Source organism: Nycticebus coucang, chromosome 19 (assembly GCF_027406575.1).
Source record: "Nycticebus coucang isolate mNycCou1 chromosome 19, mNycCou1.pri, whole genome shotgun sequence".
In the NCBI taxonomy this organism is placed as follows: domain Eukaryota; kingdom Metazoa; phylum Chordata; class Mammalia; order Primates; family Lorisidae; genus Nycticebus; species Nycticebus coucang.
In genome coordinates this window covers 72,347,008-72,483,309 of record NC_069798.1, presented here as the reverse complement: position 1 = coordinate 72,483,309, position 136,302 = coordinate 72,347,008, and the positions used below count along the sequence as shown (strand labels likewise).

Genomic DNA, 136,302 nt, shown 5'->3' with positions numbered 1-136,302 from the left:
ATATACCAAAGGTGGTGGGTTCGAACCCAGCCCCAGCCAAACTGCAACAACAACAACAAAAAAGTGAAATTTGGACACACACGTGCACACAGGGAAGAAAGCTTACAAAGATTGGAACTTTGTAGTCACAAGCCAGAAACTAACAGAACCTGGGAAGAGATTGGAACAGATCCTTCTCTAGTGCCTTCAGAGGGAGCATGACAATGCTGACATCTTTATTTCAGCCTTCTGGTCCTCAGAACCATGAGACAATAAGTCTCTATTGTCCTAAGGTTTCTGTTTGTGGTATTTTGTTATGGCAGCCCTAGAAGACCAATATAGACATGTTCTGTTCAATCCAACACTCTCTCCCCTGCCTGCAGCTACCTCCCCAAACCTTCGGGCAGAGTGGGAGACAGAAGCAGTGTCCTTAATGGGCCATGGCTACTGCTGGGTAGTTACTTCCTGCCCTGCCTGTCTGGGAATCAACACTCAGCCTATAAGCTTAGAGTTAAATTTTTTTAAAGTGAATAAACAGGAGAAAGATAAAGAAGGACATAAATACATACTTTTCTCAGCTAATGTGCACAGTATAAGGTTATACAGCAGACCCCTGGATGAAGGACTAAACTATAACTTGAACTTTACCTTAGAAACACAAACAATGTAATCTAATCATTGTGCCCTCATATTAATCAGAAATAAATAAAAATATAAAACTAAATAAATAAATTTTGGTAAATTCTATTTATTTATTTATTTTTAAATACAGAGTCTCACTTTGTCACCTTCGGTAGAGTGCTGTGGTGTCACAGCTCACAGTAACCTCCAGCTCTTGGGCTTAGGTAATTCTCTTGCCTCAGCCTCCCAAGTAGCTGGAACTACAGGTGCCTGCCACAACACTCGGCTATAAAGTCTAATTTTTAAAAAGGTATAATTTTAATAAAAAATTTACATACGAAAAAATCTTACCTAAAAACTTTTAATCCTAAAATAATTTTTTTAATTTAAGACCAAAACAGATCTTAAACATGTCAAAAATAGTTCATACAAGTCATGAAAGTTCATAAAATTTTTTTTACTTTTATATGTGACAAGCTAACTGTAATAAAAATCTCTAATTTGAAACAACAAAGTTTTCTGTTTTATAAGTCATATTTAAACCATCATAAATTTATGTTCTTATACACACTTAAACTAATAAATAAATCAAAAGTTCAAAGTTCAAAGACTTAATCTGCCACTATAAAATTTAAATACAACATCCCTTGGGGGTGGGACACAATTACAAGAGAGACTTTGTCTAACAAACACAATCAATGTAACCTAATTCTTTGTACCCTCAATGAATTCCAAACAATAAAAAAAATTAAATGCAAAATCTGTTAAACTCTACCTTTTGACCTACTGAAAACTATGGTTGCTATATTACAAATGTGCTCAAAATAAAATACCAACACTTAACAAAAGACCCAAGATAACTGCTCATTTAAAACTAAAAAAAGAGAGGTCGTCTTTACTTTTAAAACCACCATGTACTTTTCTTTCCTAATTAACACTACTGTGTCTGACTCTTACAGTAGCTAGACATATTCTTAACAAATGACTTCTTTTAATTTACATTATATTCCAGGACTTAATTCATACTCTTCCATTTATACTAAAAAGTAGTCAAAAATAACACCAAATATTAACAAATTCTAATTTTCAAACCCTATATTTTCAACTACATAACAAAATTTATTTCTTCCCATTTAGAGACTATCCACTTACAACTACTAGTCACCACGAGATACCAGCATTTACAACAACAACCAAATGTCCAGCTGTATAAAAACAACCACTGGACCAGTAGTTTTCAACCAGTGCACCAGATCTTAGTGTGTGCCAAGAGGATCATAGGGGTGAGAGGATCTTAGGTGTGCCAAGAAAAATTTTAAAGATCATTAATTTTTTTTTTTACGAAGTCTCACTATGTTGCCCTCAGTAGAGTACTGTGCTGTCACAGCTCACAGCAACCTCTAGCTCTTGGGCTTAAATGACTCTCTGGCCTCAGCCTCTGGAGTAGCTGGGACTACAGGCACCCACCACAACGTCTGGCTATCATTAATTAGTTTCAAAAGAAGTTCACACCACAGTAAAGTTTTTTTTACTCTTTTTTATCAACATAAGTGTGCCATGAAACTTTAACTATAGGTTCAAGTGTGCTGTGAGATTAAAAAAAGGTTGAAAAACACTGCTGTAAACAAATATCCACTTCTGCCCTGACAGAGAGCTAATTACAAAGCCCACTACTCACATTGCCCCCTTTTCGTCAAAAAATGGTTAAAACTGTCAATGACCCATTTCTAAAGAACTGGACTCTACAAATCAAAAAAAAATATTAGACAGTTAATAAGACATAAACAGGACAGGTAACAAATACAACTAAACTATTTTAACTATTTTAAACTAAGTCAGACAAGCCTAAGTTATCATATTAAGTTGTCTTATTAAATTAACATAAAAATAGAACTACTCCACACTTTACAAAATTTCCTTAAAATAAAAACTAATCAATGTCCCAAAGACTGTCTAACATAGACAGATCCCCCAAAACTAACCAAATATTTAGTCTACAATTAAAAGTCTTTAAAATAACAGTATCCCAAAATAAACTACCCTCAAATACCTGACTGGGATTTATGGGCCAGCCAGTTAAGACAATACATCCCTCCATCTTCTTAATCAACTTAGACTATAATAATTTCTCAACATATAGACATCCTACCTTTCCATCAAGATAAAAATATATACATTTAATTCACACTAAAATAAATATATCAAATTCTATTTAACAGTAGTGGGCCCTACACTATTAGACATTGTACACCTTTCCTCCCTTCCATATATAAAACATAACACTCATCAGACACACCTAATAAATATACTCAAAAACTACATCTCTACAACATCTGCCATAATGATATACACCTATTAAGTCCTATCAAATATGTCTCCTTGTCCATTGTTATAATGCCTACTGTGACTATCGGTCTTAATATTCAGATAAGCCACTTGACATGTACTATAACAAAAGCCTTAAATACTACTTCTCAAGCTAGAAACACTGTTAATACAAAATTAAGACAAGTTACAAAATCTTTAAAAAAAATCAAACTACACTAAACAATGTCTACCTAAGACATAACCACAAAAGCCAAAATTTCAAAGCTATGTATTATTTTGTCAAATACTGTCCAATCAAAAAATATAGACTATTAATAATATAACCCAAAACATAACTCAAAGAAATGAATTCTGTAACAGTAAACTACAAACACTATGGTCCTAACACAACAACGGCCATGTTGGGAGGGGTGGTCCCCTGTTAGTCCAATTACTATCTATGTTACTATATACAAAACATGCCTACTTTCCTGTCTCTTTATTCACTGTATTAATTTTCAACTAAAATAGCTTATGACTCCAAAATTAATACTTTAAATCATAGCCATTATTACCATGTCAAAAAAAATGAAAATCCATAAATACAAACCCATAAACAAGTTACAAAAAAGACGACGGCACTGTTACCCTAAGTAACCAGTACATACTAGACCCTAGTAGATAAGCCCTGATGAAACCAAATAAGCCTACATGTCAACATCTAAAAATTATTTATTCAATTCCAAACCCTACTGTCATAGATAAGAGACTAGACTCCATAATACCAAAGACGCAGGACACTGTATACTCTCAGTGAAATATAAACTATAAATTTATTCTAAATAAAAATACTTTAAAAATATAACCATTTTAGAAACAAAAGTTTTTTTTGTTTGTTTTGTTTTGAGACAGAGCCTCAAGCTATCGCCCTGGGTAGAGTGCCGTAGCATCACAGCTCACAGCAACCTGCAACTCCTGGGCTCAAGTGATTCTCCTGTCTCTACCTCCCAGTAGCTGGGACTACAGGCGCCCGCCACAACACCCGGCTATTTTTTGGTTGCAGTCGTCATTATTGTTTGGCGGCCCGGGCTGGATTTGAACCCGCCAGCTCTGGTATATGTGGCTGGCGCTTTAGCGGCTTGAGCCACAGGCGCCGAGCCGAAACAAAAAATATTTTAAACTTATAATCTAAAGAGAAAAAGATCGATTTAATACATACTATGCTAGTTAATAACATTACTTACACTTTTACTATAAAAATATAAAAATAACCCCCCAAAAAAACAAACAAAAAAAGGCTCTTTAAAAAGATATCCCGGCGGGCGGTGCCTTTGGCTCAGGGAGTAGGGAGCCAGCCCCATATACCGAGGGTGGCGAGTTTGAACCCAGCCCCGGCCAAACTGCAACAAAAAAATACCCAGGCGTTGTGGTGGGCGCCTGTAGTCCCAGGTACTCAGGAGGCTGAGGCAAGACAATCCGCTAAGCCCAAGACCTGGAGGTTGCTGTGAGCTGTGACGCCACACCACTACCGAGGGCGACAAAGAGAGACTCTGTCTCTTAAAAAAAAAAAAGATATCCTCGCTGTTTGAAAGTACTGACTTTTCTATAAACAAAATTATTAATCTCTCATCCACTAGTCCGTTAATTAACTTAATTGACAGACTCATTAGTACAACAGCCGCAGTCAGAGGAAAAGCACAAAGAGGAAACAGGTGCAGGGCGAGGTGCACGGACAAGCCTGAGCTGCAGGTGTCTTCATACTGCTGGGACTTGCAGCTTCCCAAGCAGCCACAGGTGATAAAGTGAGGTGGGCCAATAGATTGAACTGTCAGGTAGGAACTGGGTATTTCCCGATTTTGGAGTTATGGTCGCCACCTGGGAGAATGTCCCTGCTTTGTGTTAAATACCTGGGACTACTCTCTGTGAAGTGGCGAATGTGATACAGCAATCAGTCACCACTGGGGAATCCGAGAGGCGGGAAAAAGAGCACTATTGGTTGTGCTGCTACTGCCATTTCCCTAGAAGTATAAAATTATTGGAATTAAGCGATTTTTTTTTTCAGACAGTCTCACCCTGTCACCCCGATAGACTGCCGTGGCGTCATAGCTCACAGCAACCTCAAACTCCTGGGCTCCACGGTCCTCCCGCCTCAGCCTCCCCCAGTAGCTGGGACTACAGACGCTGTCACCCCGCCCGGCCATGAAGTAAACAACCCTGTCAACACCCCGTCAGTAAAGCAGAGACGACATCAAACTTGGTTGCAAACGCCGAGCCCGACCCAAAGCACAGCTGTGGAACAAGCGCCCAGGTAAAGTCTGATGTCACATCACCGTGGAGAAGCCACCGAGTAGACGTCACACCAGCGGCCACTGCAACCCGCGTGTGGGAGACCTCGTTGTGGTGACACAGTGGGCTCTCCCTTTCCATTTTCCACACGGAGCCCGCCTGCCGGGTCTCTGAACACCAGCTGCCCCTCAGCAGGCGGGGCTGAGACAGTAAGGCCACACTCACCTTTGGAGCCCCGGCGTCCGGAGAGCGTGGCGCTGAGGTGGCGGCGGTGCTTCATCCCCTCAGGCAGGGCGGCGCTGAGGAGTCGCGCGTTCTCTCACCCCCGCGCACAGCCGGGCCGCGCGTCCTCTCAGCCGGCGCACCGAGGAGGCGGCGCTGCGTTGTCTCACGCCGGCGCCCACGCCGCGGGAAGGACAGGCTGTTCGCCCCTGCTGGCGGTGGCGGGCATTGCAGCCTCGCCGTGCTCAGGGCCCCGAGAGTGGGGTGGGACCTCAGCTCCAGTTCCTGTCCCGCCACGCCCCTCTCCCGGAGCTGTTCCCGTCCTAATCCACACACCCTGTGGGTGTTGCTGCACCCGTTGAGAGGAGCTTTATGTAGGTGATTAGATTAACTTAACGATTTTGAGATCCGAGATGATACAGGATTACCCCGGTGTAACCAATGTAATAGCAAGGGTCTTCGTAAGAGAGCGGCGGGAGGCCACAGGGAGAGGATGCTCTGCTGAGGGCCCGGAGGTGGAGGCACCGGGCAACAAGCCGAAGCCTGGATGGCAGAGAGAGGGAGAGGGAGGGGAAGGGGATGGCACAGACTGCCCCTGACACGGCAAAATTCAGGCAGCGCAGCCAACGCCTCGACTTTAGACTCCTAACCTCCAAAACTGTAAGAGTTGTAACGGATTTGTGAGTTTTAAGCCACTACGTTTGTAGTAATTTGTTACAGTATTAGGAATCTAATACTGGCATTTGCTACTCATTCCATCAAAACAATAGTCATTATTACCTTTAAAACAACAGATAAAAGAATGAGGCTCTGCTCTATTTCATCCCTTCCTTTTCTGCATGGTGCCTCGTAGGATCTACATTCATTATCTCCACTTCTTCCCCTCAAATTCCTAAGGATTGTTCCTCTAGTCCACCTTTCAACCAGAATCTGCCCTGAAGCTCCTCTCCGGAATAACTTCAGTGATGATCCACCAATTGCCACATCAAAATTATGCCCTTTAGTCCTTGATTTTTCAGCCTCTTGGCCATATGTGAGATTTATGCCAGGCCCTCCTTTAAAAAGGGCCTCTTCTCCCTTGATTTCAGCTCACTGTTCTCTTCCGAATCTAATTTTCTTCTTACATTCCCAATTGGGATTATGTGGTCCCAGAACGCATTTCTTTACAGCTCAAATAAGAAATTTTGAAGCCATTGTTGCTTACTCACAAGGGCCCCTCAACCCTCAGAGAACTCTACTTCATACTATGTTTAAATTCCATATTCTTCTTTATGTCATCTCTTCCACTGACTAGAATAAGCTTCATATTTTATCATCTGTTTTATTGCAATAGCCTATTCATTTCGTAACTCCAGCCTGCTCCTGAAGTTCCATTTTCCACTCTCCTGCAAGGGTAATTTCTCTAACATGTCAATTTGATCATGTTACCTTCTGTGCTGAAATCTGTTACCATTTCCTCATTGCTTTCAGATCACATCTGCCTGTTAGTATTTCATCTTTTCTTAGACCTCCCAAATACTATAGCTTAATGGTAACAAGTTAGGATTCTGATTCAGATGATCTATCTCATATGAGTTCCATCAAGGAATTAGCTTTAACATAGTGGATAAGTTAATTAGCCTCAATTTCTCATCTAGAAAATAGTGGTTAAAAACTCACGGAGTTGTTAAATATTAAATGAATGAAATTTTGTAAAGAGACAAGGTTCAAAACAATCGGATGTGGATATCATTATTGTTATCTTTAGGAAATAACTGAGAAGCATGAATGGAGAACTAGGTAGCATGTCCTTCGCCTTGTGGCAATAGTGATGGCAAACCATTAGCAGTTCAGCATCATATTTTCTTTTTTTTTTTTTTTGTAGAGACAGAGTCTCACTGTACCGCCCTTGGGTAGAGTGCCATGGCGTCACACGGCTCACAGCAACCTCTAACTCTTGGGCTTATGCGATTCTCTTGCCTCAGCCTCCCGAGCAGCTGGGACTACAGGCGCCCGCCACAACGCCCGGCTATTTTTTTTTGTTGTTGCAGTTTGGCCAGGGCTGGGTTTGAACCCGCCACCCTTGGCATATGGGGCGGGCGCCCTACTCACTGAGCCACAGGCACCACCCTTCAGCATCATATTTTCTAGGCATTCCTTTCTAGGCACTCACTACACACATATTTATCAAGGGCCTACTAGGACCCAGGTACTTTTTATACAATGATAATGAATAGTAAACAAAATTCTAAAGCTCCTTCCTCCAGAGCTTACTTTCTAGTGAAGAATATAAACACTAAAAAGAAAAGTAAAGAGTGCCTTATGTTAGATGGAGATAATATGTTAAGAAAAATACACAGAAAAGAGGAGATCTCCAATATCGATGGGGAAATAAGATTGAATTTCTGATAGGATAGATAGGGAAAATCCCACTAAGAAAGTGAGTTGACCTAAGATGTAAGGGGAGTGAGCACTCCTACCATTCTTTTTTCTTTCAGAGACTAAAGCTCCCTTGGGCAAGGAGGGAGCCACACAGGTGCATGGAACAGCAGAGAGGTCTGTGTGGCTGAAGCTGAAAGGCCATGCAAAAGTGAGAGAATATATCACAGGCCCGGGACATCACAATAAGGAGTTTGATTTTTATTCTGAATACAATAGGAAGGCATGTAATAGAAAATTTGTTGAGAATTTTGGACTTATTTGAATTCTCTTTTATTGAAAATTTGAACCACTTACGTACACATATTCATTTAATTTGGGATATATTTTAAATTAAAAAATCAAGAAATGAAATTTGGTATAAAACAATATAACATAGTATTCCTTCTATGTTTGATAATCTATTTATATGTTATATATGCATTTTGTTTTGCTCTAATACTGATATGATTATTGTTCATTGACAGGTTGTAAAACAAAGTCAAGATAATTTAATATGTGTATATAGATGTCCTTTGGTAACCATGAAGGACTGATTCCAATACATCCATGGACACCAAAATCCAAGAATGCTTAAGTCCCTTACATAAAATAGTTTAGTATTTGCATATAACCCTTAAATCATCTCATTACTTATAATACCTAACACCTATAATTACCTACTTATAATGTGAATGTTGTGTAAATAGCTGTTACACTGGGTTTTTTAGAGAACAATGACGAGAAAAAGGCAGTACATGTTCAATACAGGTGCTTTTTTTCCAAATATTTTTGATCCATGCTTGCTTGAGACCAGGTGCAGAACTCACAGATGTGAAGAGCCAACTGTAAGTTGTTTCAAATACTCATTTTATAAATTTTTAAAATGCATTCTATTAATTTTACATGTAAGTGTTCGTTTTTCTTATTGATTGCAAGGACATATCTTGCCAAGACTTCCCTTTATTTGCCTTTTCCTTCCTTAAATGGTAAAGTTTTTGCATTATAGTTAGGAGCTTTTAGAGGTGATCAAATTTATCACACTGTGCCTTTATATTTTCTTTATTTACCTTTATAGGTAGATAACTCCTTTGCCACTGTAGAGCAGAAAAATGTTTGCCTATTATGGCTGTTGTCATTGTTGTTTAGCATTCCCTGGCTGGGTTCAAACCCGCCAGCCTTGGGGTATTTAGCACTTGAATTTATATTGGTGTATGGCATGAGAGTTAAGTCTTCACAGAGATGGCTGGTAATCCCTAGCACTCTCATCTGAGGCTGCTGCGAGACCTGCTCCTAGCTCTGATTGGGTGACATGCGCAGACACCTCTACCCGTTCTTGGTACTTTTTCACTGGGCACTTGTTGCTTGGCAACCGATTGCTTGGCTTCCTCCAGCTGGGCAGACGGCCTTACGGCTGTGAGGCGGAGACACCGTACTAGGACAGTGAATATGATATGCAGATATCTGAGGTTAATCTTTTGGATTCCTTCAAAGTGAGACATACTAGTATTGTAGCAGGAGCCCACGCAGGCACCAGTTGGAAGAAGAAGCGGCTCTATTCACTGGCAGGGAGACTTGGCGGACTAGTGTCCTAAATACGGAGCCCACCGACTCAATCTCTGGCCTTTCTTTTATACATTTTAGGGCTTGGGTGCACGTGAAAGTCTTGTGATTCAGAGAAAGGTCAGGTTGGCCCGTGCCCTTGGTACAGGGCCACCCGTCCTCAAACGCAACAGAAAGTTAGGTAAGTTACAAGATTACTACATAGGTCTAGCATGTACCATGCGAAGGGCATATAGATAACACAGACATTTGCCACAGTAGAGGTAGTAATTCGTGGCTTTTGTCGGTGTCACAGACTGTCTGGGTAATGCCTGTACAGAGTTACTAGGACAGAATCTAGCTCTGCTTTACTCCCTTGCCTCACTATCTATTTTACCTAAATTAGGATCTGCTCTAGAATAGTGACACTGAATGATTCCAACGCATAATGCCTAAAGGCAAACCAGAATGAACTGGAAAAAAATTGACTTGTAGAATAATTTAATTTAAAAAAATGGAGCTATGAGATTAGAATGATCAGTTTGTACCACTGGAGATTTTTCAAATCTCAATTTCTTCATCAAGAAATTGGGACTGTTATTAATTGCATCCTCATGTGGCTTGGGAGGATGAAGTTAATGTGGAGAGTGGAGCCATGAGCCCCCGGGGCCCCCACAGCTTGGGGAACATTCAGGGAATAAACCCCCAAAGGAATATGGTTGTTTCCCAAAACAACCATATTCCTTTCTTCATGCTCCCTCTGCTAGAAGTCAAGTAGCTCTTTGTCTAGTTAATTTGTTTTTTGTTTGGTTTTTTTTTTTGCAGATGTTGGCCGGGGCCGGGTTTGAACCTGCCACCTCCTGCATATGGGGCCGGGGTGCCCTACTCCTTTGAGCCACAGGCGCCGCCCTGTCTAGTTAATTTTTAAGAACTATGCAGAGATCCTTATGATCTTTCCCTTCTCACTTCTTACGTTAATAAAGTTGAGTAGAAACCATTAACAGGATGATTTGTCTTAAAGTCATTTACATTTTCCAATCATAGTGTAAGACCAAAGCTATGTCTTTTGTCTATGCTACTTCCCTGAAGACAACCCTGTACTGATTTTGTGCTTTGGGGCTGGCTGCAGCCATCAGCTCAGTCAGACCTCCTGATCCCATCTTTCGTCTCTGTGTCTTCTCTTGTGCTATATTTTCCTCAATCCCTGCCACTTCCACTCTGGTTTGTTCCCCTTCCCTGTGTTGGTTCATGAAAAATTAACACATGTAAACTACTTAGAACTAGGCATGGTCCAAGAAAAGAATTCAATCGTTATTACAGGTTATGCATCCCTTATTCCAAACACTTGGGACAGAAGTTTTTCAGATTTCAGACTTTTTTGAATTTTTGGATATGTGCATTATATCTACCTACAAGATGAGCATCTCAAATCCAAGAATCTGAAACCTAAAATGCTCCAGTGAGCATTTACTCTGAGCTTCATTTTGGGTTCAAAGTTTCAGATTTTGGAGCATTTCAGATTCCTGATTTTCAGATTTCGGACTTTCAACCTATAGTTCATATTATAATTGTTCCAACCATTAAACAGAAAGTGACAGCAATGTGTTGCTAAATATATTATGGGAAGCCAGTCGTTTGTCTTTTTATTTCTCAGATACATTAGTAAAACAAATATGCCCAATTATAAAAGTTTTTAAGTCAACCGAAAGGAAAAGAAAATCACTGATGACTATAAATAAAACCCCTAACTCTGCTGTTGTTATCGTTTCCTTCTGATCTTTTTTTCTGTGTTCCTGTTTAAAATCTTCCAGTGATTTCCACATTCTCTACAGGGTTAAGCCCAAATTTTGTTGCATTTAGATGATGTTCTCACACCTGGACTTCTGGCTCTTCCTAAATAATACCATGCAATTCCACTCCCATATATATCTTCATGCTTTTCTGCACTCAGTTTTCTGTACTCATTTCTGCTTCATCCAAATGAGGTCCAAGAGCATTTATAGAATTCTAAAGTCTGAAGCCACAAACCCAAGCAAGTCTTAGTTCTTTAAAAAAATGCTCAATTGGGCAGTGCCTGCGGCTCAAGGAGTAGGGCACTGGCCCCATATGCTGATGGTGGCAGGTTCAACCCAGCCCCAGCCAAAAAGAAAAAAAACTGCAAAAAAAAAAAAAATGCTCAGTCAAGTTTCCCATCTGACATACCTCATTCTCTCCTCCCCTCTTTCTCAGTCTGCCAAGCAAGGCACTGTTCATGTTGTAAGAGCCAGATCAAACAAGTCTTCCTCTGGGATACCTTTTCTGATTTCTTTTCCAATGTAGAATTGATGACTTTGGCTTGGGGAAGGCTCCTTTGCAACACACGCACCAAGACTCTGTGCCAGTTTCTGTTAGAGTACTATAGCACTGTGATGCATACACTGTTTCCTTAAATGTCTCCCCCTATTGACTATAAGCTCCCCAAATCAGGAAACAGGTCTAGTTCATCTCTGATTCCCTACTACCTACCCTGGACAATGCAGACATTTGGTAGGCACTAAATAAAATAAATGAATGGATGCACCTGAATTTTTACATTGTTGCAATTATACCATAGATACAGCCATGTGTAATTTAACAATGGTGATACGTTCTAGAATATGTATCATTATGCATTTTTGTCATTGTACAAAGATCTAGCAGTGTACTTACCCAAAGCTACATGGTGTAGGCTGTTGCTCCCAGGCTACAAATCTGTACAACATATTACTGTATTGAATACTGCAGACCAGTGGTCCTCAAACTATGGCCCACAGGCCACATGAGGCGGTGTGATTGTATTTGTTCCCATTTTGTTTTTTTTACTTCAAAATTAGATATGTGCAGTGTGCATAGGAATTTATTTACAGGTTTTTTTTTAAACTATAGTCTGGCCCTCCAATGGTCTGAGGGACAGTGAACTGGCCCCCTGTTTAAAAAATTTGAGGACCCCTGGTAGACCACTGTAACACAATGGTAAGTATTTGTGTACCTAAACATATCTAAATATATGAAACATTATGTGGTGCATGACTATACATAAATTATGTGGGCTGTTTTTCTTCACTTTTTTTATGTAAGGTAATTTCCATATGATTACCATCACTATTTTAATGGTTATTTAATCGTCCCTTGAAAATCAGTGTGCTGCCCCACTAAACCTTCTACACTGATGGAAATGTCCAGTATCTGCACTGTCATAGACAGCAGGGGGGCGAAGCTCTTGTCCTGCCTGCGCGTGGGCGCCGGTCTGAGACAAGGTAGCTGCCTCCTCAGCTCGGCCCGCGGCTTGAGAGAATGCTGAGTCTCTTCATCAGTGTGGTCCCTCATGAGAGGACACAGTGTGGCCGGTGCGAGGGGATGAGGCAGCGCCACAGCCTCATCACGATGCTCTGGAGATGCTGTGGCTCCAACCGAGTGCGGCCTTCCTGTCCCAGCCAAGGACAATTGAAACAGGAATTTCTACTTAGCAGGATGGCTAAATATACATATTTAACAAGCTATAGGAGACATAATTTTTTTTTTTTTTTTGAGACACAGTCTCACTATGTCACCCTCGGTAGAATGCTGTGGCATCACAGCTCACAGCAACCTCAAACTCTTGGGCTTAAGCTATTCTCTTGCCTCAGCCTCCCAAGTAGCTGAGACTACATGTGCCCACCACAACACCTAGCTATTTTTTGTGGAGGTTGTCATCATTGTTGTTTAGCTGGCCCTGGCTGGGTTTGACCCTGCCAGCCTTGGTGTGTGTGGCTGGCCCTGTAATCACTGTGCTACGGGTGCCAAGCAGAGACATGAATCTTTATGAGAAAAGAAACGTGCCTGCACAATGGCATTTTCTGCCTTGTTATGAGGTCCATGTTCAGAAATGGCCACCCTCTATGTCAAAAAGGTAAAACAAGGAAATCAGAACTCTCCCTGTGCATGTGCCAAAGATTGTTTAAAACACTTCACAGCTGATGGTCTTTTATCAGGAAAGAATGCTGCTCTGGCCCTTGGGGGGAAAGCATTGCTGAGCTTTGGGACCTGGCTATTTTTTTAACGTCTTCCCCTTAAGATGCCTCAGCTGTGAATGGTGTACTAATACTTCACGTACTTCATGGGTATCGTGTGTGTATCAAGCAAAGTCTTACATTAGAGAGCACTTTGCAAACATAAAGCATTGTGGGGACATGAAAAGAGTTATTCTTTCTAACTCCTCTTTTTCAACTCCAGTGGAGAAACAGTTATGTTACTACTCCTCCACCCAAGTCCCACTGCATACTCTCCATCAGCCCTCCAGGCACATAAATCCAAAGAAACACAATCTAAATAACAGCCATGTGCTCACCACATAAATCCCACCTCTTTACCACCAGGTGGCTATGCTATCTGGAGTTTGTGAATTCCCTATTGTCCTTTGTTGCCCTGCCCATTGAAGAGTCTAGAAACCTCCCATGTATCCTCTATAAGTCCTTTTGATACCGGAATTTCACTCTTCAGTAGGTCCTTAGTCTGGGAGATTCGAAGAATGAACCCACGGACCACAGATCAGTGGTAAGATAGGACTTTTATTAGAAGTTAGAAAGGAATACAGAAGAAGTAAAAAGCACCAGAGCTTTTGGAAGGGGGGAAGAACTGGAGAACTCACTCAGGAGTCTCCACGTGGGCTCTTTTATCTAGGGGTTTTAAGTCTAGAGGATTACACATGGCTGACACTTGGTAACGAAAGTTCCTCCTTCACTAGGGAGAGAGGTTATCAGGTCCTTTACAGTCTCTGTCCCTGAGAAAGGATTAGGGTGTGTGCTCCTACTCAAGGTGGAACCACCCAAAAAAACATCATAGGCTGCTTTGTTCATGATCTTATCAGAGCCCAGAGGATGTGTCCCGAAAAAGGCAGTCTGCTTGTGCCTGGAAATGGGGGTCTGACTTCTGAGCTCACCTGGGCCTAGAGAATGGGGGACTCCCTGTCTAGCCCTGAGTGGTGGAATCCTGTATCACTTTCCTTCTAGAATCATATCCATAGGGAACTTTAGAACACGCATGGTTTCAATTACTAGTTTTGGATAACTAAGCTACTGCAACCCAAAGCACCAAAAATACTCACAATCCAAGCAGAAAGCTCCAGGGCTGATAGAGCCACTGTCCCACCCTTAACCCACACCTTCCCTCCCAGGCTTCAGTGTCTGGTGCCTGCCAACCTTGGGCCAATAAGCAGGGGGAAAAGGAGATGTAAAGAATGTTATTTCTACTTAGATTTATGGGCCAGAACATGAGAGAACACTTAGCTGCAAGGGAGGCTGTCAGACAGGCCTTCTTAAAACTGAAAAAGAGGGAGGTTCCATATCTACAAAAGGGAAAAATGGAAAGCAGGGAGAAGTTAGGGTTGACACGTCACTCCGTGAGGAAATGTTTGCCTGTAGATGTCTGGGAACATTGCCTCCTTCAGGGCCTCTCTACTGGCCCAGGAGGGTAGACCAAGTCAATCCTATCCTGTACCCCGCAGTAACTGGCACAGAGAAGGCTTCAAGACATTTGGTGGGTGACTCCTACAGGTAAAGGGCCTTCATTTGCAGAGGACACCCCACCACCCACATCTAAAGGTCCTATCTCCTAGGAAGGTCCAGCCAGCCAGAATCCTTCCCACTATATCTCTCACCAGTTTCAAAGCAGACCACTGTACTCCAGGTACAAAGCCCACTTCCCTGCCCTCCAGTCACATGGCCCCCAGCCCCTTCAAAAGACCCTCAGAACTGATTATTCCTAGCAGTGACCCCATCCTTCCAACAAACCCATGTGCCTGAAGGTGCATAGGGTGAACTGTACACCGCTGTCAGACACATATGCTCTTGTACAGAGCCCTCCAGCCCAGGTGATCCCATTACCAACAGGCTCACTCATGTTCCTCGCTCACAGCATGGCTCTCCTGCATGCATTAGGCCTCCTTGTTAGGAAAAGAAGAGCTGCCACTTCACAGGATAGGGACAAGGTGGGAGATGCAGTTTTGACTGCCAAGCAGTTAGTGTGAGCAGGTTTCTCCACACTCAGCTGGGCAGGAGAGCAGAGCACAGGAGCAGAGGACAGGCCATGCCCACCCAGGGGAGGCTACATCCCACAAACTGAGACACCCCTCAGCCCCATACTGCCCTCATCCCCATTCCCCCAAAGAGGGGCTATCAGTCGCATCATGAAGGGGCACATGGACCCCTCTGCTCATATTGACAGAGGGCAGCTTGGAACAATGTTTAGTGGTGTATTTTTGAACTCAGTGTGCTTTCTTTGTGATTCACCAATGCCACTCCTAGGGATTTATTCTATAGAAACAAAGAAGGAAATCTATAAAGATTCTTACAAAAGTAAGAAACCTGGACAAATGTCCCATAAATGGGAATTTGTTTACTATAATAAATTATGATGCCTCCATATAATGAAGAATATGCTGCCATGAAAAATGATATTATAGAAGTTTTTACTGGGAATAGGTACATAACACATTGTGCAAAGAAAGCAGGTTATGAAACAATGTATATAGAGGGCAGCGCCTATGGCTCAATGAGTAGGGCGCCAGTCCCATGTGCCGGAGGTGGCAGGTTCAAACCCGGCCCTGGTAAAAAAATATAAAAAAATAAAATAAAATAAAATAAAATAAAAATAAAAATAACCCGGCCCTGGCCAAAAACTGAAAAAAAAAAAAAAAAAAAAAAAGAAAGAAAAGAAAAGAAACAATGTATACAGAGTAATCCTTTGCCTCTCTAAAAGAATTATACATATCTACACACATAAACATAGTGGAAACTAAGGCTGACAATAGTACCTACATTGGGGTTTTTGTGAACATGAAATTAATTAAAGGTATATATGATGCATACACATTGTTACACACACATAATGACAAGGATTGGACTTAGTTGCTTATAACAGAGACCTGATTAGGGCAGCTTGAAGGAGGGTTTACCATCTTTATATAAAGGAAGTCTTAGATAAAGGCTTGCACAGTGTTTCCCCCAAATTGTTAGATAGCCAGGTTCCTTCTGTCTTTCAGCTGTGTTGAGCACTTCTCCTATTCTCTAGTTTATCTCATATTCCAAGATAGCTACTAGAGCTCCAGCCATTTCATTTGTATTCTAAGTAGCAGACAAGAAGGAAATAAAGGAGGAAGTGAGGGAGGAGAGGAACAAAGGAAGGGAAGAAGGAAGATGAACTTCCCTTTTAAATAGTCTTCCCATAAGTCCCACATGGCACTTCCCACACCAAGATCATTGCCCAGAACTCAGTGTTAGGATCCCATCTACCTGTGAGGGAGGCTGGCCAGTACAGACTCTATTCTGTGCTCAGCTTAGGGCTGAGGTTCTTGTTACTGCGAGAGAAGGAGACATAACCTCTTTGATAGGCACCTAGCTGGCTCTGCCCTAATATACAAATAGAAATATATACACATGCAGATAAAGTCATCTTCAGGAAGGCACACCAAAATAGTAACACTGCTAACTCCAGGTGTTGTATGTATGAGTGGTTTCCAGTGGTTCTTTTTGTTTACACAATTTTCTAATTTTTCAATTAAAAACATGTATTATTTATAAAATAGAACATTTAACTTAAGTGGAGTACGGATCTTCAGGTGCTTATCACTAAATGGTAACTCTGTAAGAAGTGTCCATGTTCTGAAATCACTTCTTACATAGAGCACCTAAGAAGTATGGCTGTGGTCTATTCAGGTGACTTATGGATTAGTTTGATCTGGGTATCCACCTTGCTTGGCCAATATCCTCAGTTTGTATATTTTTACTGTTATTTTATTACTGTCACTTTATTTTGTTAAGTCCATATATTACATAAAACATAACAGGAAAATGAACAAATTTATAAAAGAAATTGAGACAAGAGCTTTGCCTTTGTGTCTATAGATCTCCCAAGATGTTGTTGGTCTTGCACTTTAGATATCAAATAAAGATATCTAGCTTGACACAAAGGTTGGTATGCTGCAAGGTTAAGCTGTAATTAGTTTGCTGATGAATTAGCAAATGATAGATTTCCTAAATCTTATCCTTAAACATTGGCTATAACAAATGCTGATATAGCAAAATGTAAGCTTTTATCAGACAGCAAGAAGGACCTTGAGTGAATAAATGCAATTTACCTACAAGTCCTCTGAAAGAAGGTTAAAAAAAAAAAAAATACTGTGTTTTACCAGGTCTCCCCCCAAAACATTATTCTAAGCATGCAGGAGGGTGTCGTGAGCAGCTGCAGTAATAAAATCCACCCCAGAGGCAGGTTCGTGGCCAAGAATAGGAGAGTGGTTGAGGCTGGTACCATTTCATAAAATGCCTGTCTGTGCAGGGGCATGAGCCTATGGCCTATTTTCTTCTGATTCAAAGGACATTCCCAATTTCAACGTTGCTAAAAGAGGCATTTTCACACCTGCTATTAAGAACAGCTAGGATGGGCGGCGCCTATGGCTCAGTCCGTGAGGCACCAGCCCCATATACCGAGGGTGGCAGGTTCAAACCCGGCCCCGGCCAAACTGCAACCAAAAAAAAAAAAATGGCCGGGTGTTGTGGCAGGCACCTGTAGTCCCAGCTACTCGGGAGGCTGAGGCAAGAGAATCTCTTAAGCCCAGGAGTTGGAGGTTGCTGTGAGCTGTGTGAGGCCACGGCACTCTACCGAGGGCCATAAAGTAAGACTCTGTCTCTACAAAAAAAAAAACAGCTAGGCTATAAAATAAGATTAGCATAAAACTATTTAGCAAGAACATGCTAGCTACTCCAGTTTGAAATCCGCCACACTATGAAATCAATGGGAAATGCTGAAGATGAAGCTGGTGTTTCTCAAGATGAGGAAACAAAATCATACAAAAAGCCAGATTAGGCACTCAAAAATCCATATGGATAACATCCTTCTCAAGCTAGGTGGAAGATGAGGAAGAACAGTTACCTGAGGCTGACTAGACCATTTGAATACCAAAAGGAGAGGAAAACAGGCATTCAGGAAGAAAGCTAGTATCTCAATTCCTACTTTTTATCTCTGAGATAAAAAATGCAGGTGGCTTTTGTGAAAGAAGTGATACACAAAATGCTTCTCAGGTCACTTACCCAATAAGGGTTCCAACATACTCCTATGAGGCTCGCAGCAGCAGTAGAACACTTGATCTCTGCCTTTTAGACAATCCAAGGCAAGCATGCAATAATTAGCCAAAAATCAGCTAACAGCATTCACACATCATTTCCCCCTTATACAAACACCTATTACACAGACACAGGGTGAGAATATAGAAATTAAATGCAAAACCTCTGTCTATAAGTTGCCAGGAAGTGGGGGAGACAGAAAATAAGCCATGTCCTCCCCTCCCCAAGGTGAAAATGCAATGACAGTTCCAGGCACAAAGGAGCGGTCCTCAGAGAGAAGCTCTAGGCCTGCAGGAGGAAGAGTTAGCTGGGCAGAGATCCCTCCAAAGAGGCCGCCTTGCACAAAGACAGGCCCTCAAAACCACCGTGCACAGAAAGGACCACAGGTCACTGGGAGGACTAGAACCAGGGTGCAGGTGGGAACAGCTTTTGCAGCCACAGAGTAGCCAGCAGCCTGGGATGCATGATGCAAGCACAGGGTCTGCAGGTGGTCCAGGGTAGCTCTGGGCTAGCTGGGATGGGAGAGAGACAGCCCAAAGGTGAGACCAGATAACCCTCCTAAAATAGGTAACTGTGCACTGATGCCTTATAGAGGTGGAGACAGATGCTTTGGGAGTATTTGGGGAAGTGGGGCACATGGCAGGAACAAGAACAGCAAGCTAAGCTGTGCATGTGTTGAGCCACAAATGACTGGTGTACAGAAAAAGGAAAGAGGAGAGGGGGATCCAGAATTTCAGGGCTTTCTTGCTACTCTAAGATCCCAAGAATTTTAGGATTTTTCAGTTACTTTCCACATTGAAAATGCAAGCTCCAGATCAAGGAACAGAAGATACCGGGGGGAGGCAAAGGTGTGCAGACTGGAAAATGAACCAGGAGGTTGAGAGGTCATGTTGAGATAGTCTAATGGAGCTAAGAGGGTTTTCTAGTTTGTGTTTGGGCTGGATCACATTATTTTGGTGGGAAGTTCTAGAGTCTAGAACAGTCAAATTAGGTCCATATTGAGGACAGAAGGGACTTCTGGTTAAAGGACTGATTATCAAGCTAAATATTACCTCAATCCAAACCCTTGCCTTTGCTTGGGCTAAGTGTGACTGCAGGAAGTTGTTCATTCACTGTTTTCTGTGAGAAACCATTGGTTTTACAAATGACTGAGTAGCACCTTCCAGGAAGACTTTCACACAGGTCTAAGAGTAATGAGTCAACACATGCACTCTAGAATGAATGAACTCTTTGTGCCTGGCTTTGTGATTATTGCTTTGGCTAAGAGCTCAAGCTTAGGGGCCATGAATGTTTCCTTAATGTTGGGGTCACCAGGGCAAAGTACAGGCCAGCCCATGGCACCATAGCAAAATAGCAGAATTTGATGAATCACAGACATTATCTTGGAGTTGGCCTTAAAACTACCAAGAAACTGTGTTAAAATAGACAAGAAGATAAGCATTCCAAGTTCCTTATCCTGGAAAATCCAGCAAGGCCTTTGAACTTCTGAAATATTTTGGGAAGGCATAAGGAGGTGAGTCGTGCTAATGAATGGAAGCCAGACTGTTCACAGATGACCACAGTTTTCTGCTGTGAAATCACATTTAGATGAATTCACCAACAGCCAGTGAAAAGCTTTATGAATTGACTCTTTATTTATTTATTATTATTATTTTTTTGTAGAGACAGAGTCTCACTTTACCACCCTTGGTAGAGTGCCATGACGTCACAGGACTCACAGCAACCTGCAGCTCTTGGGCTTACACAATTCTCCTGCCTCAGCCTCCCGAGCAGCTGGGACTACAGGCGCCCACCACAATGCCCGGCTATTTTTTGGTTGCAGTTCAGCCGAGGCTGGGTTTAAACCCGCCACCCTCGGTATATGGGGCTGGCGCCCTACTCACTGAGCCACAGGCGCCACCCTTGACTCTTTTTTTAAAAAACACATCCTGAGATTTTATTCCATGCTGAGTTTGATCCTTGTAGGGGGAGGTGGGAAGAGTGTTCTTTATGTACTAGGTGTGTTTATTTGCATTTTGAGTGAGTGTCTCAGGTTTTACTATAAAACCAGAGACAGCTAGGTGATGTCTGCCTGTCTTTTGGTTTCCCACCTGGGGACATCCATGTAGCTAATGTGGACAACTAAGTGATCCCATTGAGGTAGAAGCCTCTTGCACAAATCCAGGGACTTCAAGCAGAGCCACTTTGTAGGATGTGAACAGATGTGAACAATAATTTCCACATGGTTCCGGAATGCAGGGAATTCATTGCATCCTGGCTAATATATATACTGCTGTCTATTGAAGGAGCTGCTGGCAAGTTGGTTTGGGCATAAAGCTTTCACTGAGGTTCAAAACAGTAGAGAGATCCACTTTGAACAGGTGAACAGTAAAAGTTGAACAGAAAGGAGCATCTTCAGAGAAGAGTCACATGGTGATACACCAAAATGCTTTCCTGTTCTGTCTGCTGATGTCAACAGAGATAGTGAAATAGTGCCCTTTCTTCTCTTGCCTTATCCAGAAAACATACCAGAAAGCAAATGCTATGGCATACAGGTTAAAACATTGCATTAATACTTTCCTGTTATCCAAACAAAACCACCTTAGAGAATGTTTTCTTAGGAAATATATATAAGTAACAAATGTTCAGCCATAAAGCGACTCCTCTTTTTTTACTCAAACCCCATCTCTACACATTAAAGTCTCAGTAACTGGGCAGCGCCTGTGGCTCAGTGGGTAGGGCACTGGCCCCATAAACCGAGGGTGGTCGGTTCAAACCCAGCCCCGGCCAAACTGCAACAAAAAAATAGCCAGGCGTTGTGGCAGGCGCCTGTAGTCCCAGCTACTCGGGAGGCTAAGGCAAGAGAATCACTTAAGCCCAGGAGTTGGAGGTTGTGCAGTGAGCTGTGTGACACCATGGCATTCTACTGAGGGCAATAAAGTGAGACTGTCTCTACAAAATAATAATAATAATAATAAAGTCTCAGTAATCAAATAATGTATTTCATAAATACATTTTGGCAGAGCCAGCTATTTTAAACAATTGTGTCACTGGAAATACAATCAACCTATAAAATAATACTTTAAATATTGTATTGGAGGGCGGAGCCTGTGGCTCAGTGAGTAGGGCGCCGGCCCCATATACCGAGGGTGGCGGGTTCAAACCCAGCCCCGGCCAAACTGCAACAAAAAAATAGCCGGGCGTTGAGGCGGGCGCCTGTAGTCCCAGCTGCTTGGGAGGCTGAGGCAAGAGAATCACGTAAGCCCAAGAACTGGAGGTTGCTGTGAGCCATGTGACGCCACAGCACTCTACCGAGGGCAGTAAAGTGAGACTCTGTCTCTACAAAAAAATAATAATAATAATAAAAATAAATAAATAAATATGTAGGCAAATAAAATAATAAATAAAAATGTAGGCAAAATGCCTACATTTTCAATAGAAGCAAGAGATAGTTTTCAGAAATGAGGCTTTCTTTTCTTCACACCTAACCCCTCCCACACTAGACCAGGAGCTGGCCCTGGTGGCACCTCTCACGGCCTGGCTTAAGTAGGCTCCTAATGTCTTTGGGTCTCAGCTTCTCCTCTATAAGGGGGATTCGGACTTATGATCTATAAGGAACATGGCTTCTCTAAGAGTTAAATGGGTAGTGAATAGGTCTTGTTATAATCTTTGCAGCATATGGTAGTGGCTCAGATCCAGACCCCAAGTCCATTTGACTTACCTGTTATTATGTGTGTTTGGAACTGCTTTTGTCTATTCATTGCCCTTAAACATAATAAAAATTAAAACTAGGTTGCAAAGAGCAAATAATGATTCTTTTTTGTTTTTGTTTTTTTTTTTTTTTTTTTTTTGTAGAGACAGAGTCTCACTTTATGGCCCTCAGTAGAGTGCCGTGGCGTCACACAGCTCACAGCAACCTCCAACTCCTGGGCTTAAGCGATTCTCTTGCCTCAGCCTCCTGAGTAGCTGGGACTACAGGCGCCCGCCACAACGCCCGGCTATTTTTTTTTATTGCAGTTCGGCGGGGCCGGGTTTGAACCCGCCACCCTCGGTATATGGGGCCAGCGCCTTACCGACTGAGCCACAGGTGCCGCCCCAAATAATGATTCTTTACTGGGATTTATCCATTTATTTTGGTAGTCCTTTGGGGAAGTAAATACTGTGGGTGTTCCTATATTTGAGCAATCACTATGCAAAGCTAAATGCCAAGGCCTCTGTCCCACAAAAAAGGCCATGTCATATGCTTAGATAATGACACCAGACAGTATCCACTTTCACAGAAAAACCTCCAAAGGAAGGACTCCCAAATCCTGGAGCCTCCTTATCTCAAGCCCCAAGTTTCAATGAGGATATGAGCATAAGAGAGAAAGACACATAACCTGCCCTACAGGGCTTCAGCTAGCTAGGAAGCCCTGAAAACATACAGGATTAGTGGGAAGTACAGAGGATCAGACATGAAATGAAAATGATGATACAAGTGTCATGGCAGGGGACATTTAGGGAGTCGTGAGTGCACACTGGGGAACAGCAGAGCAATAGGAGGACTGAGGGATGCTCTCAGATTTACAGGGTCTGTCGGATTAGGAATGGAGGGCAGGATATGTTTCAGGCAGGGAGTAGATCAGGAAGGGACTCAGTTATTCCCAAGGGCTACAGGTGGTTAGTGTGGCCAAGCCTTCGTTGGACCAGAGAATGGCCTGGAGAGGGATTCCAGTGGGTGAGGGGACAAAACAAGTGACTCAGCCAGCACTTTTCCATTCATCTAGGTTCACTTGTGGCCTTACATTTACCCCGTATTATTGACCCTGGATCAGCTTCAGGCAAAACTGGGAGGTGGGGTCACACTGGGTCTTCTCTCACCTGTCACCCACTCCCTTAGTATCCTTATCTCCTGCAGGCCTCACCCGTGACCCATACAACAAGGATCCTGAGGTCTTCCATCCAGGGTCTCCAAGTAGCACAAACTCCTCCAACTAGTGAAGCCTTAGGGTCCCCCTAGTATGCCCCGACAGCAGGTATGGGGGTGCAGCTAGACTCTGAGTTGAACAAGCTGGCCAAAAAAGAACTGTACCCATGAGATGGAGACTTTGTGTTTATACTCTTGCCCCATTTTTGTTCCTTTAAAAAAAAACATTTTAGGGACTTTCATACTAGAATATCCTCTTCAAAGCAAGAGTTCAATAGCAAAATTTTTTTCATTACAATTTCATTTTATACATATCAATATGACTTTAAAGAGGGTAGTGTATAAAGTGGAGGTGCCACGTTTGACATTTCTTTGAAGTACTCAGGACCCCTAGGGCAGAGCTGAGCCTGATATTTATTATTGTTGATTTTCACAGCAGGCTTCATTTTCCCACCCTTTATCTCCAGAGTTAAGAACCATGAACAAAGTCATCACAGATCTGCACACTTCAAAATGTCCACAGAAATCTTCAATTCAGGCTATCACAGGAGGTTTAGGTTAGGGACTGCATGACTAAAGAAGGGGGTAGATGGAAAGAAAATCCTGGAAAAAGGTACACATCTACTTCTTTAGAAGGTTCACTAAAGTGCTGTTGATGGCTGGATAAAGAGCCAGGAGGTGTGGGCTTAAGGGTTTTTTTGTTTTGTTTTGTTTTGTTTTGTTCTTTGTTGTTTTTTGAGACAGAGTCTCACTATATCACCCTCTGTAGAGTGCTCGGCATCACAGCTCACAGCAACCTCAAACTCTTGGGCTTAAGCAATTCTCTTGCCTCAGCCTCCCAAGTAGCTGGGACTACAAGTTGTCATTGTTGTTTAGCTGACCCTGGCCAGACTTGAACCCACCAGCCTCAGTGCATGTGGCTGGTGCCATAACCACTGTGCTAAAGGCGCCAAGCGAAGGGCTTAGGGTTTTTTGTTTGGGGGTGATCCCTCCTGCTTAGCAGAATTAGTTCCAATTTAGTGGGGAGGGAAGCAGCCACAGAAACTGCCTGCCAAATACCCATGGGACCAATTTCCAATGTGAAGCATAAGGTTAGAAAGTCATGGTTTGAGCAAGATTAGGCCTTCACTCATTCTTGTATTTATTCCTTCTTTTTTTTTTTTTTGACACAGAGCCTGTTATGTAGACTAGAGTGCTATGGCATCATCATAGTTCACAGCAACTTCAAACTCTTGAGTTCAAGTGATCCTCTTGTCTCAGCCTTCTATAGTTGGATTTATAGGCACTCACCACAACACCCAGATAATTTTTGTATTTTTTGTCGAGATGGAGTCTTGCTCTTGCTCAGGCTGATCTCAAACTCTTGAGCTCAAGGGATTCTCCCACTTCGGCCTCCCAAAGTGCTAGGATTATAGGCACGTAATCCCGGCCTCTTCTCATTTTCTGTCTGAAGCCAGTCTATCAACAAGCCTCCTGTAACTCCAAGGCTGTGTGAAAACACAGGCCAGGACCTATAGTGAATTTTTTTCTAATTCTTCTGCTGGACTATGAAAAAAAAAAATTTTTTTTTTTTTTTTTTTGCAGTTTTTGGCCTGGCCTGGGTTTGAACCCGCCACCTCCAGCATATGGAGCCGGTGCCCTACTCCTATGAACCACAGGCGCCACCATGAAAAAATTTTTGATTTAAAAGCTCAGCCAGCTATTTCTGTCTACACCCAAGTTTACTGAGTTCTTGAAGTCTTAAAGAATCCCATTCAAGGCTGGAAACTCAGGCTCCAGGTGCAATCAGCGAGGTTTCCCACCCTTTCCTCCTGCTTTGTCTGGTAGTGCCAGTCGAGAACTGAGGAGCAACAAATGATTCAGATAAAGGAGCAGCACCTCTCCGTGTTTTCAGTTTGAGACACGAATCACCCGGAGATCTTGTTCTACTTCAGATTCCAATTCAGCGGGTCTGTGCACTGCTCCCAAGTGCCAGGCTGGGCAGATTTGGGGCCTCGGACCATACTCTGAGCCACAGCAACTAAAGAAATGATTTCACTTACATCAAGTTGCTCCAGAAGCCAAATCTAAAACTACTTGAAATTCTGTAGGCTTCCAGCATCAGAGTTTCATCCTACTCTAAAGCCCTGAGCTTCCTAGTTGGTCCCAACTGGCTGCCCCACAGGCCCTTAAAATGTCTGGGTTGGAGTAGGATGCTCCTGGGCTTCTCCTACCCGCTGCGGCAGAGCAGCCTGCAGTCATAAACGATTCTGTGACTTTTCTCAAGCCCAATAATCTGCATGAAGTTTAGGAAATTTCCCCTGAAAAAATGTCACCACCTCTGTCCACTCTGCTTGCCAAGGATACATCTCTTGGCATTTTTCATTTGCTTGTTTACTTCACATGTGCCTTGTTTTGGAACTCTGTCCATATCTAGTCCTCTGGCCACTCTGTTGTTTCCCTTTAGGACAGGGATTATAATTCTTCACCTTTATAATGATAGTCCCTGACGCTAACTCCTTGGCATCTAACAGGGTAAATATTTAGCAAAATTAAATGAAAATTAAATTTTGCAGAATGTAATTTAGCAATCTACATGAAAGGTTTTAGAGATATGTTTCATTTATGGCCCAGTAATTCTTTTAGAAATTGATTTTAAAGAAATAATCAGATATAAGTGAATTCAAAGCATTATATAAAACCTAAACAATGGAAAATCTTAAATATCCAAAAATGGAGTAATTACAAATTATGCCTATATTTATATACGTAGCTTTAAAGAAAACATTGTTTTTAAGAATAAAAGGCTTTATTATATACCATGAAGTGAAAACCAAGCTGCAAAACTGGATAAACAGCATGATCACAAACTATATATGCAGAAAAATAAAATACACCAAAAGATTGACAGAGCTGATGGTTTAGTAGCATAACTACAGATAATTTTTGTTTTCTTTCATTTCTCTGTATTCTGCAGATTTCCTTTTGCAATGAATTTACGATAAATTTCTAACTATATAACTTGCAAATTACAAGTTCTAAGTATATAACTTGCAAATTACATAGTGTACTTTATAATTTTTTTTAAAAAGTGGCATGTCGGGTGGCGCCTGTGGCTCAGTGAGTAGGGCGCCGGCCCCATATACGGAGGGTGGCGGGTTCAAACCCAGCCCCGGCTGAACTGCAACCAAAAAATAGCCGGGCGTTGTGGTGGGCGCCTGTAGTCCCAGCTGCTTGGGAGGCTGAGGCAGGAGAATCGCTGAAGCCCAAGAGCTAGAGGTTGCTGTGAGTCCTGTGACATCATGGCACTCTACTGAAGGCGGTAAAGTGAGACTCTGTCTCTACAAAAAAAAAAAAAAAATTAAAAGTGTTATGTCTTCTGAACGTCATCACAAATTTCTCAAGGGCAAGGACTGTGTCTGGTTTCAGCCCCCTCTTTCAGAAGCCTCCTGATCAATAAGTACTAGAGGACGCTGCTGGCTCTTTCTCCTAACCAGTGGTTCTCAACCTTCCTAATGCCGTGAACCTTGAATACAGTCCAAAGGGGTCGCGACCCACAGATTGAGAACCGCTGGGTCAAACCTAACTCACTTTCTTTTTTATACTAGCTGTCTTAGAAAAAGTCTTTCTTGGCTCGGCGTCCCTAGCTCAGTGGTTACAGCGCCAGCCACATACACCGGGGCTCGTGGGTTTGAGCCCGGCCCGGTCTGCTGAACAACGACAATTACAATTAAAAAAAAAAAAAATAGCCGAGCGTTGTGGCGGGCGCCTGTAGTCCCAAGCTACTCAGGAGACTGAGGCAAGAGAATCGCTTAAGCCCAAGAGTTTGAGATTGCTGTAAGCCATGGTGTCACAGCACTCTACCGAGGGCGACTTAGTGAGACTGTCTCAAAAAAAAAAAAAAAAAGTCTGTCTTCTCATCCTTATCTCTTTCAATTCTACCTCTGATTTACTGTGCCTCAGGAGACCGCCTCCCTGACACTGTTCTCCCACACCGTCAACAACCGGCAAATGGTACAGGCAGGTGATGCCCTAAGAAACCAGGTCTCCAGTGGCCCTCATTACCGTTCTCTCAAATAATTACCCAAGACTAAGGCAAAACTCAGGCCCTTTCCTAGGCCGCCCGCTGGAGACAAACAAAACAAGACTGTTTAGGATTAGGGTTACGCGAAGCTTCCTTACTCAGACCCGGGTACGGCGGAGAAACGAAAGAGCACCAACCAGAGACCGGCCTCCAAGTCGCAGCTGGGGCAGGGCGCGGGTAGGTCCTTCGGGCGGAGGGGGCGGGCGCAGAGAGAGCTGGCGCGGGACCGAGAGGTGGGGCGCAGGGAGGGGCGCGGGACCGAGGAGGTGGGGCGCTGGCCGAGGGAGGTGGAGTGTAGAGCCGGGCGCGGACCCGAGCCTGAGGAGGTGGGGCGGCGCGCGCCGCCGTCCCCTGCGCTCCTCCCGCGCGCGGCCCCTGGAGTCTCCGAGGCGCGCGGCCAGCCCAGCTCCGGCCCGCCGCACACCGAGCAGCCCCGCAGCCGAGCGATCGCTGGCTGGGGGCTGGGGGCTGGAGGCTGGGGATCCCGCCTTAGGGAGTCTCTGTGGCCCTTGAGCAGCGCGGCGAAAGGGAGGCAGACCGGGGCCGAAATCATGAACCGGAGTTTTCACAAGTCTCAGACCTTGCGCTTCTACGACTGCAGCGCGGTGGAAGTCAAGAGCAAGGTAAGCCCCCCCACCCGGGACCGCTCCGGACGTTCTGTATCCCCTCCCCTGGCAAATGAATGGGGCGCTCGGCGGAGGAGGACTGGGGCAGTGTGGGAGGCGACAAGCGCCGGCGACAACTTTCGAGCTCGGCGCCGTGCGCTGCTGCGCAGGGTCTGTAGGATGTGCCTGGGGTACCCCGGCCGTCCTTCCTAACCCCGGAGGGACACAAAGCCTGGCAGCCCTGGGAGGGTCCTGTTGGGGCCGCGACGGTTAGAGGGCCGAGGGCCATCGGACGGTCCGTGCAAGTTCTGTACCAGCTCTGAGGGAGCTGCTCTTTTGTTCCACGAGCGAAAGGAGACCCGGGCGCGCCACACATTGGAGGGGAGGGCGGCGTTTCCGGGGCGAACTGGGGGCCACGGGCTGCTCGGATTCCGGGCCGTGGAAGGGCCTCTGGGGGCCTGGGCTGGGGGATGGTCCGGGCCACGCCGCCTCCAAGGCGGCCAAGAGGCTTGTTACCCGCAAGGAGACTGGCCGCCGGCTCCTGAGCAGGGTCCCCCCGCCCATACCCTAGCCCCAGGTCCTGCGCTTAGTACCAGAGTCTCCCAGACACCGGTCTCAATGTCCCCGACCCAGACCCCCCTGGGCGCGGCCCCCGACCCAGACCCTCCACAGGCGCGGCCCAGACCGGGACTCCCCGCCCCCCTGGCGTGTCGGGCCCCTCCTGCTGCCTGCTCCTGGGCAGAGCGTGCCCGAACTTGCGGGTCGCAGTGCGTGTCTGGGTAATTGGCTGATAGAATCTGGCGCTTCTGCCCTTTGCGGGGGCGGCTCCTTAACTGCAGACGCCTTTGTCTGTGAGGGTCTCGGTGGCGGAACCCGCAAGCCGAAGAGGAGCTGCAGTTAGTTGTTCGGAGTCCTGTGGGAGGGGGTCCCTCAGGCCTTTGGCTACTGTCTTTGAGCCGAGGGGCCCTCCTTCCCTTTTTCTCTGTGCACCCCAGTTCTTGGTAAAGCGAGGTGAAGGGTGATGGAAAAAGGCCCAGGCTCGCACAAGGTCCTGGCCCCCAACTCTGGTCATATCTTGAGCGCGGGGCAGACCCCCTCCCTGGGGTTCCCCAGCTTTTGGTGTGGCTTTCCAGGGTGTCCTCAGAGGGTGGGGGTAGTCCTAGCAGTGGGCCAAACCACCTCTCATTGAGTTGCAGCGCTTCCTTCTCATCTTGGGTTGCATAGTCTTTTTTCAGAAACCCTCATCTCTGTTGCATCCTGCCCTTCCCCCTGGACGCTGGTAATCCAACCTCACACCCCTCTCCTCTGGAGCACAGGAGTGCCCATGCCCCCAAATATAGTGTACTGGCTGTTGGCAATGAGAGGGAGAGAACCTGCGGCGGGAGTGGGTGTGGGAGGACTCTAGCTCAGCGGGAGCCTGTTTCCTAGAATTGCACTGTCCAACGCATATGGCATCTGATCTCTGCTGACTTTTTATTTTGAGGTCATTGTAGATTCAGGAGCAGTTGTGAGAGAGAATGTGGAGATCATGAATACATTGCCTGGCCTCATCCAAAAATAACATGGTTTGTGACTGGCACAATGTCATATCTTAGATTCTGGTCTATGGGGTCTCACCAGGGCAGCATGCATTGCTTTGTGCCTGCTCTTCTGTGACCCCTTTACAGTGGCTATTCAATTTTAGGGAATCACTGAGCATTCTGGTGTTCAATCACATGTGCTGTGCGCTGGACTCCTAAGGCCGGAGGCCCTGCCAGGCCCTAGGACAGATCCATACGAAGTGCCCTCTCAAGCCTCACTCTGAAGTCCTAGCCCCCTGTGGACTGGAAGTGTAAGAGTCTGCCTTTGCCTTTGTGGTGCTCCCTGACCTATCTCCTCCAACTCTTCCCTGCAGAGAAGGGCTGTGGCCACTCCCCCAAGCTAGGTTCAAGCTTAGATGCAGTGATGCTCCCCTCAGGAGAGTGGGGGCAGAAGGTGCATTTTGATTGTACTTGGCAGTCCTTGGAAGGGCCACACCACCTTGGGCCCTGCAGACTTGCAGCTGTGCTGTGCTCCATGACTGCTTATCTACAGGGTCCTTGTGGCCCTTCCCTCTGTACACAGCCTCCCACTTACTCCTCTGTAGCTAATATTTGTTACCCTGGAGTCACTCTCTGCAGGGAACCATTGTTGTCAAAATATAGGGGGCAAACTGTATGACAATGATGTCTTTCCTAAACCTAAATATAGCACCATAACACTCATGGGTTAATTTGTGGGGAAAATGCCAGCTAGAGAGCTGAATCCAGCCTGGGTTCACCAACTACTACCTTTGTGAGCTTTCAGACAAATCATTAACTTTCCCAAGCCTTAGTTATCTCATCTGTAAAATGAGCATTATACTTGTTCTGTTGACCTCCCAAGATGAATTGAGGCAATGAATGTGAGAGCACTTTTAGTTAAGAACTGCAGGTCGGGGTCCTTTGGCATTTTAAAATATCCAGTTGGAAAACTGTCTTAGGTTCTCTCAGAATTTTTGTTATTAACTACCTGCCATATCTGGTCAGATCCTAATGCCAGGGGCAGGAGGCTCTCCCCTATTATGTAGCCCCTAAACATTTTTACTTTAATCCCAGTGATTCGTCTGTTTCTCTCTGTACCAGCAGTGTGATCACTGAGTTCTGGTACTAGGGCTGCCCTTTTCCCCACTTACCTTTGACTTTTGCCTCTCCTTCCACAAGACGTATGTCTGGGATGGGAAGTGGGGGTAGGCATGTGTGTATGGGGGGGAAATGGTGCAGATGTTTAGGGCAGGGTGTTTCAGGTTGAGGGAAGCCAGAGCAAATGCCCAGGCTGCTTTAGAAAGTAGCAGAAAGGCCAGTTTGGGATTGGGGATGAGTCTGCAGCGGCAGAGTAACAGGGGATAAATTCTCATTTGAGCAACGAAGTGCAATTGCATATTTTGTCAATTCCATCATCTGTATATGCTTGAAAAATCTAAAGGAGCACAGTTTGTCCCTTCTCAACACTGGATCAAACTGGAGCCGGCGACCCTCTGGTGGGTGGTCCTGAGTTAGATGACCAGCACCATCTTGGGTTCCTTCGGACCAGAATATAGATGACCACTTTGTGATCTCAGCCCGTGCTTTGGCTCACCCCTGTGTTTTGGCTTCCCCTGCCTGAAATGCTTCCTCTGAATATCTATCCTATCCTGAGGACCCTCTTTGACTGCTCTCTCCTGCAGAGTTGTTCCTAGTGCCTTCCCCAGGCCACAGTCCTTCTGTTGAGACCTTGTTGGTGTTTATAGCCATCTTCTGGGGCCTGTCTTGGTGCATAGATACATTCAGAATATAGAGCCAGAACCATAGTGCCCCTGTGTAGGGCGGAGAATAACAACACTGGAGGTTTTCATCCTTTTTGTGCTTCCTTGTTAAAATAGTGTTGAGGCTTTTTTGGATTCTAAACAAATACATTTGTCATTATAGAAAATTTAGAAACCATAGCCAAGCACAATGAGAAATAAGCAGCTTTGGTAATTCTCCTGTTCAAAGATGAGCCACTGCTAAATGTGGCCTTGGCCTTCTGATTTTTTTTTTTTTATATAGGCAGAGTCTCATTTTGTCTCCCCGGTAGAGTGCTATGGCATTATAGCTCACAGCAACCTCAGACTCCTGGGCTCAAGCAACTCTCTTACCTCAGCCTCCTGAGTAGTTGGGATTATAGGCACCCGCCACAACACCCTGCTATTTTGAGAGGTGGGATCTCACTCTAGCTCAGGTTGATTCTGATTTTTTATATGCCTGTATGTGTGCATACATTTTCATTCTACAGAATTAGGATCATACAGCCTTCTTCTCCCCTCCAACTTAACAATGGTTTCACGTATTCTTTCATGTCCTTAATATTTTTAGAAAACATTTTTTTAAATGCCTGCATAGTACTCTGTCTCATGTGGAAACCTTAATTAATTTAACCAGTATCTTTGGGTTACTGTCAGTTTTTTCTATAGTAAACAATGCTGCAAAAAACATTTTTAAGCCTTTACATGAAGATTATATTAGAATATACATATATAAAACATGTAAAGATTGTTGATTCTATTAAATAGAACAACTCTCATTGTTTCTTTAGGACAAATTCCTAGAATTGAAGTTACTGGATGAAAGGTATGCACTTTTTTTTTTTTTGCAGTTTGGCCGGGGCTGGGTTTGAACCCACCGCCCTCGGCATATGGGGCCGGCACCCTACTCACTGAGCCACAGCATGCCCTCAGCAGAGTGCCATGGTGGTGTCACAGATCACAGCAACCTAAGATATGCACATTTTTAAGGCTTTGAATACATATTGTTAAATTTTTTCTAGAAAGTCTCTTTTATTAATATATGCATATACTGTTTTATATCCATCCATCTCTCTCTTCTCTTAGCACTGGGCATTTTCTCTTTCTTTTCCAATTAGATAAGTAAAATAGTATCTCATTGTTTTAATTTGTATTTCACAAGGTACTAGAGTATTTCTAATTGTATTTTTTAAGTCAATAGTTATTGGATATTTGTACATCTATTTTTAACTGTCTGCTCTGCATACTTTTCTCTAATAGTAGTCTTTTGATTGAGTTATTAAGTTATGAGAGCTACTCATTCACAGGAAGTTTCTAATCACTGCAGGCAGTCTTGAGTGTGACTGGTTTTAAGAGTGCTATGGCCTTGCCCTCAGGCACTAAACCTGGACCTTCTAGGAGGGTAAGTGTGGGGGAGGGCCCATGGGTGGGCTGATGGATGGTCTGGCAGCCACATTCTGCTGGAGACAGCCAAGAGTGCAGTGTTTTAAGTCAGTATGTCTCCTTAAGCCCCCAAGACCTCATGGCTAGCTGACGGGGTGGTTGGCCACCTTGGCACTGTGGAGATGTGGCCTTCTATCTTGAACTAAGTGGGGTGGCTGGTGGGATAGAGCCCAGGCTGGGCACTCACCTCCCATGGGCCAGTTGGGAACTGCCTGGACATGGTTTGACTCACTTGTGTGTGTCAGCTACGCCCTTTCAAGATTCCGGTTTTGTTGTATTTGTGCACATCTGTGTTTAAACAGGTTCAGTGACTTGATTTGGGAAGTCATGTCTAGAAGAGACTCTTATAAGGGGTCCAAGTGGGTAGTCAGTCTGGTGGGCACTGGTGGTGCTGCTGCCCCCAGGAGGCTGCTGACCTCTTGTGGATCTGTAGCCTGTGAGCAGCAAAATGCTCTGAGGTTCTCCCAGCTGGGCAGGGCATATAGCCCTTTCCGAGAACCCATGGTGTTCCAGAAAGAGTACCAAGTTCTCCCAACTTTAGGGAAGTGAAGGGATGTTGGGGACTGGAGGACACAAAGTCTAAGAAGCTCTAACACTATCACTGGGCACAATAGGAGTCAAGAGCTGCTAATGGTAGCAGAAACCACAACATAGATTTGTAATTTCCAAAGTTTCCCACCTTCTCTCCCACCGACCTGTGGCACTAGCATTAATAGTTATTTTCTAAAGTACCCTAACAGATTATTTCTGAACTAGTAGCTATCAGTAAAATAGTTTTTTCTCATCTGATTTCAACTTGAGGAACAATTATTGGGTGCGTACTAAACACAAAGCACTGCTCTTTACATTTTTCTTTGGGACACACTGATGAGAAATGCAGTTAAGGTCGTGGCCTCCCAGCATGTGTGGGAAGGACTAACGAGCTCCCATATGAGGAGCCCAGGCACTCTGAGAGCAATGGAGACCTGGCCTAGACTCTCAGGGGTCCTCAAACTTTTTAAACAGGGGGCCAGTTCACTGTCCCTCAGACCGTTGGAGGGACGGACTATAGTTTAAAAAAAAAATCTATGAACAAATTCCTATGCACACTGCACATATCTTATTTTGAAGTAAAAAAACAAAATGGAAACAAATACAATCACACTGCATCATGTGGCCTGCGGGCTGCAGTTTGAGGACCCCTGGAAGCCAACCACACAGGCATCACCATTGCTGATGTGGAGACTGATACTACTGCCTCATTTGGGAAAGAGAGAAGGGAAACTTTGGGAATTAAGAATTCATATTGCTATTTCTGTTGCTATCACCTGATTCCTATAGTGCTCAGTGAGAAGGGTGAGCATGCCTGTGGCAGCTCTGCGTCTGCAGGGATGGTGCGCCTGCCTCTTTCCTTGTGGTGGTCTTAGGGCCCGGCTGCTTGGAACAGGGGCAGTAGGGCCAGAGCACTTCTGTTACAGCCATGACATTGGTTACCTTTGGCTCTTCCCTCTCCCTGCCCTTCCCATGTTCCTGAGGCCCAGGGATGCGCTCTCCTGCCTACTCCCAGCCCAGCCTTGCCCTACCCTGCCCCAGCACCTTCCCTTCCCCTGTCCATTTCTCCCACACAACCTATGCTGCTGGCAGAGAAGTCTGGGAGGACTCCACTTCCCATTGCTAACCCAGGCATTTCTGCTCTGTGGTCTACACATCCAATGCACGTGTAGAATTTCACTTGGAATGGAAAAAAGGCTTTCCACCTCAAGCTTAACAAGTAAGTGTGAAAACCACCATAGCAACATATGGCTTCAGCCTGGGCACCCAGGCTCTCCCTGTGGCCCAGCCCACATTGAATTCTTACTGCCCCCACTGAGACCTCTCAGCAAGCTGATCCTTCCCTGCTCTTACTTGTGAACACTCAGCTGTGCCTCAAGACTCAAGTCACTGCCTCTTCAGAAAGCTGTCCAGACCACTGGGGCCAGTGGCAGTCTCCTTTGGGGCCAAGGAGTGTGCCCATGTTTGACAGCAAAGTGCACATGAGTGATCAAGATACAAAGCACTCTGGTGTAAGTCAGCACCCACCCCCAGCAAAATTACCCCTGGAGCCTCTGTCACCAAAGACCAGTTTTGCATGGGGTGACACTGGCCCACTGGTCTCTTGTTCAACATGATGTCTGTGCAATCCATTCAGGTTATGTATGTCATTAGATCTTATTAGTTATAAAGGCCTAGAACTCTGCTGCATGTATAAAGCACAACTTACATATCTATCCTCCCGCTGATAGAGGTCTGGGTTGTTTCCAGTGTTGGTCCTGGTGACCAAAGCTGCCATGGATGTTCTAGTCCACATCATTTGGCTACATGCACACACTTCTTTTCAACACAGAATGCACTTGCACTTCTGGCTAGTCCTATGGAACCTCCTGGTGACCTTTAGCCATTTACAATTTACCCTCAACTCAGCACTTAGATTGTTCTTGACTTTGATGTACCCAGAGACTGACCCCTGCCTAGTTTTGGGGTTAGGCAGTTGTTATTGTAGGTCTAGGAGGCCTTGAATCACAGCTTAGGGGGATATTTATTGATTAACCAAACTAAGTCAGAAAAGATTCTATATTTTATGGAATTTAAGGTGCACGCTGCTAACGTGTAAAGGGCTTTGTCTAATTCTGTGGTTTGGTTGCTTTTATGCAATTCTTGGCTTCCCTTTTGTGTACACCAGCTGCTCATTATTTGGCCCCTCTGGTGGGCTGGACATTGTGGAAGAAGCTGGGGCAGAAGATGAGCACTGATGGGCCTAGTAGTGCACACACTCCTGGGGTGTCACCACAGTTTCCTGCACGCAAGGAAGCGTGGGCAGTCTTCCTTAGAAAAGGTGCCTGAGTTTCATGAGAAGAAGGAGAACCCCGCAGCAGCCTCACTTTTGGTGGGCTGTGAAAACCTTCAGAGCCAAGAGCTTTTGTTCTCCCTTTGCCTGGGTGATACCTGGGTCACCCAGCAGGCAGCTCATCCCTTGTAAACACCAAGATATTGATGAAGGCTCTATATGTCATGGGTAGTCAGAACACTGTGGGGATTTCTCTGCTCCCCCTAAAAGTCCTGCTTTCTAAGCAAGTATATTTATTTTCTATTTTATCACACCAGTACATGTATTGAAAGCTGGATTATCAATGGGTCAGTTCCATGGTGGCAGATCTGGCTTGGTGCCTTTGAGATAAGATGGATGGTAATAACAAGCACAAGCCCTCAAGTGTCCTCTTTGGGGACAAACATGGTATGGAAGGGCCTCCAGAGATCCCCGAGTAAGGGCTGTGAAAGGGAAATTTAGGGGCTATTAAAGCTGTTCTTTTTAAGTGACCAGCTGCTCTAGAAGAATTTGGAAATGAAAGTAATATTAGTATCCTGTTTTCCATGGCTTGAGGGGCCCGAACCACTGGATTCCCACCCAAGTCCTGACCTCACTCTTCCATATGGTAACAGGGTGCTGCAGAGGGACAAAACAGTCTTCTCTGCCTACCAGACAGCCCTCGTGAGGTGGAGGAGGGGCACGCCACCCAGCCTGTGGTTCTTGGGGCCTATCAGCACTGGTACTGGTGCAGGCCCAGCGTGGGGTGAGGCTATCAGGCCCCACTGTGGTAGCCCACATCACCTCAAGCAGCTCTGCTCTGTCTGAAAGCTATGCATGAATATGCTGCTTCTGCCACTGCTGGGGTTGTGTGCCTGAAAGTGATGCTGTGTGTCTGGAGACACTGCCATGAGAAGTGTGCTGGGGATACCTCATTCCACTTCTTGGCAGATAAGCTGCCTGGGGTCCTGTATTCAAGGAAGTCTCCCTCAGGGGTCTCACTGTGAGCCCAGACTCACCTGGCCTACCCCTGAGCTGGGGGCACTTTCCCAGGGATGTACTCCATTGACTGTACAAGACAAGCTGTATGGGGCTGGTGGTGCTCTCTCAGGCTGGGTGGTGCTGGACTCTGGTCACAGCCTGGCTGGGGACTAGCTCTGGAATCCTGCGAATGGACAGATTGTACACTGTGGGCAGTTTGGAAGCTTTTCTTCCTAAGTGAGTTGTGTGGGTCTCTGCCACCCTGGGAGCCTGGTGAGGCCTAGTGGGAGCAGCTATTACCCAGGCAGACCACCTGGAGGGAGTCATTTGAATGAAGTCTGGTCACCTCTCCTTTCTTGGGGCATCAGCCTGTGACAACTCAGCACAGATGTTTCTGTTGGTGTTCATGACGCTTTATGCTCCACCTGTAGAGATGAGGACCTTGAGGCCTAATGAGGCTGCAAAGTCTTGGCAAAGCTGAGTTTTAGACCATGTGTGATGGGGTCCAAAATTCTCAGTTACAACAGCATCCCTGTATCCCATCCAGTTCTATTATTCCAAGATGATTACCCATCTTGGAAAACAGCACCTGTCCACTCCAAGGTCAGGTCTACCCACATTCCTCCCCAACATTTTCCAGACACCAGTTCCCTGAGTGCACCATATGTGATCTTCTCTCCTTAGCAGCTCACAGTGTGAGCCAGCCCCAGCAGAGTCCCCATTCTTTGCTGGTATAAAGCATGCATGCAGCAGGCCGCCCTCACTGTGCTTGCCACTCTGAATCTTTAGGAAAGGCCCATCCCCTCACATGCCCAGAAGAGGCTGTCTGCAAGCCTGATGAGAGCAGGGCCCTGAACAAGCTGAGCACACTGATCACATAGGTAGGTTGGGGTCTTCTCTCTCATCAGCCACTGTGTTGAGCATGACACACATATTTTAGATTCTCTCAACAACCCTCTGAAGAATATATTTTTGTCATAGAAATTATGCACTAATAAAGGGGAGTCATGATTGGAGCTCAGGTGCACCAACTCCATGGCCTGGTTCTTGGTGGCTCTGCTGTGTGTCTGTCTGTGTCTGTGAGGCACACTGGCCTAGCCTGCTTCCTCTGGCTCTCCCAGTGGCAGTGCACTGATATGCAGAGCCTACCCAGGAGGCCTCACCTCACTGGCAGAGGGTCCAGGCCAGGGCAGGGACAAAGGACCAGCCTGTACTCAGGCCACCAGGCACAGGCCTCACCCCCCACCCTCAGTGCCAGGGTCTCCCCAGCCCTCCATGGCTTGTCCATGCTCCTCTCCACAAGAGCCCCTTCCCACCCGGGCCCCCTTTCTGACAAGTTCATTTGGAACTCTGTCCCCACCTTGGCACTATTTAGGTCTCACCTAAATTCAGCCCATTCATTTGCTAGCCTATGAGTATGAGAAGGTTTTCCTCTGGGCCTCAGTCTCTTGGGCTGTGAAATGGGAACAGTGGCACCTCCTTGAATAGGGCTGCCATTAACGTTAAAGAGAGCATGCTCAAGAAGCATTGACCACACCTTATTTCCCATGCTATAAATCCTTTCCATGCGGAGACCATGTTTATGCATCTGTGTCCTCCACTCTCACCTCTACCCAATGTCTACATGTAGCAGTGCTGGGTTTGTGGGTACAGAGAACAGGTGTAAACCAGAGCAGCAGGCCCTACCCAGGGACTGTATGTGCTCCCAGCTGGCCATGCAGCACAGGGAATTCTTGGTACCAGCGTGCCCTGGCCCGTTTTGTGCATGGTGCAGTGCTTGTCCAGGCAGTTCTGCAGGTGCTGATGGCTGTACCATCAACACTTTGGATCTTGGTGGGTGGACAGGAAGAGGCCAAGCTCCACCTCATCTGACTCACAGGCCTGTGGACCGATTTTAAAATGTCCCAACATGTTAGCCCAGGAAGTTACTCCATGGCAAGCTATGGCCGAGTCCCCTCCTCCAACAGGTACCTCTTTAGGATGACCGCTTGTGATTCTTTTTAGACCTGTAACGTTATCTTTTCCTTTGTGGAGCTCTTCCTATAGTTTTCTTTTTTTTTTTTTTGGCCGGGGCTGGGTTTGAACCCGCCACCTCCGGCATATGGGACCGGCGCCCTACTCCTTGAGCCGCAGGCGCCGCCCTTCCTATAGTTTTCTACAGGGCCTGGGCATGCACACATGCTCCCTGGCTCAAAAGTCCAAGGCGGCTCAGGTTCACCACGCACATGCACACACATACCCGCACACACATCCTTTACAGTCAGGATGTGTTGGGCTTAGCTGGTTTCCTGACAGGCCCTGCTCTAGGCCAGTGGCTCTGATAGCATCAGGAGAGTCACATTCCCTACCAGAGACCGGTTTATAGATGGGCATGTGACCCCACCTTGGCAAAGAGACATGAGGGTCTTATTCCTCTGAGTGCTATCACTGTAACCCCAGGGCCCACCTGTATGCATAGCGGAAATGTTAGATCCACCCGAGGACCACCACCCCCACCCGCCCAGTTCCTGGAGCTGCCTCCACAGGCCAGTGTTTCCCTGGACATCCCACACAATGAGGTCTGCGCATCTGGACAGGCTGCCCTCTGAGCCGCAGCGATTGTGCCATGGGATGAAACTCTTTCTGCCCTCACGCTTTACTGGATTATTTCCATTCCTTATACACCCAGTTTAAATTACAGCCTGTGTTCTACAGTCTCTTCATGTGCATTTCTTGCATTTGTAGTCATACATTTGCATGTGTGATTACTGTCTAACTTCCCTTCGGGAGCAAACCATCAGCACTATGAAGACAGGTCACCATCTGTTCAGCACCAGGCAGCTCAACCCCAGTGCAGGGCTGAGTGGTATGCAGTAAAATTCAGAGGAGGGAATGAGTACTAAGAAACTGAAAAGTAGCCCGTAGCTATGACTGGCGAGATGCTCACCAGGCTGTTTAAGGCCCTTTTTCACTCTTAGCATGCAGGGGAGCCCTGAACCTTGTGCAAGTGCAGATCTGGCTCCCTGGTCTGGGGGCTGAGGCCAGGGTTCTGCTGCTGCTGGCCTGGGGAGGACCTTCAGGGAGCAGCTGCAACTTCCTGAGATGGCCCTGTCTGGGCCCAGTGTGGAGACCTGACTTCCTTGGGTTGAGGGCTCCTGGCTCAGACAGGATTCTTAGCCTGGCAGGCCTGCTGCTTTGTGCTGTGCTGTGGCAAAGTAATTTTCAGCCTTATCGGGGTCACACTGCAGATGTAGTTTTGTGTTTGCTCTTTTTTACTTATCATATTATAAAGTCTTCCTTGAGTCCTTAAACCCTTTTTAGAACTTCACTTTTGTTTGCTTCATCCTATTTTGGTCTGAGAATGTACTTTTGTGTGTTTGTATTCTTACTGTCTCCATTTAGTATAATTGTAAATATTTTCTCAGCATCTTCCATGGAAATCTCTGTCCTCTCCTCCCAGTAGGGGCCTCATTGGGGGCAGGGCTTCAGCTGAAGTTGGGGAGGCCTGGCCTAGGGGGGACATTACAGGGGTAGGGCAGTCTTGGGGGCCAGAGGATGGGACTCTGGGGGGCTAGGGTGGGGCTCGGAGCTCCAGATCTACGTGCAGAACCAGATTGAGGAGCCTGCAGGGTTAGAAAGTGCCCTTGTGCTGTCACATCCGTTCCCCCATGTCCTTCCCAACTCCTTCCACCACTATCCATCTTCTCCACTAGGACATGCGTTTCGTGAGGGCAGGCATATGCTTGGTGGTTCCAAGGAGTGAGTTCAGATAAAGAGACAAAGGCAACCCAAAGAGCACTTCTATGAAGGTGTCGTGGCCCTTTTAACCCTGGTGGTTTGGTGGCTCATGGGGTAGTCCTCTGTGAATGGCCTTCCAGACCTTCTCTTTCAGGATTTGTTCTGCTGAAGGGAGTGTGAAGTGGGGAGTAGGCAAGAAGTCCTCTGGCTCTGGAGAGTCCACCTGCCTGTAGCAAATGTGTGGAGCGCACAGCTCCATGACATTGACCAGAGCCCCACCCAAGTGTAATCAGAAGCAGATAGTAAGGTGGTCAGAGAGATTCACTACATCTTTCTGGCCTTTTTTAAAGAAAACATGGCCTTCTTTCTTTTCACCTATTTGCAAGTAGTCTTTGAAACATTGCCTCTATTTCTGTTATTTGAAAACATCTTCACCTGCACGCTGACACTGGGCTGAAGTTATGGCAAATACAGTGTACCCAGGGCCAGGCTGGTGGGACCTGTTGCCCTGTAAGAGACATGGAACACGTTCTATGACTTTATGCTTGAATCATGTCCTGGATTCCAGTTTTGTTATAATGTCAGTCAGTACTAAATTAATAAAGTCTAGAGCTTTATCTTAAAACTGATACAGACAGGTCAAATTCATCAGTTCCGTAAAGATTCAAGTACTTACTGCATGCTTGTAGTCAGTGGTAAATTGCAGCACTTTCTTGCACTTGTAAATATGGCAATTAACATTTTTTATCTGTTGCTGCTTGGGGTTTGGGAGGTAACTTGGTCCCTCAGCAGATTCTGAGGGTAAAGACTCTTTGTTAATGCCTGGTTCTTCAGTAGGCTTTTGCTGGCCAGTGTGACCAGAGTTGTGTCTCTGGGGACACCTGCAACAGTCCGCCAAGAGATTTAGTCTTTCTCGAGTTCAGGGGCATCTGTGAAATCAGGATACCTCTGCCATAAACCTGTGAGCATCCAGCAAAATAATATTAACAAAATGCACCAAGTAAGTGAAAAAAGTGTGGTGTGGGCAATATGCTGCCATTATTTAGAAAAGAGGGCTAGATAGGTACAATTCATGTTTGTCTTCCTATGTATAAAATATCTTTGGAAGGGTACATTAAACACTAAAATCATACTTCTCTATAAAGTTTACCAAAAAATCCCTCAAAACTGAAATCATTGGTTGCTGTGGGGAAGAGGCTGGGTAGCTGGAAACATCACTGAACATCATGTGGTTATACATCCCATTGAATCCATGAAGAGAAATGTGCCAGTATATGACCCTACCTTATAAGTGTGCATGTCGGGGAAACCATCTTCTGCATGTTGGTAGTGGTGCTCTGTGTGGCAAGTGATACCCACAGTTGTCGCAGACATCTCTGGGGGTTAACTCCGGAGCTGGCCCACGTGGGACTAGGATGGCCCCACAGCAGATGCACTCTGGGCTGGTACATATCTCTCATTTTTATCTTTGGTGTCACATTGGGTACCACCCCTGATTTTCCACCTGGGGTTGTGGGGCTCATCTAGAGTAAAACTCTGGTTTCTGCTGGTCTCCCTAGAATAGCTAGGTACACAAGTACATGTGGTCAGCTTCTCTGACCACCTGAAGCAACACTACCTTCAGGTGTAAGAAGGAGAGGAAAGAATACTCTTAAAAAACAGTGGAGTATTTTGAGGAAATCACGAGGGAAGATAAAAATGCAGAGTCAAAGAACTGTTGCCCTTTAAGTTTAAATTGGCTTTTTTGTGAAAACCAGCCTAAAGGGGAAGGTGAGCTGGGGGTAGGGTTGAGTCAGATGCTGGCTGAGTAGTGAGCAGTCGCCTGCCTCTAAAAGTGTGTTGGGGATTGGAAATAACATGTGTACACCTCCACAGCCCCAAGGAGCCTTTGCCATAGTTATGGGAACAGCCAGGCCTCCCCTCCCTTTGGGTCACTGAGGCACATCACAAGGGTCCCAACCCTAAGCTACAAAAATAGCAGTCACTTAGACAGACAGCAATGCAAAAGGACGTAGGTGAGAAGAAAATGCTGCTCAAGATTTTCCTCATTTCCTGAGCCCTTTGTGAAGGAAGTGTATGCATCAGCCCGGCATAAGGTGGCAGCTGTGTTATGTGTAGACTCAGAAGTAGGGCCACAGTGCTTGGAGAGGGTGTTGAGCCATAGCTATACCTTAGTCAGCAAAAACATGACATTTTTAACTTTTTAAATGAATTGTAGCTGAGTGACTTTAAGATGAAACCTGGAACCATGCTGTCTGTGGTCAGAAGAATGCATACATGTCGGCTTGGCAGGATGCAGCCTGGCGTTGAGGCAGAGCACTGGACCAGAGGCAGGAAATAAGGGTCTTGTTTCCAGGCTGGAATCAAATCTCCATGGACATGGGCAAGTCCCTCACTTGTTTGAGCTGGCAGTGTTGGGGTGAGAGAGGTTCCTTCCACTGTGTAAGCTTCTGATTTAAATTGGGCACAAAGACAATGCCCAGGCTCACAGTGCACACCAAACGTGAGCCCCATACAATGAGGTTGTCCAGAACTTACTGAATCAGGACTCTAGAGATCTTAGGCAGACCATAGCCATAAGTATTTTGGAATTCTGTTTTAAACCAAAAAAAGGTTTTATACCTTTTAGAGCCCATTCATGCTCTGAATTAATCCCTACTCAACACAGAATAGATTAGTTTAAACATCTGGTGACTTTAGATAGGCCTTATTGGTATCAAGGTAAAGAAAAAGGTTGTTTTTAATATCTTTTTTTTTTTTTTTTTTTTTTTTGGCCAGGGCTGGGTTTGAACCCACCACCTCCGGTATATGGGGCTAGCGCCCCACTCCTTTGAGCCATAGGTGCCGCCCTGTTTTCAATATCTTTTAACTTAGAAAATAGACATATTCATGGTAATGGTAATAAATTATCCTTGAGGGTAGATGTTGAAGGATGAAAATGGGTTAATATTGCCAGAGCCCTGTGACTTCAGAAATGTCAGTCACAGAAAGTTTTAGTCTCAGAATTGGAAAAGGACTGACGCTGCAGTTTGGGATCAGGGTGGAGACAGGTGTGTGAGGGAAGGCAGGTTCTACCCTGTTCGGGGTGCCTGCCCTCTGTCCTTACCATCTCAACCCTGTTGGATCTATTCAAACTGGAAAAGCTTGCCTTGCCAGTGGGCTGGACCAAATCTTGTATCCTGTGCCTCCTCTGGAGGACCCAGTGGTGATGAGGAAGGGCCTTCCCTGAGTCTCAGCTCTGCATCTTTTTTTTTTTTTAGCAGTTTTTGGCTGGGGCTGGGCCTGAACCCGCCACCTCTGGCATACGGGGCCAGCACCCTACCCCTTTGAGCCACAGGTGCCACCCTCAGCTCTGCATCTTCTAAACTGGGCTCCCTTGGTCCATGGGGCTTCCTGTCTTCCTGGAACAAAAGCAGAGGATCCACCATTTAGCACCTGCCAGTGCTACCCTGGGGTTTTCATGTTTCTGAATGCCCTTCAATTAATTAATTGTTTTTAAAAAATAATCTTTCAGGGTGGTGCCTGTGGCTCAGTGAGTAGGGCGCCAGCCCCATATGCCAAGGGTGGCAGGTTCAAACCCAGCCCCGGCCAAACTGCAAACAAAAAAAAAAAATCTTTCAGGTGGCCTTTAAAAAAAATAACAGTTCTGGCTCGGCGCCTGTAGCACAAGCAGGTAGGGCACCAGCCACATACACCAGGGCTGGTGGGTTAGAATCCAACCCAGACCTACCAAACAATGACAACTACAACCCCCAAATAGCCGGGTGTTGTGGTGGGCACCTCAGCTACTTGGGAGGCTGAGGCAAGAGAATCGCTTAAGCCCAGGAGTTAGAGGTTGCTGTGAACTGTGACACCACGGCACTCTACCCAGGGCGACAGCTTGAGGCTCTGTCTCAAAAATAAAATAAACAGTTCTACAAGCTACAGTTAACATGAAATAAAAATTCATATCTTTGAAGTATAAAATTCATTGCTTTTCAGTATTTTCACATAATTATTGAAACCCATAATTGAAACCCCATAATTATTCAATCTTTATTGCAACTTCAGAACATTTTCTTTACCCCTGACCCCCACAAAACAAACCCCATATCCATTAACAGCCATTCTCAATTCAATTCTTCCAGCCCCTGGCAACCACTGTTCAATTTTGTTTCTGTGGACTTGCCTAGTTTGGACATTTCCTATAACTGTTATCATAAATACATGGTGGTTCTTCTCTGATATCTTTCACTTAGCATAGTATTTTCAAGGTTCATCTTTGTCATAACAAGGATTAGTACTTCATTCCTTTTTATGGCCAAATAATACTTCGTTATTTATATATGCAAAACATGTGCATATACCATGTTTTGTTTATCTGTTCATCATGTGGTGGACATTTGGATTATTTTCCCTTTTTGGCTATTGTGAAAAATGCTGCTATGAACATTGATGTAAAAATTTTTATATGGATGTTCCTTTGAGGTATATACCTAGCAGTGAAATTGCTGGGTCATATGGTAACTATGTATAAAATTTTAAGGAACTGCCAAATTATTTACCAAATCAATTGCACCATTTTACATTTTAACCAAAAATATACGTGTTTGACAATTAAGTTCACAAACTTATCCTAGAAAAAGTGCTGCATACCTCATTGCTGAATATCACTATGGTCACCTTCAAAGTATACCTCTTGGGAAGCTATGCACCAATGCCAGCACCCAGTCCACCCTTCAAAGCAATTTTGGATCTCTTTTTCTGGAATAACCATCAGAGCTGTAATTATACAATACACAAAACACAACAATAATGAGTGCCACTCAGTAAGACACTGCCACATATCCACATGAACACAGCTGTGAGACACCGATTTACCAAGGTTATGAAACTTGACTGAGTTGTTTATACAGTGCTGCCAACATACACGCACAGTAGCAAGTTCACAAACTTAATTGTCAGACTTCAAATGAGGGTTCAGATTCCTTCACATTCTTACCAACATGTTATCTTTTTTATTATAGCCATCCTAGTGAATTTGAAAAGGTATCCTCTTATGGATTTGATTTGCATTTCCCTACTGACTAATAAGGCTGAGTGAACATCTTCTCATGTATTTATTGGCCATTTGTTTATCTTCTTTGGAGAAATGTTTATTCAAGTTCCTTGCCCATTTTTAAATGGGACTGCTTATCTTTTTGTTGTTGGGTTTTTAAATATATGCTTGGTGCAAGTCCTTTATCAGGTATCTGTTTTGCAAATATTTTCTCCTGTTTTGAGTATTTTATTTTCGTTTTCTGGATGGTATCCTTTGAAGCACAAAAGTTTTAAATTTTAACAAAGTCCAATTTATCTTTTGTGGCTTATGCCTTTGACATCATGTTTAATAAATCATTGCCCAGTCCCAGTAATGAAAATTTAATCCTGTGTAGTCTTCTAAGAATTGTATGAGTTTAATGCTTACATTTAATCTGTGATCCAACTTGTGTTAATTTTTATGTGTAGTGAGAGGTGGAAGGCCATTGTTCTGCATGTGGGGATGCAGCTGTCCCACCATTTGTTGAAAAGATGATGTCTTTCCCTCACTGAATTGTCTTGACATTCTTGTCAAAAATAAATTAATCACAAATGTAACAGGCTTTTTCTGGATTCTCAATTTCATTCTCTTAATCATCTCTATGTCTGTCTTTATGTTAGTACTAGGGGTATGCTGTGAAATTGGGAAGTGTAAGTTTTCCAATTCAGTTCTTTTTCAAGATAATTTTGGATATAGTGACTCTTTTGCATTTCTATATAAATTTAGAATAAACTTTCCAACTTGTGCAAAAAAGGCAACTAAGATTTTGATAGGAGTCACATTGAATCTGGAAATCAAGATCAATTGTCTTAGAAATATTGTCTTCTAATCCATGAACAAGAAATGTCTTTCCATTCATTAAATCTTTATTTGTTAACAATATTTTGTAGTTTTCAATGTGTAAATCTTTCACTTCTTTTGTTAAATTTGTTTCTAAATATTTTATCTTTCATAATACTACTGATAATGAGATTATTTTCTTAACTTAATTTCCAGATTGTTCATTGCTACTGTATAGAAATACAGTTTACTTTTGTATATTGGTGTATCCTATGACCATGCTGAACTCATTTATTAACTCTAATAAGGATTGTTTTTTGTATTCTTTAGGATTTTGTATATGTAAGTGCATATAATCTGTGAATAGATATATTTTAAATTCTTCCTTTCTAATCTGATGCCTTTTATTTTCTTGCCTAACTGCCCTGGGTAGACCCTCTTGGGCACTGTTAATAGAAGAAGCAAAGGTGGACATTCTTGTGAGGGGAATCATTCTGTCTGAACTGTTGAATATGATGTTAGCTGTGAGTTTTCATAGATGCTCTCTTGGGATGGAGAAGTTTCCTTCAATTCCTAATTTTTAATCATGAAAGGGTGTTAGATTTTGTCAAATGCTTTTAGCATCTGTTGAGATGATCATGTGGCTTTTGTTCTTTTAAATTCATATATTACATTGACCAATTTTTGGATATCGTACTCTGTGATGAATCTTACTGGTCATGGCATATAATCCTTTTTGTATGTTGCTGGATATGGTTTGCCAGTATTTTCTTGAGGATTTTTTGTGTCTCTGTGCACAATGGATAATGGTCTAGTCTATATTTTTTTCTGTGATACCTTTTTCTGGTTTTAGATCAGGTTGAAGCTTACCTCATAGTTAGGAAGAGTTTTTTTTTTTTTTGGAAGAGTTTGTGAAGGATGGGTATTAATCTTGTAAACATTTGGCAGAATTCACCAATTAGGTCATCTGGGCCTGTCATTTTTTTTATATGAGAATTTAAATAATTACTAATACAGTCTTATATAAGTTTACTCAGATTTTCTATTTCATTTTAATCCATTTAGGTAGTTGTATCTTTCTTTTTTTTTTTTTTTTTAGTTTGTATCTTTCTAGGAAAGTGTCTACCTCATCTAGATTATCCAGTTCATTGGTATACAGTTATTCATAGTATCCTCTTATAATTTTTTTCCATAAAATTTTATTTTAGAACAGTTTTACACTTACAGAAAAGTTGCAAAGATAGTACAGAGAGTTCCTATATATACCACAGCTAGTTTCCTTCATTGTTAACATCTCATATTTGAATGGTACATTTGTCATTGTGAATGAACCAATACCAACACATTATTATTAACTGAAATTCATACTTTATTCAGATTTTCTTATTTTCACCTAATTCCTTTCAACCTAAAGTTCCAAGATCCTGTCCAAGACACCACATTACATTTAATTGTGCTATTTGTCTCCTTGTGGCTGTATTAATTTCTGAGACTTTGTTCTGGGTAGTCTTGATAGTTTTGATGAGTACTGTTAAGATATTTTTGTAGAATGTCCCTCAATTGGGATTTATCTGTTGTGTTCCTCATTATTAGAATGGGCCTGACATTTTGATAATGGAAGGGGAGGAAGACCACAGTGGTAAAGTGCCATTTTTATCACACCATACCAAACACCATTATGGGTTTTGGGGAGGAAGACCACAGTGGTAAAGTGCCATTTTTATCACACCATACCAAAGGCACATACTGTCAACATGACTTACCACTAGTTAATGTTGGCCTTGATCACCTGGCTAAGAATGTTTGCCAGGTCTCTGCACTGTAGAGTCATTCCTCGTTCCCCTTTTTACACATGTACTGTAGTCTGCAGAAAGACCACATTATATGCAGCCTACACTTAAGAAGAGGGGAAGTGTGTTCTGCCTCCCCACAGTGGTTTATCTGCATAAATTTATTTGGTATTCTTCTGAATGGGAGATTGCCTACTGTCTCCCATTGATGTTTTCAGTCATTTATATCATCACGGGTTCATGGACATTTATTTTATACTTTGAGTTATAATTTAATACTATTTTATTCTGTCACTCACAATGTTCCATCTTTGGCCATTGAGAGACTGTTTCCCTCTGAAATATACCCTGGATTGTGGATTTTGTTTTGTTTTCTTTTCTTTTCTTTCTTTTTTTTTTTATTGTTGGGGATTCATTGAGGATACTATATGTTTTGTTTTTTAAATTCCTTACTTTCTGGCATTATAAAATATCCCAGGCTCATCTTGTATATTCCTGTGGCTGTCCTAGAATAGGTCATTTCTCTAAAGAATATTGGTTTCTTGGGTGCTCATTGTGATTGTTGCTACTGGGATGCTTATAATTCTTCAAAATTCTATAAAGTCAATAGTAATGTTCCTCCTCTGTTCCTGAATTTAATAGTTTGAATCCTCTTTATTTTTGACAAGTCTCCCTAAAGATTTGTCAGTTTTGTTGATCTTTTCAAACAATCAGTTTTGGTTTTGTTATTTTCTCTGTTTTGCTAGCATTTATTCCACTATTTGTGCTCTGGTCTTGTATTATTTCCTACTTTTGTTCTGGCTTTGAGTTAAGTTTACTCTTCTTTTTTAGTTTATAATGGGGAAAGTGTAGGTCATTGATTTGTAATGTTTTGCTTTTAATAGACCTGTTAACAGCTATAAATTTCCCTCTGAGCACTGCTTTAGGTGTATCTCATAAATTTTGGTATGGTAGTTTTTCATTTTCTTTAATCTCTATGTATTTTCTAATTTTCATTATGATTTTTTTCTTAAACCCGTAGGTTATGTAGACAAATGCTCTTCTGTTATTAATTTCTTTTCTTTTTTTTTTTTTTTGTGGTTTTTGGCCGGGGCTGGGTTTGAACCCGCCACCTCCGGCATATGGGACCGGCGCCCTACTCCTTGAGCCACAGGCGCCACCCCTATTATCATTTCGCTGTAGTTGAAAGACATACTTTACATGATTTTAGTTCTTTTAAATTTGCTAAGACTTATTTTAGGGTCTAATATATGGTTTATCCTAGAGAATGTTTTATGCATACTTAGAAGAATATAATATTCTGCAGTTTCAAGGTAGGGTATTATGCCGATGTCTGTCAGTGTTGTCTAAGTCTTATATTTCCTTGCTGATCTTCTATTTCTAAACATTATTGAAAGTGGGATAGTAAAGTCTCCAACATTTGTTATTCAATTGTCTATTTCTCTTTTTTAGTTTGTCAGTTTTTGTTTTATCTAGTTGGAGGCTGTGTCATTAATAAGTTTTACATGTGTTTGTAACTGTTATGTCTTCCTTATAATAAAATCCTTTTATTAGAGAATAACTTTCTTTGTAGCAATTTTTATAGCAAAGTCTATTTTATCTTCTGTTAGTATAACCATTTCAGATCTCTTTTGGATGCTGTTTGCATGGGTATATTTATTTCCATCCTCTTTCTTTCAACCTGTTTGTTTCCTTGAATCTAAAGTGTGCCTCCTGTGAACACCACATTGTCGGATCATGGTTGTTGTTTCTGTTTGTGTTTTGTCTTCTTAATCCATTTTGCTCCTCTCTGCCCTTTAATTAAAACATTTAATCCATTTGCAGTTAATTACTAATAAGGCAAGATTTGTGCCTGCTGTTTTGTTTATTTTCCATATATCTTAAGTTTTTCTTGCTCTCTTCCTCCATTACTGCTTTCTTTTTAACTAAATAGATTTTTCTTTCTTTTGTTTTTGAGACAGCGTCTCACTCTGTTGCCCAGACTAGAGTGCAGTGGCATCAGCCTAGCTCACAACAACCTCAAAATCCTAGGCTCAAGTGATTCTCTTGCCTCAGCCTCCTTAGTATTTGGGACTACCATCTGGGACTGCAGGTGCCCATCACGACACTCAGCTAATTTTTCTATTTTTTGTATTGTTTTTATTGTTATTGTTTTGTTTTGTTTTTTTGAGACAGAGTTTGACTTTGTCATCCTTGGTAGAGTGTTGTGGCATCATAGCTCACAGCAACCTCAAATTCCTGGGCTCAAGTGATTCTCTTGCCTCAGCCTCCTGAGTAGCTGGGACTATAGGTGTCCACCAGAACACCCGGCTATTTTTAGAGATGAGGTCTTGCTCTTATTCAGGCTGGTCTCAAACTCCTGAGCTCAAGCAATCCAGCACTCGGCCTCCCAGAGTGCTGGGATTATAGACATCAGCCACTGTGCCCAGCCAATTTTTCTATTTTTGATAGAGATGAGATCTTGCTCTTGCTCAGGCTGGTCTCAAAAACCTGAGCTCAAGCAGTCCTACCGTCTCAGTCTCCCAGAGTGTTAAGATTATAGGTGCGAGCCATCACACCTGGCCCCTAAATAGATATTTTTAATATATCATTCAATTCCTTTGTTGTTTCTTTTATGCTATGTTTTTCAAGTTATTTTGTTAGCATTTGCACTAGGGATTGCAAGTAACATTTAATTTAAAACAAGCTAGTTTAGATTAATACCAACTTAATTTCAGTCATATAGAAAAATATCAATATAGCTCTGCCCCCCTTCTTTGTGATAGTAACATCATACAAATTACTTTTATATTATTTTTCAGGTTAATGTGAGGGTACAAACAACCAAATCACACTATTTGAATTTGTTAGGTAGAGACCCTCTTATAGCTATGTCCTGTACCTAAAAGGTGTGCCATCTACCCCTACATTGTGCTCATTCAGTGGGAGCACCCCAAACCCCTCTCCCATCTTCCTCCTCCTTCACTCCCCCTCCTCAATTTCAACTTGAATTGAAATGAGTTTTTCTTCTATATGGGGGTGAATTAGATTATCCACTGGCTTCATATTAGTATTGAGTACATTGGATATTTGCTTTTTGATTCTTGTGATACTTTACCAAGAAGAATGTGTTTCAACTCCATCCAAGTTAATGCAAAAGATGTGAAGTCTCCATCTTTTCATGGCTGAATAGCGTTCTATAGTATGCATATATCACAGTTTGTTAATCCATTCCTGAATTGATGGATGTTTAGGTTGTTTCCACATCTTGGTGATTATAAATTGATCTGTGATAAACTAGGTAGTGCAAATGTCTTTAAGATAAAATGATTTTTTTTCTTCTGGGTAGGTGTCTAGGAGTGGGATTGTGGGGTCAAATGGGAGATCTAATTTGTGTTCTTTGAGGATTCTCCATACTTCTTTCCAAAGAGGCTGTATTGGTTTGCCATCCCACCAGCAGTATAAAAGTGTTCCCCTCTCTTGGGCGGCGCCTATGGCTCAAGGAGTAGGGCGCCGGTCCCATATGCCGGAGGTGGCGGGTTCAAACCCAGCCCCGGCCAAAAACCACAAAAAAAAAAAAAAAGTGTTCCCCTCTCTACATCCACACCAGTATCCGTAACTTTGGGATTTTGTGATGTGGGCTAATCTTACTGGGGTTAGGTGATAGATATCTCAAAATGGTTTTGATTTGCATATGACATTGTCAAAAATTTTATAATTATTGCTTTCTGTAGTTGTCTTTTTAATCAGAAGAAACTAGTTACAAGCAAATAACAATACATGTATGCTATCATTTTATATTTTATATATGTATTTACTTTTGATAGTACTCTTTATTTCTTCCTATTGATTCCAGTTATCTGTAGTGTTCCTTCAACCTGAAACAAATTGCCCTTTTAGTATTTCTTATATGGCAAGTCTGCTAATGATAGATTTTCTTAGTGATTTTTTTTGTTGTAATTATTTTAAATTTGGGAATGTCTTTTTTTCCTTCATTTATAATTTTTCTCCACCTTTTTGAAGGAGAGTTTTGCCAGACATAGAATTCTTGGTCAATATTAACCTCCCCATCCTTCCAACAATTTCAAGTATGTCATTCCACAGCCTTTGGGTCCCCGGGGTTTCTGACAAGTCAGCTGTTAATCTTTTAGTGATCCTTTGTACATGATGAATTGTTTTTCCTAGATATGGACCTCTTTGGGTTTATCCTACTTGTAGGTTTGAATATATAAATTAACCTTTTTGTCAAATAAAAGGTTTAATGGAATTTTTTGGTCCATTATTTCTTCAAACATCCTTTCTGCTTGTTCTTCCTCTCTTCTCTCCTGTGGATGTCCAGATTTGTTTCATGGAATCCCACAGATCTCTGATGGCTCTGTTCACTTTTTTTATTCTTTCTGTGCCTTAGTAAATTTAATCTATTTATTTAATCTATCAGGTTTGCTGATTTTTTTTTTTTTTTTTTTTGCTACCTCTAATATGCTGTTGAATGCCTTCTGGTGAATTTTTCATATCATTTATTATAATTTTCAGCTTTAGAATTTCTATTTGGTTCTTTTTTATTTTTACCTCTTCATTGATATTCTTTATCTGGTGAGACATCATTCTTATATATCCCATTAGTTCTTTAGAAATGTTTTCCTTGCAAGAGGGACTTTACCTAACAATTGTAATCAGTGTAACTGGCTTATTGTACCCTCAATGAATCCCCAACAATAAAAAAAAAAAAAAAAAAAAGAAATGTTTTCCTTTAGTTCTTTGAACACATTTGTAATTGCTAATCTGTTATGAAATCTTTGTGTAACAGGTACAATATCTGGGGCCCCTCATGGACAGTTAAGTGCTTTATTTTCCTCTGCATAGGCTACTTTCCCCCCATTTCTCTGTGTATCTCATAATTTTGTTTGAAACCGAACATTTTACATAATGTGGTAATCTGGAAAATGGACCTTTCCCTCTCAAGGTTTTATTATTGTTGCTATTGGATTGTTTAGCAACTTTCCTGGATTAACTCTGTAAAGTCTATATTATTGTCATGTGTGACCTTCAGTCCCTGCTCACTGAGCTAATGGCCAGCTAATGATTAGACAGAGATTTCCTTAAATGTCTTAAATCAGTAAGTCTTCTGGCCTTGCTCATGACTGTGTGTGTTGGGGCACATCTTCAACACTCTGGCCACCCAAGTCTGCTTTAGCCTTCACTTTCCAATTGCACAGAACCCCAAGTCAGCCGTATATTAAAGATTACAGCCATTTCAGTCTTTAATGGCCATGCACACAGCCATACACATGTGAGCATCTTGATCTCCAGCAGTATATCAGCATCCTTTGAGCATCTCATTCCTTAGCATTTTGAGTTTTTTTTTCAAATTTTTATTCTTATAAAATACACACAATATAAAATTTACCATCTTAGCCATTCTTAAGTATATAGTTCAGTAGTATTAAGTTTAGTAAGTCCTCAATTCATGCGATCAATAGGTTTTTGGAAACTACAACTTCAAGCAAAACCACTTAAATGAAACAAATTTAACCATATGCTACCTGATAAAAATAAGAGTTAAGTTCCTGTAATTATTTCTGGTCAAAAAAATTACCAAACTTCTAAATAAAGATCCAAAATACTTCTTTTTTTTTTTTTTTGTAGAGACAGAGTCTCACTGTACCGCCCTCGGGTAGAGTGCCGTGGCGTCACACGGCTCACAGCAACCTCTAACTCTTGGGCTTACGCGATTCTCTTGCCTCAGCCTCCCGAGTAGCTGGGACTACAGGCGCCTGCCACAACACCCGACTATTTTTGATTTTTGTTGCAGTTTTTTGCCGGGGCTGGGTTTGAACCCGCCACCCTCGGCATATGGGGCCGGCGCCCTACTCACTGAGCCACAGGCGCTGCCCCAAAATACTTCTAATATTTAACATTGAAATAAATGGGAGCCATACATTTAAGAAAGACAAATAAATAAAAGAATTATTTACCCAATTTTTGGTGAATCAGTAAGTGATAGCAGTTGTAGTGGTGGTGTTTAAATCAAGGAATAACTTTACCAAGTAAAAATTGTAAGGAGTACCTTCTCCTACCATGCAGTTCAAACACAGTAACAAATATGACAGCTTGCTACACTTTTTCCGTCATGCATTTGTATGATTATTGTATCCTTTACATGTTTCTATTTTAAAAATATTTGTGTTCATTCATTCATTTTCCAACTTGCTTATTCCTGTTCAGGGTCACTGATGGCCAGAGCATACCCCAATACCTCAGGGCTCAGGTGGGAACCATCCTGTTGCACGGTGCTCATGCACACCCACATTCAATTAGATGGGGACAATTTAGAAGTGCCAATTAACGTAAGGTGCACATCTGTGAGAGAAAACTGGAATACCTGGAAAAAATTCACCCAAACTTAGGGAAAACATGCACACTCCACACGGATAGTACCCTTGGCTAAGAATCTTTTTTTCCCCTCAGCATTGTTATAGCAAAATAACATTGAACAAAATATTCAAGGACCTGCTGTGTGTTCACATTGCTGTGCACTCATCACCACCATCCATCTCTAAGACTATTTACATCTTATAAAACTGAAACTCTATACCCTTAGACAATAACTCCCATTCTTCTTCCCCTAGTCCCTGGCACCCACTACACTGCTTTCTATCTCTGATTTGGAGCACTCTAAGGACCTCATAGGAGTGGAAACATGCAGTGTTTGTCTTTTTGTGGCTGGCCTATTTCAATTAGCTTAGTGTCTTCATAGTTCATTTATGATGTGGCATGTGTCAGAATTTTCTTCCTTTTTAAGGCTGAGTAATATTCCAACATATGTATATGTCACATTTTGCTTATTCATTCAGCCATTGATGGACACTTGAGTTGCTTCCACATTTTAACAATTGTAAATAATACTGCTATGAACATGGGTAGATCCAGGATATATACCTGGAATATCTGTGTCACATGGTAATTTTGTTTTAATTTTTTGAGGAACTATAATACTGTTTTTCACAGCAGGGGCTCAGTTTTACATTCCCACCAGTAGTGCACAATAGTCCACATCCTTGCCAACACTTTTTATTTTCTGTTGTTTTATAGTAGCCGTATTAATAGGTGGGAGTCCCCAGCATTTCTTTAAAAGTGTTTGTCCAGCTCTTGTTTGCCCTAGCTGTGACCATGCCGCAGGCACTTTTGCAGTGATCCTGATACCCTAGTGCACCAGTCTTCAAGCATCACATCCCGGCCAAAAGAATTTTAGAGCTACAAGTATAAAGGGGATTAGAAATATAAATAGGCTCAGCGCCTGTAGCTCAGGCGGCTAAGGAGCCAGCCACATACACCAGAGCTGGCGGGTTCGAATCCAGCCCAGGCCTGCCAAACAACAATAACAACTACAACCCCAAATAGCTGGGTGTTGTGGGCGCCTCTAGTCCCAGCTACTTGGGAGGCCGAAGCAAGAGAATCACTTAAGCCTAAGAGTTGGAGGTTGCTGTGAGCTATGATGCCATGGCACTCTACCCAGGGCAATAGCTTGAGGCTCTGTCTCAAAAAAAAAAAAGAAAGAAAGAAAGAAAAGAAATAGAAATAGTTGCAAAGGACATAATTTCCAACATGTTGAGAATTTCATTTAAAAATAAAACTTTAAAAAATATAGATAGCAGTCTCAACTGCTTCTGGGTTTATTTCAGAAAGAATCTTATGACTCGGTGCCTGTAGTTCAGTGAGTAGGGCACCAGCCACATACACCAGGCTGGCAGGTTCAAGGCCAGCCAAGGCCTGCTAAACAACAACTGCAACAAAAAAAATAGCCTGGTGTTGTGGTGGGCTCTAGCTCAAAAAGAAAAAAAAAAAAAATCTTACTAAATGATTAAGGAATCAAACCAACTAATTTAAGTTAAATGTTAGTAGCTTCATTTGTCTGTAAGAAAATAGTTTAATTTAATTTTTTTTTTTTTTTGAGACAGAGTCTTACTTTGTCACTTGCAGTAGAGTGCCATAGCATCATAGCTCACAGCAACCACAAACTCTTGGGCTCAAGAGATCCTCTTGTCTCAGCCTCCCGAGTAGCTGGGATTACAGGCGCCCACCACAACACCCGGCTACTTTTAGAGATGAGGTCTTGCTCTGGCTGAGGCTGGTTTCAAACTCATGACCTCAGGCGATCCACCCACATTGACCTCCCATAGTGCTAGGATTACAAGCATGAGCCACCAAGCCTGGCCAGAAAATAGTTTAATTTTAACAGAGGCTATCAATATATTCTCAAATGAATGACTAATAGCATGTGCAGGTGGGATAGGAGATTTGGCTAATCACACTATATAAGGGGTTTGAGGGTGGAGAGATTCAGCTAATCATATCATACAGGTGGCTGCTTTTGTTTTTTTTCTTTTTTTTTTTTTTTTTATTGTTGGGGATTCATTGAGGGTACAATAAGCCAGGTTACACTGATTGCAATTGTTAGGTAAAGTCCCTCTTGCAATCATGTCTTGCCCCCATAAAGTGTGACACACACCAAGGCCCCACCCACCTCCCTCCTTCCCTCTTTCTGTTTCCCCCCCCATAACCATAATTGTCATTAATTGTCCTCATATCAAAATTGAGTACATAGGATTCATGCTTCTCCATTCTTGTGATGCTTTACTAAGAATAATATCTTCCACGTCCATCCAGGTTAATACGAAGGATGTAAAGTCTCCATTTTTTTTAATGGCTGAATAGTATTCCATGGTATACATATACCACAGCTTGTTAATCCATTCCTCGGTTGGTGGGCATTTAGGCTGTTTCCACATTTTGGCGATTGTAAATTGAGCTGCAATAAACAGTCTAGTACAAGTGTCCTTATGATAAAAGGATTTCTTTCCTTCTGGGTAAATGCCCAGTAATGGGATTGCAGGATCAAATGGGAGGTCTAGCTTGAGTGCTTTGAGGATTCTCCATACTTCCTTCCAGAAAGGTTGTACTAGTTTGCAGTCCCACCAGCAGTGTAAAAGTGTTCCCTTCTCTCCACATCCACGCCAGCATCTGCAGTTTTGAGATTTTGTGATGTGGGCCATTCTCACTGGGGTTAGATGATATCTCAGGGTTGTTTTGATTTGCATTTCTCTAATATATAGAGATGATGAACATTTTTTCATGTGTTTGTTAGCCATTCGTCTGTCGTCTTTAGAGAAAGTTCTATTCATGTCTCTTGCCCATTGATATAAGGGATTGTTGGCTTTTTTCATGTGGATTAATTTGAGTTCTTTATAGATCCTAGTTATCAAGCTTTTGTCTGATTGAAAATATGCAAATATCCTTTCCCATTGTGTAGGTTGTCTCTTTGCTTTGGTTATTGTCTCCTTAGCTGTACAGAAGCTTTTTAGTTTAATGAAGTCCCATTTGTTTATTTTTGTTGTTGTTGCAATTGCCATGGCAGTCTTCTTCATGAAGTCTTTCCCCAGGCCAATATCTTCCAGTGTTTTTCCTATGCTTTCTTGGAGGGTTTTGATTGTTTCATGCCTTAAGTTTAAGTCCTTTATCCATCTTGAATCAATTTTTGTGAGTGGGGAAAGGTGTGGGTCCAGTTTCAGTCTTTTACATGTAGACATCCAGTTCTCCCAACACCATTTATTGAATAGGGAGTCTTTCCCCCAAGGTATGTTCTTGTTTGGTTTATCAAAGATTAGGTGGTTGTAAGATGTTAGTTTCATTTCTTGGTTTTCCATTCGATTCCAAGTGTCTATGTCTCTGTTTTTGTGCCAGTACCATGCTGTCTTGAGCACTATGGCTTTGTAGTACAGACTAAAATCTGGTATGCTGATGCCCCCAGCTTTATTTTTATTACAGAGAACTGCCTTAGCTATACGGGGTTTTTTCCAGTTCCATACAAAACGCAGAATCATTTTTTCCAAATCTTGAAAGTATGATGTTGGTATTTTGATAGGAATGGCATTGAATAGGTAGATTGCTTTGGGAAGTATGGACATTTTAACAATGTTGATTCTTCCCATCCATGAGCATGGTAAGTTCTTCCATTTGTTAATATCCTCTGCTATTTCCTTTCTGAGGATTTCATAGTTTTCTTTATACAGGTCCTTCACCTCCTTCGTTAGGTATATTCCTAGGTATTTGATTTTCTTTGAGACTATGGTGAAGGGAGTTGTGTCCTTAATTAGCTTCTCATCTTGACTGTTATTGGTGTACACAAAGGCTACTGACTTGTGGACATTGATTTTATATCCTGAAACATTACTGTATTTTTTGATGACTTCTAGGAGTCTTGTGGTTGAGTCTTTGGGGTTCTCTAAGTATAAGATCATGTCGTCAGCAAAGAGGGAGAGTTTGACCTCCTCTGCTCCCATTTGGATTCCCTTGATTTCCTTGTCTTGCCTAATTGTATTGGCTAGAACTTCCAGCACTATGTTGAATAGTAAAGGTGACAGAGGACAACCTTGTCTGGTTCCAGTTCTAAGAGGAAAAGCTTTCAGTTTTACTCCATTCAGTAAAATATTGGCTGTGGGTTTGTCATAGATAGCTTCAATCAGTTTTAGAAATGTGCCACCTATGCCTATACTCTTCAGTGTTCTAATTAGAAAAGGATGCTGGATTTTATCAAATGCTTTTTCTGCATCTATTGAGAGGATCATGTGATCTTTATTTTTGCCTCTGTTAATATGGTGGATAACGTTTATAGACTTGCGTATGTTAAACCAGCCTTGCATCCCTGGGATGAAGCCTACTTGATCATGATGAATGACTTTTTTGATGATAAGCTGTAATCTGTTGGCTAGGATTTTGTTGAGAATTTTTGCGTCTATGTTCATGAGTGAGATTGGTCTGAAATTCTCCTTTTTGTTTGGGTCTTTTCCTGGTTTTGGTATCAGGGTGATGTTTGCTTCATAGAATGTGTTGGGGAAGATTCCTTCTTCCTCAATTTTTTGGAATAATTTCTGCAGTACAGGAATAAGCTCTTCCTTGAAGGTTTGATAGAATTCTGGAGTGAAGCCATCTGGACCAGGGCATTTTTTGGTTGGAAGATTTTTTATTGTTTCTTTGATCTCAGTGCTTGAAATTGGTCTGTTCAGGAGCTCTATTTCTTCCTGGCTGAGTCTAGGTAGAGGGTGTGATTCCAAATATTGATCCATTTCTTTCACATTGTCAAATTTCTGGGCATAGAGTTTCTGGTAGTATTCAGAGATGATCTCTTGTATCTCTGTGGGATCAGTTGTTATTTCCCCTTTATCATTTCTGATTGAGGTTACTAGAGATTTTACTTTTCTATTCCTCGTTAGTCTGGCCAATGGTTTATCTATTTTATTTATTTTTTCAAAAAACCAACTCCTTGTTTCATTAATTTTCTGAATGATTCTTTTGTTTTCAATTTCATTGATCTCTGATTTGATTTTGGATATTTCTTTTCTTCTACTGAGTTTAGGCTTAGATTGTTCTTCTTTTTCCAATTCCATAAGATCTCTTGTGAGATTGTTGATGTGCTCTCTTTCAGTTTTTCAAATGTAGGCATCTAAAGCGATGAATTTTCCTCTCAAAACTGCTTTTGCAGTATCCCACAGGTTTTGGTAGCTTGTGTCTTCATTGTTGTTATGCTCAAGGAAGTTAATGATTTCCTGTTTTATTTCTTCCTTCACCCATCTGTTATTCAACAGAAGATTGTTTAGTTTCCATGCCTTTGGGTGGGGTCGAGCATTTTTGTTAGAGTTGAGTTCCACCTTTAGTGCCTTATGGTCTGAGAAGATACAAGGTAAAATTTCAATTCTTTTGATTCTGTTGATATTTGTTTTGTGTCCCAGGATATGATCAATTTTGGAGAATGTTCCGTGGGGTGATGAGAAGAATGTATATTCTTTATCTTTGGGGTGGAGTGTTCTATATGCGTCTATCAAGCACAGTTGTTCTAGAGTCTCATTTAAGTCTCTTATATCCTTGTTTAATTTCTGTTTAGAGGATCTGTCCAGCTCTGTAAGAGGAGTGTTAAAGTCCCCTGTTATGATGGTATTATCAGATATCATATTGCTCAGACTGAGTAAGGTCTGCTTCAAGAATCTGGGAGCATTTAAATTGGGTGCATAAATATTTAGAATTGAAATGTCTTCTTGTTGTATTTTTCCCTTGACCAATATAAAGTGACCATCTTTGTCTTTTTTGACTTTAGTTGCTTTAAATCCACATGTGTCTGAAAATAAGATTGCAACTCCTCTTTTCTTCTGAATTCCATTTGCCTGAAAAATTGTCTTCCAACCCTTGACTCGGAGCTTTAATTTGTCTTTTGAAGCCAGGTGTGTTTCTTGCAGACAGCAAATGGATGGCTTGTGTTTTTTAATCCAGTCAACCAATCTATGTCTCTTCAGTGGGGAATTCAAGCCATTAACATTTATTGAGATAATTGACAAGTGTGGTAGTATTCTATTCGTCTTATTTTGTGAGAGTCCATTGCTTAGTTTTATCTTTTGCATCAGTGTGGAGGTTAGGTTCTGTCCTTTAATTTCTGAGTTCTTACTTTGCTGCTGATCCATTGTGGTGGTCAGTGTGCAGAACAGGTTGAAGTATTTCCTGTAGAGCTGGTCTTGTTGTGGCGAATTTCCTCAATGTTTGTATATCCGTAAATGATTTGATTTCTCCGTCAATTTTGAAGCTTAGCTTAGCAGGGTACAGAATTCTGGGCTGAAAATTGTTCTGTTTAAGTAGATTAAAGGTAGATGACCATTGTCTTCTTGCTTGGAAAGTTTCATTAGAGAAGTCTGCGGTCAATCTGATGGATTTGCCCCTGTAGGTCAACTGGCGCTTACTCCTGGCAGCTTGCAGAATCTTTTCTTTGGTCTTGGCTTTGGAGAGGTTCATCACAATGTGTCTTGGAGAAGCTCGGTTAGAGTTGAGGCGACCTGGGGTCCGATATCCCTCTGAAAGCAGTGTGTCAATATCTTTGGTGATATTTGGGAAATTTTCTTTTATAATATTCTCTAGTATGGCTTCCATTCCTCTGGGGCATTCTTCTTCCCCTTCTGGAATTCCTATAACTCGTATGTTGGAACGCTTCATAAAGTCCCATAATTCTGACAGTGAACGTTCTGCTTTCTCTCTCTTCTTTTCTGCCTCTTTTACGATCTGAGTTATCTCAAAAACTTTGTCTTCTACCTCTGAAATTCTTTCTTCTGCATGGTCTAACCTGTTGCTGATACTTTCCATTGCATCTTTAAGTTCCCTGATTGACTGTTTCATTTCCTTCAGCTCTGCTATATCCTTTTTATATTCTTCATATCGTTCATCTCTTATTTGATTCTGTTTTTGAATTTCCTTTTGGTTATTTTCCACTTTATTAACAGTTTCCTTCATTGTTTCCATCATTTCCTTCATTGTTTTCAACATGTGTATTCTAAATTCCCTTTCTGTCATTCCTAACATTTCTGTATAGGTGGAATCCTCTGCAGTAGCTACCTCATGGTCCCTTGGCGGGGTAGTTCTGGACTGGTTCTTCATGTTGCCTGGAGTTTTCTGCTGATTCTTCCTCATGGGTGATTTCTTTTATCTGTTTACTTGCCCTAATTTTCCTTTCAATTCCTCTTGCTCTTTAAGTTCTTGTGCCTGTGGAAGTTGCGGGCGGGTTTAGGCGGATTGAACACACGCGACCACTTGCCGGTTTTCCACTGTTTTAGTCCTCCTCTTGGGGTCCAGAAGTCTCTCGCTGACTCCCTGTATCCTCTCAGGGGTGATGATAGGCAGATCCCACCAGCCAGAGATGCCTGGAGTCCTATATCCCCAGACTCACGGTGCCCAGATGCAAGGAAGCTGTTACTCGGCTGCCATCTTCAGGTGGCTGCTTTTGAAAGTATCCCCCCTTTCATTAGTTTTAAGCAAATTATTCACTGTAAGTTTATTAAAATAAATGTTTTATCTGGGAAGGGAATACCACATTGCCTAAGAATATGGGGTGAAATTATTTGCTTATACTTAAATTTAAGAGTTACCTTTGTATATAGTGTATATTGGTCCTAGTAATGAAATAAATCTGGACCATGAAAAAAGAAAACAAGGCTTGGCGCCCGTAGCACAGTGGTTACGGCACCAGCCACATACACCAAGGGTGGTGGGTTTGAACGCAGCCCAGGCCAGATAAACAACTGCAACAAAAAAATAGCCCGGCATTGTGGTAGGTGCCTGTAGTCCCAGCTACTTGGAAGGCTGAGGCAAGAGAATCGCTTAAGCCTAGGAATTGGAGGTTGCCGTGAGCTGTGACGCCACGGCACTCTACCAAGGGCAGCATAATGAGACTCTATGTCAAAAGAAAAAAAAAAAAAAGGAAACTTTCATCTTAAGATCTTTAAATCTTAAATAGTTTCTGCTGATTCCTAGAAAAAGGGCTTTTCCCATGAGTGAGCTATGCAGGACAGGTCTGGCAGTTAGCCCTCTGAGTGAACCTTTGTGAACCTCTAGACTGGTCCCACCTCCTTTCAGCTTGTGAGGCTGCTGTGTTTCACAGCTGAAGAAAGGAGGATAGGAAAATTATAGCACCACAAATCTTGCTGTTCTTACTGAGATCCAGCTGTTTTTCTAGAATAAACTCCTCCTGCAGTGTTGTAAGCTGTTGCTTAATTTCCATGGTTATCCAAAAGTTGATTTTTACCATTTTTGCTAGTGTTGTTGCTTTTCTGGATGAGCAAAGAGAGTTTGCAGGTCCCTTTTCCTCTATTCTGGAAGTGCTTTGAGATTAACTCTTAAAACAGCAATTTCCTGCCACACTTCCAAAGTTCTTAGCTGTCTTGGGTTTCTGCCATCTTTTTGTTCTTGAGCAAGAACTTTGTCAGTAACATAGTTTACTCAAGGGTACCCTGCTTTTATAGCTACTGACTTTTAGGTATTATTCATTGAACAAACACTTCTCAGAGCTTTCCCTTCTTCCTGAAGGAAAAGAGTCAAAACTTTGATAAATTAGAAAGGATAGACAGCCAGGCCCAGTGGCTCACACCTGTAATCCTAGCACTCTAGGAGGCTGAGGTGGGTGGATTGCTTGAGTTCAGGAGTTCAAGACCAGCCTGAGCAAAAGCAAGACCCCATCTCTACTAAAAGTAGAAAAACTGAGGCAAGAGGATCGCTTGAAGACAAGAGTTGGAGGTTGCTGTAATCTATGATGACGCCATGGCACTCTACCTGGGGTGACAATTTGAGACTATGTCTCAAAAAAAAAAGAAAGAAAGAAGGTAGACAGAGACAGCAATAGAATACTAGATAGGATAAGACAGATGGATAGCAGTGATACATGGATATCCTTGTTTTCTAATGATACATGGATATCCTTGTTTTCTAATTATGATAAAATGATGTTATTGCTGAATACATTTTAAAGTTAATAAAAATGATCTTCATGTAGAGGCTGATATACTTTTGCTTGTTGATCTTGGTATTTAGTATTTGAGATCATTTTTAATAACTTCAAAAAAGTGAATTCCCCCCATTGTTTACTATCCTGGTGTAGGAATGAAAGTTGGGGTCTACTGCAGAGTAGAATACATATCATTATCAATACAGTAATGGAATGACAGCTTATTAGCTGGAAGCTTTGGGGAAAAAGGATGTGCACATCTGTGAACTTCCTAGTAACACATGCTCTTGCTCTTTAAAAAGAAAGATGAGATTCACAGGCCATATAAATTTTTTGGCAGGTACCTAGAATTAGCCATTTGCCTAGGAACCCTGGATCCTTTTGCAGTGATTCACAACCTGTGGGTCTCAACCCCTTTGTAACAATGAAAATACATTGCGGCATTAGGAAGGTTGAGAACCACTGTTGGGAAAAGAACCAGCGTACAATCAGGTTGCTGTTGTGGAAATTGGTAGACTTTTCTGATGCAGCTTTGTACTAATTTGTTGTTGACCTAGGCCAGTCAGAACAGTGCAAGCTTTCCTTAATAAATTTAATCTTGTTTTTTAATCTTTAACTGAAGTTCTGTTACTGGTTCGGAATGAAGAGATGACCTCCCAGGAAACACCTTCCCTTTGAGGTGTTTGCATATGGGATGACAGTAGGTGAATGAGTGAAGCCCAGCAGAAGCTGAGGCGGTTACCCTGTTTTGAACCATCTGTGTGAAAATTGCCTTCATGAGGGACACTGAGAATATTAGGGATTTGTGAGTGTCTTGCTGACCTTGAATGGTGGTCTAGGCCAGTGGTCCCCAACCTTTTTGGCAACAGGGACCAGTTTCATAGAAGACAGTTTTTCCAAGGACAGGGGCAAGAGGCGGATGGAGGATAGGACAGGAGGTAGAACTTAACGGTGATGCTGTGTGGCCCAGTTCCCAAAGGTCTGTGGCTCAGGGGTGGAGGACCACACATTTAGGCATTGTCATGGTGAGCCTTATGGTCTAATGCAGTGGTCTTCAAAACTCACATACCTTCTAAAACAATTTTGAAAAAATACCACTGTAAAGGGGATAATATATTTTTAAGTTGGCACCTAAATTTTCTATAATAAATATAAATAGTTGCAAAGAGTATAATTTCCTACATGCTCTAAATATTTTATTTAAAAATAAAACTTTTGAGCACATGATCTTTTAAATATAGCCAGTGAAATCTAAATGCTATGGTGACATCATGCATTTTAAAATAGGATGAACGAGCTCTTTTTAATAGTCAGAAATTCTACATGGTTCCTTTTTCTCTTTGATTTCTTCTTTCCATTATTCCCCTAAGAGATTTTGGTCTATATTTTATCCTAAAATTTTTTTGCTTAGTTATCCTGACAGTCTTCTCTGCAACAAAAATACTTACAAAAATTGAAGTTAAGGGTTTTTTTTTCCTTGTGGCCATAAGGCTGTATTTGTTAAAAATATTTCTAAGCTGTTGTTTAATGTTATAAAGTTTTAGTTTGCAAGATGAAAAGACTCCTAGAGATTGTTTGAACAGGAATGTGATTGTAATTAACTCTCATGGACTACATACTTATGTCCAGATGGTAAATTTTATGTTATCTGCATCTTATCATAATTATGAATAAAAATAAACAAACAGATTTTTACAGTAAACAAATTTCTTTTTTTTTTTTTTTTTTTTTTTTGTAGAGACAGAGTCTCACTTTATCACCCTCGGTAGAGTGTGATGGCATCACAGCTTACAGCAACTTCCAACTCCTGGAGCTTAGGCGATTCTCTTGCCTCAGCCTCCAGAGTAGCTGGGACTACAGGCATCCGCCACAACACCCAGCTATTTTTTTGTTGCAGTTTGGCCAGGGCCATGTTTGAATCCCCCACCCTTGGTAAATGGGGCCCGCACCCTACCCGCTGAGCCACAGGTGCCTCCCAGTAAACAAATTTCTAGATTGAATTATTACAATTATCAAATTATGATTAAAACACAATTGTGGGCTTGGCACCTGTAGCTCAGCAGCTAGGGCACCAGCCACATACACGAGAGTTGATGGGTTTGCATCTGGCCCAGGCCTGCCAAACAACAATGACAACTACAACCAAAAAATAGCCAGGTGTTGTGACAGGCGCCTGTAGTCCCAGCTACTTGGGAGGATGAGGCAAGTGAATCGCTTAAGCCCAAGAGTTTGAGGTTGCTGTGAGTTGCAAAGCCAGGGCACTCTACCCAAGGCGACATAGTGAGACTCTATCTCAAGGAAAAAAGAAAAGAAAAAGTGAATAGTTCTAATGACCAAGCAATATATCTTACAAGTCAAGTAGTTCCCAATTCTTTGCTTTCTATAAAATTGAAAGTTGTCCTAATTGAATTGTCAGATAATTATCAATATAATTTATGCCGCCCTCAGTAGAGTGCTGTACCATCACAGCTCACAGTAACCTCAAACTCTTGGGCTTGAGCGATTCTCTTGCCTCAGCCTCCCAAGTAGCTGGGACTACAGGTGCCTGCTACAACGCCCGACTATTTTTTGTTGTGGTTGTTATTGTCATTGGTGGCCCAGGCCGGGTTCGAACATGCCACCCTCAGTATATGTGACTGGCGCCGTAACCACTGTGCTACGGGCACAGAGCCAGAACTATTCAATTTTTTAGTTTCTGGTACATATACTAAAACAAAGCTTTACCAAGAATTACATGACAATAAATTACACTTTCTACTTCCTTCATTTAGTGGCCCCTTGTTTAACATGATATAATGGAGAAATAAAAATATTAATTTAGGGTTCGGCTCCTGTGGCTCAAGCGGCTAAGGCGCCAGCCATGTACACCTGAGCTGGCAGGTTCGAATCCAGCCTGAGCCTGCCAAACAACAATGATGGCTGCAACCAAAAAATAGCCGGGCGTTATGGCAGGCGCCTGTAGTCCCAGCTACTTGGGAGGCAGAGGCAAGAGAATCGCTTGAGCCCAGGAGCTGGAGGTTGCTGTGAGCTGTGATGACACAGCACTCTACCTAAGGTGACAGCTTGAGGCTCTGTCTCAAAATATATATATATATTAATTTAGTACTCCATACCAATATGATTTTTTTAAACTTTATTCAAATTAATATGAGGGTACAATATTTAGGATACATTGTTCTCATTTCCAAGGTAAAGTTCCATTTGTAGAAGAGCCCCTCACCCAGGGGGCATGTTATACACCCTCACAATGTGCACATTAGGTGAGATCCCATATCATGCCCTCCTTCCTTCTGCCATGCGTCCTCCCCTCACTTCCCTCTACCCCCAAACTGAACTATACTAGTGTTGTATTGTTCTTAGGAACATGTAATTGTTTATATATTGATTTCATATTAGTATGGAGTACATTGGATATTTATTTTTCCATTCCTGTGATACTTTACTGAGAAGAATGTATTTCAACTCCATCTAGCTAAATGTAAAAAATGTAAAGTCTCCATCTTTTTTAAGTGGCTGCATAATATACCATGGTATACATATACCACAGTTTGTTGATCCATTCATGCGTTAATGGGCACTTAGGTTGCTTCCATGACTTGGCAATTATGAATTGAGCCGTAATAAACGTTCTAGCACAAATGTCTTTGTGGTAAAATGATTTTTGTTCTTTTAGGTAGATACCTAGTAATGGAATTGCAGAGTCACATAGAAGGTCTACTTTTAGATTTTTGAGGATTCTCCACACTTCTCTCCAAAAGGGCTATATTAGTTTGCAATCCCACTGCAGTGTAGAAATGTTCCCTTCTCTCCACATCCATGGCAGCATCTGATGTTTTGGGACTTTGTGATGTGAGTTAATCTTGCTGGAGTTAGGTGATATCTTAGAGTGATTTTGATTTGCATTTCTCTGATGATTAAAGACGATGAGCATTTTTTCATGTGTTTTTTGGCCATTCGTCTGTCATCCTCAGAGAAGCTTCTGTTCAAATCTCTTGCCCACTTACAGAGAGGGTTATTTGTACTTTTCTTATTGTTTGAGTCCTCTGTAGATTTTAGTTATCAGGCCTTTGTCAGATTCATAACATGCAGAAATCTTCTTCCATTCTAAGGGCTGTCTGTTTGCTCTGTTTGTGGTACTCTTTGCTGTACAAAAGCTTTTTAGCTTGATCAAGTCCCAGTTATTTATTTTTGGTGTTGCTGCAACTCCTGGGGGAGGGGGGTGTCTTCCTCATAAAGTTTTTTCCGAGGCCAACATCTTAAAGTGTTTTCCCTACACTCTCTTCTAGAATTTTTATTGATTCATGTCTTAAATTTAAATCTTTTATCCAGTGAGAATCAATTTTTGTCAATGGTGAGAAGTGCAGGTCCAGTTTCAGTCTTCTGCATGTGGATGACCAGTTCTCCCAGCACTATTTGTTTTAGGTGCTGGGATTCTTTTCCTATTGCATGTTTTTGTTAGGCTTATCAAAGATTAAATGACAATATGTGGCTGGGTTCATCTCTAGATTCTCTGTGCTATTCCACAGATCTATGTCTCTGTTTTTGTGCCAGTACCATGCTGTTTTTATCGCTATCTACCCTTGTAATATAACCTGAAGTCTGGCAACATGATCCCTCCAGATTTGTTTTTATTTCTAACAACTGTATTTGCTATTCGGGGGTTTTTATGGTGCCATATGAATCAAAGAACTATTTTTTCAAGATCTTTAAAGTATGACATTGGTACTTTGATGGGGATTGCATTAAATCTATAGATTGCTTTGGGTAGTATGGATTTGTTTTATTTTTTTTGAGACAGAGTCTCACTGTCACCCTTGGTAGAATGCCGTGGTGTCACAGCTCACAGCAACCTCAAACTCTTGGGCTTAAGCAATTCTCTTGCCTCAGTCTCTCAAGTAGCTGGGACTACAGGTGCCTGCCACAATGCCCAGCTATTTTTTGGGTGTAGTTGTCATTGTTGTTTGGCAGACCCGGGCTGGATTCAAACCCGCCAACTCCGGTGTATGTGGCTGGCACCCTAGCCACTGAGCTATAGGCGCTGAGCCTAGTATGGATATTTTAATGATATTGATTCTTCCCAGCCATGAGCATGGCATGTTCTTCCATTTTTTGACATCTTCTGCTATTTCCTTTCTCAAAGTTTCATGATTCTCTTTATAGAGATCTTTCACATCGTTTGTTAGATATAGTCCCAGGTATTTCATCTTCTTTGGGCTATTGTAAAAGGGATAGAGTCTTTGATTTTGTTCTTGGCTTGACAATTGTTGGCGTATTGGAAGGCTACTATTTGTGGGTGTTGATTTTGTAACCTGTGATGCTGCTAATTCCTTGATCGCTTCTAAGAGCTTTGTAGGTGAGTCCCTGGGGTTTTCCAGGTATAAGATCATGCCATCTGTGAAGAGGGAGAGTTTGACTTCCTCTGCCCCCATTTGGATTCCTTTGATCTTGTCTGATTGCAATGGCTAGGACTTCCAACACTATGTTAAATAGCAGTGGGGACAGTGGGCATCCTTGTCTGGTTCCAGATTTCAGTGGGGATGCTTTCAGTTTTACTCTGTTCAATATGATATTGGCTGTGGGTTTGCAGTAGATAGCCTCTATTAGCTTAAATATACCAGTATGATTTTTAAATAAGATGTCTCTATCATACTATATTTCACATCTCTTTTTGTCAAAACTTTGGAGCACGTTCAACTTAGGAAGCATGTTCACCATATATATGGCAAAGCAGCCTCATTATCAAAAACAAATCAGACTTGTTTCCTCTCAAGAAAAAGTATGAATTCATTTTTTATTTTAAATTAACATGTTAAGACATACTTTGAGAATGTACTATTATTAAATGTACTGAGACATAGAGATTCATCTTAGATTAGTTGGTAAATGCAGTTAAGATTTAGACATTATAGAACTAATATTTAACATGTGCTATTTGTCAGTATTTAAATTATAGTGACTACCTTGCTAAGTCTCGCAGGAAGTGAGGAATGAGGGGAGTCCTGGCCTTCCTGGGTGAATGTAAGTACTCGTGGCCTGGAGGAGGAGGAAGGAGTACTCAAATGAGAATTATATACAAATTTACTTACCAATTTCATTATACATGATTATTTTATGTATTTAGTGAAAAGAAACCTGCAAACTGATAAAAACCAATTGCTTTGGAAATTAGCATCTATTAGCTATATGAGATGGGAGCAAGCAGGTTGATTATTAGTGAAATAAGAGCTTTGTGATTTAGATAGAAAATCGTAAGGAAATTGCATAATATGTGTCATCAGGTTTATGTCTTGTGTCTGAAATAATAATCTGCATTGCCCACATGCTGGGCCAGCTAGTTGTGCATCCTTTGGTCAAACACTGAGAAGGAATATAATGATCATCTTTGAATAAATGGAGGAAGTGTGTCAAGGTCTGCTCTGCACAAACCCCCACCTACAGCAGCTGGGAGCCCTTCTCTCCCCTCTCTAGGTAGAGCTGCTTGCAGAGGTGTGACTTTGGCCAGACACCAGGTTCTGGGGTCGGGCTTCTTTTCCTAATGATTTGTGTGTGCAAAGCAGGACTGAAGAGTTTTGACTAAGCACTGAATGTGGCTTTTCCAACTCCAGTATTTTTAATTATCCCACTGTTGTGTACCCTGGAGTTTTTTATTACTGGAGGCAATGCAGGGTGGGTGAGAGGCTTGTTTTGCTTTTGGTAACCTGGGGAAGTGTTTTTTTTTTTTTTTTTTAATTAAATCATAACTATGTACATTAATGCATTTATGGGGTACATTGTGCTGAATTGATATATCATGTGGAATGCTTACATCAAACTGATTAACATGTTTTTTGAAAGGAGGATGAGAAAGGAGATTTAGGCAAATCAGTTTCACTAAGAGAATTTGCCAACTGTTAGGTCATGGCTGATTCCTTTAAAACCAGTAGTTCTCTGTGTGTGGTCCCCAGACCAGTGGCATCAGCTGCTTCTGGGAAATACAGTCAAAAAATCAGATTCTTGGGCTGTACCCCAGAACAGCACTCTGAGAACCCTCCAGGTGATTCTGATGCAAACACACATGATCTTAGATTATTTGCCCCTGGCTCATTCATAATGATATATAGTCATTATCAATATAAAATAATAACTACTGTAAACTTCAGACACTTAACTTTTCTATACAGGCAGCCCCCAGATTATTAACAACCCACCTTACAGCATTCAGTACTTACAAGGGGCTCCCAAGGCTCCCTACGACAGTAATTTACAATTAATCAAATCAGTAATTCTGAACTACTTTCTTTTGCGCTCGTAAGCGCATGTGTGCAACCCGCTGCGTCCTCTCACAGCCCGGGGCTGGGTCCGCAGGTCCCTCAAGCACAGCGTGGCTGTTAACTTTCCAACGCAATTTTGTGTTGTCGGTGTTCCCACTAGGACTTCGCCTCCAAAGCCGAAGTCCTCATCAAGTCCAGGTGAGTCTGCACCAAAGGGAAAGTTGATGTTGATGGAGGCGAAATAATTAAGTGTTGGGGAGAGGCTGGGTGCCGTCCCCCTCCTGGGCGCAGTGGTCTCAGTCTCCCAGGGCATCTGTGCAGGTGCAGTGGGGGATGCAGCGTGAGAGAGGCAGCAGCTCCAGCAAAGTGTCAGTTGTCGGAAAGCAGGATAGTGGGTTAATTACGGAAACAGAAAAGTGGTTACTGGTTTGAACATCAAAATCAGAGTAACATTCCTTTAGCCTAGCATGGATGCAGCATTAGGCAGGTATTAACCATTAATACTGCTTTTGAAACTTCTTCTATCTCCTGTCTAAACTGTCATATGAGGTTGTTTTTATGTTTTTGTGAATTAAAAGAAAGAGCACAATAGTTTCTGTAACTTATTGCTACAGCACAGGGATATTATTATTACAGTATCACACTGCATTATTATTGCCTCATATAAGCCATTATAGCATTGTTATTATTATCATTACTATTGTATGTGCGCTGGCCATCAGTGTTCCAGTTACCTGTGAATCTCACTTACACACTTCTCAGGAATGTGCCTCTTCTGTCACCCAGGGACCAGCCTGTATATTCGATTCACTATAATTAGTTTTCATTTACATTGAAGAGCACAGAATGTGCAACACCTGGTGAACAAGGGTCCCTAATTGCCAAGTAGAGGAGCCAAGTCCTGAACCCAAATCCCCAGGTCCCTCTCCTGAAAGGGTGGCCTGGAGCTCTTGGCCACCTAATTACAGATCCAAACAGGGTCCAATGCTATCTTTTGAAGAGAAATTCTCTCTGTCATCTTTTGAACCCACCGTCTTTGTCTCCTCTGGCTTTGTGAAGTACAATTTTTTACTAGGGTCTTTCATTCTTTGAGTTTTACTGCTGTTTCTGATCCTTTAAAATGTAGCTATTTTATCCTATTAAAATACAAATCAAAACACTTCTAACTTAAAATTAAAACCTGTAAGGCTTTGCCCATTGGAAAAAGTCCTGAAGTTTCATCTGGCCCTGTCTTGCCTCTGAGTTTTCTAGGCCTATGAGCATGAACTCTTGTTTCATTCTAGCCATCATATTTGTATTAGTTTAGACTTCGCTTTTTCCTACAGCCTGAATGCCATGGCTTGTCCTATCTTGTCCTCAGGATTTAAGTGGATATGGGTGTGAGCCTTCCTGGGTCAATGTGGATGAAGGAGCTGCCTCTTGGTCACTACTATTTTTAATTTCTTAAGGTTCCTCCTCTTCCTCAGTGATAATTTCTTGTTTGTAACTGTTACCTGTGTAAGAACAGAGACATTGTCATTGTCTCCCCAGGGCTTCCTGGAGTTCAGCAAACATTTGTGTATTGAGTAAACTCGCCAGGACTTATTTCTGGGCTTTTTTTCTGGTGTTTATTTACTCTGGTCTCTTGCATTTTAGTTTGGGGCAGAATTCCGAAGGTTCTCCTTGGACCGTCACAAGCCTGGGAAGTTTGAAGATTTCTACAAGCTGGTCGTGCACACCCATCACATTTCCAACAGTGAAGTGACCATAGGCTATGCAGATGTGCACGGTGACCTGCTTCCCATCAACAATGATGATAACTTCTGCAAGGCTGTCTCAAGTGCGAACCCCCTGCTCAGGGTCTTCATCCAGAAACGAGGTAACAAGGAGGCTGACCTGGCTAGTCTTATTCAGCAATTATTTAAAAAATAATTATAGTTTTCAGTTTTGTCTGCCATTACAGGACCATGTGAATCTGTTTCCCATCTTGTAATGGGAGATTAAGGAAATTAAAATGGTTTTGGTCAATATTTATTTATTAGAAAGACTTAAAATATAGCAGAACCTCCATAGATGACTACCTCCTTAAGTTGACCTAATTTTCACAGACCAAACAGACATGCCGCACATGTGTCAGTAGAGTAGGCCTTGTTCCTTATGGTGACCACTTCCATGTGTTGACCAGTTACAGTTCCTTCAGAGGTCAGCTTATATAGGTCCTCCTGTATTTAAACTGACTGCATTTTCCACCTTAAAGAATGTTAACTTCCAACTTTTAAATACTGAGGAAAAAACAATATTGATGCTTTAGCTATTTTAACTGGAAGCAAGTGAATTAAGCAATGAAAAGTCATCAGTTAGTAGACTAGGAATGAAACTTGAGGTTCCTAATACATGTCTGTCACTGTCTTTTTAGGATTGGGAAAAAGTACTAGCAGTACATTATAACTTTGATTGACTTTTAACCTTGAAGCCCTAGCTTTGTAATAAGTAATAACAATATCATTTTATGTCAAAATCAATTACTAAACAGCTTAATGGCGGAAAGCTCGAGGTGGGGGGGCAGATGCCCTCCTGTAGACTCGTTGGGGGAGCTCATGTGTCAGAACTGCATTTTGCATTTTTTTCTCCATCTCTAAACTTGAGAGTACCTTGTCATTTTAAAATAATATGCTGAAGAAAAGACCCACCTGCAGGGGAGGCTTGACATTGGGAAAAATGGGACTTTCAGAATTGATTTAGTGATGATAGCCCTTCCTTCCTTGGGAGGACCTGTTGTGCACACAGAGACACCAATTGTCTGCAGGGGCAGAATAGCCAGTGGACACCCTGCACATGACTTGTACAGTGGTCACTGCTGCCAGGCATTTAAGGTGCAGCTCAGAAGTCTCTGGGGAATTGGGTGGGGGTGGGACTGAGACCAGAGGGAGGATCTGCAGTGTCCTGTGGGCAGGGCCGCCCCTGTCCATCTGCAGATCAGGCCCTGCCCACTCAGGGCCCTCCCTCCGGTTAGGTTGTCCTGAGTGGTGCCCACAATCCTGCAGGTCAATATTAGCTGTTCCTGTTGCTCCTGCCTGTGGGAATGGACGGGAACCACAGGAGACCCACTGACCTCACTTCAGGCTAATTCTGTCGAGGTTCAGTCCTCTGCTAAGTGGAAGAAGCCAGTTTCAGAAGTTCATCTGTTGTATAATGACTTACAGTTGATCGTGATGATTCAAGATTCTGTGCTGATGAAACGTGCTCAGAGGTTGATGGGGACTGACCCTATATCTCCCCAGGAGCCGTGTTCTGTGTTAATTGAGAGCTCATTTTGACTTTATAGAATAAACCACTGTGAGTATCCAAGTCCTGTTCTTACTCAGCCTGGTGTCCTTCTGATGGTGCTGAAAAGCCAACACAGCTCCACTTCCTCACAGTGGCCTGAGGGGATGGCCTGAGCTTAGCGTCCCTACTGGCCCCCTGGACTGCTGGAGGCCAGGGTCAGGGTGCACGGCTCTGTACAGTATCCAGCATGCCCATCCTTCACTACTAGCCCGCTTCTGTCCACCTGCACTCTGCTACACACATACACACACACACCCAGAACTCTGTGCCCCTTGCCTCAGGCTGGAGTCTGTGCACACATGCTGCCTGGCAAAGGCCTGGTCTCAGACCACTCTCCCCATGAGCTGTGCCCTAGTCTACTTCCTCTGTGTTTTATTAACTGCTCTCAGGGCTAGTTTGCCATTCACCTCTACCCACCCAGATCACAGAGTAGGGCTTGTTTCTTGTTGTGCTCAGTCACAGGTTATGGCGTTGCTCACAAGTACAGGGCCAAGCAGCCATGGGAGGGTGCTATGGGAACCAGAGATGTGCACTTTGTTACCATCTTGCAGGAAATAAGCCTTTTGTCCTCTGGCTATAGAGTTGGGTTTAAAGGCTGGCAGAACACAGCTGTACCTTGGAGGCCAGCCCACTCCAGCTGAGATGAGGCAGGATGCGCCGGTCTGTGTGGTGTGGGTGGGAGCGCGCTGACCTTTCAGCAGCTCCCACAGCTTTGCCTCTTTTCAGCTGGATAGCTGGGGCCCTGCATCCTGTTCTTATCATTTATTTTTCCTTCCTTCTCTACCCTTAGAGGAGCATCCTGGAGTTTAGCTGATTTGGGGTTTCTAAATTTTGTGTTTTCAACATGAGTGGCTTGCCAACAGCCCTGCCTTTTCTCTGTCATGTGCTGGTGTAGAACAGGGAGACCCCACCTTCTCACCAGCTCTGTGACAAAGGCACGTGCTTCACCCTGCTGAGCACTGATGTCCTCACCTGTAAAATGAGTTGTTGTCAAGGTTAAATAGGAAAACATTCCAACATTACTGAGCCCTTGACCAGATCTGTGGCCTGTGCTGTCCTCAGTGGGTTCTTCCAGTAAGGATGGTAACATCGGAGCTGGAGTGTATCAGGGCAGGTATGTAGCTGTGAACAGTCAGGTGCCCCTGTGTTGAGGACAGACCCCCTGATCTGTGTGACTGGTGAATGTCACACCAACCCAGGTGTCCACTGGAGTGGGTGCAGAGATAAGCCCTCCCAGGTTGACACTCACAATCCCATGACCTTTTGACTGCAGCAGGGTTCTGAGGTATTGGTCATTGTCATGCTATTTCCATGATTCTACTAAAGTCACACCCACTCTGTCACTTAATAACTCCTGTGCATTGACATATTTTTTTAAATATATTTTAAGAGGAAACTGTTACTGTCACAAATGAAAAACCAGCATCCTTCTAATAGATGTTGAAATAAAACCACAACTAAGTTTAAAAAAATTGATGTCATTTAAAATAGTCTCTTCCCTCAATCCACAGAGAGATGTGGCAAAAAATGCAGTCAGTATCCCTTGTGAGAGGATGTAAAATCCCTCAACAGAGCACCAGCACATGGAGAAATGCATCCACATAAAGCCTTGTACACAAATGTTCACAACAGCCAGAAGGAGAAGCAACCCCAGGTCCATCAACTGATGAGGAAATAGTGTGTGTGTGTGTGTGTGTGTGTGTGTGTGTGTGTGTGTGTGTGTCATACATGGAAAATCTTTCAACCATGAGAAGAAGTGGTGTGTTGACACAGGCCACAGAGGGATGACCCTTGGAAACATGCTGAGTGAAGAAGCCAGACATAGAAGTTCACCTCTCGATTCTCCTCGCTTGAGGTTCCGTATTGATGAAATGTTGTGACCAGAGGCTTGTGGGAACTAACCCTGTATCTCCCCAGGAAGGATGTTCAGTATTCGTGAATTCAGTGCTCACAGTGATTTTATGGAACAAACAACCATGAATATCAACAATTAACTAAACACAAAAAGTCTAGAATGAGCAGGATGGACAGATAGAGATAAAAAGTAGATTCGTGGATGCCAGGGGCTGGCGGAGGAAGAATTAGGAGGATCGAGGCTTCTTTTTGGGTGACAGAACTGTTCTAGAACTAGAGATATGTTTAAATATACTAACCACCATTGAATCAAATGGGTGAACTTTATGTAGATTATATCTCAGTAAAGCTGTTAAAAAACAGAAAGTCCTGTGCTTTCCCAGGGCTGACCTACTGATTAGCTGTGTTCAGGTTTGTAGGTCAGAGCGGTGGCCCTAGGTAAGGTTTCCTGGGTTTGTCTCCACCCTTTATTTCCAAAATATAGCCATTCTCAATATGTGTGTGTGCTTTGACCTTTTTTTTTTTTTTTTTTTGAGACAGAGTCTCACTGTGTCACCCTCTGTAGAGTGCTGTAACATCACAACTCACAGCAACCCCCAACTCTTGGGCTTAAGCAATTCTCTTGCCTCAGCCTCCCAAGTAGTTGGGACTATAGGCGCCCACCACAATGCCAGACTGTTTTTTGTTGCAGTTGTCAATTGTTGTTTTAGCTGGCACGGGCCAGGTTCGAACCCTCCAGCCTCAGTGTATGTGGCTGGTGCTGTAACCACTGTGCTACAAGCTTTGACTTTTTAATTAACATATTTATTCACATATTTTTTAAAATTCTCTCTTTCCCTGGAGAAAAGAGAGAAGCTTCCTAAGTTCTCTGAGATGCCCCAGGTGGGCACAGGAAGGTGGAGTCCTGCACGGCCTCCCTCATCCTCACAGGGAGTGACTTTGTCCCTGTTAAAAACAGAATAGAAATCACAGATATTTTCACATCATGTAGTTGTACTCAAATATCCTCAACATCATTTACAGTAATCATTTTTAAATAATGCCACATACTGTTGTTTAATGCCTTAACATGAAAGCACAAATAGCAATGTATCACACATTGCTCTAAGTGTCTTCAAAATAACTTATTTCCTTTGTAATCCCCTGTAGTTTATGCATTTAAAAATGTTGTTCTGAGAAGGAGTGCCCAGTCATCATCAGGTTATTAATGGGCGCTTGGCACATACTAGGCTAGGTGCCCCTCTTACATGTGAGGTTCAGACTACAGGTTGGGAGTGCTTTGGCCTCCATCCTCACAGGGCCTCAAGATATTACCTTGAGAACTATGTGTATTATGCAGCATCTCTGCCCACCAAGTCAGCAGACCCCCCCACCCCAGCTCCTTCCCTCTGTATTTACTAGCCTTCTCCTACATCTACCTCGGTACAGGCTTTCCCCATGGGCAAATAGAAGCTTTGCCCACTTAAATAAGAGAACAGCAGTTATCAGAAAGAAGTGGCCATGTAGGAGAACCAGACTCATGCTGCAGTATCTGGGTGAGTTAGTTAAGGGCCCACTTCTCTGTCCAGTGAGTTAGTTAAGGGCCCACTTCTCTGTCCCCCACCCTTCCCAGGGGCTGGAGAATGCCTTGGGAAACTGGCCCTAGCCAGAGAATGCAGGACCAAGACTGGCAAAAGATACTCAGGGTCTCATTCTATGTTTAGCAGAAGAAACAGGAAGTACAAACAGTAATTTTTCACCACTTAACCATTAAATAAATGCTTTAATACCAGGATACCCTGTAGGTCCATTGCTTACCTCCAGGACACACTTTCCCAGAGTATGTGAGAAAGTGTGAAGGCTTACTGACACTGAAAGGTTTTCAGAAAAATTAGAGTGTTCTGAAGTATGTGCTTTAAAGTAAACATGAACACTGCACATTTGTATGTGTCTGTTAACTGTCTTGGCATTCTGGACATTGTTAGGGATTCCTAGAATGAAGATAGCACAGTTGTCAACTTTTTAGTTTATTAGAAGTTGCACCCAGGGGTATATTTGCAGTGATTTCACTTAAGTGAATTGTAGAAAAAGTTAAGGAGATTCTTTAAAGTAAAACATGGAATCGTTGAGAATTTGGTTGTGGACACTGGGAGGATTTAAAGTACAAAGTACATAAATCCTGCTTATGGTTGATTTTCTGGTAGAACAGGGTCTCACTCTCTCACCTGGGTAGAGTGCTGTGGCATCATCATAACTCACAGAAACCTCAAACTCCTGGGCTCAAGTGATTCGCCCACCTCAGCCTCTCCCAAGTAGTTGAGACTATAGGTGCCCACCACACCCGGCTAGGTTTTTTTTATATTCGTTTGTTTGTTTTGCCAGGGCCAGGTTTGAACCCACCACCTCCAGTATCTGGGGTCAGCACCCTACTCCTTTGAGCCACAGGTGCCGCCCTAGTTTTTTTTTTGTTGTTGTTGTTTTGTTTTCTTTTCTTTTTTGTAGAGACAGGGTCTCACTTATTTTCAAGCTAGTCTTGAACTCCCAGCTTCAAGCAGTCCTCCTCCCTCACCCTCCCAAAAGGCTAGGATTGCAGGAGTGAGCCACTGTGCTGGGCTTCTTGGTTCTTATCTAAGTACCTAGAGGTGTGTTTGGTTTTGAATTATGAGTTCACTGCTCAGGAGGAAACACTCAGTTAAGCTTCCAGAATTTAATTTCTGTATTCCTTTCCCATTTTATTCTCTTTTCTCAGATAGCTAGGGGTTTGAGGTTGTATATGTTGGGGATGGGGAAAGGTATATTTTTGCTAAATTAGCCCCACGTAGGAATATAGAGCATGGAATTTACCCTCTGGTGTAGGAACTTCTCCATGAGACACATTGGCTTCTTTAATTGCCACAGATTCTTGGGAGTTTGTATATTTGAAGGATTTCCTTTTTGTTTTTTTACGTTAAAAAAAAGGCAGAGAGTCTCTTACCACTGTGCTATGGGAACATGGAGTAATGCTCAAAGCCGCTGGTCCTCGATTGGGTGTGCGGGAGGTGGAGAGGAGACAATATGCTGACAGCTCCTCTCAGAAAAAGGGATCGGAGCTCCCCTACCCAGAAGATGGGGCTGCCTCCAGTCACCCCCATGAAGGCTGTGCTCTGCAGGCCCTGTCTGCAGACCCTGCTCTTCCCGTGATCTTTGTGTCCCTTCTTTTTTCTGCAGTTGAGCCTATAGGGATAGAGAGGAAAACAGAGATGACTCACCTTTATTCTCTGATAGTCCCAGCAAAACACCTCTCTATAAATGGTGAGAGTTTATATTGATTGAATTGGATTCTATTCTTTTTTTACTGTTTTTTACATTATTCAAACCCATAGAGTGTTTATAATTTGAATTCTTTTAAAAAACCAATATATCCTAAATAAACTCTGTCATTAAACTCTTTATGAAACTTCTTTTGTTTTTAGAAAGTCTTTCCTATGAAATGGTAATAATCCTACCACCCTAAGGCAACAACTGCTGACATTTTGGCAAAATCATTGTAGGCTTCTCACATAGATGCTATTAGTTGATTGCAGTTTTATGTAAACATGGTCACAATGTACATACTGCAGAGATTATTTTTTAACTCAGCATTGTATTTTTTGTCTTTTCGCAGATATATATAGATACGCATTATCCTTTTAGAATGGACAGATCCAGCTCACCACCTGTAGCTCAAGCAGCTAAGACGCTAGCCACATACACCGGAGCTGGCAGGTTCGAATCCAGCCCAGGCCTACCATAAAACAATGACAACTGTAACCAAAAAAAAAATTTAAAAATAGCCGGACATTGTGGAATGCACCTGTAGTTCTAGGTACTTGGGAGGCTGAGTCAACAGGATCGTTTAAGCCCAAGAATTTGAGGTTGCTGTGAGCTGTGATGCCACAGCACTCTACCCAAGGCGACAGCTTGAGACTCTGTCTCAGGACAAAAAAAAAAAAAAAATAGAATGGACATATTCGTTATATTAATCTGACAAAGTGTAACCAATCCATTATGATTTAACATTTAAATTGTTCCAATTGTTCATTTTTATAAACTATTGACCATTTTTATATAATTGTTGAGTTCTCTCTCTAGGGTAAAATACTAGAAATGGTCTTGTTAGGTGAAAGGTATGTTTGAACTCAAATACAATTGCCAATGGACCTCTCTTTATTAAGGCATTAGAGTAACATTTGAATTGGTTGTTTTTCACTTAAAAAAAAATATCTTTGAAAACTGTTCTTGCATGGTGATGGAAACTTACGATCTTTGAATTTTACCTCTTGGATTCTGCAGTAAAGGCTGACAAGGGTCTGGCCTGAGGTGCGGTGGCTGCCTTCCTGCCAGACACACAGACCTGGAGCAACAGGGGTACCCCCTGCCCTGGACCCGGGATCCCACCAGATCCCCGCTTGCCCCAAGTACCTGGTGCTTTGTGGTCATGGACTGTCCTCTCAGACCGGCCCCATGTTGAACTTTAGCAAAATCAAAGTAGATGCCGCTGCAGGAGCAGATCACACCTGTCATCACAGCCAATGCCTTGTGTGGCTGAAATTTCTTATTTTGTTGTTTACACAGCTCAATAAGAAATGAGGCCTGGCCTGGAGGCACAGTTAGGGGCTTTCTTTTTCAGGTTTAAACAATGCTGCCCAGACAAAGTGATTAGTTTTCAGGCTGCTTGTGTTAGCAGGATTTGTCTTTGAAACAAATCTTTTAAACCCCAAACAGCATGGTCCTCAGATAAGGTAACAGGAATGCTTCTCTGTCTCCAGGGAGGGTGAGGGTCTGCTGCTGTGCACTTCAGAGGGAGGGACTCTTCACCACTGGGTATTCTCTGCTCCCCCACCCCTCAGCATGGCATTCACTGAGTCCTGGAGCCCACCTGGCCACTTGGAATGTAAGCGGGACACTAGTCCTAGGGCCTCAGGGTATGCGCTGGGCTCCCTCGGGTGCTATGCCAGATGCATTAGGTGAAGCTCTGCTCACTCAGTGCAGCTTCCTGTGCAGGCAGCTTGCTGCCAAGAAGATGAAAAACAAACAGCATAGGAAGGGGCGTGGAGGGCCTGAGCCAGCTGGTCCCATGGGGCCAGCAGAGGTGTGCCAGGAGGTTGGTGCAGCTAATGCATTCCCTGAGCTTCAGAAGCCTGAAGCTGCAAGCCACCAAGAAAGTCAAGGACTCCCCTACCTTCTCATGCCTTCCATGACTACACACTCTGCCCCTGGAAGCAAGGCCACACCTTGCCCACCTCTGGAAAACCAGCAGAGCAAGCCCTGGTCAGATTCTGGGGAAAGCAGTGGGGATCCAGGTACTGTGTCCTGAATGCCAACCAAGGCTGGGGATGACAAGTGCCTCAGCCTCTGCAGGGCTGGGTCACATCAGAGCTTTCCAGGCCTTGTTGGAAGTAGGTGGCCACAGAGATTTTGGAGAGTTGACTTGGCCTTTGGCACCTCCCAGAACTCATGTTTTCCTTTTGTTCCTCTTTGACCTAGATGTTCCTACGTAGGTCAGTCAGCAAGGAACCCTGTACTAAAAGTCCAGCCTGTTGGCATCATTGGTAACCATCCCAGAGTCATCGCTTCTTCAGGGTGTGCTCTCTGTCAGACACAGTCTGTTGTAGGCGCCTCCCGGTTTGTGTCTGTAGCGCCAGGGCCCCTCTGGTCAACCCCCCTGAATTCTGAGGAGTGTTCAGGTCACCAATTACAGGAAGGCCTCATTAATTAGGCACCTGCTGTGTGCTCTGCACTCATCTGCATCCTGTGGACACAGGCCCATGTGTGGCTGCTTCCCTCAAAGGACCTACAACCCCGGCAGGTACATCTCCTAAGGAGACACAGCCCCAGGGCAGGAACTGTGGCATCTAAGCAAGAAGCTTCTGCTTTCGTCAGAGGGTCCAGGGAGCTCTGCAAGGAGGTGGCAGCAGAGCTGAGTGTGGGGACCAGGTCATAAGGAGACAAGGGCCTTCAGGGCAGCCAGAGAAGGAAGGCCTTGGGGGGAACCAAGCGTGGAGGGCTTGGTTTAGAGGTGCCAGAGTGAAGAATGTGCTGGGAAGCTGGCAGCTCCATGAGAGCCTGGTGGTCATTTCCTTACCTGCTAACAGGTGCTCACTGAGGAGCTGGCAAATACAAGGCCCATGGAGGACACTGCTGGGGTGTCAGGTGCTCTGCAAGGTCTTCCTCAGAAGGGCCTGGAGAGGAGGGAGCATGCAAAAGCACCTCCACAAGGGTTGGTAGGGCTGGGCAGTCTGTACTGGAATTGCCTTGAGTTGAGATGCTTTTAGTGCATTTAGGTGATGCATCACTTGTGTAGGCAAGAAATAATTGATGAGTATTGGTCTTAAATTGTGTCCCATTAAGCATTTTGTATCTGAGGCATCTTTGCTAGAAAAAACACCAGGATACTCCATGTAATGAAGTCCTTACCTCTGACTCAAAAGCAATCTCATTTAATCTATACTTAAACTGTGGTTTGAGGATTCCTAAACTCAGGAAGCTGTTTATGTTACAAATTACCAAGTTTTTAATCTAATTAAATGCTGTTCCATTTGAAGGAAAGTCTTTTTAGAAAAGAATGAAGGGAGCCTGCAGTAGCATTGCCCCATGGATGGTCCCTTGGCTGTCTGCACAGGTGGACACTGCCCATGGATACTGTCTCTGTTTAAAGGGCTGGTAGTCCTACAGTCTGGCTCCCTTTGCCCAGAGGGTGAGTATGGAGACTAGGAGTTGGTGGAGATCCCAGTGGCCTCCCACCAGGCCACTGAGAACAGAGGAGACAATTTTAGAACTCGGCTGCAAGGCCCTGGATGAAATGATTGGGGCCCCCTTGGCCTTAGGCTGGAGGTATACACTTCTTTCCTCCTTTGCTATTTTTCTTCCTCCTTTGATTCCCCAACACCAGCCTGTCTTCCAGCCTGTGACTGTTTTCCTGTGTCCAACCTGGCTTCACCCCTGCTGCACTTTTCTAGGCCCTAGGTGACCTGTGGTACCCCTGGCTGGCATGTGCTGGCTTCCTGCCGCCTTTCCTCCTGCTGTTACTCTCCTGCCCACCGCACAGCTAGACCGAGGAGGAACATCGCAGCGCTCCCTGAGGGTTGTCTCATCACAGCCAGGCCTTACAGAGCCACCCAAACTGGCATTGGTCTCACACCTCCACCTTGCATTTTTGGGTTCTCTGACCCTGTTCATGTCGTTCCCCTGCTCGGTTATATCTGTCTCTTTCTCTTTAACATCTACTACTTACTAAAATTCACCTTTGATACCATGTTTACTTCAGGGACCCTTAGAAATAATTTCCCACATGTCCAGGTGACCTGGTGATATAACACAGGTTGTAGATCTCGCCCCAACCCACAGACTAGGGCTGCCAGGGCTGAGGTCAGGGCTGTGCTTCTCCCATGACTCACGTGCAGTATGGTTGATGAGCCACTGCCTGAGAGCAAACAGAAATGTTTATTTAATATGTTACTGTTAACCAAGTTTTTTTTTTTTTTTTTTTTTGAGACAGAGTCTCCCTATGTCACCCTCTGTAGAATGCTGTGGTGTCACAGCTCACAGCAACCTCAAACTCCTGGGCTTAAGCAATTCTCTTGCCTCAGCCTCCCAAGTAGCAGGGACTACGGGCACCTACCACAATGCCTGGCTATTTTTTGTTGTAGTTGTCGTTGTTTGTTTGGTAGGCCCAGGCTGGGTTCAAACCCGCCAGCTGGGTTCATGAGTATGTGGCCTTGCCCTAGCCACTGAGCTACAGGCACCGAGCCTGTTAACCAAGGATTTTTTAAATTATCATGGGACTCTCACAACAAACCTAATTGTATAGTTCTTGACTAAAGTAGTTCGGATGATATTTAAGGCGTGCAGTGGTTGGGACTTTTTGGTGCCTTTACGCAGAGGGTGCAGAGGCAGCAACACCCAAGGACCGCTCTCCGAGGAGGAGCCGTGTCCCATTCCCTCATGCTCAGAACCAGGAACTGCTTTTGTGGCCAGCATCACATTAAAGCCATATCGCCTAAATGTGTCCAGGAGAACCCTTATTTAATACTGCATTAGTATAAAATTGTTCACTGCAGAAATGAACTACCTGTACTAGTTTGCAGTCAAGAGATACAAAAATTTCCACTATGAACTTTTTCTTTTCCAGAAACGTAAGCAAGATTTTGATTTCCTCTCACATGGCAGCTGCTTTCCTGTTTTTGCCTGTGTTTCTGTATTTTCCATCCTCTCCTATTGGAAAGTGATTTGTCACAAGCAGCGCACTCCACCTGTACCTTGGTACTCATATCCCCAAGCTCTTTTGTAGCACTTTTGTTTTGTAACACAGGAGACAGAGAATAAGGGTAGGGATTACAGTTGCCCCTGAGCTGCTGTTGTGGGGCAAAGATGCTGGGCTTCCAGCAGGCCCTCTGGGAGGTGGCTGGAGGTGAGGCTATGCTCTGTCAAACTGAAGATGTGCACAGTAGGAGGATTACATTGCAGCTGTTTTTAGGCATATAGTTTAGTAGCATTAAATACATTGTATAGCCATCATCATCATTCATCTTCAGAATTTGTTAATGGAACTCTGTACCCATTAAAGCATTTTATATTTTTGATACATTGAAGTCAAAGTCCAAAATGTAGCTCCATAACTATAAATATCAATTCCTATAAAACATCCATGGGGCATGTTTCTAACTGGTATGTCTGTGGTTTTGATAGAAATTTCAAATCAAAGGATGAAGAATTATACTTAAAAAAAAAAAAAACTTAAATAATCTCCATTTGCTGATGGCATCATTGGGCCATATCTGTGGCTGTCCCTTGCCCTGGTCACTCATACCTGATTCCTATGCATGGACAACACCCCAGACCAAAGACAAGACCTTCAAAGAGAAGGCACCAGCCAGAGCCAAGTGTCCATGTGACTCTGCCAAGGGTTTCCGGCACTGAGTTGACCCCCAGGAAGGGGCTGCAGAGGCAGGGGGCACACTGGCCCACCAGCTGCGTAGGGCTCCTCTGAACTCTGGAGTCCAGTCTGGGAAGTGAGTCTCCAAGGTGGCAGTGTTCGTGCCGTAGTGTGAGGCCAGTAGTGACCCAAGAACTCTGACAGCTCTGGAGCTTCAGTCACCAGAAGATTCTGCCACGTGAAAAGCAGCAGGGAGGCTGGGCCCATAACAAGAGATAACTGACAGGAAACTGGGAGCCCTGGGCTAACCCTCCTCCCCAGACCAGCTGTGCTTTTCTTCCCTGCTTACCTTTCCTGCCTCCTTCACTGTGTCTTTGGTGTCTGGACCAAACTGCATGGCTTAGGAAACCTGAGGCACCCTCCCATGCCTCAGGACAGTCACGCAGCACCAGCGCTGGCTGGGTAGTCGTGGGCCTTCAGGCCCCAATGTGGGATCTGCTTTCCCCTCTCACCTGGGCCTACCCAGCAGTGGGATCTGCTGCATGGGAGGTGCTCCAGATCTGCTCCCAAGTGCCAACTAAACAAGGACCCCTGCCACACAACGCCCTGCTTGTGTGGTCAGACTCTGAAACCACCAGCAGAAAGTGTGTTGTTGATAAGCTTCCTCCCAGGAATGGGCCCACGTCCCCACAGCATGTCTCTTCTACAAAACCGACTCTTTTGGCCTTTGGGTCCCAACACCTTCCAGAGTTTTCAATCACATGGAAATACTCCAGTGGTTAATAGTGACCTTGCACATTGAAAACATGAAAATGGGTATTTGGGAGTTCAGGATACTCATCAAGATAGAGTTGGATGGCTCTGACTGATTTTGATTCAAGGTTGAGGAGCCTGTTTGTCAGTGCTTGGCATTAGGGTTCTATCTCAGATTCCCAACATGAGCAGTTCCTGTAATGAGCAACTCCTGCAACAAGCAGCTGCCTTGCCTCCCTCATCCTCTGGAATGTGTCTAGCCATGTTTGGTTAGTAGACATCAAGTATCCTGCTGTGTCAGAGTCATAGGAACTTGAAACTGAAGGGATTTTAAAGATCATCAACTCCAATTTTCTTACTTCTAGGTCAGGAAATGAAGAGCCCTGCCAGGCTAAGTCTAGGTTGCCGACTTTGGCTTCTGACCATATGTTCTTACCTTGTGACAGGCCTTTGCAGACTTGGTTTTCTTGCAGACCAAAACCTAAATGGTTTATGTATTCTGGGACCAGATCACATGACAGCAGATAAAAGAACCAGTAGGAATCCAAGTATCTACATTATATCAGGCTGCCACTGTGTATGGTGAAGTCAGGCCTGTCCCATCAGCCCAGGACACTTGTGGGGCTCCAGCCATTGCCAGGCCTAGTAGCGCTTATGGCTTAAGAGTAATGACCCCTTCCTCATCCTACCCCCTCTGAGCAGGGCCTTCCAGCAACTTTCAACCTATGTGCTGTGGCACTCTGGTGTGCTGTGAGAGGCTCTTAGGTGTGCCATGAAAACATTTAAGGGCTCAGTGCCCGTAGCACAGTGGTTACTGCGCCAGCCACATACCCTGAGGCTGGTGGGTTCAAACGCAGCCCAGGCCAGCCAAGCGACAATGACGACTGCAACAAAAAATAGCCGAGCATTGTGGCAGGCGCCTGTAGTCCCAACTACTTGGTAGCTGAGGCAAGAGAATCGCTTAAGCCCAGGAGTTTGAGGTTGCTGTGAGCTGTGTCACCATGGCACTCTACCGACGGTGACATAGTGAGACTTTGTCTCAAAAAAAAATATATATATATATACACACACACACATATATATAAGCATCATTAATTAAATTATGTTCGGAAGAAATTCAAAGCACTGTAAGTAAGTATATTCTTTTTTTGATTAACATAATTTAAGCATACACGTAGGTTCAAATATGCTGTGAGATAAAGATATAGAAGGGAGGAAAAAAAGATAACTCGAACAGGTTGTGGAAAGCTTGTTGAAGTTGGCAGCAGAGGCAACTTGGTCACCAGTCTGGTCCCCCTCCAGGCTGTGCTGTGGTGTGCTGGTCAGCTGCCTTGTTCTGCCAGTCCAGCAGCTTTATGAAAGCAGTTTCTGCCTGCGCTTGTCACAGAGTCACTGTGGCCAAGCGCGCTTGTCACGGTCTCAGTATGGCCGAGTGCACTTGTCATGGGCTCAGTGTGGCTGACCGTGCTTGTCACGGGGTCACTGGGGCCAAGCACACTTGTCACAGGCTCAGTATGGCCAAGTGTGCTTGTCACCGGGTCAGTGTGGCCGAGCATGCTTGTCATGGGGTCAGTATGGCTGAGTGCACTTGTCATGGAATCAGTGTGGCCGAGCGTATGGGGGCTCACAGCTGCTGCAGGACGGTTTGGGAGGCATCATCTCCTACAGCTTCGACAGGCCTGGGCTGTGGTGGGTGTCCCAACGCTGCAGCTTCCCCAGGCTTTCTTCTGCAGGTTTTAGGGAGGTGGCCAGTATTATGTGAGGTTAATAGATTCATTTGGTTCTGGACCCTCCAGAGCAGGAGTGTTAACCTTTTTTATTCCCCTGCTGCACATTGGAAGAATGAATTAGTTTCAGCCACATATAAATACACAAACACTAATGAATGCTGATTAGCAAAAAAAAGTTTGGGCATATTTTCGTGATATCTGCCACCATAGATAAGCAAAAAAAGTCCTCAGAAAACAGGAAAAACACTTGAAGAAATCGGCCTGGGTGGCATCTGTGGTTCAGTGAGTAGGGTGCCGGCCCCATATACTGAGGGTGGCGGGGTCAAACCCAGCCCTGGCCAAACTGCAACAACAACAAAAATAGCATATGAGGGCTCAAAGCTGCTGCAGGACGGTTTGGGAGGCATCATCTCCTACAGCCTCTACAGGCCTGGGCTGTGGTGGGCCCGCAGGTTGGACACCCCTGCTCTAGAGTTTGCTGATAGAATCTTTTTTCATATATATATATATATATATATATATAAAATCATAGCTGTGTACATTAATGCAATCATGGGGTACAATGTGCTGCTTTTATATACCATTTGAAATATTTTCATCAAACTGGTTAACATAGCCTTCACCACATTTTCTTAGTTATTGGGCGTTAAGACATTTATATTTTACACTTAGTAAATTTAAAATGTACCCTTGTAAAATGCACCATAGGTGTGGTCCCACTAGTCGAGATCTTTATTTATTTATTTTTTTTTTATTTTTAATTTCAGTGTGCTTGTTCATTCTTCTTTGTTTGAAGTACTCCTTTTTTGTTGATTTTCTTCTTTCTCCTGTGGTGCTGGCTGTTTTTGATGTTGTTAGTAGAGACGGGGTCTTACTCTGGCTCACTGCTGTTACATACAGGTCTCGAACCTCTGAGCTAAGGCAATCCACCCACCTCGGCCTCCCACAGCGCTGGGACTACAGGCGTGAGCCACCACGTCCGGCCGCTAGTCGATATCTTTAAAAGCTATAAATTGGTTTCATAGTAGGGCTGAGTACATTGCATACTTTTTCTTCCATTCCTGAGATACTTTGCTAAGAATATGTTCCAGCTCCATCCATGTAAACATGTAAGAGGTAAAGTCTCCATCTTTCTTTAAGGCTACATAATATTCCATGGTGTACATATACTATAATTTATTAATCCATTCGTGGGTCGACGGGCACTTGGGCTTCTTCCATGACTTAGCAATTATGAATTGGGCTGCAATAAACATTCTGGTGCAAATATCTTTGTTATAAAATGATTTTTGGTCTTCTGGATATATACCTAGTAGAGGAATCGAAGGATCAAATGGCAGGTCTGTTTTTAGATCTCTAAGTGATCTCCAAACATCTTTCCGAAAGGAACATATTAGTTTGCATTCCCACCAGCAGTGCAGAAGTGTTCCCTTTTCTCCACATACACGCCAACATCTCTGGGTTGGGGATTTTGTGATGTGGGCTAATCTTACTGGGATTAGATGATATCTCAAAGTGATTTTGATTTGCACTTCTCTGATGATTAAGGATGATGAGCATTTTTTTCATGTGTCTGAGGTCCATGCACTTGTATTCTTTAGAGAAGTTTCTCTTCAAGTCCCTTGCCCACCCTAAAAAGGGATCACTTGTTCTTTTCTTGCTAATACATTTGAGTTCTCTGTGGATTCTGGTTATTAAACCTTTGTCGGAGACATCACCTGCAAATACCTTCCCCCATTCTGAGGGCTGTCTCCTTGCTTTACTTACTGTGTTTTTGGCTGTGCAGAAGCTTTTTAGTTTGATCGGATCCCAGTAATGTATTTTTGGTGTTGCTTCAATTACCTGGGGGTGGGGGGGGGGGGTCTTCCTCATAAAATATTCACCCAGGCCTATTTCTTCTTTTTTTTTTGAGAGACAGAGTCTCACTTTGTTGCTCTCTGTAGAGTCCTGTGTTGTCACAGCTCACAGCAACCTCCAGCTCCTGGGCTTAGACAATTCTCTTGCCTCAGCCTCCTGAGAAGCTGGGACTAAAAGAGTCTGGCTATTTTGGTTGTTGTTACAGTTTGGCTGGGACTGGGTTTGAACCCGCCACCCTTAGTATATGGGGCCGGCGCCCTACTCACTGAGCCACAGGTGCCGGCCAGGCCAATTTCTTCAAGTGTTTTCCCTGCACTTTCTTCTAGTATTTTTATAGTTTCATGTCTTAAGTTTAAATCTTTAATCCAGTGAGAGTCTATCTTAGTTAATGGTGAAAGGTGTGGGTCCAGTTTCAGTCTTTTACAGGTCTCCAGCCAGTTCACCCAGCACCATTTGTTAAATAGGGTATCTTTTCCCCACTGAATGTTTTTAATTGGCTTGTCAAAGATCAAATAATGGTAAATAGCTGGGTTCATCTCTTGGTTCACTATTCTGTTCCATACATCTACCTCCCTGTTTTTGTGCCAGTACCGTGCAGTTTGCTCACTACTGATTTATGGTATAATCTGAGGTCTGGTAGTGTGATTCCTCCTGCTTTGTTTTTATTTCTGAGTAATGTCTTGGCTATTCAAGGTTTTTTCTGATTCCATATAAAACAAAGTATTATTTTTTCAAGATCTTTAAAGTATGGCAGTGGAGCTTTGATAGAGATTGCATTAAAATTATATATTGCTTTGGGTAATGCGGACATTTAAACAATATTGATTCTTCCCAGCCATGAGCATAGTATGTTTTTCCATTTGTTAACGTCTTCAGCTATTTCTTTTCTTAGAGTTTCATAGTTCTCTTTCTAGAGAGCTTTCACGTTCTTTGTTAGGTACACTCCCAAATATTTCATCTTCTTTGGCACAACTGTGAATCAAGTGAATAGAGTCCTTGACTTTTTTCAGGATGACTCTTGTTGGTATATATGAAGGCTACAGATTTATGAGTGTTAATTTTGTAACCTGATATGCTGCTGTATTCCTTGATCACTTCTAAGAGTTTTGTAGTAGAATCCCTGGATACCTTTGATCGCCTTTTCTTGCCTAATTGAGATGGCTAAGACTTCCATTACAATGTTAAAAAGCAGTGGAGACAACGGGCAACCTTGCCTGGTTCCTGATCTGAGTGGAAATGATTTCGATTTAACTCCATTCAATGCGATATTGGCTGTGGGTTTGCTATAGATGGCCTCTATCAGTTTAAGAAATGTTCCTTTTATGCCAATTTTCTTAAGTGTTCTGATCATGAAAGGATGCTGGACATTATCAAAAGCTTTTTCTGCATCAATTGAGAGAATCATGGTCTTTGTTTTTTAATTTGTTTATGTGATGAATTATATTTATAGATTTACATATATTGAACCAGCCTTGAGACCCTGGAATAAAACCCACTTGGTCATGTTGTATAATTTGTTTGATGTGCTGCTAGATTCTGTTTGTTAGGATCTTGTTGAATATTTTTGCATCAATATCATTAGTGATTTTTGTCTATAATTTTCTTTTTTTTTTTTTTTTTTTTTTTTTTGTGGTTTTTGGCCGGGGCTGGGTTTGAACCCGCCACCTCCGGCATATGGGACCGGCGCCCTACTCACTGAGCCACAAGTGCCGCCCTATAATTTTCTTTTTTTGTTGAGTCTTTTCCTAGTCTGGGGATCAAGGTGATGTTTGCTTTCTTTATTTTTATTGTTAAATCATAGCTGTGTACATTAGTGCAATCGCCTGTACCCATTCTAAGATGCACCATAGATGTGGCCCCACCCATTACCCTCCCTCCACCAAAACCTCCCCCGTAGTAGTCCTTCTTTTTCTATATTTTGGAAAAGGTAAGTAATATAGGTACTAGTTCCTCTTTAAAGGTTTGGTAGAATTCTAGGGCGGCGCCTGTGGCTCAGTCGGTAAGGCGCCGGCCCCATATACCGAGGGTGGTGGGTTCAAACCCAGCCCTGGCCAAACTGCAACCAAAAAATAGCCGGGCGTTGTGGCGGGTGCCTGAGAGGCTGAGGCAAGAGAATTGCCTAAGCCCAGGAGTTGGAGGTTGCTGTGAGCTGCAAGGCCACAGCACTCTACTGAGGGTGACAAAGTGAGATTCTGTCTCTAAAAAAAAAAAAAAAAAGAAAAAAAATAAAGGTTTGGTAGAATTCTGATGTGAAGTCATCTGGTCCCGGGCTTTTCTTTTTAGAGAGATTTGGTATAGTTGATGCTATTTCAGAACTTGGTATAGGCCTGTTCAACATTTCCACTTCATTCTGGCTAAGTCTAGGAAGGTGGCGTACTTCCAAGTATTGGTGTATTTCCTTCAAATTTTCGTTGATAAAATTTTTTAAGTAAGCTTTCGCTGACCCTCTTGCCTGTTGCCATGCACTTCTGATATTAAAATGACTTCTTTACCTTTTGTTTTAAAATCTTCACCTACTTGGCATGTGGAGTCAGCCACTCCTCTTGTACCCTGACACCCTGCCTCACAGTAACAGGGAGCGGTATGAAGGCACCTTCAAAACAAAGGGCACCAACAGTCAATCCAGAACTGGGTGACCGCTGGGGACCCCCACAGACACCTCACAGGGCCAGGCTATAGTCTCTGACCCATTTTTCTAGGTGGGGCTTAATGAGCTTCATTTCCTGCACACGGACATGATTTGCTGTGTTGCTGACTTCCCAGGCCTGGGGGACTGTCAGGTTCTAAACTGGAGGCTTCCCAGGCCCATCTCCCAGCAACCTAACCCTAATCTGCCCTCTTTGCACCCAGGGTCACTGATGCACAGCTACTTCGAGAACTGGAGGTAACAGCCTTTTTTACAAATCACAAACTGAGTCCCAGAAAGGCTGTGAAACTTCAGAGCTACACAGTTATCAGATGTGTGCCTGGCTGCTTCCACCTTTCTGCCCCTCAGCTAGAGTTGCAAATAACGAAGGGCATGTTTCAGGCCTCCCACAAGGTCTCTAGGTCTTGGGCATTTGTGCAAGTCAGTCCTTACAGGGTAGATATCTAAAAGGAAACTTCTAGAAGTTTTGCATTGTTGGTGACAGAATCTGGGTGGCAGACAGACATGCACAGTGGTTCTTGGCCAGCGTCTGGCACTCAGGACCCTTCCCAGCAGGCCTCCCATAGTGTCAGTCCTTGAGCCCAGATTGTCACTGGTGTCCTAGGCAGCTGCTTAGTAGTGGCAAGAAGACAATTTGTTCAGTTCTTAAAATCTGGGGCCTTCATGGTATTACATGGAAAACACGCGGTGCTAAAAGGCAAATATATTACACTATTATAATAAAAGGAGGGAATAAAAATTTATTTTCATTTTCTTGTATTTGCATAAATGGACTGAAATTATCTGCAAATCTAGTGGAAATCTTAACCTTGGGTGGGGAGGTGAGGATGGGGAGAGACTATTAACAGGTTTGGGAGTTCCTTGGGAATAATAAGAATGTTCTGGACCTGGGCAGTGGTGGTGGTTGCACAGCTCTGTGAAAACCTTTGCATTGTAGACTTTAAACCAGTGATAAATAGAAATGTAAATCATGTACTACATGTATCTCAGTCCAGCTGCTTAAAACTTCTTCACCAAGCAGGATTTTGTGTGGCTTTGAGCCTCTGTGCAGTACTTAAACTGTCTGAGTCTTCCTTGGGCTTTACCTGCTCTGGAAAGAGAGGCCTAGTCAAGTGGGAGATGAGAGAAGGACCTGAGTGACAGTGATGCCCAGAAGATACCCATGAAGCCATTTGTCTCCAGGGGTCTGTGAGCCAGGCAGGAGGCCTGACCCTGAGGGCTTCCAATGCGGTAGAAGTGGCGTAAGTGAAGAAGGCTGGGGTTAGCAGTCGTATAGGCAGACTGGGAGGGCAAAGGGAAGCTCTGCCATTGGCACGCCACAGCGGCCTCTATGGGAACTTGTGTTGTGTTTGCATTGGACTCAGCGCACTGTACAAAGATCCAGTCCACAGCGCAGAATGGGGCAGTGGCCCTTGCTGAGTTGGGAAGGAAGCAGTTGCCAGCCCAGTGAGGCCCTTGTTGGCATTCCCAGACTCCTTTGTGGGGCTGCTATGATCTCCTTTGAAAAGACAGAAGAAAACAGTCAGTTTGGTGTGTTGGCAAAGACTGCACTTGAACGCTCACCATGAGAACTGCTGAAGGAGGTTGCTCTAAACATGGGCTTTTCTGCCAACAGTTATTTTTGGTTGTTTCGATTACAGCTGTACTCTCCAGTAACCACTGTAGTGTCATGTAAATATAGGCTGCATCACAGCCGGGTCATAGAGCAACATGTGGACAGCTGCACACTGTGGAGGTGATAGGCAGCCTAGGTTGGTCAACACTGCACTGCAGCCTTGGACTTGGCACCTCCTCTACTCACACCCGAAGTCACCCTCATGTTCAGGCATCCACTCTTCTGGACATGGAGAAGCTAGGGGTTGCATTCTGCCCTGACTTTCCTGGAGTTGTGTCTCTCCCAGGCCTAGGGACTGACCGAGGAGCTGCTGCCTCCTAAGCCGCAGAGGTTGGGTGAGCTCTGCCTGGCCTGTGTGTGGGGAGCTGGGGGCTTGATTTTCCTGTCTTCTTTTAGAGACTCACTTTATCACCCTGTCCATGGCATCACAGCCATGGCTTTTAGAGTCTCACTTTATTGCCCTCGGTACAGTGCCGTGGAGTCACACAGTTCACAGCAACGTCCAACTCTTGGGTTTAGGTGATTCTCTTGCATCAGCCTCCAGAGTAGCTGGGACTACAGGTGCCCGCCATAATGCCCGGCTAATTTTTTGTTGCAGTTTGGCCGGGGCCAGGTTTGAACCCGCCACCTTCGGTATATGGGGCCAACACCCTACTCATTGAGCCACAGGCGCCACCCTGATTTTCCTTTCTTATTCCTTCACCATAAAAGCTTCAGAGCAGGAAGTGGGGAAGCGACATGGGAGTCAAAAGAAGGCTGAGGACGACTGTTCCTGGCCTTGAGTCCCATCTTGGCTCTGCATGGGATACCAGGTGGGACAGTGACCTTCCTGTTGTATGTCCACAAAGGTCCCGTGGGACACAGGCTATCAGAACTCAAGGCAGGCTGACTTTGGTACTTGGAGTGGGAATTGCATGTGGAAGACTCAGTGAGGAAGTGGCCAGGCACTTGAGACTGCATCTGTACTGCAAATCCTATCTCCCCAGATCCTACATGGGTCTCTATTTGAACCTGGGGTCCATACGTGGTGCTAGGCAGCTGTGTCTCAGGATGGGGGTCAGCCATGTGGCTGCCCAGTCCTGGTCAGTGGCTTAAGATAAAATAGTATCTAATTAAACTGTAGCAGAGACTAGCGGGGTAGAAAGTCTATAAAACGAGAAGAATGTTGTCACATCCAGGGTATTTCAGCTCCAACACTGAGCACAGCCACACACCACACAGCGACATCTTGGTCAGTCCTAGGCCACATTTGTGATCGTCCCATAAGATTATCCTCCATAGCTCTACTGCACCCACTTCAGATGTGCTCATTTGCGCAGACACATGCATGCTGCTGTGTTGCTGCTACCTTTGGCGCTCAGTGCAGTCACCCTCAAGCCGGGTGTGCAGAGAGCTATGCTGAGCTGTGTGATGCACAGCAATGCTCATTTGATAGTCCTTGCTGCCAGACTATGCTCTCAGCTTAGCATGTTGTCTGAGATTAGCACCGGAGCCTGAGGCTTCTCTGAGCTGTCCCCTTGGGAACCAGCAGGGGTCTGTGCTTGCTGGGTCAGCCTGTCCACAGGGCCATGCTGACAAGTCAGGTCTGGTTCCTCAACTCAGCAGCCACGTGGCTGTAGGTGAGTGGTTTCTGCTCCCTTATGCTTCAGTTTCCCAGTCTGTTAGCTGCTGATCCAGGAGGAGTCCAGCTGTGGCCGTGTCATATCAGCCCCATAGCTGTTGCACTGGCCTGGGTGGAGCTGGGAGGAAAAGGGATTGTTGGGCTCAGAGGGGGCATGGAGAGGCTTACTGTCATGGAGAGGAGGAGTGGGGCCTCCACCATAACTTTTGGCTTCTGTAATACCTGAATCACAGAGGATTCATGAATGAATCTTTCTGAGTGGCCAAGCTGCACTAAGGGCTGCTCTGAGGGTGCTGTATGTCCTCCCATGGACACTGGCTGGTGACTGGGTCCTCTATGGTAAGTCCTTCTCACACCACTTGCTTCGTGGTCCCATCCTGTAGGGCACAGTTCTGTCTACTCTGAAGCAAAATGTGAAGAACAGTTAAGCCCACTGATCCAAGTACTGTTCTTACTTGGCAGGACAGGGCAAGACATGGGCCTTCTGGGCCAGATGGCAGGTTGGAGTGGGCAGCCCCAAGTCCACCAGGGAAGCTGTGGGCATCAGGGCTATTAGAGTAGCTCTTAGTGGATTCTTCCTTGATTTCTTAAGATGTTGTAAAGACTGGTAAGAAGACATTGGTCACGAAGCAGATTTTATGGACCAAGGGTAAAAGTCTGTATAACTTTTAAAGCAGTGGAGAGGTAGCAATTGCAGATTACACGCCAGTTAATGCCCACATATCACATGGAATCCCATGTAGCATCTTGCCAGCTGAGGCAGCAGGGTGAGAGTGCGTGTGTGTGTGTGCAAGCATGTCTGCTTGTGTGATAGGGTCTCTGCTTATGTGCCTGGTATAATTTCACCTCAGCAGGGGTGATATTAGGTAACTCTGAGTCCAAGTTTATGGCTGGATAGGAAAGACAATGAGAGTTCATGTCATTAAAATTATTTTTAAAATATTTTTTTGCATGAGTGTGACAGAGTCTCGCTCTGTCAAGCCATCTGGAGTGCAGTGGCATTATCATAGCTCACTACAGCCTCCAACTCCTGGGTCAAAGCGATCCTCATGCCTTAGCCTCTTAAAGTGCCAGAATTACGGGTGTAAGCCACTCTGCCAGCCTAAAATCACTTCTTCATACATTAAAAATTAAATCATCTTAAGAGGATATAGTTGGTGACTCAAAATGCATTTGTGAACAAGAGGCCCTATGCACACCCAAGACCCCACTTGTCTCAGCAAAGTGTTTTATACCTACAGATTCTTATTCCTCAAGGTCTGTCCTGTGGTGTTACCTCTGGAACATGTGATTTTCCAGTGATATCCCAGCAAGAGCAGTTGTCCTCAAGTGGCGTGACTACAGCCCAAAGGAAGCCCTGAGGACAAAGGCCAGCCCCCCACGCTCAGGGCTGCACTCTGGCTCCCGCTGGGAGACACCAGGGCAGGCCCTGAGAAAGTGGACGAGCCTAGATGAGTCATCTGGACTTACCTTCATGGCTTTCCATATTCCCTCCAGTGGGTTTACCTCTTTCCACTGCTAGATCATGCAGTGACTTTGTTCTGCGGCGGCTGAGCTGTGGCTACTGCAGCTCCAACACAGCTTCTGGGTGGCGAGAAGCCTCATGACCACCGCACTGTGAGAAGAGGAGGTAAACACGTGGTCAGCGAATGAGTGGACACCCAGGAGGAGGAGTTCAAGTCCAGCCTAAGTAAGAGTGAGGCCCCCATCTCCACAAAAAAAAATTAGAAATAGGCTCGGTACCCAGAGCTCAGTAGTTAGGGCACCGGCCACATACACCAGGGCTGGTGGGTTCGAACCCAGTGCAGGCCTGCCAAACAACAATGACAACTACAACAATAACAACAACAAAAAATACCCAGGCATTGTGATAGGCACCGGTAGTCCCAGCTACTTGGGAGGCTGAGGCAAGAGAATCACTTAAGCCCAAGAGTTTGAGGTTGCTGTGAGCTGTGATGCCACAGCACTCTACCAAGGGTGACATAGTGAGACTCTGTCTCAAAAAAAAAGAAAATGTAGAAATATTAGCAGGCATGGTGGTGTGTGCCTGTGGTCCCATATACTCGGGAGGCTGAGGCAGTAGGATCGCGTGAGCCCAGGAGTTGTAGGCTACAGTGAGCTGTGATGATGCCACTACACTTTATTCAGGCATAATTCAGCATCCCACCACTTAAAGTGCTCAGTCCAGTGTTTTTAATATGTCCACAGTCATGCAACCATCACTATAGTCAGTTTTAGAACAATTTTGTCATCCCAGAAAGAAGTCTCTGTAAACTTACCAGACCCACAGTTCCTGGAACCTCTAACTTGCTTTCTCCTTACTGATTTCCCTATTCTGGATCTTTTATGTAAATGGAATTTCATGGTGTTCAGTGCCTGGTCTCTTTCATTCAACATAGTATTTGCAAGGTTCATCCACATGTGGCTGGTGTCAGAGCGTCAACCCTTCTTGTGGCTGCACATATGTTCTATTTATCCAAGCATCAGTTGAGGGACCTCAGAAGTGGTTCCATCTTTTCTGTTGTAAATATTCATGTACAATATTCGCAATTCATACGAGGTCACATGTGTCCAGTCTGGTAGTTCCTGAAAAGGTTACATATGGCAGTAGGGAGAGTTTATGTCTGACCTGTATCCCTTTTAATTCCTTTTTTCTAGTTGCCTAAGGTAGAAGGATTGAGAAAAGACATCTTTCTTTTGTTCCTGACCTTGGAGAGGATTGCAGTGGTTCATTATTGAGTATGACTTTAGGGGAGGCATCCAGCCCTGCACTGTCCAGGGTGACCGTCAAGAGGTGTCTTGCTCTTCGTTATTGAATGTCACTTTAGCTGTGGTTTTTCATAAATGCCCTTTATGTAGTTGAAGGCAGAGTGTGTTTGGGGATTTTTTTGGTCTTTTTTTATATCAGGGGCAAATGCATCTGGGATCAGGTTCTTAAGTTCATCTGGTTTGCAGGGGGACAAAAGGACCAAGGAAAATAGAGCAACTTGCCCACTAACATATTTGTAAGGAGAAAGTTTATAAAAATAAGAGTTAAACTGCTTTAGCAATGTCATCATCTGCTGCCGATGGGACCCTAGAATTATAATTTTGGTTTGTGTCTTTATGTTGCCATGTGCCCTCAGCTCAGACTGGGACATCTACGTTGACATCCTGACTTAGGGAATTTAAATGTTAATAACACAGCTTTATTTAGAGGATGTATTTATTGTATTTGCCATTCTTTTTTATTTCAAAAGTTGTGTAAAAATCGCTAAGGCAATACAGAATGGTCACTGAGACTCGTTTTGCTAAATTCATACCTTCATGGTCTGGAGGGTGGTGAGCGCTGAGGCCAAAGGAATGTTGCAGGGACATGGGAGGCGTCTCCTAGCCTCTGATACACAGAGGGAGGATGAAGCAGATTCCTGGCCACATGGCATTTGGGGAGAAAACTGTCATCTACTGCCCTGTTCTTGGGAGTGCCACAGAGGGAATGTGTGGTGTTTCCCTGATGGAAGGCCACCCACGGTTCTGTCTGGCCCATGTCCTCAGGGAGCCCTTCAAGCCAGAGAATTCTCTGGCTGCAAAGAAAGAAAACTGACACTGGGGGGTTTTCTTTGATAGTGGTTTTAGAGCCCGTAGGAAGACACATACTATTCCACTCTGCATGTGGCTTTTCTTTCCAGTCTTGTTTGTGGCTTGTTTACAGAAATCTTTTCTTTGGTTTTTTGTCCACTGTGCTCTGCTCCATTGCTGGGCTTGCCCCTTCTCCCCTGACATTCCTGCAAGGTGCCTCATGCAGGGACACTGGGTGCTGGATGTCTGGCCCGTGTCCTTTTGTTTGTTAGGGTGACCTCTCTGGCCCGTTTATTGAGAGGGCAGTGCAGAGAAGGGACTGCCTACCCAGTTGGCCTCGTGAGACCAGAAGCCACAAGAGGGAGAACTCTGGGAGGGGCTTCTGGCCTGCTGGTGTGCTGCTTGCAGTTTTTTGGTACATGTAGCTTCAGCCAAACATGAAACCCTGTACCCAGCACAACAACAACAAAAAACTGGCCCAGGCACAGTGGCTACCACTTTGGGAGGCCAAGGCAGGAGGATCACCTGAGCAACAATGAGACGCCTTGTCTACAAGAAAATAGAAAAATTAGCCAGTGTGATGGGGGGCACCTGAGGCAGGAAGGTCATTGGAGCCTAGGAGTCTGAGGCTACAGTAAGCTATGAAGACATCACTGCACTCCAGCCTGGGCGACAGAGAATTTGTCTCAAAATATATATATACATAAACCTGTAACTTCAGATTTAAAGGGTTTCTAGAAACATTTGTTCTGCCCAAAGTAAGAAGTTTTAATTTTTTAAAGAATAAATTTGAACTTTGACAAGCCCTGTGAACATATCTTACACAACTGCAGTGTGGGTGGGTTTGGGTTAAGGGCTGTTTTCACGTCCCAAGTGACTTCTAGGTGATAGAAGAGCATTTGTTGGAATAGCGCCTTTTTCCCCGTGCTATTTTTATGCAGTTTTGTGTTTATTCTCAGAACACTTTGGCCAAAAACACTACCCTAAAAAGTGCATTAATTTTTATTGTGCATTTTCAGGTCTTATTGAAAATAAATTCAAAGTTGAGGTGTCACAATATAGAAAGATTGTTTCCTCAGCCATTAACAAGCAGACAAACATACCAGTAAAAGCTAATAGTTTTCTCAGTACAGTAGGACATCTGTGAGTTGACCAGCCAAGGACCTGTGACACACTGGTCAACATGAGGACATGGTCACTATAAAGAACGAGGCCTAAGCCACCTGTTGTACCTGTCTACTCTGTGAAATTTAAGAGGGGTCAGAAGGAGAGGTGGCTAGGGGAGGGGATTGGCTGTGGAGGGCCCAATGTGTGGTCCCAGCACCTCAGGTGGACGTGGACCTGCCCCTCCAGCAGCCACACTGTGGCTGCCCTGTGAGTGCTGCCTGGGTCCTGGGCTTGGGCCGATGACCAGCAGCAGAGGAAGAAAGGTCAGATAGGATGGGGGTTTCCTGGGGGTTGCTATAGAGGAACCCCGGGCAATCACAGGAATTTCCGGAGTGGGGACAGAAGTTCAAGGTGAAAGACTATGCCATGACTGTGGGAGAGGTAGAGATGGAGGGTTTTTCTCCCCTCCCTTTGGGAGCTCTTTGTGTTACCAACCAGTTACACAGCTTTGGAGGGAGGCAGATTTCCTGAATCTTCACAGTGGCATTTCATCATTCCCCTGCTTGCCTGAGTGTGGCATCAGGACCATGGCCTCTGTAGTCATCCCAGCTGGGGCATTAGGTGACATGGCCAGGAGGCCAGGGACAGATGCCACCTCTCTCATCCCCTGGGGCATCTACCCAGGACCACCAGTATGCTTGTTGCACATACCAGTCTGTGGTCAGGGGATCTAGGGCTAGTCCTTAGACATCATAGTCTCTTGGACTGAGCCTTCTGGACTATGTGCCTTCCCTGTCTATCAAACCTGATTCTCAAGTTACAACCCTGTTTTAGTTTTGTTTTTTGTCTTTTTTTGAGACAGAGTCTCTTTCGCCCTGCATAAAGTGCCATGACATCATAACTCACAGCAACCTTAAACTCCTAGGCCCAAATGATCCTTTTGCCTCAGCCTCCCAAGTAGCTGGGATGACAGGTGCCTGCCACAACACTAGTTTTTCTATTTTTAGTAGAGACAGGGTCTCACTCTTCCTCAGGATGGTCTTGAACTCCTGAGCTCGAGGGATCTTCACACCTCAGCCTCCCAGAGTGCTAGGATTACAGGTCAGTGCCCAGTCAGCAAGTTACAGTACACATTTTCACGCAGAGATGAAGATGTTGGGTGGGCCTTTGAATAGTCAGCCTCCATGGGGCCACCTTTTAGCTTGCTGGATGTGTGTAAGGCAGGGCTCTCACCCTGATCACTATTGACATTTAACAAGGGCTGGGTTAGTCTTTGCTGTTGGCGCCCGCACACTGCCAGTGTCTCTCAGCCCCCAGGGTGACAGCTGACATGTCTGCAGACCTAGCCACATGTCCCTGGGGGGAAGTGTGAGGCAGGTAGTTATTGGCCAGGATCACTGTGTGGCAAGGAATGGGCTGTGGGTCTTGCCCTCCAGAGCTATGTGATGTTTGAGGTTAGATATCTCTGGGCCAGCACCACTCCAGGAAAGCCAGGGCCTGAGTCTCAGTGTTATACGGGATGGGCAGAAACCACTGGTTTCTGGGATCTGGGATCAGGCCCACTTCCTACAGATAGCAACAATCCCACATACCTCAGTGACATCACATTGTGTTAGAGACAGATATGCTGGAAAATGAGACTGTCTTTCTGGAAACGTCTAAGGCAGCTTCATACCTTGGCAGGCAGAGTGTGAGTGCCTCAGAGGCCAACTGGATTGGTCTGTGAAGAGGCACCAACCATAAATCAGAGGGTCCCCCAACTCTTGCACTGTCTGGGAATAGGGAGGTGTCTCACCCTGGTGCTTTCTGGAGACCCTCCCCATGGGCCCCACTTCCCAGCCCAGCCTGGCCCTTCCACAAGGAGCCCCCCAAGCAAAAGCTGCAACAGGTGTGCACCCCTCACCCCTCAAGTACTGGGCTGCCCTGGTCATGTCGTTTCACCAGGTGTGAGCTCATGGCCTTGACGGGGGACACCGTGCACTGTAGCCATTCCCATCTCGACCCCGGGGTGCCCAGCCAGGCTTCCCTATCACTTTCCTATGGGGCACCTAACTTTCCTCTCTCTTCTTACTGTGGAAAACTGGACTTTGATTACCACCTGAGGCACAGTGTAGCTGCCTCCCTGGACAGAGGCCAGCTACTATGCAGCCTCGGTAGTTCTTAGACCATCTTGTTCCTCACCAAAATGTAAACATTAGGATCACCGTAGGTTTTGCGTTACCCAAGCCCTTTGGTCCTAATAATAAATAGCATCATTGCTGATTTCTCACTCGTGCTCTTGTGGGGAGACAGTGACCGCTCTGCAGGTACCCCTGGCAAGACCACTGGTCACTGTGCTTGCTGAGCCGGGGAGGAGGAACACCTAGGCTACAGTTAGGGTGTGTAGAGAAGCCCACAGCCGCTGGAGGACCTGTGCTCTTAACGTCTTGCCCGCATGTCCCATGTGTCTCCCATGGACTCAGAGTCTCTGCAGGGAATGGCTAATTTAATGTCCCAGAAGCAGGAAGAGATTCAAGCAAGACCTCCCTGGTGAGGGAGGTGGTGGCTTTTCACTGGTGTCTCCCCACTCCTGTCAGCCTTTCTGTAGCGATTTGGGGGCCAGGGATCTGCTGAAGGCAAGACACACCCAGCAAAGGAACATGTGGGCCAAGGGCATGTTGCTGCAGCTTGGGGAGTATGTGTCTGGCTGCCGGGTGATCTCACCCTCCCACAGCCTGGCAGAGTGTCTCAGGGTTGCTTCCCGGGACTCACCTGGTGACTTCAGCTAGCTCCAGGGCCTTACTGAGTAAAAATGTTACCCCTAGTTAAAAATGTGCTGGCAGCCAGCTCACTGTCCCTTTTATAGAGGTGACATGGGCTACACCACCCTAGCTTAGCTGAGGGAGCCCCATTTGGAGCCACGGGCCCAAGAAGTATGGGGGAGGCCAGTTGGTGTTGGTTGGTGCCTCTGCCTGGGCTCTGATGCATTCTCTGTGCACGAAGCACCCTACGGGGGGGAGGTCTCTTCTGCCTGTGCGTCCTTCCCCAGGAAGTGGAGCCAATGGCAGGAGCCTTCAGCTACCTTGGGATTCACCCAACCCCACATGGCAGGAGAGGACAGTGACCTCGCTGTGCAGATCTCTTGCTAGAGGCCTGAGCCCCTGAGACAGAGTCCTCCACACCCACACTCAGCGCTTCCTCCACGCCACACTCCCTCAGGGCAACTCCCTTGTACTGTGTGAGTAAAATGCCAATGAGGTCCCAAGCCTCCGTGAGTCCCCTCATTGTATGGGGCCTGGGACTGGGACTTGGCTTTACCCCAGGCATCCCCAGAGCAAAGATGTCTAGAAAGCCGGCCAGAGGCCTGTGACTGTCCCCTATGTGCTGGATGCTGTAATTGGTTGTGGTAACTGCTAGGCAGCTTATCCAGACACAGGGGACAGGAGGGTTCTGTGAAAGAGGCAGGGCAGCGGGGAGCTGGCACCTCAGCAGGGCTAGGGAGGACCTGCTGAGGAGCAGCTTAGCCAGAGGCAGCAGGGGGAGGAGTGAGACCCTGCATTCCTGGCCAGGCAAACTGATCCTGTGCTGCAGGACAGTTTAGATTTTTATTAAGATTGTCAAATCTTCCCCCTGTGGTAGCTCCACGGAGTGGGCACAGGGGTACAGTCCAGCATCCCAATCTTGCCCCCAAGCTGGTGGTTTTAAAGAACAAACCACAGTTATACCTGGTGAAAAGGAACACACAAAAGAAAGTCACTGTTTCTTGTCCTTGATGAGATGTGCTTCCTGGGATTGTGATTTTATCCCATGCATTTTGTATTTCTTTTTAAGGACTTATGAAGGGTTGTTTTCAAAACTCATGTTTGCCTGTGGCTGCTGCAGTATCCTGGGAGTGTTTTCCCTGTTGGTGGAACTATTTGTCATAAGGGGGCCACGGTTTTCCCCACAAGTCCCAATGTGAGATTGGAGGCCCATGGGCAGGCACTAGGGAAAGGCTTTTTTTGAGGCTGACTTTTATTCCACCTCCATTTTTTCCTGCCAATCCCTCACAGAAATGCACATCTCCACCCTCTTCCACAGCAAACCCAGGCCCTTCTCGCCACCTCAGACTGACATCTCCTGTCATGGGGCTGAGACCTGAGATTCAAGATCAGCTGTGTGTTTGGGGACTTTAGGGTTTTTTGTGTGTTGTATTTCTTTTTTTTTATTTTGAAGGGAGTAGGAAAGAAATATACCTTGTAAGTTGTCACTTACTTAGGAGTTAAGTCTGGAACTGAAATAGGGAGATATTAGTTTTGAAAAGCACATGTAAATCCTGAGGTCAAAGTGAGCACAGGCATGGCCAACAGCCTTTCTCACTGTGTTGAATTCTTCCAGGTAGAGACACAAGGAAAAAAATATGTGCACACTTTAAAAGCAGATAGGTTATCTGCTCCAATTCCTGGTTTTCATGATCCCTTTACTATTATTCCCTCCCTTTTATTTTATTTTTTTTTTTTGAGGCAGAGTCTCACTCTGTTGGCTCTGAGTAGAGTGTTGTGTCCTCAAAGCTCACAGCAACCTCAAACTCCTGGGCTCAAGCCTCAGCCTCCAACACAATGCCCAGCTAGTTTTTCTATTTTAGTAGAGCTGGAGTCTCGCTCTTGCTCAGACTGGTCTCAAACTCCTAAGCTCAAAGGATCCTGCCGCCTCAGCCTCCCAAAGTGCTGAGATCAGAGGTGTGAGCCACCCTGCCTGGCCTGTTATTCCCTCTTCTTAAACGTACTTCCCTATATTACTGATACTTTCCAGGAAAAAGAAAATTTCCATTTATTTCAAGAAGTGTCATTTGTCCCCCTCCACCCCAGCCTTTCTGTCTTCCTTGTGCCTTGTTGGCACTCTTTGCCTGTCCACCTCGAAGTGGTCCTTCCCCACAGACCCTCAGAGCGGACCAGCCCATCTGCCCTGTCCTTTGAAAGCCACCTCCTCTAGGAAGCTTCCTTTGGTTTACCATCCTCGGACCAGGGTACTCATCTCATGTTGGTGGAGCTAATAGGCGTTTGGGGGCATTCGATTTAGAGGCTCTCACAGAAATAGCCTTGAGCTGCTTTCAGGGAAGAGCCCTTGTTTGAAGAAACTCATTTAGTAGAAAAAAAGCAATATTAGTTTGTGCTTTCTGCCCTCTTTTCCAGATGACCCCCAGGGTTTGGCTGCCTTCCCTGCAGTTATGCCCCTTCTGAGCAGATTAGTTTGGTGTCCCAACAGGACCCCAACTCCAGGTTCCCGCCCCAGGTCCCCAATACTCTAGGACCTTACCCCAGGTCCCCTGTCTGCCAGGAACACACCCTCAGTTCTCCACCCCTAGGACTCCACTCAAGTCCCCATCTACCAGGACCCCACCCATAGGGCCCCACCCCCAGGACCCACCTCCAAGTCCTCACCCAGGCTCCACCCCCCAGGATTTCTGAGTGTCTTCTCCATGACATACTTTCTCCACAAACCAAAACAACCTTTGATACTCTAATGAGATTGGGAAGCTGGTGGATGAATTGTTGTGATGGATATAATTTCTTAAACCAGCACTTTCTACACTGGGTCATTGCTCATTGATTTTGCTCATGCTCGTTCTAAACACATCTGTTTGTGCCTGGTATTCAGGACTGGACCACTTCTCCGAGGCAGACAGAGGCATCCACAGGAGCCCCAAGCCAGGGTGATGTTTCTGTTTTCTGTTTATTAAATGAGAGCTTGTTACTTCACTTAGAAGTACACAGGGACATGACTTTGGATTAGGCAATGATTTCTTAAATATAACACCAAAAGCACAAATAACAAATAGGGACAGTGGACTTCATAAAAAGTAAAAACTATTGCCTGTCAAAGGACACTGTAGAAAATGAAAAGGCTCCCTCAGGATGGATGAAAGTATACGTCCAGAATATGTAAACAATATTCACATCAAAAAAAGACAAATAATCCAATTGAAAAGGAACAAAGGATCTGAACAGACAGTTCTTTGAAGAAGATACACATATGAGAGTGTGCTCAGCTACACTGGTTATCTGGAAACGCAGATCAAAACTACAAGGAGATACCACTTCACACTCACTAAGATGGCCAGTAGTCAGAAACAGACAGGAACAAATGTTGTCAAGAAGGGGGAGAAATCACAACACTCATAGACTATTGGTGAGAATGTAAAATATTACAGCCACTGTGGAAAAGAGTCTGGCAGTTTTCTCAAAGTTAATCACAGAGTTACCATCTGACCCATCAAGCATGTTCACACAAAAATCTGTACATAAACGTTCATAGCAGCATTATTTATTCACAACAGCCAAAAAATGAGAGCAGCCCAACTGTCCCTCAGGGTGAGCAGATAAACAAACATGGTGTGTCCACACAATGGAATATTATTTAGCCATGAAAAAAACAAGCTTTAAAAACACTGCACTAAGTAAAAGAAGCCAGGTATACAAGGCCATGTGTTGCCTGAGTCCGTGTATACCAGCGGTTCTCCTTTGGGGGTCAAAAGACCCTTTCACAGGGGTTGCCTAAGACCATCCTGCATATAAGATATTTACATTACAATTCATAACAGTAGCAAAATTACAGTTATGAAGTAGCAACAAAAATAATTTTATGGTTGGGAGTCACCACAACATGAGGAACTGTATTCAAGGATTGTGGCATTAGGAAGGTTGAGAAGCATTGATGTATATGAAATGTCCTAGACTGGCAAATCGAGAGACAGAAAGTGAATGAATGGTTGTCAGGAACTGGGGAGGAACAGGGACTCTGTTTAGGTTGATGGCAATGCTGTGGTTAGGTAGTGGTGATTGTTCAGTGGTGTTGTGAGTATACTAAAACCACTAAATTGTACACTTCAAAATGGCTTTATCATTGTACGAATTCTATCTCAAAAAGATTTTTTTAAACAAAATGCACAGGGAATGAATGTGGGCTAGTGATGGAAGCAGCTGGCCCCATGTGAATTGGGGCAAGAAAAGAGGCTGATGTTCTTCTGTCTCCCCTCATTTTCTGCTGTAGCAATTTTTTTTGTTGTTTGTTTGTTTGTTTTTTGGGGTTATTTTTTTTTTTTTTTTTGTAGAGACAGAGTTTCACTTTATTGCCCTCGGTAGAGTGCCGTGGCGTCACACAGCTCACAGCAACCCCCAACTCCTGGGCTTAGGCGATTCTCCTGCCTCAGCCTCCCGAGTAACTGGGACTACAGGCGCCCACCACAACGCCTGGCTATGTTTTTTTTTTTTTTTGGTTGCAGTTTGGCCGGGGCTGGGTTTGAACCCGCTACCCTCGGTATATGGGGCCGGCGCCCTGCTCACTGAGCCACAGGCGCTGCCCAGCAATTTTCTTGAAGAAGGTAGAAACACACACCTAGAAAGGGGGGGCTGGTACCATGGAGGAGGGAGGGAGGCAGCGGGCACTGGGTGGCCTTTCTTGAGACAGTTCCAACTGCTTAGAAGATGTGTACCAGATGTTGACAGAGGTGACCTAGGAGGGAGTTACAACTTTGGGAGTTTTTTAATTACTATTTTTACTTCCAGTTTTTCTATAGTAAATACAGGTTACTTGGAGTGATGTTTTTTTTTGTTTTTTTTTTTTTTGTAGAGACCGAGTCTCACTGTACTGCCCTCAGGTAGAGTGCCGTGGCGTCACACGGCTCACAGCAACCTCTTAACTCTTGGGCTTACGCGATTCTCTTGCCTCAGCCTCCCGAGCAGCTGGGACTACAGGCGCCTGCCACAACGCCCGGCTATTTTTTGGTTGCAGTTTGGCCGGGGCTGGGTTTGAACCCGCCACCCTCGGCATATGGGGCTGGCGCCCTACTCACTGAGCCACAGGCGCCGCCCTGGAGTGATGTTTTTAAAAGAAGGAAATAACAGGGCAGTGCCTGTGGCTCAGTGAGTAGGGCGCCGGCCCCATATACTGAGGGTGGCAGGTTCAAACCCAGCCCTGGCCAAACTGCAACAACAACAACAACAAAAAATAGCCGAGTGTTGTGGCGGGTACCTGTAATCCCAGCTACTTAGGAGACTGAGGCAAGAGAATCACCTAAACCTAAGAGCTGGAGGTTGCTGTGAGCTGTGATGCCATGGCACTCTACCGAGGGCAAAAAAGTGAGACTCTGTCTCTCAAAAAAAAAAAAAAGAAGAGGGCGGCGCCTGTGGCTCAGTGAGTAGGGCGCCAGCCCCATATGCTGAGGGTGGCGAGTTCAAACCCAGCCCCAGCCAAACTGCAACAAAAAAATAGCCGGGTGTTGTGATGGGCACCTGTAGTCCCAGCTGCTCGGGAGGCTGAGGCAAGAGAATCGCGTAAGCCCACGAATTAGAGGTTGCTGTGAGCCGTGTGACGTCATGGCACTCTACCCGAGGGCGGTACAGTGAGACTCTGTCTCTACGAAAAAAAAAAAAAAGAAGAAGAAGAAGAAGGAAATAACAGAAAACCAGAACCAAAACGAGGTGTTTTCTTAATGCTTCCAGTGAAAATTTAAACTCCATTCTGCTAATTCCTTCCTATCTTTCCTCTCGTGTCGGGATCAGGGATGTCTTCTCCATGTCCTCAGCTTCTTACTGGGGGAGAGGGGTTGATGGAACATTCCAGACACCAGAGGACACAATTCTGAACTTTGGTGTACCTTAGCTCAGGGTGCCCAGGACCCTGAAGTAAGTTAGGGATTATACACCATAGGGTTTCTTTCTTCCTATATTAGTGGAAACAAAATGTTGCTTAATAAAAAACACTTCTTAAGTGAAAACTAGTACTTTGCAGGGAGAGGAGGCATTGTTTGTTGAGGTGTCCCATGCCTCAGGGCTATGGGGTGGCTGCTGGCAGAGTTGTAGGGGATGCTTAGGCCCCGGCCCCTGGCATTGTCCCTGTAGGCTGCTTCCTATGTACACGGCCCTGGGGCAGGTGCTGACATCTTCTGTCATCAGAATGTGCCTATTGCCTCCAAGCATCAACCAGGGCATCATTGGTGAGTGAAGCTGTCTGTCCTGGTCTTGGAGAGAGATGGGTTTTCTCTGACAGATGGGTCTTCAGTGGTTTCCTGCTGAGGATAATTACCAAGTCAACCCTGAGGGAGACCCCTTGAGGAAACATGTTGAGTCTCTTTGCAAAGAGCAGTCAATGCCTGTGGGACATTCTGAGGAGCAGGCTGGACAGTCTCTGTAGTAGACTGTCCTTCTGTCTTCTGGTATCATGCCCAGAAGCCGCATAGACCAGCCTCTGCCCCAGAAAGGAAAAATGAGAGGACTGAAACGTGTGGACCTCAGGTTATGACTTCATTTTTCTATTGAACCCAAAGACCCAAGAGGGTTCTTACCTTCCTCTGGAAGTGAGCTAATGTCCACCCACATTTCCAGGAGGGGCCAAAAGGGCCCACATGCGTGATTCAAGAAGGCCACAGAGGATATGTTTGCTGACTCTGAGGGCAGCAGCCCCCACCCCTGGAATCCCTGGATGAGGGGGTCCTGGGTAAGCAGGTGCCTGGCAGGTGGGAGAAGCAGCCTGACAGACCCACATCCTGGTGGGTCCCTGGCTAAAGCCTTCCCAGGGTGTTTTTAGTTGTACAAGCCATAAATTTCCTTTCTTGTTGGAGTTATTCACTCCTGGTAGGACCTAGTGGATATACTACCCTACTTCTTATTCTGCCCTCATCTTGAGCCATTTCTTACAAATGCATATTAAACTTCCTTTTTAGCTTGAAGCCATCTCTGATAAAAGCAATCACAATGCTAGGACCTACAGTTAGGGCACAGTCAGCCACTTGGAGACAAATGGCCTTCTATGTACCTTATAAACCATGCCACCCAGACTTCTTTCTGCCCGATGCCAGAACTCAGCAAATATGGATATTTTTGTCCTTTTATTAAAGGTCGTAGAAACTTGAACCCGAAACAATGTCCTCGTACCTGTTTCCTTTTCAAGGGGCAAGGGGAAGAGCCTCAGTGACAAGCTGCCCCTTGAGTAGACCATCCTGATACTGAACACAGCCTTGAAGTCATAGGGGCAGGTGTCCCCATACTCAGCAGATCACATTAACTAGGAACAAAGAGACATGCGGCCCTGTGGGACAGCATCAGGCTGTGCTCTAGAGAATGTGGCTGTGGTGGGATTTCCTGTGGCTGCCCTTGCATGGTGTTGCCACATTGTGGTTTTGTTTTTCTTGTGTCACTCTGAGTGTCACATGGGTTGGGAAATTGAGGAGAAAACAGAGTAAAGAGACAGGTTATAAGGTTTCAGGACATTTTGAGGGGGGTGATAAAACTGCCAGGGAGTTTGGGGATTTTTTCTTAACACAGGCATATTTTGATTTTGAGCTTATGTGGCAAAATTAAAGATGTTGACATGTGTGTTGTCTTTAAGAATAAAGTCTTGTTCTGGCTTGTTTTCTGACCCAGTGATACAGCTCTGAGATATTTTCTGTATGTGTCTGCACGTTGTTTGACTGTGGGGAGGGGACACCATTCTCTCTTAGCTCCACTGGGACATGCTGAGACTGGAAGGACCTTCACGGCCACGCTGATCTGGCAACTGAAGGTTCCCACATGGCGTGCTGACCTCACTGAGAGAGTGAGAAACACACTCCCTCTTCCTGCCTCCCATTCTCATTATTATTTTTTAAGTCTTCTGCCATGAAGCCGGTGCCATCTTGCTCATAGCAGGTGGGGCTGAGTGTTTGGCCCTGGCTGTTCCTCCACCTGACCGCAGTAGTCTGCGATGCTGACTCCTAAATGCTCACTGCTCCTCTTTACACTGCGTAAAATCAGTGTAGGTGATAAAGATTGAATCAGAAACAGTGAAGTTAGTGTTTTGAGAACGAGGAGCATCGTGAGCCAGGAGAGTCACGTCAGGTCCCCGGGGGCAGGCTGTGCGGGATGTCATTTCAGAGTGGCAGCTCCCAAAGTCCCATTGTCCAAACCTGTGGAAGACACTGAGGCCGAGCACGTTGGGGTAGAGCCTCCTTGCTGTTCTGAGCCCTCCTGCAGCCCCTGTGCCAGCAGGGGCAGAGTAGGGCTCCCTCAGTCTCTGCATCAGCACCACTCTAATTGCAGTCACAGAATCAGGTGGAGCAGCGAGTGCAAGGCTGGCAAGGGGCAGTCTCATGCTCTCACAGCATCCAGCTGGGCTGGCAGGGAAGTGTGGCCACAGATGGAGCTGGCCAGGGAGGCATGGGCAAAGGGCTGTCTCAGGTAGGTGCTGCCTGCAGCCTTGCCCTTCACATCTTCATTGGGAGCTGGCTCAGCCAGGGCCGCCTAGTGCATGGCCAGCCCCCATGTTGGCTTTCCTCCCTCCACAAAAAGGCTTACTGGTGCCCGTTGAGCATCCACTCCCAGCCTGCCTGTATGTAGTCGGCAACAGTGACTATACTGCAAGCAGACACATAAGGTCATTCCTGTAACTGCAAGTTAAAGTTAACACTGATGGCTTTTTCTTTAATTTGTTTTTGTTTTTGTGGTTGAATGAGGATGCTCAGGACACCACGTCACTTTCAAACTGCTCGGGGCAGCCAAAGCAAATTATTTTACAGTGTCCAGTGAGTCCTCAAGAAGGGGTCAGCATCTGACCTGGGGTTTACTTTAAGGAAATTATCCGAGATGTGCACAGAGCGGTTTGCTCAGGGAGTTCGCCTCATTGTTTATAAGACTGAAAGTGAAGTCAAACCCAGTGTCCAACGATAAGGGATAGGGTTAAATGAATCCAGGTACATCCATACATTGGAATCTTATATAGGCATTAAAAGTATCTCAAAGCAGAATCTTTACATAACTAATTTTCTAATCTGTAGTGTTAATGTGAAAAGTATCATGTCAGACAAACCACACACCAGCTGTCCTTCCCTGTAATAGGAGGTGGTTTCTACACAGTCGGCTTTGGGCTGGCTACTGAGGGCAGACAGGCAGAAGGGCTTGGACTATGAGGACAAGCATGCCTGCTCATACCCACTTTATCACACTTCACAAATGTCGCCTTTTTTGTCAGAGGTCTGCAGCTCCGTCCATTAAGCAAGGCTATCAGTGCCATTTTCGAACATCATGTGCTCACTTCCTATCTCAAAATATTTCAAAGTGTTTCATTATTATTATATCTGTTATGGTTATCAGTTGATCAGTGATCTTTGACATTACTATTGTAATTGTTTTGGGGTGCCAAGAGGTACCCTTAGAGGATGACAAACTTAATAAATGTCATGAACTCAGACTACTCCACTGACTGGCTGCTCCTCTGACTCTCCCCTCTCCTCAGGCTTCCCTCTACCCTGAGACACAATAATCTTGAAATTAGGCCAATTAATAACCCCACAGTGGCCTCTGAGTGTTCAAGTGAAAGGAATAGTCTGGGCAGTGCCTGTGGCTCAGTGGGTAGGGCACCAGCCCCATATACCGAGGGTGGCGTGTTTAAACTCAGCCCCGGCCAAACTGCAACAAAGAAATAGCCAGGCATTGTGGCGGGCGCCTGTAGTCCCAGCTACTCAGGAGGCTGAGGCAAGAGAATCGCCTAAGCTCAGGAGTTGGAGGTTGCTGTGAACTGTGTGACTCCATGGCACTCTACCGAGGGCAATAAAGTGAGACTCTGTCTCTACAAAAAAAAAAAAAGAAAGAAAGAAAAAGGAAGAGTCGTGACTCTCTCACATTAAATCAGAAGCCGGAAATGATTAAGCTCAGTAAGAAAAGAATGTCAAAACCAAGATAGGCTGAAAGCTGGGCCTGTGGTGCCAGACAATTAGCCAGGTTGTGAATATACAGGAAAAAAGTTATTGAAAGAAATTAAAATTGCTATTCCAGTGAAAACATGAATGGTAAGAAAGTGAAGCAGCCTCATTGCTGACGTGGAGGAAGTTTGAGTGGTCTGGACAGAAGATCAAATCAGCCACAACATTCCCTGAGCCAAAGCCTGATCCAGAGCAAGGCCCAGGCTCTTTTTAATTCTGGGAAGGCTGAGGAAGTTGCAAGAGAAGTTGGAAGCTGTAGAGGCTGGTTCGTGAGGACAGACCCGCCTCTATAACCTGAAAGTGCAAAGTGAAGGTGGCAGCTGCTGATGGAGAAGCTGCAGCGAGCTATCCAAGAGATCCCTGAGATCACAGCTGAGGGGGCTGCAAAAAACAGCACATTGTCAGTGTAGACAAACACTGTCTGCTGGAATAAAACACCACCCAGGACTTTGATAGTTGCAGAGAAGTCAGTGCCTGGCTTCAGAGCTTCCAAGGTCAGGCTGACTCCCTTGTTAGGGGCTGATGCAGCTGTGACTTTACCGTGACACCAAGGCTCACTTAGCATTCTGAAAATCTTAGTGGACTTTAGGAACGATGCTCAGTCTCCTCAGCCTGAGCTCTTGATATGGAGTGACAAAGACTGGATGATGGTGCCTCTGCTTAAAGCATGGTTTACTGAGTATTTTAAGTCCCCTACTGAAAAGTATTGGGGTTTTGTTTGTTTGTTTGTTTGTTTTGCAGTTTTTGGCCGGGGTTGGGTTTGAACCCGCCACCTCTGGTATATGGGGCCGGTGCCCTACTCCTTTGAGCCACAGGTGCTGCCCTAGAAGTAGTGTTGAAAAAAAGAGAGATTTCTTTCAAAATATTACTGTACCTTGACAATGCACCAGGTCATTCAAGAGCTCTGCTGGAGATGTGCGAGATGAATGTTGTTCTCATGTCTCTAACACATCCATTCTGCAGCCCATCCATCATTGCGTGATTTGACTTTCAAGTTCTGTTATTTAGTAAATACATTATGTAAGGTAATGGCGGCCATAAATAGTGATTCCTCTGATGGACTTGGGCAAAGTAAACTTAAACACTTTTAGAAAGGATTCACCATTCTACATGCCATCTAAAACATTTGTGATTCGGGAGAGGAGGTCAAAATGCCAACATTAACAGGAGTTTGGGAGACATTCATTCCACCCCCAATGGATGACTGACAGGTTCAAGACCTTAGTGCAGGAAGTCTCTGCAGGTGTGGGGGGAACAGCAGGAGAACTAGACTTAGTAGTGGGGCCTGAAGATGGGACTGAATTGCCACAATCTTAGGATGAAATCTGAACAATGAGGAGGTTCTTCTTAAGGATGAGCAAAGACAGTGGTTTCTTGACATTGAATCTCCTCCTAGCAAAGATGCTGTGAACATTGAAATGACAGCAAAGGACTAGAATGTTCCATAAACTTAGCTGACAGAGCAGCAGCAGGTTTGAGAGGATCGACTCCACTTCTGAAAGTTCTGTGAGTAAAAAAAGCTGTAAACAGCATCTTGTGCTACAGATAAATCTTTTGTTAAAGAGTCAATCAATGCAGCTTATTGTCTTATTTGAAAACCACCACCACCCCCACCATCAACAGCCACCATTCTGGTCAGTCAGCACCATGGACACTGAGGAAGACCCTCCACCAGCAGCAAGATTAAATAAGTACATTATTTTCTCAGACATTGTGTTGTTGCACACTTAATAGACTACAGTGTAATATAAACTTAACTCTTAATCAAAAAATTAGTGACTCACACATTATTGCAATATTTGCTTTACTTTTGTGTCTGGACTTGTAGCCCAAGCATCCCCATGCTCCTTTCCTGCTGTGGACAAGCTCCCCGATCCCAGGGAGGTTAAGAGCATCAGACAGTCCATTTAAGTCCATCTCCATCTCTCAGCTTCCTACATCACCTGGGAAAGGCCTGGTGCCAGCCTCATTTGTACTACATGGGTAAGATGAAGGGAGGACTTGGCATGAGCTCAATCCAAGTAGGTGTAGCCCCAAGTCTCATCTGCCTGCTCACAGGACGCACACCAGGTGCAGGTTGTTTCGGTTGCCCAGCCCAACACTGGCTCCCAAGGTTGCACTGGGACAGGTCTGAGGACAGAACCCGCCTCCTCCCTGCCTTTGGCTGCTGTCTTGAACAAGTCTTTGGGCTCAGAATTCAGATCCATGGTTACCACAATCCTTTAACCCTATTCTTTCTGTGACACAGATGTTAGTATTCCCAGTTCTGATCCAATGCTGAGCCCAAACAGGAGATGCTGGCTTCCCAGGCAGACACATTATTTAGGACACAACTTTCCAGACCTGTTTTTACACAACATTCACTGGGTAACTGGGTGACTTCCCAGGATGGGGGAGGAGGGCACATTGCACCTGTCTGCTGCCTGGTGCATGGCCACTGCTCCTGCTGGCAGATGAGAGACATGTCTCATTGGGGTATGTGTTTTCCTGGGGGACACCAGGAACACCAAGGACATGGATGCAGTTGTCCACAGAAAGGAGGCTGGGTCTGACTCTCCTTGCCCGGCTTGTTGGAAAGCATCTTCTGAGATGTATGACCCTGAAAGCAGCAGCCGGCAGGGCACAGGGCAGCTGCAGTGGGCACCTTTGAGCCTCACTTGCTGCCTGCCAAGCACCCGCTGAGGCACCACAGATGACAGCCAGCTGGCAGAGGTACAAAGGAGGCCCATGGAGGAGGCAGGACTGTCCGTGAGTCAGCAGAGCCCCAGCCGCTCTAGCCCAAGTGGTAATAATACTTCCAAGTGGCAGAGTGAAGTTAGTGACCCCCTGAAATCATCATGAGTAGAGGGAAGGAGAGTGCTAGGTTCTGGGTGAGTGCTGATTCTTGTGTGGAGTTAAGAGATGTCCTGTGGCTGGACCCCTGCTTTCGCCTGGACATGCAGGTCTTGATGAACAAGCCCCTGCTCCCCAGAGGCAGAGTCCCTCTTCTGGCCTGTTCACAGGCACAGTCTCTTTCTGGAGTTCTCCATCTACATGTGTAGCCAGGGGCAGGAGCTATGCATGCCTGTCTGGATGGGGCCTATTCCCCCAACAGACCTCAAGCTCCTGAGAGCAGGTGCCAGTTTCTCTGTGCCGGGAGCCACATGATGCCAAATAAATACATGAACTGAATTAGTGGTGGCCAGACCGGTAGCAGGCAGTTCAGATGTAAGCTCTTGACTGCCAGCCCAATCACATCAACTCAACAAGTAGTTACTCTGTCCTGAAAGGCCAGACTTTCCCTGACCTCCAGGTAACCCCCATCTTTGCAAAGTGTGAAATAAATACTGAAGTACATCTGTAGGAACTTAATGGTTGATGCTGGTGAGGAGGGTTTAAGGGTTCTGTGATCAGAAGAATGTTTGCAGGGCATGGATGAGCAGAGAGAACACGGTCCCCATGCCAGAGAAGCGAGGGTCTGAGGAGGAGTTCGGGGCAGCCCTGCTGTGTCCCCATGTCCTGCCAGTGTGCAGTGCAGGCACAACAACATGAGAAGCACGTCACTGTCCTGAGGCAGCACTTTCCTGAGTTGCCCCCATGGGCAAGGGTTGCTCCCAACCCCTCGGGGCCCTTCCCCACTGTCCCCTCCTCTTCACCGGCAATTGCATTCATAGGCTGTTTTCCTGACTCTTATACCATGCTACAGGCTCCATGTTCTGGTCACATGTATGGGCACAACTGACCATCCTGGCCCCTGGCCACCAGGGCAAGCCATAGTCTCATCAGCCCAGGGTTCGGCCTAACTGTCTCACTGCAGCCCTTGAAAGCCTGAGTATCCAGCACCCGGACACATCCTCCCCTCCACTTGGGTGCTCAGCCAGCCCAGCAACCAAGGCTGACAAGGGCTGTAGGCTAACAGCTCAGAACCATACATTGTGGAAGCTCCAATTAATTGGAAAGTAATATTTCCTCTAGCTTTGCAACTAGTAATGCTTACTCTCCTTTTAAAGAAAACGTTTTACCATAATAAGGGAATAGTTTGGTGTATGCACCATATAATGATTTTTGGCCTTTTATGCTTTAGGCATTTTTAATTAAATTTCTTTTTATAGCAGTTTTCAGTCTATAGAATAATTGAACAGAAAGTACAGAGTTTTGGGGGCAGTGCCTGTGGCTCAGGGAGTAGGGCGCCTGCCCCATATACCAAGGGTGGCGGGTTCAAACCCGGCCCCGGCCAAACTGCGACAAAAAGGCAGGTGTTGTGGCGGGCGCCTATAGTCCCAGCAACTCAGGAGGCGGAGGCAAGAGAATCGCCTAAGCCCAAGAGCTGGAGGTTGCTGTGAGCTGTGACACCACAGCACTCGACCGTGGGCAACAAAGTGAGACTCTGACTCTAAAAAGAAAAAGAAAGAAAGTGCAAGGAGTTTTCATAAACCCCCTTTCCCCATCACACCATTTGCCCCATTAATTGAATCTTGTATTCATGTGGTAATACATTTGTTAAAATTGATGAGCTGGCGTTAATACAGCGCTACCAACCAAAGTCTGTGCTTTACACTCAGGTTCACACCAGCCCTGTACAACCTGTGGGTTTGGATAAATGTGTGACAATGTGCTCATCATCACATTACCCCACAGAATGATTTCACGTCCTCTGTCTCCAGCTTTTCCTCCTACCCTCCCCCTAACCCTGGTAACCACTGACCTTTTCTCTGTGCCTATAGCTGTACCTCTTACAGAACATAACAAGTTGGAAGCACGTGGGTGTGTGGCCAGTTCAGACTGGCTTCTCTCACTGGGCATTGAAGGTTTCTCCATGTCTTTTCATGGCATGAGAGCTCATCTCTTTTTGTTTTGAGACAGAGCCTCAAGCTGTCACCCTGGGTAGAGTGCTGTAGCATCACAGCTCACAGCAACCTCCAACTCCTGGGCTCAAGCGAGTCTCCTACCTCCACCTCCCATGTGGCTGGCGCCTTAGCCACTTGAGCCACAGGTGCCAAGCCGAGAGCTCATCTCTTGTTAGATCTGAGTAACGTCCCAGTGTATAGATGTACCGTAGGTCATCTATCTGTTCACTACAGTGCAGCATCCTGGGTGCTTCCAGTTGTTGGCAATTATAAATAAAGCTTCTGTAAACATTTGTTTGCAGGTTTTTGTGTGAAAGTAAGTCTTTAATCCATCTGGGTACATACCAAGGACTGCAATTACAGCGGAGCCTCCATAACTGACCAGCCCCTACACTGAACACCTCAAGTTGACCTAATTTTCCCAGAGTGGACATACAGCACATGTGTGTGTCAGTACAGTAGCCTCACTCCTTATGGTGACCACCTCCTGATGCTGGCCAGTTTGTTACAGTTCCTTGGGGGATCAGCACAGAGGTTCTACTGTACTGGACAATAAAGTCAGAGTTGAGTAACTTATCTGAAGTTCTTGGGAACAAGAGTGTTTTGATTTTGAATTTCTTCAGATTTTAGAATATATGCACCTATATGATGAAGTATATTGGAGAGGGGACCGAAGTCTAAGCATGAAATTCATTTATGTTTCACATATACCTTATACAAGTAGCCTGAAGGTAATTTTGTGCATAAAATAAAGTTTTGCTGCATTTTGACTCTGACCTTTCACATGAAGTCAGGTGTGGGATTTTCCATGAGTGACACTGTGTTGATGCTCACAAAGTTTTGGAGACTATCTAAGCTCCCTCCCAGCACCACCCTGTCTTCTGGACCCTGCTCCTGTGGGCCTGTTCACTTTACCTGCACCAGACCCTTTCCATGTCCCCAAGATGGGCAGGGCTGGGCATCCTGTCAGCGTGACCCTCCTACCAACAGACTGGGCTCACCAGTTGCTTGTTTCAGACGAGGACCACCCCCCTCTGCCTCTGGCCCAAGGCCTTTCCCTGCCCTGAGGGAGGGACATCCTGGCAGGCACTGTCTTGTCACTTCTGAGGGTAGAACTAAAACTGGGAGTTCATGCTTGTTGGTGCCACTTTTTGAAGTCAGGTGTTTTGTGAAGCAGGATAGTGAGCAGATTGGATCACTGCCTGGAAGTAGTTTTTGTCTTTGTCATATCATTCCTGTAACAGTTAACTACAAAGAGAAAAGTGGTCTGTTAGTCTGCCAGCTAAAACTAAAATGTTTCATCCTTTTTGTCAGAAGTTCTTAAGACAACTACCTTGACAAATCTGGTGGAAGTTCTTCCTGAGGGGCAGCTATCAGCCAATTTGACTGCATTAACACACTCCAGTTTGGTCCCTGAGACCAACATGTAGCTAATCAACAGAGGCACATCTGGTCCGGAGCTGAGACATAGGCCCCAGCCAGGCTGGAGGGAGCCACTGCCTCCTGTGTTTGGCTGTCTCACCTGAGCCAGCTGCACTTCCTTAGTTGTGTGTTTCTGGAGCATGGTCCCTATTGCAAACCTCCCGTCATTATCATCAAGGAGAGGCATCTCCAGCATAGGTCGTGTACACATCTGCTCATCTGCCAACACCTCCAGGCTGTGCCTGTCTGTAGCAGGAAGAGACTAACTGTGGCCATTCTTCCCAGGCAGGTACAGGAGATGCAGCAGGACTGGGGGTGTGAGACCTGACAGTATCCGGGTAATGAAGACAGTGCCGCCATGTCCTCGGCCACTAAACCCCTCCCATGTGGCTGTGTCCCTAGCTCAGGTCCTTGTAACCCTGGCCTGGCTATCAGACCCGTGTGCAGTTAGGGCAGTATAGCAGCTGAGCAGATAATCTTCAAATACAACTTTGGTTTTCTCTCAAGAGGAATCCAAAATGAGTCTTTGTGAACTGAGGCCCCTTTTCCTAGATGTCTTGAAGGCTGTGGAGGGGACAGAACCCCTGCCTGTCACTATGCATCCTCAAGACTCAGGAGACCAGGTTCCAGGGAAACTGAGCACAAGGGCCTGGGGAGCAGAGGACAGTGCCTGTAGAGACTGTGTCCTGGCCTGGAGTTGCCCCACCACTTAGAGACAGCCTGTCCAAAGGGACAGGTGCTCTAGTCGGTCTAGGACAGTGGTCCTGGATGTGTCACAGTCTGAGGTAGCTTAGAGTCCCAGGGTGCCAGAGGCCACGGCTGTTGGGGTGACTCTGTGTTGAGGCAGGACTCTGGCCCAGGTCTCAGGTGTGCTGTGGAGGCGCCCCAACTCACCTGTATTGTTGCAGATGGCACTGATGAGCCAACCTCTGGGCTCTTCTGTCACCACCACACATGGCAGCAATTAGGAGTGGAACCTTGTGCATGTTCTGTTCCTTCTGGGAGTGGCTCATGGAAAACAGAAAAGCAGCTTTATGGCAAGAGCTGCCAGCCACTGCCCGAGCCCTGGGGAGTAAGCAGGAGTAAGCAGCTGCCATCTGCTGACGGCACGTTCCCTTTGCCAGTCAGACAGGCTCTGTCTGGGAGAGTGCTCCCAAAAGCCTCTGAGAAAGGAAGTTTCCTTTCCTCACTGACAGCCAGTTTTAGTACACATCAAGCACATGTATGATCAGAGAGTTACATAAGAAAATATACGGGTCGGTGTCTGTGGCTCAGGGAGTAGGACGCCGGCCCCATATACCAAGGGTGGCAGGTTCAAACCCAGCCCTAGCCAAACTGTAACAAAACAAAAAAAAGAAAAGGAAAGAAAATGTACACAGAAAATCTTTAGTTTGAATACTTATAACCACCAGAGCTTCATAGGATCAGACTTCTGTTTCCCCTCTTGTTGAGGAATCTTGAAATAGGCCAGGCATGGTGGCTCATGCCTGTATCCTAGGACTCTGGGAGACAGAGGCAGGTGGATTGCCCTGAGCTCAGTTTCAAGACCAGCCTGAGCAAGAGTGAGACCCTGTCTCTAAAAATAGCCGGATCTTTTGGCAGGTACCTATAATCCCAGCCACTTGGGAGGCTGAGGCAAGAGAATTGCTTGAGCCCAAGAGTTGGAGGTTGCTATGAGCTGTGATGCCACAGCACTCTATTGAGGGTGACAAAGTAAGATGGTTTAAAGAAAAAAAAAGGAATCTTGAAATAGAAATAGGAGAAGAAAATTTAATTTAAGTGAAAACAGAATATGGGCAGAGGTAGACATTTGCCTAAAAACTATAACTTCCTGAATTGCTTACTTGGTGGAAAATATGAGATTTAACATATTTGAGAAAGAAGCAGTGACAATTTTGCTCTTGTAAAAAAGATATTTTAGGAACAACACTGGAATTTTAGGAATGGGGCATTCTTTAGAATAAATTTTATTTTTAAGATAGTTCAGAATTTCTGGCTAACAAAGTCTATATGCAATAGTTGATATTTTTAAAAAGACAGAGAAATGGATCATTTGGAAGCCACAGCACTGGTCTGAAATTGAGTTGCCACTCTCTGTGCCTGCTGCAGCCATGCCGGACCACACACTCCCTGGGCACTCTGGGTTAGGGTTAGGGTCAGAAGCCCACATGCCATACACAGAGGCCAGGAAAGGGGGCACCAAGGGATGCCAAAGCCCTGACCACCCAGCTCTCCTGCTCTGGCCCATCCTCAATGTGGGCATCTGTTTCTGGCAGTGTCTGCCCACATGTCCCCTGTCCAGGCTATGCTATCTACTTGCCAGGACACAGTGTGGGGCACCCTGGAATCCCAGAAGTGGCTCAGCCCCACATCCAGGCCTGTGCTTCCTTAGGGTGCAGCTGAGAGTTAGAACAGATGAGGTAACAATCACATAGTGTATTGTGCTCGTGCTGATCTGGCCGTATGCACTGCTGATGTGTCTAGCGTCATTTCAGAAGGAAAAATACAAGTGAAGAGTCACAGTGTTTGTTCACAGGTCCAAATGGTGACAGAGCAGCTTTGTTGGTCAGGAAGTGGAAATGATAAATTATGTTTTCTTGGAACTTCCCTAGGGACCAGTAATTCAACACCATTTATCAAAAAAAGAGACTAAATTTTAGAGTCCAAAACACCTTTGAAAAGCTCATACTTTACATTGCTGTTAGGTGCTGGGCAGATGCACAAAGGCCCAGGATGAGACACAGCGGGGAATAAGTGGACCCAGCAGCCCCTTAGATCAGGAGAGGACAGATTGCAAAGGCAGGGGAGACCTGAACTGTACTGTTTAGAATTGGCACGATCGAGGGCATCGCAATGGCCCCTGTGTTGGGAGGGGAGAGGGCTGCAGGGAAAAGAGGGGTCTGGGCCTTTCCTCCTTTCTGGTTCCTTTGCCTCGGCCCTGCTCTGAGTGTGTTGGGTGGGCAAGTGGGATGGTCACTGTCCAAACGTGCTTTATCCTTTCAGGATGCCTCTCTCTAGTCTCAGGACAGAAAGTACATACTTCTGTTGAGCTTTCAGAACCCAAGGGCCCTGGTTATCCTGGGTTTGTGTCGAAGGTAGTATCTGGCGAGGAATGGACAGAGCCACATCACTCCATCCTCCCAGGCAGCAGTCCACCCACTTGCTCCTGTCAGCGCACAGTGGCCTCAGCCCCCTATTCAAGGTATAATCCCCCACAAGGGGCCCCCCACATCCTTCTCTGTGCCCAACAGCTCTGGGTTGATGCCTCAATCCAGTTCACATTGACCTGGCCAGCACACTTACCACCTGGGGAGGGCAAGTGGGATGCCCCAGCACTCCGCACAGACACGTATGTGGTCAAGCCGGTGGGAGTGCGGCTTGGCTGTCTCCCAGGAGTAGACAGTGAAAACAAGTGGCTCTGGGGTGTGGGTGTGTCCGAAAATCTGTGAGTCTGTGCAAAGAAAGAGTGCTGGGAACAGCCTTACCTCACCCTGCAGGTACATGGAGCTGCAGCTGGAGCTGCTAACGCTTCACAGGGTGGAACTCCACCCTAAATATCTAGGGCCTGGCAGTTGGCCGGTTAGAGTTAGCCACCTATGAGGAGGAGCATGTGGGCAACCTCCAGCACCAGCAGGCACCTCTGGTGGGTGTGGGTTAGCTGGAAGGATCGCCCTCTGGAAAATGCTTGGACTTGTCATCCAAGAGTAGACTTGGGAAGGGCCCAGGTGATGGGAACAGGCAGAGAGCTGTGCCTCCAGAGCTGCCCTGACCCACCTGGGCCTCCTCAGTTTAGAGTGACCCTGTACTGGAGTCAGAAGCCTTAGCTTAGGTTTCGTTTTCAGACTTGGGAGAGCCCACTTTGTCCCAGGCCCTCAGCTAATCCATCCCAGCAACGTCAGTGTTTCTTCTCCCCTCACACCCTGGCATGTCCAGTCTCAAGGCATCTTCTGTGTAATCACCCTGGCATGTCCAGTCTCAAGGCATCTTCTGTGTAATCATATTTAAAATTAGGTCTGTGTCTCTTTCTCCCATTAGCTTCATGATTCCTTCAGGACAGGGCCTTTATCCACTGTCTGTCTCCAAAGTCACTAATTATGCCTTTGCTGGGTTTGCAAGGTGCAGAGAGGCTGGGCAGTGACCAAGTCCTAAGATACCATTTTATACTCGTATAATACAAAAAGAAAATACCAACAGCTATATCCATGCACATGTATGTGAACTTACAGAAAAGGGCTAGAAGGACACATAGCCCCTGGGGGTAACACCTGGAGGATGAATGTCATGAGTGTGATTATTACAAGGCGTCTTATTTCATAAGTCCTCCTGGGCCTTGAGGTCTTGGTGTGGGGCAGATGATGATGATCCCATTGATGTGATTGTTGATCCAGTCACTGAGCAGGAAGTGCTGAGTGACATAGACACTGGCTCCAGGATGAGGGCTGTCCTCACCCCTTCAAGAGCCTTCTGTCTGTCTGGGCAGCCATTCTCACACTGCCTGAGTGCTGCCAGTGTTCCTCCATCCACAAAGAAAATCATAATGGGGCCCCTGCTCACCAAAACATTGTCGGGCTGAACTCTGGGCCTATGGTCCTTCCTTCTAGGAGCACAGAGTCTGCTCGGTTCCCACTCCCAACCTGAGTGTGCTTGGCACACCTGTGTGCTGTTAGGAACATGGTATTAGATTCCTGTAAGTTAAAAGATATATTGCACCTTCTGGGAGGGAACTAAGCCCAGATAATTTTTCTTGTTAAGTATTCCCCTTCTCTTTTCTCATACCCAACTTTCCTGCCCATGCTGCCTGTGGATTCTTTCTTTCTAATCTTCAGTCTTTTAACAGCCACACAACTGAGGAAGGAAGGCTTCTCTGGCAGAGGCAGGGGCACTCCTCAGAGAAATAGTCAGCCTTTGTAAGAGGGAGGGATGTGGAGAACCCAGGCCAGGTTTTTACTGGCAAAGTAAAGAAGTCAACCTCCCAGGCCATGAGAGGCAGAATGCAGTACTGGTGTCTGGTGGGGAAGGTCTCTAGGGGAGCCAGCCACTCTACCTGCTCTGTGGAGAGCCTCACATGCCCAAAACAAAGAGACTTCATATAAAAATGAAAGTAATGAAACAAGATATTTTTCTGACATGAGGACAATGAGTTTTTTCTGAGTTTCCAAACACTACCTGTCTATTCCTTTAAAACATTTTAGACTAAGATAGTGTCTTTCTTGTTGATAAATTCTTTTGTCTTGTTTAATTATGCAGTAGCCCAACTTTAGGGTAAAGTGTTCACACCTCCACAAGCACATGGTGTCATGCTGGGGGCAGGTGACTACTCTGGGTGTGATCCTGGAGTCCCCAGGAGTCCCTAAGGACACCTGGGAAGTGAGCATGTGCTGCCCTGGGCCTGGAGGCGGGGCGGGTTGGTGAATTCCAGGGCCTCATCTGCACGTCTCCGCTCATCAGTTGGGAAGCAAAAATGCGTGGCCATGACTCACACTTCCCTCCCTCCCCCCCCCAGTGGCAACTCCCATCATAGAGAGCTACTAGTCAGCAAACACTGTAATTTGTGGGTACTTAACACACAGGAAAAAAAGAAAAAAGTATGGAAAGTTTTTCTTACTTGTGATTAACTTAAAGGAAAAAAAAAAAAGAAGAATTGAATATCTTACAGTTGAAAAAGAAGAAATATAGGAGAATCATTTGGGGGAACTTAACTGGATAAAGCTAAAAACACTGGGGTCCAGCCTCAGGGTCTCAACCCAGGGCACTCAGCAGCCTCTCTTTTTTTTTTTTTTTTTTTTTTTTTTTGTAGAGACAGAGTCTCACATACCGCCCTCAGGTAGAGTGCCGTGGCATCACACAGCTCACAGCAACCTCTAACTCTTGAGCTTACGCGATTCTCTTGCCTCAGCCTCCCGAGCAGCTGGGACTACAGGCGCCCGCCACAACGCCCGGCTATTTTTTTGTTGCATATGGGACCGGCGCCCTACTCACTGAGCCACAGGCGCCGCCCAGCAGCCTCTCTTTATTTCAGGCTCTTGACCTTAAATTATTTTGCCTGGATGCCTGGGGACCCATTTGGACCCTGCAAGGCCCACGTGTGGACTACATGAGGACTTTCTTTGCTTATCTGTGGTGGCAGAGATCATGAAATTATGCACGTACCTTTGTTTGCTTTTATTGTGTTTGTTATTTAACGTGTGCCCCAAGAGAACTCTTCTTCCAGTGTGGCGTAAAGGCAAAAAGCTAGACACCCTGGGAGAGAGTTGATTTTAGGGGGGGTGATTGCAGCTGACTTGGCCTCTAATGTTGGCCAGCGCCCTCTGCTTAGACCAACTCCCTGGGGTTGGGGTGCTGAGCTCTGGGTGAAACAGTAACTTACTCCCGCAACTGTCGGCCAGGGCTCACACCACGAGGCGGATGCCGCTGCGGGCAGCACGGGCCTTAGCCCTCCACGTGTTGCTCTTTGCGATGTGCATCTAACTGCCTTTCTCTGTCCTATTATAGAAGAGGCAGACCACTACAACTTCGGGGCAGGCACTCTGTCGCGGAAGAAGAAGGTGCTGGTGGCCCTGCGGGACGAGGGCCTGCGCCGGCGAACACACCTGGACATCAGCATGCCGCACGACTTTCGCCCGGTATCCTCTGTTATCGACGTGGACATCCTCCCCGAGACACACCGCCGCGTGAGGCTGTACCGGCACGGCTGCGAGAAGCCACTAGGCTTCTACATCCGTGATGGCACCAGCGTGCGGGTGACGCCACATGGGCTAGAGAAGGTGCCGGGCATCTTCATCTCGCGCATGGTGCCCGGGGGCCTGGCAGAAAGCACCGGGCTGCTGGCCGTGAACGACGAAGTCCTAGAGGTAAACGGGATCGAAGTGGCAGGGAAGACGCTGGACCAGGTCACAGACATGATGATTGCCAACAGCCACAACCTCATCGTCACTGTCAAGCCTGCCAACCAGAGAAACAACGTGGTGCGCGGTGGCCGCACGCCTGGCGGCGGGGGACAGTCCTTGGATGGCCCTCCGGCTGCCCAAGTCCTGCAGAACTTTCACCCCGATGAGGCAGAGAGTGACGAGGACGCCGACATAGTCATCGAAGGTGCTGCAGCTCCCTTGGCCCCGACAAGGGGCGTGCCCCCAGGCGGCCTGCCCCGCGCCAATGGCACCAGCCTGGCACCTCGCCGGCCATGGGACATGGGCCTACATGGCGTGGGGCGCGAGGGCAGCACGCACAGACTGCTCAGCACCATGCGTCCAGACCCACGCCACAGCCTAGTGATCCCACGCGGTGGCGTGGAGGAACACGGACCTGCGCTCACGCTCTAGCCGGCCCTCCCGGCCCGTGCTGTGGGAGACAGTTCTTAAATGTGTTTTCCAGTTCTATAGGAAGAAAACAGTTGTATGTTTCATCCCCTCCCTTTTCTCCCATAACTCTGCTCTTTATTTCAGCTTCTGTATAGAAAATAAAAATTCTGTCTCCTTACAGGATTTCTCTACAGGACTTAAAACACACATGTGCACTCTGCTAGGCTTGTGTGCAGGTCCGCGCACCTTTGCAGAATGATAGAAAACATTTAAGTCCAGAAAATGCTTCATTTCTAAATTTTAGAATACTTCAGTTTTTATATAAAGCTTTAAAATTACTTTTTTTAAAAAGTCAAATTCATGTTTTTAACTTAAAATGATAGAAAACATTTAAGTCCAGAAAATGCTTCATTTCTAAATTTTAGAATACTTCAGTTTTTATATAAAGCTTTAACATTACTTTTTTAAAAAAGTCAAATTCATGTTTTTAACTTAACTCATGCAAAAGATATCCTGTGACTTCAGCACAATATTGTCACCACTCTTTCTGCTGACTTGTAGGTGAGGCTGGCTGTGCTAAAGGGCCCACATGTGACAAGAGACTGGTTTTTACGCACAAAAAAACCTGTAATAGGTATGACCACAAAAGGCACCCAAACCTGTAATAGGTGTGACCACAAAAGATGCATTGCAAATTCTAGTGTTGTATTTAGTCAAAAAGCCAAATGGTGTCCTTGAGCTAGGAGAACTTCCCACTGGTGCAGTCCTGGCCCTGCAGCTATAGAATCTCCAAAGAGGCCTTCCTCAGCCTCCGAAGGTTACTCTGATTTGGGTATACAGCTAGTTCAGCACTGTCACCTGGGATCAATTCTGAAAACAGTTTTTGAAATATTTTCAGCAGAGATGATGGGTAATCACTGTACACCTCTGGCAAGGCCTTTGAAATCACAGTCATTTGAGTGTAAGAGTTCTGTTGTCTTTGTTTTTCTAAAACAGCCATTTCTACAAAAAAAAAATAATAAAACAGCCATTTCTTTTTATAAGTCACAAATATCAAATACATACTCATTTTCATTTCTGCAATACTTGTAGATGGTCAGTGGTCAGCATTCTGATGTCACACATTCTAGCCACTTGGAACATAACCATCTTTAACAGGCGTTGAAGTCATCCTCACTTCACTTTGATCTTTTTAAAGGTTTATTCATGTTTTATACAATTAAATTTTATATGAAGTATGTTTGAAAACAACATCAGGGAGAAAATGTTACATTTATACCTTGGGAAATAAAGTTCGACCAACTAAATCTTTCATAGAAATACAGGTAAAAATATTTTTCTAGGTCGGCAGAGTTGGAGCTCCTCCTGCCGCTTCTCCTGTGATCCTGCACCACCTGCTGGTCAGTGGCAGAACTGTCCTGACTTCATGAACTTTGGGGTGGTGAGATGGAAAATGGTGCATTTTAACATTTTTATTTTTCCTGAATATTAAGTGAAAAGTGCATTATTTCCATTTGAAAGCTATTTTTGGAAAGAAACAGCTTTCTCTGAGTCAGCGTTCTCAACCTTCCTAATGCCACAACCCTTTAATACAGTTCCTGTGGGTTGAGACCCACAGGTTGAGAACAGCTGCTCTGAGTAGTTGTGCCTCTTAGCACCTATGTTTGAGTTTGTTATTTGTATGCAGTGGGTTACTTGGTTACTAAGTATGAGGAAGGCCAGAGATGCTTTGAAAAGTCTTGGGATAGAGATCCAACCCCAGAACTTAGGGGCTCTCATGAACTGCAAGAGCATCTTGTTTGATACCCTAGCAGGGAGGAGTGTTTTTTACTAAGACAAGTATTATAGAACCTAAATTCTAATAAGTTACTATCACAAAGAAAATATTCTTTTACTAAGTTATTGCTGGTTATTGAGTATCTGTTAAACAACTGTACCTGCGACCAAAGAAGAAAGTTGTATTTCTTACCATGTTTTAAGTCATTAATCAAATGTGAATAATTTTTTTAAGAAAAAAAATGCTGTCTGAGATTTGTGTGTTGTTGTTCATAATTTTAGGAATTATGAACTGCTTGAAATAGATGCTTGAATATATTTTTCTACCCAGGTCTGTACTTTTGCTATTTTCTTCTTGTTTTTTTTTTTTTTTTTTTTTTTTTTTTGTAGAGACAGAGTCTCACTTTACCACCCTCGGTAGAGTGCCATGACGTCACAGGACTCACAGCAACCTCCAGCTCTTGGGCTTATGCGATTCTCCTGCCTCAGCCTCCCGAGCAGCTAGGACTACAGGCGCCCGCCACAACGCCCGGCTAGCCATTTTCTTCTTTAAAACACATACAAAGAAAACTATGGTGTCTTATGTATTAAAGTTTTATTGGTTTTATATAGCAAAATAAAAACCTTTTAAGTTAAAATGCATTAATGACATATTTTAGTTGTGTTCCAAATGGAGGATACTAGTGCTGATAGCAGAGACAATCACTTGAAAGTAGATGATACATTTATGAAGTGCTTCCTCCTCACATATTCTCTGTGAGGGAAGTATCATTACTATTTATACATGAGAAGATGGGCCCAAGCTCAGAAAGATGACAGTCCAGAACTCTCTTTTGAAGTCCTTTTGGAAAAGATTTTCTTTTTTTTGACACAGAGTCTCACTATGTCACCCCTGGTAGAGTGCTGTGGCATAATAGTTCACAGCAACCTCCAACTCTTGGGCTCAAGCAATTTTCTTGCCTCAGCCTCCCAAGTAGCTGGGACTACAGGCGCCCACCACAATCCCAAGCTATTTTTAGAGATGAGGTCTCCCTCTGGCTCAGGCTGGTCTCTAACCTGTGAACTCAGGCAATCCACCCTCGGTCTCCCAGAGTGCTAGGATTACTGTCATGAGCCACTGTGCCCGGCCTGAAAAAGATTTTCTTAATATTTATTCAGCCCTTCCTAAATATATCCTGGTTTGCAGAATTTTCATTAGCACCATCATTCTGACATTACTGAATTTATAATGTACAGCCATCAAGGTCCACTCACTGTGGCTGGGCACAGGGGCTCATGACTATAATCCTAGCACTTTGGGAGGCTCAGGCAGGAAGATCACTTGAGGCCAGGAGTTTGAGCTGCATTGAGCTATAGTGATGCCACTGCACACTAGCCAGGTGACAGAACAAGCAGGTCTTATTTCAGAAAAAAAAAAAAAAAAGATAAATTTACTCAACAAAGTACAAATACTGAGATACTAGCAATGAGAATTTTCCAGTAATTCCTGAAAAAAGCACACACACAGCCAGAAGCTTAACAAGCACTCCTCACCTACTGAACCTCAGGACATTGACTTGTAGGCAGCCATTGCCAGTTTGGAGTTGAGGAAACACACCCCTGGATAGCTGCCTCTTAGAGCTGGCTGAGATGGAGCTGACAGGTCTCACAGCTGCACTTGGCACAGTATGAGATGCAGGATTGCCTGGAGTAGGGTCCACACACACTTTGCTTCCTTAAGTGTCCACATCCCCACCCCCAGGTAGCTGGGAGGAGCCAGCTTTGAGAATCAATGAGGTTATTTAGTATCTAAATTTACCATGAAATGCTCAAAAATAGGGAGGGTAGATGTCTTTCGGCAAGTTGTGGCAAGTCACAAAGATATCTGGAAAGCAAAATGATTATTACAAAATCTATTTTACCCAAACTCTGAGAAATTTTCCAACAGAAGATCAGGCCTTCACCTCTGTTGAATGTTTTAAAAGGATGCAAATATGAATCAGTGTGGTAGATGTATGCCCTTTTAATCCTTACATGAAAATAGGTACTACAATAGATGGCAGGTGGTTTTGTAAAAAAATAACTAAATAAACAACTTGCCCACACGTCAAGAAGAAACAACTATGAAGATTTTTATGGTAGCACTAACAGTCACATGGTATGATAGTTTAACTTATTAAAATGATACAAGGCTAAGCTAACAGTCAATTCCTAAAGGCATCAAAATATTTAAAGAGTACTGTTTCTACTGAAAGTATCAATCCACTTAGCTGATTTCCAACTTAACCTTTTCTGGGAAGAAAAGCTGGTCAGTGTGAGCTGAAGGACTTCTCATTTCGTCTCAAGATAGTCTCACTCTGTGGCCCAGACCAGAGTGCAGTGGCATTATAGCAACCTCTATCTCCTTGGGTTCAAGTGATCCTCCTGCCTAAGCCCCCTGAGTAGCTAGGACTATAAGTGCCTGGCTAATTTTTCCTTTTTTTTTTTTTTTTTTTTTTGTGGTTTTTGGCCGGGGCTGGGTTTAAACCCGCCACCTCCGGCATATGGGACTGGCGCCCTACTCCTTGAGCCACAGGCACCGCCCTAATTTTTCCATTTTTAGTAGAGATGAGATCTTGCTATTGCTCAGGCTAGTCTCTAACTCCTGAACTCAAGGGATCCTCCTGCCTTGGACTCCCAGAGTGCTGGGATTACAGGTGTGAACCTGCCTGGCCTGGACTTCTCACTTCAAGCAGGCTCTCCCTCATCCTGCCTCGGCCTCCCACAGTGCTGGTACTACAGGCGTGAGCCACCACACCCGGCTGCACACTAATGTTTTATTATCCTTTATCCTCATGCAAAAATAGACAAGAGCTTTTGGACACTGAGAATTTTTTCAATATTGACCATGTTTCCCAGGTATAAACTCTTACTAATAAAAAACAAAATGATTCAACATTTGTCTCACAACACAGAAAATGAGCGCCACTTTCCAGATTCACTTCCACAGTGAGCTTTGAATACAAACATTATTTCTTGACTTGAATCCCTTTGCCCTCAAGATAAACATGGGAGACGGTTGTGCGGTCTGTCAAGTGGCCATGACAATCTGGAAGTCTGAATTACCACTTCAGAACCAAATTCCATGCCCAGTGTGGAACTAGCTGAGCCCAAATGGAGAGAGCCCCAACCTCTGTGGGACTGAGACCAGCATCCAAAATCGACTTCCAAACAGCCAGACTTCAGAGAGTACCACAAATAAAGTGAGTCAGAATCAAGCGGCGCCTGTGGCTCAGTCGGTAAGGTGCCGGCCCAATACACGGACGGTGGTGGGTTCAAACCCGGCCCCGGCTGAACTGCAACAAAAAAATAGCAGGGCGTTGTGGCAGGCGCCTGTAGGCCCAGCTACTCGGGAGGCTGAGGCAAGAGAATCGCTTAAGCCCAGGAGTTGGAGGTTGCTGTGAGCTGTATGATGCCATGGCACTCTACCAAGGGCCATAAAGTGAAACTCTGTCTCTACAAAAAAAAAAAGTGAGTCAGAATCCAAAATCTTCCATGTAATACAAATGTGGAGACCACCATTCCTATGGCCAAGAGAATTAGAATCCGAAATTCCTTCTTCATAACCAAATGCAGAGAGGATCAGAGTCTGGAACTTACTTCAGAGAGCACCTCATGTGTAATTGAGAAGTATCCAAAGTCAACGTTCAGTTAAACGGACTCCAAAGACCAACACACACGGAGATGACAGTCAGCATTACTAAACTACGTGCACAGAACCAGTTTGCAGAGACTGCCAGTCACATGAAGGGGAAAATCAGTCTGAACCCCACTTTCACAAAACCCCCACACATATAGATGAGAAGATAAGAATCCAAAACCAATTTATGCATCACTAGATTGCAGATAGTGAGGGGATCAGGGTCCACATCCCCGAACCGCAGAATATTTCACTTGTAAGTAACAGGGAGGTAGGCTCCAAGATGGTGTACCTCTCCTCACCAGCTGCTCTTAGTGGGATGGGGCAAGGGGACCCCAGCCACCTCTTACTGGATTGTCCCCCTCGGAAACGTCATTTTGAGAGCCCAGGAAGACAGCAAGGGACTCTGGGAACCTAGGAGGCCACTCTAACACCCAAGCACAGAGAAAAGGAAAATTAAGGAGGAGGAAGAGAGAGGAGAAAGAACAGGAAGGAAGTGAACAAGAAAACACATGTGAGGAGGAATCAAAAAAAAAAAAAATTCTGGCAACATTCAAAACCAAAACTCACCCTCCCACCAAGGGATCACAAGGCAGCTACCACAGAAGATTCCACCTATAAAGAAATTATGGATATGACAGAGAATTTAGAGTATGGGTGGTAAAAACGATGAAAGGGATTGAAGGGAAAGTGGAAAACAACCAAAAGGAAATACATGATGAAATTAGAAAGGATATACACTTTTAAATAGCAGGATTAGAGACCAAAATCTATTTCCACATACCCAGACTTAAGAGAGGAGCAGACATACACAGGAGAAGGTCAGTGTGAGGTCTGCCTCTGCAGAACCAGAATTCAGGGAGTACTGATCACGCAGAGTTGAGAATCACTTTCAAATCTGCTTCCACACAATGAGACTGCAGAGCTGCAAATCATATAACTGAGAAAATCAGAGTCCAAAACACACTTCCATGTAACTAGGCTGCAGAGCCACAAATCCTACAGCTGAGTGGATAGGAATCCAAATACAGTCTTCAACACCCTGACTGCAGAGGTACCACGGACACAGATGAGAGGGACAGAAACAGACAACTGAGACCACCAGTCCCATAGATGAGTGCATCATGCCTGAGACTGCAGAGTCCAAAAGACTGAGAATCCAAAGTTTACTTCCACATAACCAGACCCTCAAAATGCACCACGTATACGAACAAGAGGACAGGATCAGAATTCTACCTGTATATAACCAAATCCCTAGAGAGAATCACACACACAGTGGAAGGATCAGAGTCTAAGATCCACCTTCATATGTGCAACTGCATTAGGCATCACACAAGGATGAGAAAGCTGTTGTCCTAAGTCTTATTTCTACAGAACCAGGCTGCAAGGAGGACCTGCATACATGCCAGAGGATCAGAGTCTAAATCTACTCCCCACGTTGCTGGACTGCAGATCCTAGCAGTCTTAGAGATAAGTGGATCAGAACCCAAATGCACTTCTACACAACCAGACAGAACTAGGCATATAGAAGGGTCAGAGTGGTAAACTACACCCACACAGCCAGCTGTGGAGAGTGACACACATGCCAGTGAGGACATCACAATCCCAAACCCACGTCAAGTGACAAGATGGCATGAACCTGCCTACACATGAAATGGTCCTGTCTCCACTCTGCTTCCAGAGAACTAGACTGCAAAGGGCACCACACACTCATGGTCTCAGTTAACCCTTGCAACAACTCTGAGGAAGTGGAGACATCACCCTCATTTCGCAGCTGAGCAAACTCAGTTCAAGAGTGAAGGACTCAGGGTCACTTGGTTATTGTGGCAGCCTGAGACAAACCCAAGGTTTTCCAACTCCCAAGTTCACACTCTTGCTTTTGTCCAGTACTGGCGAATTGCCCCAACTCCTACAGGCTCTTTCCCAAGGTCCAGGCTGGAGTCCTAAAGGGCCCCAGGAATTCTGGCCCACGTATATAAGCTCACAAGAGGCATCTTCACATCCTAGACATTCCTACCCACAGGTGGTTCTCACCCCACCCCACAAGTTGAATTATAAAAAAATCAAGTGTAGGCTTGGCACCTATAGCTCAATACACCAGAGCTGGCGGATTCGAATCCAGCCTGGGCCTGCCAAACAACAATGACAACTACAACCAAAAAATAGCCAGGTGTTGTGGCGGGCGCCTGTAGTCCCAGTTACTTGAGAGGCTGAGGCAAGAGAATCACTTAAGCCCACTCTACCTAGGGTGACAGCTTGAGGCTCTGTCTCAAAAAAAAAAAAAAAAAAAGAAAATATTTGAAATATTGCAAGACTTACTAAAATGTGACAGAAAAACACAAAGTGAGCACACGCTATTGGAAAGTGGAGCCTGCAGACTTATGTGACACCTGGCTGCCATGGCCCTGCAGTTGTGAACAGGGGATGTCTGTTCAGTGCAATGAAGCAAAGTGAGGTGAGATGCCAGTGGCCTTGCTTCCCTGCACTGCACCTGGAATCACCTTGTTTTCAAGGAGCTCTAGTTCCCCTCTTTGGAGAAGGATATTTAGAAGACAAGACCGAGGCTGCAGGTATGTTCGCTACTCCTGGGCTATCACCACTTCCAGGCCTTCCCAGCAGGCAGAGCTAGGGGACCACATGCACAAATGTGCAGCAGGGCACATCACAGGTGCGTGCACAGGCAACGGCTCAGCAGGCCCAAGTTGCTCAAGCCCTTGCACATTCCCAGAAAAACCCCCTTTTCTGACTGGCCCTCGGCCATCTCCTGGGAAGTGAGTTCCTAGAATGCTCTAGTTGCCAAGAGTTTGCACTTTTAGAGACTTGAATCACACTGAACCACTTTACCCAGAGAGTCTGTGTAAACAATGCTACTGGGGGAAAACCCTGCTTTTCTTCTGGGGCTCTGGAGTCCCAGGGGCTGTGTGTCTGTGGGACTGATCCCAGAAGAGGCAAGCACCCCTAGCAGGCAGCCCCTCACCTGCAGGTCACAGCCCTGCCACAAGAGTTAGTAGCAGCCCTGGTGTCTCCTGAAAGAGGATGCTTGGAACCTGGCACCGGCCTTCCCAAACCCAGCCTCTGTGCCTCCCACAACCCTGACCTGTTGCTCTAAGAAACCATAACCAGGAACATGCTGAGTCCTGCCAGGTCTCTTTGAAACTCACCAAACCTGAGAGTGATTTTGGGAATGAGCTCTTTTCTCTCACACACACAGGCTCTATTTAGATTTCTCCCTTACCTTGTGTGTGAGAAACTTGCTTCCACCGTTCTTGTAACCCTTCCTTCGCCTCCTGCAGATGCCCCTCACGCCACCCTGCACCCTGCTGGCCACTCACACTGCTGGGGCCACTCTCACCGAGGACACTTCCTCGCCCTGCCTGGCCCCACAGCCTGCTCCGGGCACCGCCCTCCCCAAGCCAGCTGCGGAGAGAGGTAGAGAGGTGTTCCAAGTCCCGAACTCGGACTTGCCCTGCCACACAGGCTCAACCAAATCTACTCACCTGAGATTATCAGATGATCCCTCGCGACAAGTCTGATGCTCAGCCACCAAACCTTATGGGGCTCCGTGCACAGCTCCTCCCGCAGCTCCACCACTTGTATCCCGTGTGCAGCTCCAGCCTCCTCCCTAGGTCTCATCCCTTCAATCTTCCTCCTCACTCCCATAGTCCTGGCGTGGCCCTTGGGTCCTGGCTTTGTGGTCTGGAGCTCTTTGCAGCAGACTCCGCTTCCATCGTGCTTTGTTCCCAACGAGGGCAGCAGCACTGCAGCCCCGGGGGGGAGGCAGGGGAAATGCCAGCTCGCCCTTCGCCTCTGCTTCCTGTCAGCAGCCACCAGCCAGCCAACTTCACTCAGACTCGCCACGTGTGGTGCTGAGTCTGGACAGGAAACACCGCTTCTGTCCTTGCTCTGCCACAGCGTGGGCTCCGTCTCCTCAAACTGCCCACCTGGGCTGCACACCTGGCCCGCTTTCTCCTCCAAAAGGTAACTTCAGCAGCGGAGGAGGGGTCACACCTACCCCGAGGGCTTGCTTTTTTTTGGAGACAGAGTCTCATTTTGTCGCCCTTGGTATAATGCACAGTTCACAGCAACCTCAAACTCTTGGGCGCAAGCGATTCTCTTGCCTTAGCCTCCCGAGTGCTAGGACTACAGGCACCCGCCACAACGCCCAGCTATTTTTAGAGACGGGGGTCTCACTCTTTCTCAAGCTAGTCTCAAACCTGTGAGCTCAGGCGATCCACCCTCCTTGGCCTCACAGAGATCGGCCCGGCAGGCTTTCTGTTAGCTCCTTGCACAAAGGGGTCAGAGATAACTCAGGTACCTGTTTAACTGGCCTGGAGCTTTGTAGTGTAGTCTAAGCCACAGACAGCCAGAGGACTCACTTCTTTTGCTTCTTGAACTTCAATCTTTGAAACTTGCATTGTCTATGTAAGTACCCCATACATTCAGAGTTTTAATTAGAAGTATAAACTTTAGATGTGAGTGCTTTCGACCTGCATCTGGACTCCTCGCTGCCCTGTTTGCTGAGGTTCCCACCCTCTTTTTAGGCTGCCTACCCACAGTCCCTCTGGCACACACACACTGCCCTGATCATCTGTGGTTTGAGAACACCTTAGAACCAGAACAAAATAAATTATTCTGGGGTTTGTGGGGGTTTTTTGTTTGTTTGTTTGTTTGTTTGCTGTTTTTGACTGGCCCATATATGGGGCCTGTGCCCTACTCCTTTGAGCCACAGCCGCCACCCCTGGGGGTCTTGTGTTTAAAAGGACTCTAAATACCACATGACTTGTTGACCACACTCAGTACACTAATTTCTTTTTCTTTTTCATTTTTTTTTTTTAGAGACAGGGTCTCACTTTATTGCCCTTGGTGGAGTGCCGTAGCGTCACAGCTCACAGCAACCTCTAACTCCTGGGCTTAGGCGATTCTCTTGCCTCAGCCTCCCAAGTAGCTGGGACTACAGGTGCCTGCCACAACACCTAGCTATTTTTTTGCTGCAGTTTGGCCGGGGCCAGTTTTGAACCCACCACCTTTGGTATATGGGGCCAGCGCCTTACTCACTGAGCCATAGGCACCGCCCAGTACATTAATTTCTTGACAAATGTATGTATCAGGCTGCTTCTTAGTTGAAAACAACAGAAACAATTTAAGCATGATCTGAAGTGTTCTGATGGGAAAAGGTAAGGGCAGTAAGGCCTGGAGGACAAGCAAGAACTTGAACATGGATTCACTGCCCAAAGGAAAA

At 44.8% G+C, this 136,302-nt stretch overlaps 1 protein-coding gene across 1 annotated transcript; it reads left to right on the top strand.

Moving 5' to 3' along the window:
- Positions 1-27,777: 27,777 nt before the first annotated feature.
- On the top strand, positions 27,778-125,998 carry PARD6G (par-6 family cell polarity regulator gamma). The gene is made up of 3 exons (XM_053571962.1): positions 27,778-28,041; positions 72,108-72,330; positions 124,824-125,998. The coding sequence occupies exons 1-3, from the start codon at positions 27,970-27,972 to the stop codon at positions 125,648-125,650; spliced, it is 1,122 nt and encodes a 373-aa protein (XP_053427937.1). The 5' UTR covers positions 27,778-27,969; the 3' UTR covers positions 125,651-125,998.
- Positions 125,999-136,302: the final 10,304 nt, after the last annotated feature.

What these genes read in the sequence shown, in the direction of transcription:
- PARD6G (XM_053571962.1), top strand. Translation starts at nt 27,970, where the DNA reads ATGAACCGGAGTTTTCACAAGTCTCAGACCTTGCGCTTCTACGACTGC. An exon ending in CGGTGGAAGTCAAGAGCAAG is followed by an intron (nt 28,042 to 72,107) that starts GTAAGCCCCCCC and finishes CTTGCATTTTAG; the next exon opens with TTTGGGGCAGAATTCCGAAG. An exon ending in GGTCTTCATCCAGAAACGAG is followed by an intron (nt 72,331 to 124,823) that starts GTAACAAGGAGG and finishes GTCCTATTATAG; the next exon opens with AAGAGGCAGACCACTACAAC.